The sequence below is a fragment of the Falco cherrug genome, chromosome 6 (assembly GCF_023634085.1).
Source record: "Falco cherrug isolate bFalChe1 chromosome 6, bFalChe1.pri, whole genome shotgun sequence".
Taxonomy (NCBI): domain Eukaryota; kingdom Metazoa; phylum Chordata; class Aves; order Falconiformes; family Falconidae; genus Falco; species Falco cherrug.
This window is the reverse complement of record NC_073702.1, coordinates 61,923,491-62,067,669: the sequence shown is the minus strand read 5'-3', so window position 1 is coordinate 62,067,669 and position 144,179 is coordinate 61,923,491. Positions and strand designations below refer to the sequence as shown.

Below are 144,179 nucleotides of genomic sequence, written 5' to 3'. Positions count from 1 at the left end.
CTAAGGAGGAAATTACAGAGGAACTTAACATAACCAATTATTTAAGTTAAAATATTTGAATGCAAAAACATTTACAGAATAAAGTTTGCACATGTTTATCCTGATGGACCAAGGTGCTAGAGTCTACTTTGTGACTGCTAGGGAAGTCAGAATAGTGCTAAAAGAGATCTTGAAAGGTGATGTAGCCCCAGGGTAGAGAACAAAACCAATGACATTCACTTTCATACAAGCAAGGGAATTGACATCTTTTGTGTAGAACACACACTTAGCTTTTCCCACATGCAAATATATAAATTGCCAGACTACCTCTACAGACAGTTTCAGTCTATTCCCTCACTTTTTCCTATACAGACATTCCCACTTTTCCCACAGAAAAATACATCTGTACAGAAACAGGTGCTCTGTCCCTGTCCTCTGTCCCCCGCCCTGCCCCAGGAGCCAGGAGAAGATGTTGGGCCGCTGGGTGCCTCTCAGACCTCTGAACGCCCCCTCCCCAGCCACAGCCACCCTGGTTGGGGGCCAGGAGCTGCTGTCACCACCAGACCCAGGGGAGAGGAGGCACGTTCCCTGCTCAGCATGCCACCCAGTGCTGCGCTATGTGGGACAGGTAGGAGGACAATGCTGCAGAGTCAGGAGCTTGCCCCTGCTCTGCTGGTGGTGGAGCAGCCTTCCTTCCCTAGAGATGCTCCTCCTGTTTCACTTCTATTCTCAATCCCTTTGCTGACACGGATCACTTCAAGGACCCTGACCCATAACAGCTTCCCTTTTTTCTTTGTTTTACTGCAAATAATAGCAATGGCAAATTTTTCTTTTCTTTAAAGACATAGCTGAACATGGGCTTTTGCATCACTGAAGGTTAGATAAGATAAATGGCCTAAAGTTCAACATAAAACACCAAGACCCGGCCTTTCAAATCTGTATACAGCAACCTGTGTGCATGTATAGTCCCTTAATTGTCATACCCTACTAGGGATCTCCTCCCCTGCCATCCCTACAGTTACTTCACGGAAGTCCCTCACATCCAAGGAAAACTCAGACCAGAGAAGTGACAAACTCTACCTATCCTTTCCCTGAAACAGTAAGAAAGAGGTATTAGGAGGAGAGAGCTGGAACTGGACAGAACAAACTAGACATTCAGCCTTTAGGGTGAGCTTCAACTTCTCATACTTTTTATTTTTCCCCTGCTAAAACAGGAGTGTGCATCCTTTGTCATCATCAGATTCAAATTTCAAATCCTAATTCCAGGAACAAATTCATTTTTCCCTGTTATGAGCAGGAAATCACTTGGATGTATTTTCTTCCAGATTTAGGAAAAAATCTCCCTGTACCTGTTGATAATACCACCTAAAGAAAACTTTTTCAGGGTTTGCATGTGTATGTGTTTATGTCCTGTATCATGGAAATTGATCATAATGAAACTACGGTTTTATCTGCATTGTTCCATCTACTTATAAGATGTCACCAGATGCAAGGATGGGGTAACATGTTTTTAAGGCAGACCTCAAACCATGTATGCCCATACTCTCATCACTGTTGTTGCTGCTTCCAGCTGGAAAAAGGGACTTTGAGTCCTCAGTGCTGGCAGTTGCTATTGGGACTGGGAGAGGAAGAGGAAAAGAACTGAAGAATAACTGAAAGGAGCTCAAAGATCATACATACCAACAGAGACTTGCCACAGTACACAGTGCAGCACTACCAGCAGCACTCCAATAGATGCTTATGCATTTATTTTGAGATACAGTACGGGAAGTACTGAATAGGACTTAACACTAAAGTGTTCAGTCTGTATTGCAGAAACACTGGGTTATGACTGCTCCAAGCACTACCTCTTGTCATTCTGATTAATAGTTCCTTCACGATGGCATGGTTTTACACTGAGATGCTTTTTCATTACTGTGGTGACAGTGTGCCTGGGAACTGCAAAAAGCAAAATCAGATTGGGAAATCCCTACTAAGTTTACCCTGAGTTGGCTGGAGGTCACAGATATTTTTTTTTTTCTGAGAAGATACCACCCTCTAGAAGGAAAAATATCATTCGTGCCAGATCCAGGGTGAAAACCCCATACAATATCTTCTTTGATAAATCACATGCAGGAACTGGAGTAACCAGCGTTAGAAAACTTAGAGCAGATTATCTTTGGAGTCTCACTCATCCACCTCCTGATTGGCCAGTTTGAGAGCTAATCTGTGTCTGCCCTTCCCCCCCCCCCAAAAAAAAAAAAAAAAAAAAAAGAGATGTAACCTCGTTATTTCACAGCACAAATAAATTTGTTTTGCAGCCTATTCATCAGTCCCAACTAATTGTTTTCCTTGGAAATCAATATTCATAATATTCAGAAGCACACCTGTCAGGAAGTACAATTTATTTTCACATGGATCTAAAATCAAATAAAGGCAAGGTGGTGCATGCTTACAGGCAGCTCAGACCAGCATGCCTCTGCAGGCTTCTCTTACTGGTGAATGGGCAAGAGCATCAACCATACATCCTACCCAGTCATCAAAAGGAACATAAAAGATGCCCACTAGCTAGAAGAAAGAGAAAAAGCAGTCTCTGTTAAAATACACCTCATGGATCATTTAAAATAATTCAGGGTTCCACTTTGCTGCAGTTTAGTCATCCAGCTAAGGATCCTGTGCCAACAGGGTAACATGTTTTGCTTGTATCTTTATAGGCAGCATACAGGTGGGTTGAAAAGGACGCCTGACCAGCCTCTGTTGCATTCAGTGCTTGCATTGCTTTTTCATAGTGGGAGATCATGTGCCGGAAGCTCACAGCGTACCAGTCCATCAAGGATCACATTAGCAATTGCGTCCAGCATCTGCAGTTATGGAGCTGAGAGGACCATGGCACTCTGGTACAGCAGGTGCTGCTCCCCAGACCTGGGGCACTACTGGGCATGGATCCTGGGAAAGAGGGGGACAGCACGCATCTGGGGAAGGAGCAGACAGATTAGGGCAGTGGGGTGTTGCAGCTTGTCTGACTGGTTTAACAGTTTCCCTGTGGGTGGAAGTAACCTGCACGGTGCGGGTGGTGAGAGCAGGGTAGACTGAGCAGCTGGGTCTGGGGAGAAGAGGAGCGCCGAAGCCTTTGGCTGAATTCAAGCTTTAGGGCTGTGTCAGGCTCTGGAGCATGTGTATGCTGGCTGAGTGTCTGCGGCACACACTGGAAGGAGGAAAACAAATCACTGAATTAGTGCTGTGGTCAACTGTATGCCAGAGCTGGGAGGTGGAAAAGGATAGTGACAACTGTGCACAGGATTGCCCATTCAGTGCCGAGAGCCCTGCTGCCCGTCCCTGCCACTCCAGTTTGTCCTGGGCACGTGAGGGCAGAGGTGCTGCACAAAACCCACAGCACCCCCTTGCTAGCCACTCGCTTTCTCCACCCTTCCCTGTCGAAAGTGGGAAGACCCCTACTTGGGGGCCAGCCCTGGCTCTCACCAGGCACAGCCACATGCCCGCTGGCACCGACGCGTGGTTTCCACCGCGCCAGCCTGGGTGCTGCCCGGGGTCTGCAGCGCAGCCGGCCCCCCGCTGCTGTGGCTCGCTGCCTGCTGCTCAGCTGTCCCATGCAGCAGCTCTGGGGCTTGGGTTACAGGACGGTTTCTAACTTTGTGCCTGTCCCAAGGCATCAGGGCAGAGGCACATGATTTTTAATTTATGAGGACACCCATAGAGCTGTCACTTTCAAGGCAGGTGTTGAGAAACTGGCAAGCGGCCCGAGCAAAGAAAAAGACTGACCTCACCCCGAAATAATGGTGGCCAACATGGTCACAGGACAGAGAGCATTGACATAAGCGGGCTTTAAAAATAACTAGGTCATCCTGCTAGACTAGCTCACTGTCTTATACAAAGAAGCCATGAGGTACCAATTTATAGTAAAAGTAGGAGCGTAAACAGCTATTCAAGGGGTTGATGAATGCGCAGCTTTTTGAGTCATCATTTTATATAGCGTTTTTAATTCTCCTACTCAAATCAAACTTGAAGTCACACCACTAGGCATAGAATCAGAATAAGAGGCACGCTTTCAGCGTCCGTGTATGGTGGTGGCAGCAGACACCGGGCGGTTGTGATTGTGGAGTGGTCATTACTCTGCCTTGCAGCTGCAGCCACCTCATTTCAAATCCAAGTCACGGTAAAAACCTAAAATGGCTGTTGGACTAGATGATCATTGCGGATCTCTTTCAGTTGAACTATTCCAGTCTGAAAATGAAGCAAAGGCCACAAACATATAAACATTTTGCGGCAGAGGAAAGTTGCTGAATATGTGTTAATAGAACCTGGCCTGAGGAAGAAAGGAGAGGAAATCCAGAGAGGAAATTACTATTTCTCTACCTAATCCAAACTTTGGAAAAAAATCTTAAAGCAGGCTGTTCTCCATTCGGATCTGAGACAGGGCTGAGTGCATTCAAACACATGTTGTTTTGCAAAACACGCTTCACACCTCCTAAGATTAGGACATTTTAGAATCATAGAATCATTTATGTTGGAAAAGACCTTTAACATCATCAAGTCCAACCGTTAACCCAGGACTGCCAAGCATTTTGCTGCAATTCATAAGAGGAGAGAAACAGGATTTGGCTTAGCCAGAAACCTCGAGAAGTTCAGATGATTATGAGAGTTACTAGATGCCAACAGTGATACAGGTTGTGGTGTCCACATCCATAACACACTTGTTCCTGGGTTTATGGCATCCATTTAATTCCACACAAAGTTGAAAAGCACTTACTGCTGCTCCTATTCTCTCCAGCTCAGCCTGCCAATGGAGACAGAAAAAGGGTGATTTCCCTATAGAAATTTCTTTTTAAATAACTCTTTCATATCACCTGAATGGTGCAAAGGGAAAGGGCAAGAACAGGGACTAGATACTGGCTACTGCAGTTCTGTGAGAATACAGACACCATGTGCCCAGGAACCTGAGAATTAAGTTAATGTACTGGTTAGTACTGTTGGCTTTGTCAGCAGTGTAAGTTCACAGCAAATTCTTCTTGGTTTTTGCTTCCTAAAGGAAAACTGCCCCTCAGCAAGAGCATATAGCACCCTTGCATTTAGCCAAACCATTTTTCTCAGCCAGGAAAGCAGAAAAAATAATACCAACATGGGAAACACTTGCTTTTGCTTTGATCAAGTGTGCCTTTGAGTCAGCTGTTAATGTTTTATCACATGGTGACCGTCCCTCATGTGAGTAACAAGCAAACTACCATAAAAAGTCCAGTATTGCTGGCATTAAGTTGTTTGTCAGGCTTCTAAAGCAGTTACCTAAATCAAGACATCAAGTTACCACAGGTCAATAGATTGCTATTTCACGCTTGAATATTTCCATGCTCCCTCTAAAAAGTACTTGCTAATTTTCAGTTTCTCAGCTAACCCTTAATGATCTCAAATATGTCTTGTTCCAGTAAGGCATCTATTCTGCTGCTTCTCTCATTCAGTTTTAGCATTCTCAGTGCCCTAGGAAAGAGAAACACTGTGTTCCATGCACCGTGTTCAATTTACACCTAATTTTTCCACCGCAGTTTACATCATGAGCATAACTCCTACCTTTGCAGTCATGGAAGACTTCAGTAGCTCAGTCCTGAAGGCACCAAAGTGAACAGCAAAAACAGTCAAAAAGCAGGAGAAAAACAACTAGTTTGCATTTTTATGTGCTTTTTTTGGTCCAAAAGAGGAAAAGAAAACCATGTTTCTTGGACCCATTTTGTAAGACAGACTGAAAACAGGCTGTAAGCAGTTTGCAGCATTTCATGGCAAATTGTAATTGACAGGCCAATTAAAGAAGAAATACCCTCAACAAAGCAGATTCTGTGAGCCCAAACATCTTATCAAAGTGACAGGCCACCTAATTAGCTTCAAATGGAATTAGGAGCTTGTTCCCTGTTTCTTTTCCAGTAATATGGTCACTCTAATTATCCATAACCTATTTCATTCATTTTGACCGTAAACACCTTTCCAATACAATAGATCCCTTCTTAACCAGTGTGCTGCAGACTAGGTTTGAGAAAGCCACAGTGCCCGTGCAGTTGTTCTAAGTGGGTGCAACCCTCTTTGGTGTTTTCTCTGCTACAATATAAGTGAGAATTATATTGAGCAACCAAATGGCTGTAATTTCTGGACAGGTAAATGAGAAAAAATTGACCCTGGAAAAATGGCATCCCCAGGCATGTCAAAGAGCTTTTATAGGCTGCCACAGAGCAACAGTAGAGTCTACAAAGTGGTGACCATGTAAACTCTGTAATTTGCCAGTTTAGTCCTATCAGCAGATACTTTTCATAGTAACTGTCCCAGAAGAACTTTTTTTTTTTTTAATGGCCTTTGCCAATTGCTTTAGTCACTTGCTCTGTGCGTGTTACATTCAGAAGAAGGAAACTAAGTTGGCATTTGGTAGCTCAGCTGAAACAATTCCTGGCAAGTGTTTTTGACCCTACAGCAACAAATAGAATTAAACAAGACATACAGAGACTATTGAAGTCTCAGCTCCCTCTCTGTTTGGTGGTAGTGACAGTCTAGACACAGGAAGATCAAATGTTGTACCTAATACCTACCAGTCCAAGGCTACGTGATGATATTTTACCAAGCATAAATGACTTCCCCAGATAATATCCATCTGCCCATTAATAATGTCACCTGGTCTGGTATTACCCATGTCCAAATATTGAATAAAAGCAATATGAATGGTTATTAAGTTGTAATATTTGACTTACAGATAGATGTGTAGTTTTCCCCTGTATGTGCACTGAATAGACCCTATATCCTTAAGTAAAGTGGAAGGACAAGTGTCCTTGACTTTCTCTAGACTTGTGCTGCTAAATTACTTAGCAAGAGGTGAATCTAACCATTAAGAATTTTGTAAATGGGGAAAATTTGGTAAGTTCATGTCAATGAAAATATACAAAGGAGGAGTCAGTTAACTAGTTCTCACAATACTGATTAATAGCCAAGAAAACCACCCACAAATACCTCTTGGGGCAGTTGGCACACAGAGTCTCTCCAGGCACAGCTCTGGAATTTACCTGTTGAGTCATTAAGTAAGTAGAGCAGGACTGAACTCAGCACTTCCAGTACTCAGTGAGACCTTCTTTATCTCATGTCCAGGAAGAGAGGTGGCAGGGATGTGAAATTTGGTTTGGACTCCTTTCTTAAGCAGCCAAAAATAAGTTTTGGGCAAATTAACTAATAGTGCATACACATAGTAACTCATTTTTGCTACAGCTAATCACATTTATGAGTCAACAGTAAACCATCCAGGCAGGTGAGAGCATTGCATGTTGGAGTTTTGTACCAGACTAGTCAAACACAAATAATCTCCAAACAATAGCCAGAGTTGCTGGGAAGCTACTTGAAGCTTTACAGTTATCCTCATTATGTTATAGGTTAAGTAGGTTACATGTCTGAAGGTAACCTACCAGCAGACATTGTGATTAGATATTTCCAGGCTGACATCACCCACACATTTCACTTCTCAATAATTAATTATATGCAGGACATTATTGTTGCAGTGGCATAAAAGCTTTCATTATGATCCTGACACCCTCGTTAGGATGGCACTAAATTTTGCGTGAAAGAAGGGATTCCTCTTTGTAGGGGGAAGTATGTGTTTTAGCAATTTTATACATTCACTACACAAAGAACAGGAGCTTTCATTTTGAAAGGGCACAATATTTTCAAGCAAAGATGCTCACAGAAGTACAATCTTTTTTAGTGGAAACACTACTGTAATTTAAAGATTATGCCAGGCAGAGGAGTATCTAAATTATTGTACAGCTGTATGGCATTTTCTAACTATATGCTGATATAATGTGCATAACCTGTGGGCGTATTGATTAAAGCTTGTTGTATAAACATGAAAACGTACAGGAGTCCATGCTTATCCTTCTCTTCCATTGGCTGAGCACATTAGTGGAGAGTCAAGGACAGTACTACCTCTGATTTGGAGGAAATTTCCCATCTTGTTCTTAAACATCTTACCTAGCTATAAATGCATTCAATGAAACAGTAACACTGTTTTTGACCCTAGTGCAGATTGTGAGTGTTCTCCTTGGCACCACAGCTATAAATGCTTCCAGTTTCCCCAGCACAGCCTGCAGTGCCCTCAGACTTAAGACTTCCCAGTATACCCAGTTCCCTGCTTGCTTTCACAGTCACTGAAGCATCTTAGCCACGGAAGAACAAACTTATGGAAGTGTTTTTCATCATGAAAATTCCTTTGCTGGCCTACTACGTTTTTTCCCTTTTTTTTCTTTTTTTTCCCTAATCCTTGCAATCAGGGATATTTCCAGCTCAGGCATAATTAGGAGAAGAGTACAACATAAACATCAAAGGTGCTGTACACCCAACTAGGTCCAGAAGACTTTCTCACTACTATGCCAGCCGTTTTCCAGCCAGCTGGATGGCCAAGAAAATAATAAACCTGATCCATGCAAAGCAGTTGGCCTGGAATGCCTCATTACCCAGAGGCAAGCATGGGATCCAATTGACTAAATCCTCATGGCATCCCAGAAGCCTGCACGTCTCCTTAGTCTTCACTCATCATCTGCAGTTCTTCATGGGTGCATCAATGGACTGTCCTTTTCCCGCCAGCCCATCTCCTTTCCCTTCACCGCTCTGAAGTCAAAAGATATTCTTTTTGCCAGCCAGAGGAATTCCTTTGTCCTGTCTCCTTTCTGAGGCTACTTTGTGCCTTTTCAGCCCATTCAGGATCCTTTATGTCCAAATCCACAGGATACTCAGTAACCTGAATGAGGCTGGCACTATTGCAGTGGGTGTTCACACTGAGCTTCACCCAAAGTTACTCTGGTGCTAGAAAAGTAATGAAGCATATTTCTAATTATTAAAGATTATGGATTACATTGGACTCAAAATTTGACTTCTGACCAGGAAGAACATACAGAAGCATCTCTGCTTAGTTTCCCCCGTATATAAAGTGTTCAGACGTTCATAGTTCAGATGTTCATAGGTGTTTGAAGAGTTCAGATGATGTACTGTTCAGTATCCAATACACAAAAGTTCAAAATTAGACTCAGAAACCTGCAGTATATGCTCATTTTCAGATAGTTTCCTTCATTAAAATATCCTCTTTCATCCACTATGATAATCTGTGCTGTCCTTCAGCAGAAAGCTCTGGCCAAGATGCTGTTACTACATTAACACCTGCTATATCCCTAAGGATTGTGTAAAGGTAAACTGATACCAATTCTAATGCAACACACTTCTCTTACTAAAATTCATTTCATTAAGGAATCATAAATAAAAAGTTCTTTTTTTTTTCTGTGGGAATCAAATCACAGTCAGCGACCCATTCACTGCATTGGGTAGAAAAAGAAGTAACAGAGAATCATAGAACAGTTTGAATGGAAGGGACCTTAAAGATCATCCAGTTCCAACACTCCTGCCATGGGCAGGGACACCTTCCACTAGACCAGGTTGCTCACAGCCCCATCCAGCCTGGCCTGGAACACTTCCAGGGATGGGGCATCCACAGATGCTCTGGGCAACCTGTTCCAGTGTCTTGCCACCCTCACAGTAAAGAATTTCTTCCTAATATCTAATCTAAATCTATCGAAACTACTTCAGAAAGCCAAGAGCCTAATATGCTGCTATAAACTCTTTCTCTATCTGGAAAAAAGATTTCTTGGTTTTCAAGAAATAACTTTAAAGAGAAATCACTGCAGTACTGCTTGTATTCATAAAAGTCTGAACTGATTTAAAGAAAAGAACTCAGCACCTCTGGGAAGTAAGGCCTGGGAGGACCAAGTGGAATGGATATCTCTCAGTGGAGATTTTACAGGCTTATATTTCACAACCCTGTCTGTTCCCATTAGTTCCAGTTGCTAGAGGGTCTGAATGGACTTACCATTAAATGTTACATTTTGCTCCCTCCCCCACACCTTTTACGCAACCTTGCTCCTCAGAGGACAACTTGCTCCGAAGCAAATATGACTTGCATACAAGACTGTGTTTTGATATAGTGACAACAATTTTTCACATGCTAACATGAGAAGAAAAGTAGCAAAGATCTCACAAAGACCATCCATAAGTTAAACACACAAAGCTGTCAACAGAACTTCATTTGGGGAATTAGTATGAGAGCTTTTTGGAAATGGGAACGTGCTATAGATGTGAGGTAGAGATAACACACACTGGAATTACTTATTATTTCTTTCAATTAAAGTGGCCTTTTTTTTCTGAAATACATTTTAAACATTCAGGGCACAAAGCTGCAAGTTCCCTGGCTCTGTCTACTAAGATCTTCATTGTTAGAAGAACTTAACTAAATGTTTAGGTCTTTACTTATTCAAGAAAGCCGTTCTTTAAGTGCAGATGAATACAGGGATACTTAGGCATGTGGTTAGGTCCTTTTCTCAATCGCATTCAGCTTTTAAAATCTAAGAAAGCTGTTCTTTAAAGTTCATTTTGTGCAGAAGCAATTAGCTGTCATCACTTCTTGTGATCTAATGAGTAGAAAAGGTAGGGTTTAATTTGGTTACAGAAGAGAGCAGGTCAAAGCTGTTGACAACAGCCAGGTTTGCAAGGTCTGGCAGGGAATGAACTGTTCTGGTCTCAGCATTTCATGGCAAGCCTTTCACCTGTAAATCCTGGGGTGAGCAAGGCCAGCCTCCGCGGCAGCACTCAGCAGTTGCTGCCTCTCGTGGCTGCAGCCTAGCAGGGAAAACTAGTTGGTGGTCTCAAACCAGGTGGCTGTGCATGGCAGAAATCCCCAGCACTAAATGATACTCTTGATGGCAGAAAGAATCAGGACCAAAGTAAGCAGGGAAATACATCATCCAGCACAGGACCCTACTTTCCTCCAAAGAGGAAGGGAAGACGTGAAGGGAAAAGTTTCTGGAGCAAGTCATACAAACGAGTAGAGTGGTAGGAATCAGTGACAGTGTCCAGGCTGTATCTTTTAAACATACAGTGCCCAAAGAAAACCTGAGACACTTTTCTAGACAAAGTAAGATTTTGCACAAAGAAAGAAACAGAACACAGCACACCATACAGGCAGTCTGGAGATATCAAACAATCCCTAACTAATTCTGAGATGCAGCTGCAAAAAAAACCAGTCTTGTATTCCTGTGGGACAAACAAGGAGCTAGCAACCTGCTAACTTGCCCTGACATCACCTAGGAAACCAAATTAAAGCAAAAATTCAGGACTACCAACTCTCACCCCCACCAAAGTCTTGTCACTGAAACCACAAGTACAGCCAAAGTTTAATTCACAACCAATTTCTCTTTAATTCACCAGATGGTGAAGATATTGAAGGAGAAAGCAGCAGCAAACTTCCCTTCCCCACCATTAGGACAAACTGGTCAAAGGAGCAAAAATATTTATGGCTGATTGTGCAGGGACAGTCAAAAGGTGGAGAACATTAGCTATTAGATAACCCTCCTGCTCCTCTCATCTAGGTGAAGCACGTGCTACTACATCGTCTCATGCACATTCCCAGCCACCGCTAATTCATTACTTGCAGACCTGCCCCTTTCCCTAAAAATGACAGATGCCGGTGCTTTAACATGGGTCTGCCCAGATGCATCCCACCGCCGTCCCAGCCTCCGCCTGGCCAGCCCTGTGGGAGGCTGGCCGGCATGGTGAGTTAAGCCTAAGATTCTCAGGATTCCCCACAACATAACAGCAATGCTTTGGAGAGTTTCTGCAGCTTGTTATGGGGGATGCCATGCATGGTTACTAGAGGGTATATTTTCATTTAGTCTGAATGCTTGGCACCCTCGGACCGTAAACAGAAGCCTAGGTAGAAATAGATGGAATTATTTACTTCCATTCCCAGTGATGAAAATGATTAGTCAATTAACTTTACTAATATACAGTATCTTGTGAGAAGACAAGATGTCAACAAGTGAAGCTAGCCTCAAGATCATGTCAAAAAGAACAAGCCCGATGGCATTTAGGCTGATTTATGGTGAACTATGACAAGTATGCAAATTATGAGAGTTCCTTTTATGTTTACATTTGTGCATTTTTCTTTGGCTATTTCTGATGATAGGCAGATTAGTGCAGCTACTTATAGTTTGATCTCACTGACAGGATAACATTCAGCCTGGAGAAACATCCTGCAGCCCCAGTTTCCTGTACTATAACAGGCTGAGGGCACCATATTGGTAAATACCTGCAAGGGGAAAACGGGAGCTAAAATTAGCCACGATGACATTGCAGGGATCACTGAAAAAAAGCCCAGATGAAAAAAGTTTATAACACGAGACAGGTTCAATTAGTTATTCAGTTCATTTAAGTAGTTCGGCTGGACAATTATAGACAGCTACCGATTCCATTACATAACCATAAAGCAATGTCCTTATGAACTTCTATTTGTGCATCACTGTATCCATCCAGGATCTCTAAATCTCTTTTCAGTTCACTTGTCAAATCCACCCCGCCCCTTGTAGAGGATAGCTCCTGCGCTATAAGCCTGCATGCATTATCCACACATGTAATATAATTTCTTGGTGTCTCAAGCCATAAAGGTTCTTCGAGCTTTCTCCTTCTAACGGCCAGCTCAGGCACTAAGCAGGGTATGATCATGGATGTTCTGGACCACAGGTTTCCATTCTTTTTATGAAAATGTAACTTCATCCTCTAACTGTGCACTTTCACCCTCCTGGGTGCTTTCACTCTCTCTCTGCTACTCTGCTGCTCTCATTCTACTGAAATGGACTCCTACAGATTACTGTCAAGCAACAGGGTTCCGTCAAACGTATCTAGTTCAGTGAAACTGGTTAACGAATGAATTTTACAAACACTCTTTGGGTCAAAACTACCCCAGACTCTTAGTCTGACAAAAGTCATGTGAGAAGTCCTGCCACAGGAACTCTCTGAACTCTCCATGTCTTTGATTTTAGTGGGCAGTTTTGGTGAAGAGTAAATGCAAGTATTATGCTCTCCAGAGAGCACACTTTAGAGGTTTCCTGTAAACATTCATTTTCCATCTTTGACAAGAGTCACTCAAAACAATTTAGACTCTTTAGGATGTTAAGAATCCATTCAGATAATCAAGATGGCTCACTCCATGTCATGGTTGAACATAGTCTAGAATAGGAGGAGCAACATGCCTATGCTTGTCCATATAACCGTATAAACCCCAAACTGCCTTAGTCTCCCTGGCCATTTCTGTGCCTCTGGACATCTCACTTGCACACTGGCAGATGTGGTCTAGCACCAGCACCAAGCAGAAATTTCTGACAACGAGTAGCCCTGATTTTGGTGTATTTGTTTGTAAGTACCTTTCATTGCACATGTGACAGCACAGTTTGAGGCAACATACAGGCCATTAAAAATACAGAATATTAAAGAGCATCTAATATTGAAATAAAGTTTAGTATCTGTGTAATCAGTTGCTCTGTGTGGGCCCATTTCACAGTGGATAGAAATATGTCAAAGCAGCTCTTCAGCTTCAGCTGTAGGGACTCATATTTTAAATTCATCATATCCCCCAGTTCAAGACCAAGCTGTAGATCAACATGGCCCTGACACAGCAAGGTAAATGGTGGTAACAAAGCAGACCCACTTTTAGTTCTTGTCAGATTGTACTTAACTAAATGTTTCATGTAAACTACCAGTTTTCTCATTTCTGGCATTTGTCTCCAATGTGCTGTGCTGTAAGATATTCCAGAGCTTTCAATACTCTCAGGTAGTAATTCCTATTTTTTCATGTATGTTGGTTATCCTCTCCCCATCCTGAAAATATTAATAATAAAAAATTACAGTTTGCATGTATATTACTTTGATGTAGGTATGTGCGGAATAGTCATTGATTTGAAAAGTTATTGCATCAGCAGGAAAAATGAAATTTTCCATTGCAAAGCTGTGTGAATTGTCTGGAAGACCCTCTCACTCCTGAAATCAAATAATGCTGAGTCGCATAGCACTAGCCACTGCTGCCCCATTTCCAAAAAGCTGAAAGGTGGTTCAAAGGGCAGCCCACCGTAGCACAGGCAAAAAAGTAAATTCCAGTTTAATTTTTTCCAGCAAACAATTTTCCAAGGTGACCTACAAAGCTGTGTGGCCACCAGAGTTCCTAGCCACCAGTGAGAGCTCACGGGACAAGCAGAACCCACTCAGTCACAAGTGGCCTCTCTGGCGGTTACTCCATTCCCAGCCCATCCCCGTTCCTGGCGAGATGACACAGGATTCTCCTTTGGCCCTGGCCGACAGTTGGACATGAAACCCACCAGCAGCCCCAGGGTGTCCTACACTGTGACACAATTTCCACCCACGAGGAGTTTCCAACCCCTGCAGCCCCACACCTCTGAGAGGGTGCTGGGCTCTGGGATTTTTCCAGACAGTAGGCTGGAGAAAAGAAGGATGAGATATCCCCATCCAGATTTGACTTACTGAAGGTAGATTTCAATCCAAGGAGAAGGCTAGGAGTCCCCAAAGACACAGGTGGATGTCACATGTTCTCTTCTCTGTTGGACAAACTGCCCCAAAACACAAGACACAGCCCAAGCCTTTATGGCCATACATGGTCAGTGGTTGCAGGTCACCCCATGACAGCAAAGCCCTTGATGGTGGCCCCAGACCCTTCATCATAGTCACTCATTCTAGGGCAGGGTGTTTGTATATGTTCTAACTGGCCATGGGTTCTTCCCCTTCAACAGAAAGATAATACTAATACTGACATTAACACTAACACTAATACTAATACTAACACTAACACTAACACTAATGAGGTAAGTGGAGGAAGATAAAAACATCTCACATGTTAGTAGCCAAGCAATGATTATAATGTCATATTCAACAGCTCTTGGCCAGAGTATGTCCTGAGTAACCTAGATTACCTGGATCTTATTCCAGTCTGAACCTCTCTCACATAATCTGTAAAAAAGTTTGAAGGGGGTTCAAAGTACAGCCTATCTTATCATAAGCAGAACAGTCACCTGCAGTTTAATTCTCCTCATTGGACACTGGCTGCCTAGTCAGTGGCATCCCCAGATGTCATCTGTGAAGAAAACTGCACATGTCAACACTCCCAAGGCTTGAATTCAGATCTAAACTTTGAGCAGGTCCAGAAGTATAAGGATGATGCAAAACAAGCTCTCATCTGAGTGAAACCTGAGCGTTAGCCAAGCGCGGTCACCGTTTCTTCAGAGTACAGGAGTACTTCCACAGCAGCTTCCAGATGAGTGAAGGGGAAGAGGCAAGGTAACACCATTTGTCTTTGCCTTCTTGTACAGTGTCACACACTCCAACCAGCAACATACTCTCTGCCGATAACCATACAGGAGGAACAGCACTCCTGCTGGGACCCTGCAGACTGCTTGAAGGTCTGAAGATCTGGGAGAAAACCCAGAAACTTCAGAATATGAAGCTGTTTTCTTGATATTTTTTTTTTTCTGTGGATGGCTGTGCAAAAATTTGGAAAGCTTTGGAGAAATTAAAAGGAAGTATTTTCCATGCAGAGGTGATACTTTCTCTTAGAAGGAACAGTAAGTGAACCTCTAGAGTATTTTCTCAAAGAATGTAGCTGCTGAACATTAAGCAATCAATGTTCCCTCTATAAAAATTAAACCTTTCACATGTTACTTCACTGGAAAACTTGCAGCTTTGCATTATTAAAATTCCTGTTTTCCTTAGGTCAAATGACTTAATATTGGACAGCGTTAGCAATACAGAAATTTCTCCGCATATATGTTCATGGGGTAAAGCTGAGTATTAGCTCTATTTTTGTTATTCAAACCCAAAGAACACATACATAAGCACAGAGTTTTTAGGAAGAGGTGATGTAGCTAGGCAAGCAGCTAATAGACATTACTTTTCTTGTGAAGTTTGCATTCCTTGTATACTTAAACCATCCAGGATTGAACACCAAGATTTCCACTATTTCCACTAGAGACATACACCTGTTTTTCTACCCAAACAGTGTAATTAACTTTCTTAAAGTTAAGAAAATTTCATTTTGGACACAAGTGAGTAGCCCACACTGACTTCTCAAACTTCAGTTACTAGAAAATAAACAACTACAAGAAAACCTGAAAAGCCTTGGGGAGGAATGTTGCTTCCCTGGGCGTCAACACTTCCAGAAACTTTGTAGCTCTAGCTCAAACCAGAAGCCAGAAGAAAGTACCTAGGGCCTAAAAAATATATGAAATAAACTGTAGAGCAAATAAGTTATTTTGAGCATTTGTTATAATTATATCATGGTTCAGTTGCTCACATAACATTGGAACATACTTGATATGAGAGAGAGATGTGCCCAACTTCATAAAGCAGAGGCTATCTCAGAGATGAAATGAAAGAGAAATCAAAGAATCAAAGAAATCAAACCAGGCATTTTCAGGATAATATAATTTACATATCTTCCTCCTTTTCTTGATAGAAAGGAAGAAAACAAGAGTAAAGTCACCAATTCTGAGAAGTATTAGGCCTCATCGGCTGTCATGAATATCTCCACAAGTCACTCGGAGACATGTCTCTGCAGGTCCCTTTGCTCCTGCCAAATCACTAGTACATCTCCAGTATAACAGAAATAACATGAAATAAAAATGTGAGCTCATCATATGAGCTAATTTATCATACTGTGTCCTAAGAACAGTAGTGTGAAATGTGAGAAAAGGCTGGGGAAGTTTCCGTTAACGGGTACAGTCACAGTCTTCTACTAAACATCCAGTCCTCACCCTCTCCATGGATGTCACCTGCAGTGAGGTGTGCAGTCAAAATCTTCAAGAGGCAGTAAGGCATTTCTGTCTCAAAATCAGTTTGGAGGAAGCCTATTGGCAGAGGCTGCAGGGTTCAGTCTTTGGATACAGTAAGTGTTTCAGCAATAACAGGAGTGAGATCTTCCACAGGAGTCAGCCCGTGCAGCCTCCCTCAGTAACCACCAACCAGCACTACATGAGGTAGTCTCCGCTCCAAGTACACCGCTCACTTCGTGCAGGCTGGGCCATGCAGCAGTGCGTGCACGTGGGTGTGTGCGCACATATTACTTTCAAGATATGAAAGCAAAACCGCTCCACTGCACATATCTTTGTGGAGGAAAAGATGAGAGAATAAAAGTGGGATAAGTGTTAATTGCATTGAATGAAGCAATACTGTGAGACACTTGGACAGTCCGATGAGAAACATGGTAACTGAATATACGGGGTGTAGAACTGAATTTTAGCATAGTATCTCTGAACTGGAATTTGTGTAATCAAACTCTGCAAAACATGTCTAGACTTGCCAGCTGCTAAGAATAGCACCAATCTGAACATAAAGCAAACTATATTAATTTCTGTGTATACTGTGGTTGAGGTCATGCTGATGGTTGTTCATTTTAAAAGGCGAAGTATGGCATGTGATCTTACTTGTTAAAGATCCAGCTCAGCAAGATATCTTAACCTTCAACATGGGCTTCGGCCCCGAGGAATGATTTGCTGAATGAAGGTCTGGCATGATTAGTGCAATAAATGAGAGTTTCACAAGCATAAGACACACGCTTCTATAAAACTGTAACTTTGCAGGACAGCAACAGGCACCTCTCTTCTTACACAGGCAGCTGCTCCAGAAATACTCACTTGTTTACTGTCGGCAGCGCGTGCACAAGGAGAGCACGCCTCCGCTCCTGCGCCACAATTCAAAGGCGCGCGTAACGAGGGGGTGCGTGCCTGCTGAATCCTCCTGTCAGCAGATCTTCTCGGTTTTCACTTCTTCTTCGCTACTTTGCAAACTCTCAGCTATTTTTTCCCAAGCCGTAACACGGGGGCTCTTAGAGATTATTGCCATTCTCCCCCTGCCTGTCATACACCTTGTTTCCAAGTATGGTCACTATGAGGGGACTGTCGCTCGGAGCCTTTGTGGAAAATTAATGGCAGACAGGAAAGGGCAAAAAAGACAGGACAGATGGCTCTGTCACCACCACCAGCCTGATGCCATGGGAGAGCTTCAGTGCCTTTGCAAATGCCACTCTGTTCCACACACTTACTCTGAAGTTGATCTGATCGCACCCTTGGCAGCTGTCTTTCTTCTTTTTTATAAGATTTTTCCTCGTCCTTTGACTTACCGGGCTCATCCCTGTGGCAAATGCAAAAGGTCAGTTTTAAAATTAATGACTGGGTGCTGATGGTCTAAAACACTGTTTAACTATAAACATATTGGCATCTTTCTAGAAGTGGTGTTGAATAGTGTTGTTAATAGGGCTTGTTTACTCGCTGGTTAAAATCCAAATCAGGTCAGCTGAGACATGAAGGGGCAATGAGTAAACTTCTAATTTAGTAGGCAAATGGAGTGATGTCACCTCACTTTATTCTTTAAATGACATTCTGTCTAGTTTCACTTTCACAGTGAAACACATACCCGTAGTATATTGGGTGCACATTGGAAGCACAAAAAGATGTGTCGCCTTATGTTAGCAATGCCAGACAAACTGTGGTTCGGTTTATGTGCATACTTGTGTAAAGATATGATTAGGATTTTATGCATTTAAAACACAGTGAACTTCAATAGGGTGAATAAATTGTGGTGTGGCACCAGGCCATGCAGTCAGAGTCTGCAGAGAGAAAGTTAATACCCTGTCCTCTGGAGAAGCAGGAGATTGTAATTATAGGAAAAGTTCTACATTGCACACATCACAAGACAGTTTGCTGTTAAGAGAGAAAAATTCATGTCAAACGTTTACTTCCAAGGACTGATATGTTTGTTATATTATGTTAATTAGATGCAAGATTAAATGTTTTTCATTTCCACCACTTTTGATATTGTAGGAGAACATTTCCAGGACTGGGCAAAACTAAAAAACTGTAGAATTAGACTGACGACCAGGAGAGCTAGTGCTCCAGTATGATTTGGAGTGGGACCTTTTGTCTACATGTGAAAATGTATCACTGTCCCAAATCTACTAACAGTATTCAACTGTGGCCACTTGACGTGAAGAACTATCTAAGATCTTGCGCATCCCTGGGGACATTATTGGGAATTCTGGGACAGAAGTAAACAGACCACCAGTCTCAGGGGATGTTTGCTATTCCTGTATCTCACTCTGAAAGAGAGATAAAGGCTGTTTCCCCACTACCAGGTCTAGTCCCTGCTTGATGTCAGCTTTTCCCGTGATGGTTTTGCATTGCACACCAACACTACTGAGTACTGGAAAATACTCTGCTGGAAATGTAGCTACAGACTGCTTGCAGGAAAACAGCTGACACCCAACCTTCTGAAGGGGAAAGAACTTTTTCTATTGCTGTGAAGCAGGGGGTTTTTTTCCATCATAGCACTGTATCACCAGGTCAGTGCTGTCATTCCACGTGGAGAAGCCAGTTATTCCACATGCTCAAACAGATTAGTTTTGTTTTCCTAATCAAACTAATTTTCAAGTCTAATTAAATGAAAATTTACAATGTTGAAGTTTTAAGATAAAATGAAGCTCTCGTCTGGGAAAAAAATACTCATTTTGTATTAATGGGTGACAACTATGCCTGAATATAAAGTATTAAAAGAATGTACATGATCCGCCTGGAAAACGGACCTGAAATAACTGAGCTTGCTATTTTGTAGTATCGAGGTTGTCAGCACCCAGCTTCATGACATGAATCCATAGATCAGAGAAGACCACTTTGTGATAATATGCAACAGAGGTATACTCTGGATTTATGAAAACAAAGCAACATATGTAGCAGCAGGATTTCAGGAACATCCAGGATGAGGTACTCTTCCTATCATAAAGCAGTCACACAGAATGGTTGGGGTTTGGAAGGGACCTCTGAAGATCATCCCGTCCAACCTCCTGCTAAAGCAGGTTCTCCCAGAGCAGGTTGCACAGGATCATGTCCAGGCCGGTTTTGAATGTCTCCAGAGAAGGAGACCCCACAGCCTCTCCAGGCAGCCTGTCCCAGGGCTCTGTCACCCTCAGGGTAAAGAAGTTTTTCCTCATATTCAGATGGAACTTTCTGTGTTTCCGTTTGTGCCCGTTGCCCCTTGCCCTGTCACTGGGCACCACTGAAAAGAGCCTGGAACTTTTGTGTGTCCTCTTGACACTCGCCCTGTAGATATTTGTCAACATTGATAAGATCCCTTCCCAGTCTTCTCTTCTCCAGGCTAAACAGCCCCAGCTCTCTCAGCCTTTCCCCATAAGGAAGATGCTCCAGTCCCCTCACCATCTTTGTAGCCCTTTGCTGGACCCTCTCCAGCAGTTCCCTGCCTCTCTTGAACTGGGCAGCCCAGCACTGGACACAGCACTCTGTATGCAGCCTCGGCCTCAGCAGGGCAGAGGAAAGGGGGTGGATGACCTCCCTCAACCTGTTGGCCATGCTTCTCTTAATGCACCCCAGGAGCCCACTGGCCTTCTTGGCCACCAGGGCACACTGCTGGCTCATGGTCAGCTTGCTGTCCAGTCATTGATAAGTTTTCTAGATTTACCTGAATCATTTTGTATTCCTCGTGTTTCTTTGAGCAAGAAGGAGAAGTTGTAGCTCAATTACACTGTTTCCAGCAGTCCTCATTTCTGCTTTATGTTCAAACAGATTAGAATGGGAGCGAATTTTTCTTGGGATTTACAAAGCAAGATGGTATATTTGCTTTGCAGTGACAATGTCACTTACAAGGTTAAACAGGGAAAGGTGTAAGTCACTTTATGCCAGCATATTTGCTGAACAAAATGGTGGCCTTGTCTTGTTTGGGCTTCACTGATAGGTTGGATGTGGCTTTGAGAAACCTGGTCTAGTGGTAGGTGACCCTGCCTATGGTAGGGGGTTGGAACTAGATGATCTTTAAGGTCCCTTCCAACCCAAACCATTCCATGATTCTATGATATATCAGCACTCAATGACATGAACAGTAAACATACTGCTCAGTTGCAAAGCCTACTGTAGACACCACTATTGAAACTGTTGCAACCAAAACAAGTTCCCAGAACCATTCCCTTCCAGGCCTGGGAATGTCTGTTTGTGTATTCTGTACCCTGTCCTAACTTCAATCAGAGGCTGAAACCAAAAAGATTGCTGAGGAGGATGTAAAAACATAACTGCAGTCTCATATTCACTCTTGGTAGTGGACATGCTGAGTATGGGAGGTGCCATGCTGCATTCGCTCATGTAGGAGCTGTGAATTAACCCATAGGTTCAATTTCATGTCTTATATTAATTACACTGGCAGCTTCCACGCTCCCTAAATTCGCTGAGGGTCATTATCTTTGCCTTTTCCAGGGTAAACCAGAAACACCTACCATTCTTTCCTCATATATTTGCCTCATGATCTCCACTCCTGTACCTTCTTGTTTGTCTTGAAACTTTCCCTAACACATTACCCCTACTCCTCCTCTTTAACTGGTCGAGTATCCTGTCCTTTGCCCAGCTGGTTGGCTCGACTTTCTCAGCACTGGCCTAGATGTGACATTTCTACTCAATGTCCTTGCAGAATATAAATAATAAAGTCAATAGAAGACAAGCATGGGACTGCTGTTTTTGCAGATGGAAGCTTTTGTTCATGTTTCCACCTGCTCAATATCACTTAGACATATCAAAATGTATCAGATAATTTCCTACTATTACCTTTCCTTATCAACAAATGCTATAATCCCCACAGGAAAGTTATGTCATGATAAATGGCAGGGAGGAGTCCCCTCTAATGTCTATAGGAGGACTGTGCCATTCCTTAGCTTCTCTTTCACATCGCAGAAGCACGGCCACCTTGGCCATGTTCAATTCTTGTTCTGTGTTCCCTCTTTATATGGCAATAAGTATATGTCACCACCATGAGATCTCACTGGGACGGTTGCAGTGGGAGTTTAGGAATATCAGGTTCTTAGGCAATCCACAAAGCCTAACATGAGGTTACTTTTTCCAGGCTGCAAGCCTGAGTCAGGTGCTTGAATGAGGGTAACTAAATAACATCTGCCAGCTTAGAGCATATGTTTGAAAAACAAAGATGTTGTTAGAGTAAGCCCAGAGTTACATGTGCAAACTTGGACTGCAGTTCCCCTCCTTGGCAGTAAGCCTTGGTGCTGTGAAGAGCCTACATGAGGCCCAATGGAAGAACAGGGTGAATAATAAAAAAGCCCCAAACTTGTGATTTTAATTGCTTCATTTACTAGATAGATGAGGAAAGAACGTTTTTCCAGAAAAAGCCTCAAATTTGAAGATGAGGCTATATCCCAGGATTAAATGGTGGTCGTAACTTCTCAGTGGCAATGTGTAGAAGATAAGGACAGGATCAAGACTGCCTATTTTAGGAACAGACAAACCCATTGCAAATGGGGAGGTGGAGCTCCCTTACTCCACCGGTTCAGGTGGGAAGGAAAGGATGTGCTCCCTGGACTGCAGGCTAGAAAGGAATGTCACCTGGAGGTATAGCCACAGGACCAAGAAGAGCCCCTGAAACAGCTGAGGGAAGACACATTGGCTCTCTCCATCAGCCATGTCTCCTTTTTTCTCCTGTTTCATGCCACACCTAACCTTCTGGAAGAGCAACCCAAGTGCTGTCAGTCTCACGGCAAGAGAAAAGGAGGCAGAAATTAACAAATGGATAAAGTCTCTCCATCTGTACTACTCAAAAATTCACAAGCAATACTGATGCACTACTGCTAGCTGCAGCATGTTATGAGAAAGAGATCATACCGTCCCTTTTTTCAGCTAACAAAAGGTCTGGTCTGTATTAATAAGCAGACACCAAGCCTCTGCCTTTCACTGAATGCAGTCCTGTGGATCAGAAGTGATGTGGACAGTCATGTCACGGTGACAGTGGACTCATTTCGGTGTCTACCTGACACACAACTGCCTCATACTCATTGTAGTCTGGAGAATGCAAGACAAGTGCTATTGAAAATACTGCCTGCCAAATATCTCATCAGATACACTGTGTTGCAGCAAAGAGCTGGAAAAAAGAAGGTCATGTGCAGGGACTCAGAAGTCATGTTCAGGGTAAGCAAGTAGTACAGAGGAGGGGGTTAAGAATGGGGATGCTGCATGGGGCTGGCAGAGAAAATGTTAGAAGTCAGGACTATATGAACATGACATGCACATGGTCTTAGTAACGCAGGATGCTTAGAATAGACAGGATGCCTAGGAGGACACAAGCAAGGTGTTGGATAACAAGTTATTAAATGTCAAGTGAATGAACATGTGTTCTACTCTGGGTCAGGTGAGTGCTAATTGATTATACCTCTGTCAGCAAAATGGGTTAGCACTTACAGTTGCTCTTGAAGAGCAGTTACATGAGGCTGAACAAGATGCCTGTATCGCCTGGACGCTTAGAGCAAGAGACATGGTTTGCATGATGTGGTGGTTACAATGCCTTTGTGAGACACATTTAGTCCTTATGAGCAACAAACAAGGAAAACCGTGGAGACTATTATTGAAATAGGAAATGAATGTGGTCAAGATACTGACTTGATGGCTTCTGTAACAGAAGAAAATGAATCAAAAAGCAAAGCTTACGTAAAACATAGCATATGTAGTGTATATGCATGTGTGTAGCCTAAGGGAAAAGGAGTGAAGAAACAAAGTCTCCCCTAAGATAAAACACAGCCAAGGACCTGATTACCTCCAGACTAACCTCCCTGCTCACCAGAATTTGGAATGTTTCAGTTCTTCATTCATCTAAACCTGCTCTCTAGTATCAAAGATGCATTGCTCTAGTATTCCTTCAAAAAGCCTGCATTGCCCTGCTAAGCTCATGGATAGCCCACACCTTTCACCCCACAGGCTGGTACTTGTTTTCCAAAAGAAATGTTTTGTTCATCAGTTTGGAAATACTTTTTAGCTATCTATCTATTAAGTTGATTTTGGAAGAACCAAAAAAGTGACATTAAAATTTCAGGGTGGCAGTGTGGGAAAAGAACCAGAAAAGTTCACCAACAGTTCTGACCGTGGAGAGGAAGCTCCTTTGGTCAACCTGAACTGGACGCCTCTTGGGAACAGTTCCTCGCCAAGTGGGCAAGGTCAAGGATGGATTAAGGAGCTCCCACTTGCACAAGATTTAGGCAGGAATTGAACTATGATAATATTTCACAGCAGTCTGCAAGGTGCCATATTAAACTTCTTGCTTTTCTTTTCTTTCCTCCATTCCACCAGCTCTTTTTCTTAAGAAGGATACAGTGAAGGGTTGTTTTAAGGGAAGGGTGCTGTTAATGGCATGTTTACAGGTACAAATATAGAGAGCAAGCACATTTTTGGAATATTGTCTCCATGATAAATCCAATAGTGTTCTACCAAACCAATGGAAATAATTCTTCTATATTTCCCAGGCCTTGGGAGTTCAGAGTGTCACTTAGTCACTACCAGCTTTTATTATTTGATCTGACTCTTAAAACACTGGCAGTTGCAATTAGTCAATACATGTATCCAAAAAAACAAGCATCAATAATGTCAGCCAAAAGAGATATGTGAGTAGCTTCTGTATATAGATGACATTTATTACTACTGTGGAGACTGAGACGAATAGCTCTGTGTGACCAGGCTCAGACCACAGGCTCTTCATATCTGCATAACAGCTTCTTAATGACAATTTTGCCATCTACACTGACACACTTTTTCAGAAAGCCACAATCAGCATGCTGCTTGATTCACTGACAGCAACATCACTCTCCATTAAACTCTTGCTATAGGAAGTGCACTGTCAAAAGGAAGCAATAAGCAACTTGGAGGTGGCAGGAACTAGCAGCTGGGCCAAGACTGCTCAGGTCAACTGGCAATAGCAAGCAAGGAAGGTGAGAACCAAAAGCAACAAGAATGGATATTAAAAGAAACTTGAACAGAAAGCACTCCTATGCAATTAAACCTTATGTATTTGAAATTATTTAGCAGCTCAACTTAAATAGGTAATGCAGGGGCTTGAGTATTTAAGGAGGAATCAATCTTCTGGCCTCCCCCAGATGTTGATGATCTCTCTGCATCCTTGCTTTTCCATGGTCTTAAGCCAAATGAACATTAGCTCTCCTTCATCAAGTTCACAGAAGAGCACATACAAACCAGTTCTCGAATACTACCTTTTCTCTTTGATTGAGCAGAATAACAGCAGTGACAAAATTAAGTAGAAAGTTTGCTTTCATATAAAAGCCAGAACTAGGGGGTTCTATTTTGAGAAAGCTGTTGAAGCGATAGTTTAATGAACAATTAAATATCCTAAGCTACTTTTCCAGGAGAGAGGAATCTGTAGCACCTCTTGTAATAGCTTATCATTCCAAACAAGCAGAAGCCATTGGAGTGGCACCTGGAAGGTCAGTCTTTAAATTTATGTTAAAGTGCAAACACATTACTTTTCTTGAAGAGAGAGTCAAATGTTCAAAGCTGAGAGAAGTAATATGCATTTTAATTGATTCAAAGAAGAGTACATTAAGAGATGCAGACCTTGCATCTTTTAACTAAAGGGGTTAGTGTTAAAGCCGGATTTTTACACACTTTTTGAAACTAGATTCTGCTATTAAAACATTTTATATAACTTAACTGAAAGATAACAAGCAAAAAATTTAAATCTTAAGAGTTAACATCTCATTAATGAGGATGTATGTATAATCATGAGCCAGGTCTAACTCCAGCATCTCCTCTAACCCTGTTCCTTTTGGTGACAGCCACCTTGCCAGCTGGACAGGTCGGCTCTGACTTGCCTGGAATGTTCTTGATCTTCTCTCTTGACTGGCAGCTGCTGGCACCCTGCAAGGGCAGGGGATTTGCTGGCATATTGTGGGTCAGGCACAGCAGACACCAAAGCACAGCAGAAAAGCCAGCTGAGACTCTGCTAACTGAGGACGAAAAGCACTGAAAAGACAAAGAAGAGAGGAGGTTGTTACACCAGATCTGAAGGTCCAGTGGGTTTTTAATTAGTTTCAGTAACCAACCCCATGTGCCATTTTCTCTGCCTGGACCACATTGATCAACCTGACTGCAGTGGTAGTGTATTAAAACACCCACATGCACACACATGCCCAGTGATGGCTAAATTCAGGTGCCAACAGGCACAGACAGCTCTCCATGGTGCCAGGTAACAGAAGGCAGAAATACTCCAGATGATCAAAAAGATTAATTACTACCTTGGAGTTGAGGCTAGTGCTTCAGTCCCCAGGTCCCCCCCTCTGGCTCTGCCCAGGCTTAGTTAGCATGGGCACCACGTTGTGTGGAGACCCGGAGCCGGCTGCTCCTCAGTGTGCCCTGAGCCCAGGGCAGGTCTGGGAATGCTGTGCTGAGGCATCTGATGTGGATCTGCCTCAGCATCCTCCCCTCCAAAGGACAGCACACGCTGTTGCACCTGAGTTGGCACCTGGAGTTTCTCTGCCTCTGCAGCCCAGCTTATACCCACAAAGTCATCAGCCCACACGTATCAGATGCACTTCCTTTGGCTTCAAAAGCTTTCATTAGACTGGAAGCATTTAAAATACCAGACTGTTAATAGCGACAGACATGCAAAAGCACAGCAGGCACATTTCTTACTGCTCTGTTGTTTAGTAAGTGTATTTCTTACTAACTTCAAGTATCTTGCTTTGTGCTATATCTGAAGACCTCTTGGAAATTTCTGGTAGAGCTACATACCTCGGGCTGTGTCCTTAGGAGAATTTTCTACAATGAATACGTTACTCTAGCCTGCATTATCTACCGTGTTTTTCTCAGGGTAAAACTTCAGTCTTGTTTTTAATGTAAAATAGACATCTTTAAGCAGCTTGGGGATTAGTTCCCTTAGAAGTCAGTTATTTCTGTATGCAGACAGCAGAGATCTGATGGGGCATTGCCTGTGCCCAGTATCGCAGAGAGCTCTCTGAGTCTCTTTGCTGTGTGAAGGGGTACCATTTCCTGTAGAGGGGTATTTCGTATCCCATATCCAGGAAGGCAGTTGCAGCCGGGTGTGCTTCTGCTCACTGACACAACTAGCAGATACCGCTATGCAGCTCTCAGGTCATCGAGAGGGCGATAAGACTTAAAATTTTACACAGGCTTGTAGGTTTTTTCCTTAGGGAGAATGTTTCAGCAGAGAAACAGAGATGATCCTGTAAATACTGGGATTTTGTTTGCAGAGAATCTCATTCTACTTCCCATTGACTCTTTCTGGTGTTGTAGAGAAAGTCAGGGCTTTTCAGGAGCCTGGAAGAAGGCAGCAGTAAGGATTGCCTTGGGAAGTATAGGGCATGTAATTTCATACATCCCCTTCACAGTTAATACTGTGCAAATATTCATTAGGGAAAAGGAAATTAAAAGAAAGTAAAAGGAGAAAGGAGAAGAGGGAGGGAGGGGAGGGGAGAGGAGGTTGTACTAAATTCACCTGTTAAAAGGTTTAAAAGGCTGACTTGGGTGGATAGTTGTGCAATGCGAGGACTCATTACACAACAGAAAGGATTGGTTTGCAAGGCATCACCGTCAAACTCCTCGGTTCAGAGTCGTTAGCGAGCAACACAGATGCCAGGGGTGATGAGGAAGGGTATATAGTGCCTATGTGGAAATGCATGTTCACTTCCTAAACTCTCTATAATGTATTAAAACATTAACCACTACAATAGCCTGCTGACCCAGCTTGACATTCCCTAGCTGAATTCTTGGGTATATCTCAACATGTAGAAAATGCTTAGGAAGGGATTTCAAGGACAGATAACGGTCTTTCATGAATGGATTCAAGGAGGGCAAGTACGGTAATGCCCACAGAGCTGTGTGGGACCTTGCCAGGCAGGCTGCCATGGGTGGTGTCAGTGGCCAAGCATGCGGAGGCAGTCCGGATAGGAGCAGAAACAAGAGTAATGGCTATTGGAGTGCTGCACCCAAGAAAGTCATCCATACATGCACAAGCATTTTGACTGACTTGGCAGTTTTGGCAAATGGAAACTTCTGATTACTGAGCAATCCAAAATGTATATTTATTAACCAGCTAGTCTGCTGCTGTTTCAGTTGGAAATAAACTTAATCAAGTAGAGCCCTGTGGAAACCAGATGCCCTGGTCTGTCATTCTCAGGTCAGGAGAAGTCATCCATCATGCAACTACATCATGACAGAGTGAGAAGCCAGGGCTATGGATTTCTGTCATGAAAAAACTAATAACATAATCTTATCTGCAGCAATCATTATAGGAAGTCTTTGGTCAGAAGGAAGCCAGAAAATCCTGCTAAGTCCTCTCCATGAAGTAGATCAGCTGCTATCCAAATTAGATGAACCCAAACTGATGAATTACATGGCGCTGACGTTAAATCTTGGTGCTTCTAGCTCTTTTTTGGTTTTTAAATATGTCTACCCTCTGTTGGAGAGTCAGTATGTGTTGTCACAGCTCAGCTGCCTGATTTTAACCACTAATGGGGCTCACTTATCCCCAGGATCCAGATTCGGGCCAGAAATAGGAAGCCAAGTGATGGTCATGTGTTTGACAAGGAGCTGGGCAGAAGGCCAAAACACATTTGAGCTGGATGGAATTTCTTGCCCCTGTGAAAATGCAGCGCTAAATCTTCCTCCCCCACTCGCCTCTTTACACACAAGTGGATCCCTCTAGTACAGTGAACTGTCACCCGAAACTAACAAGGAGGATGTGTCTCCCGGCAATCCGAGCTTCGGTCAAAAGTTCACCACTTGCCAGCCCCCCTATGCCAACTTGGACCAAGATTTCTGGAATGGTTAGAAAAATATTTTAATGTAATTCACCTTGCTATGCTATTTCATTAATAACCTCTAAAAATGCAAAGAGTGCGGCTTTAAAATTCCTTGACATCCTCAGCATATGACTAATAATAATGAAACTTTCTCGCTGTTGGCGGAGCCACTCTGTGAACGCCCTGTTTTCCCTGGAGTTTCATGGAGCCTTTAGCAAATGCAGTACATTTGCCATGTCCATTTTTTATAGCCTGGTAACCGGTGTTCAGCCAGGCTCGCCTGAGCTAGCTCTTTGTCCACCCCACCAAACTGCACTTTCCTTCCTCCCGGCGCTCTGCTGTTTTTCTCACAAGAATATTTTGTCTGTCTATAATGTGGACGTGCGTGAAATAGTCTTTTACACATTATGGCTTCCTTATTTTCTCTATATTTGTTTTGAATCCAGTCTCTCAATGTCTTCCAAAATATGCCGTCCATGCGAAGCATGGAGTTGTTACCAGCCCAGGACTGTGTGTGCTCCATACCGCGCTGAGCGAAAAGGGCTCAGCCCTCGGATGGGGGCAGAGCATGTCTGACATGCCATTATATAACATGAAACCAATGTATACAAGACCGTCTTTAAAAGTACATTTTACAGAGATCCCTATTTCTACATCTTGTTTCAAGCATTTCTTTCTAAAATAGCCTTTTGGGAGTCGGTGGACAAGACTGCTCACTGAGGGTAAGGCCAGGGCTACAGGATTGCTTTCTGCTCTGTGTCTGCATTCAGGCTGCTAGGACCAGGAGTTTATAAACCACTGGATGGTATCTAGAATTTAATTAATTCTAGATATTTTTTTTTTGCTTTTTGCTCTAGATATTGTCCCAATGGCAAAAGTGAAGAGTCAAAAGTGTTTCACTCCCAACATCTCCCAAACTAGTAATGAAACAGAAATCCTCTTGTCCTTGGGTTTTTTTAAAGTATGTAACAAGGCCTGATTACAGCCCAGACAGTGTACTCCCTACCCATCCTCGGTAGGTCTGTCTCCACTGCACACCCAAATCTGATGGGATTATGTTCCACAGCTCCCAGCTGACGCAGGAGTATTTGGAGATGCTGTACTACATGATTGGAACAGATCCTTTACCCAACCAAAGCCTGTTTTGGACCAGGGAGTTTTGCAAAAATGTAGTTATTCTTTGGAGCTGGTGATTTTCCCACCATGAGAACCACTTGAGATCAAATCAAGATCGCTACCAAAACCCATGAGAGGCTGTAAACCAAAGATATTCTCTCCAGCAAGCTCAGCCAGAGGAACAGTTCCCTGAGGGCAGCCCCACATCATGCCCTATTTGTGTCAGGGGGGTCTGTTCATGCCGCACTCCACCAGAGGCAAAGAGGCAGATCCAGAAAAGTGTAGAAAGGGGAACTGGCTAAAAACTATTTTTATAGCTGTATGACCTTCCACTGCATTAATTCTAAGTTATCCCCTTCCTAATGAATCCCATTTTTTTCCTAATGCTGCTCTGTGCCTGCCTCAATCAACAGTTCATTTTTAGATTAAGGTTGTACCATATGCACTAAGAATTTATTTCCAAGAACTTCACTCACTAACAGATGTAACCTTCTAGCACAGGTGAGGTTGACCAGTGGAAGAGTTTTCCAGAAGTGAAATGGAGATAGAATATTTTTTCCAAAATATTTCTGTATTTGCTAAGTATTTTCCTATTTGCTCAAAATATTGCCAGCCCCATTTGCTTTGGATATTGAAATAACATAGACAACTGACAGTGGATTTGGGAGTGTACTTTTTGTGACATGGACGTTTGAATTAATTTGTAGAAAACAGAGACTAGCTTTCCTCCGAAGTGTGGGCAGTTGTTGCACTTTCACCAAACACCGCTAACAGTGCTTTGGGGTTTTTTTCCCATTGGTTTCACCAACGTCTCCAATCCCTGTTTATAACCCAGTGGTACCTGATGCAGGAGCAGCTGCAGTCTGAGGCTGGGGAAGTGTTCCGTTGCAGGGGCTCTCTGGGGAAAGCCACTTTCCATGACACCCAGGAGAGGAAGAAGGACCTGCTTCTGGCATCTTCTGGTTTCAGAGAAGCATCATCTCCCAGTCAGCTATATGCTTTATGTTGAGGCAGTTCTTCAACTGAATACTAGGTTTTACCATTCTCTAAAAAAAGCAACCTTTTCCCAGTTTTTAGTGAACACTTTGTTGGTTGCTGACAATGTTCATCTCCAGACTTCCATTACATTTGCCAGAGAATGAAAAAGAATATGTGTGCGCATATCTACCTGTAGATGATATATGTATACATGTTTGTGCATGTATATTTGTATATACATACAGGCATACACTTTTTAATTATTTTTACTGTCTTACTCACAACAAACTGTCCATTTGTGACAGTGTGTCAGAATATGTTTATCTGGTATTACATCCCAACTGGCTGGTATAGCAGTGGTGTAACGTTTTGAGCAGTCACAAACCCCATTTATGCAGAAAAGCCAAATGTGCGTATATTGTAAGTCGATTGGTGAAAAGCAGTCAATACATATAAATCAATCTATAAAACAGTTTTTTGGAAGAGCTGTGTATATAACAAGTGCTCCTGCAGGCTCATTCTTACTGCACGTGCTGTTGGCCCATAGCACCCATCCTCATTCACCGTGCTTCTGAAAACTTCTGTTCTGAAAATCATATCTATTCCTCCATTCTTTTCCTTCTCCCTTCCCTGCCTATAGCAAACCATTTTCTTGTTTTCCCAACTGTTGCTCACTGTGGGTCAATGAGTCTGTGAAGCTGGAAACCTCAGTGCAGGTGGGAGCAGGCTGTTAGAAGCATTTTTCCCACAACAACAAGACATGCCCTGAGTAGGTTTACATAGCATGGTGTCAAAGCAGGCGGTAACAGGCAGCTGGCCATCCACGCCAGGAATGCTGCTTACACTGGCAGGGCTGAGAGGAGGGTGCAAGTTCAGGAAAACGTCCCAATCCAACCCAGGCCCACCTGCTGAAGGAACACGCAGTGAGATCTCAGCATGAAAACTGAAGGAACCATACTGGGGTCTCCAGGGGCTGAGACTTCAGCTGACTCCGGAAAAAAGGGTGGAAAGGATGACTCTGGTAGAGGAGGGTGGCATAAGATGAAAGCTCCCCTCCCCATGACAGAGGGATCAGCACTAGAAAGCAACAGTATTAGGGAAAGCCCTGTCAAAACTACCAACTACAACAGAACTACATCATGATCAGCTATAGTGTTTATTGTATAGCTGAACACCAATTAACCTGTGCTAGGGTTTTTAAAGATGTTAATGTTTACAATATAGATATCCAGTCCTTCTTGAAAATAAATTCAAAAAAATAGGGGAGAAATATATTAACTCAGTAGAGCTGTGCAAAATTAATGATTTAGGTTTGAGCCAAATGTTTCCACAGAAGATGGAAATATTATGGGTCTCTAAAAGAGACTGGAGATGAATTTTGTCCATGAATCTGCTGCATATTAGCCTTCAAGCTGCCCAACGCTGGTAAGACAGAATGCTCTTTCCACTTCTTGGTTTAGATGTTCCCCAGTCATACCTTCTAGATATGAAGGCTTGGCTTCTAGATATTGGCTATTCAGCCTTCCTTTTCCATGAAATCCCTTTGAAATTGTCTCTGCTTAGGTGTCTGATAATTGTGAGAAATTTGTATAATAAGCTAGCAGGTAGGTAGATAGACAATAGAAATATATAAAAATAAATAGATATTAAATGGATAAATAATCTTGGCAGGAACAACCTAGCAGACAGATAAACTACAACTTCCAAAGCATTTGGGGATTTTCAGTGTGAAAGACATGTATCTGTTTTGTGCATGCTTTTATACATATTTTAAATACTTATTATTTCTGAAAACCAAAAGGAATGATACTGTGTTGATAAAGAAACTTGTAACTGACATAATTTAGGAAAAATGGTGAGTACAGAGAATCAGAGTTGAAAAAAAAAGTGTTGACTTATAGACAGTTGCCTTTTTACAAAGTCAATGAGGATGGTGGAGTATTTTTTTCTGCTTAGTGTTTCTTGTATGTGCAGAATCACTCCTTTAGTATGTCCTCTCCCAGATGCGGAAGAAAGCACGGTTCTCACTAAAGCATGTACAACTACTTGGATTAAAACATGCAGTCTCAGGATGCCCTGAATACCCTTCCGAAAGTTCATTTTACCCTTGTGCCAGCTTTCTCTCATCTACGTAAAAGCTGTGAGGCAGCATCACTGATTTAGGAGATTAACACTGATACAATTCATGGAGCGGGAGTCATCTTGCTTTTCTCAAATAACAGTAGTGTACAGAAGAGTGCCACGGGGCAGTTGCTTTTAGGATGTTGCTGGGACTGAAGGACGGATGTGCATTTTCCGGTGAGCTGCAGGAAGGATCCCTGGGCTGGGCAAACTGGAGAACACTGAACTGATGAACACTACCCCATTTCTATGGGGCGACTGATTTTTGACACTATGCCAGTGCAATGCACAAAAGTAACATGAAAAAGAACTGGTGGCCAACCTTTGAAGCTCCAGTGAAGAGCAGGACACACTCCCCAAACTGTCTGCAAGCAGAAAAAAAGCATTGCACCCATAATTTTGCGTATGCAGACTACAAGGCAAGAGAAAGCACAGGGGCAAAGAGGTTATGGCATCTTCTCCAACACTGGCTTTAAACAGCGTAACAGCACTTGCAGGTCAGTGGAGCATGGCACCTGGACGTGTTTTGCTGAATAATTAAAGTTCTGCTCCCCCAGGAGAGATGCTCATCTGAAAGAGAGCACAACACCCATTAATCTGCATGTGGTTTCCCCTGGAGCATGACCGCAAGCTGTGCTCCGTACGGGAAAGGGCAGGAGCAGGGTGTCCTGTGCTGCGGGAATGCGAGGACTGTGGAGTTTGCTTGGTGTTGGAAGGCGAGAGTCTGAAATACGGCTTGGCACGTGCCGGCTGGAAAGACACGGCATACTGAAAGACATGCTGCTGTCCTTGGGTGTGCAGGAGGCTGGGACACAGCACAGGGTGTGTGGGAGAGGAAGGAGCCATAAAGGATTCCCAAGGCTCCCCCTCATCCTCTGGAGTGTGGAGTTGGTGGCATGCTTTTCCCAACAGCTTTTTCTTGCCTGCTTCTGATTATCCTGGAAATCGCCCTCAGCCCCTGCTTCAGCTGCCTCGCGAACAGCTACCAGCCTGCCTCAGGAAGGTGCACCAGGGCTCCCGGAGGCAGCAGCATCCCTGCACAGCAAAACCAGTAAAGCCAAGTCCCAGACTACTCACAGGTCAGGAGTAGAGGAGCAGATCAGGAGAAGAGTCACGCAGACTGGTAAAATTGTCCCTGTGACCAGTGATAGGCAGTATAACAAAAATTAAGCCCTTAATGGTGGACAAGCCAGTTTGTTTAATGCAGCAGTTTTATTATTTCAACAGCCAGGGACACAGAAATAGCTTTGATCTCCCTTCCCATTCCACTGGGCATTTGGCTAGCTCTTCAGCTTTCATACTCTCCTCTACAATAAACCATCCTCCCATCTGGTCAGTGAACTGTTGGTGAGTTAAAAATCAATTTCTGAAAACTTTTATTCAAAAAGTTATGCCAGATTTTGAGCCTAAATGAAGTCCTGCCTATTCATTTCTTGTGAAGCAACGCCACCAATTATTTATCACCCTGTGGTCTTTGCTCTTACCAGCTAATACAGAACCTCAACAGAAACTTAAAAGTAATTTTTAAGGTTTTCCTCAACAGGTTATTTTTCTGAATTGAAAATTTTATTTTCCTACCTTGAGATATAGAAACAAATCTGCATTTCAAAAACTTGATTTGTGAGGATGGTATCTCCATCAGTTTAACTCAGTAGACCAGAAGTCCTTTAATGCATGCCAACCTTCTTTAAGGAAGAAAATATAATCATGGAAGAAGTATGAAATGGCTTATGTTCTTTAAGTTGATGGCTCTTACCTCCTCTGCCAGCCCACTGACTGATTTATATGTACAAGTAAAACTCTTTGCAATTCAGAACAGTGCCTACCTCAGCATGAGAAAAGCTCCTTCTTTAAAATGTACAGCCATCTTGTGTGAAGACCCACACATGATCCCTGATAGGCACTTTGTGATTTCCCTTTGAAGGTGTGTATATTGTATGGGATTTCATAATTTCATCTCTATTCTAGCTTCTTTGTGTTCAAGCAGGGGCATGGGGCATAGGTTACATATGTCCTCAATAGAGTCTGGAGCATTTTTATTACAAATAATTCATCTGTGTGCTGTTCTGTTATCCTTCCATATTGAATGAGATGAATCTACATAGATACTAATATGAAATTAAGGCAGTTTCCAGCTGGGCTACGATATGGCTATGTATACACTGGTTTGCAGTGGAGTGGGCTACATTAAATATGTATTATTATGAAAAACAAATGACATTTTCTTTTGTCTCCTTCTCTCTCACACAGTGTATATCTGCGGTGGCAGCATCTTCCTTTATTCCTTTCTTGCTCTTTTCCTCTTTCGTTCTTGTTCAGTTTTCCAACTTGATTTCTAAAGATGGGGTTGGCTTTTAAACCATCAGGACTAATCTGTCTGTTAAGTATGGCCATAAAATAGTTTAAATTTGGGCTTTGTTCAGTTTCAGAAAGTCAGGATATTTTCCAGCCCCTGCCATCACATCTATTTACACTCAACAAAGGAGCTCCGCTATTTGGGGCAATTCCAGGCAACAAGAACACAATTCCCTGTACCATGGCTCCACCTCCAGTATTTTGCTATGAATTTTGTTTTTACTTTATTTTGCACTTACCTCGCTTAAAATATACTCTGTTAACTTTTTCTAGTGACATTTTCTCAAGGCTTAGCCAAATGCACATTGAATAAACCAGAAGCGAACCAGTGAGCCCCCCAGTATTACATAACATTGCCCACTCTGAGCAATACATGCTTCCACTTGAGTAAGACTTAATCATGGAAAAAAAATAGTCTTTTTTTTCCTCATCCCAGCCTCATATTGTCAGTTTTATATGAAAGTCTGTACAGATAAAAAAGCATACACCTTACCCATTTGTGCTCTGTTGAGAACCTGATCGTCTTGTTTCCTTGCATTGAGCCACTTACTCTCTCAAGCTGCAGTCTTTCTCTGCCACCTACCTCCCTCTGCTTGAAATATTATCTACAAAAGTGCAAAGACACATCTAAAATTAAAACATATACAGGAATTAAGGCCTTCACATAAAAACACTTTCATTTTCAAAACAAAACATGCAAATGTATGACTGTGCCGTCAGAATCACTGAGACTGGATATTGCAGAGGATCTACATATCACAATTGCAACAAGAGTTTAGTGCCTGTATTAATTGGGCTGGTGCTTAAGAAAGTTCAACAGAGCTCAAATACAGCCTGTTTCTACTTTTACCTCACAGCAATAAAAAAAAGTGCAATAAAAGAGAAAAAATATGGTTTGTGCTTGGGGGGAACCGTTAGGGAACATTTTGGCTGAAATTGCCTCTCTGTCCCGAGCACAGATATATGTATTATATATCTTACATACAAATGCAAAAATATCTGCAGAGTGTCTTGGTGAATGAATCTCAGATCAAACCAGATTCACCTTCTGGTGGTTCAGTGCCAAGCGGGGGAAAGAGGTGCCCAGCGATTCAGCTCAGATCTGAATGTGCCACAATACACGCGTCAGAAAAGCTGCTAGGTCTACCTCTGAGGGCAAAACTGAGCTTATTCCTGTGCTGATCCGTGAAAAAACTTCCATGACCTTTCATTTTACAAAATCAAGCCCTAAATTCAATGTGTTCAGTGTGTTCTCACACATGTTAATATATTCCCTCATGACAGCTCTAGATTTCCCTTCCAGCCCTGCATAATGATCTCTTCATCTGCCGCGATCAGTAGAGGAGAGACAGGTGATGCCCTCGGCCCGTAAGGGTTGGGTAGGACGGGTGAGTGACACACACCAGATGCTGCACCCTGAGCAGAGCTGCAGCTCCCCTGTAAATACATCATGGAGTAAAAATCACCGTGTACATTCCAGCTGCTGCCGAGCGTGTCACTAGAGCAGACGTCTTGTCACATACACAAGCGCACACCAAATAGTATTTGTACATGTGGTTAATTAGCAGCTAACAGTTAATTCTTTGAGCCACGGGGAAAGGAAAAAAAAAAAAGGAAAAAAAATTAGCACATCCTCAAAGGAAGATTAAAATTAACTATTCAAAGTCTCTGAGTTTGAAAATGAAAACCAAGCAAAAACAAAAATTAAAAACAAAAAACTGGGTTCCTCAGGACAGTGGAGACAAAGAAGTCAGTGATATGTGTCCTGCTATTTTACCATACTGATTTTTATCTTTAATTTCAGTTAATTCAGTGCCCATGAAAACCAAGCCAGCAGCTCTTGAGCCTAAAGTCTTCTGCATCAATACAGACCCAGAGGCTGCACCTCAAAAACATCCTTGGGAACACCATGGTAACAGTTGCCAAGCCCTAAAAAAACTGGAAATGTTTTAGGGAGATGGAGCACAAAGACTGAAAGATAAGAAGAACGGCAATTTGTTTCAGTCAAATTTGACCCATGTAAGCCCACAAGTAGTGCATTCAACTGGAAGCTAAGTATGTGCTGAATTCTACAGACTGAGGCATTACAGAATAAAATAGAAAGCAGAAATAGGAAGTGTAGTGAAATCAAAGTTATCATCTCATAGAGGAGGCACTGCACAATATAAATGATGCACGCAGCAAATGGACAAAAATTGCAAGCAACTGGAGTCAACAGAACATCTTTAGTATGAATACTGCTATATAGGAGCGTAGTATATGAACACTATATAGGAATATTCATATTAGCTACTTCATGAAATGTGCAAGATGTGCATTGGTGACTTGAAAGTTGATATAAAATCACACCAATAAATTTTGCAGGCAACATAGTGACAAGAAGACTGATGATTAAGGTGGTAAGTGGGACATTTGGAAAGACCTATGTCTGTTGCTAAGTCTCTTGGCACTCTCAAGAACAAACAGCACACGAATGGAGCTGTTTGCAACATTGCACATCTAGGACCAAGGAAGGCAGGTGATGGAAAGTGTCCTGGAAAGGATGACTCTAAGAGGGGTTGTCAGCAGGTGTCATAGGCTTGTGTGGGATCACCAAAGCTTTCAGCCTGGTTACTTGTAATCTCAGTCAGCTATGTAAGAGCTCAGGAGAAATGCCAGAAACATCCCTGTACCATCAGCTCCGCATCACCAAACAGTCCAAGGTTTTTTTCAGACTTGTAGTAGTGCTACTGAAACTACTGAGATGATCACAGTGGAAAAGCACGTCAGCATGATGTGTCTTTAAAATTGTGTTGTGGCAAAAAAGAAAAACAACAGCAGTAAGCATCGGTTGCTAAGAAGTTACATCACTTTGTGTATACCTTCAGCAAGAGAGATGTTAGAATAACATTAAGTTCTTGTGTCAGTATTTTTAAAACAATGTTGAAAAATTGCACAAGGTGCAAAGAAAAAAGGTACAAATGTTACCTGAGGGCTGGAGAAATTGCTGTAGAAAATTAAGGAGTTCCATCTATTTTGGCAGAGGTCAAAAATATTATGTGGAATAAAGTAAGTTTCATAAGAGAAAATACTGCCATACAAAAGGACTGTTTAGCTAAGTGAAGTAAGGCATTACATGAACCAACAGCTGGAAGGAAGCTGACGCCAGCCCAACTCAAGCTGGAAGGCAGCTAAGCACAGCAGCAAACGGCTGCAGCAAGGGGCTGGACTCTTCATCCACCTCATGATATCTTCCAGTTGGAAGAGCATGCCTTTCTGGAACCAGCAAAAGTCTCCCTGAGCTTCTGAAAAAATATGTTATTAACAGCATGAAGGATATATGTGGTCAGATTGAAAAAACAGAAATCTCCCTTCTAGCTAATAAATGCTTTATCCTTTTATTGAACATGGTGTTCACTGCTCAAACTTTTGCACAGCGGCTGCTGGCAGGCTGGCACTGGATGTAGGCTTTCCAGGGAAGGTGAGCAACAAATGTGGTCAATGCTCTCATGTTTCTGTGACTTTTTGTCCCAATCTCTGAATGTTGATGTTTTGTTTGATGAGCTGTTTGCTTGTCCAGTGAGCCATTCACAGCAATACCCAATTCTTTTGTGAAAGGTTCCAGCTTGGCTAGAAGATTGATTTCTTTTATAGGAATGTTTTCCAAGGTAAACATTGCAAGGTTCTGCATCTTGCTGTTTATCAGAACCCTTCATTCTTTACTCCTAACAGCAAGATTTTCTTTTTGCATTCCTGCTGTGAAACATTACAAGTGTACGACCATAGGAGTAAGTCCATGCCAGTGTTTTAATGGTACACACCCAATTCTTAATCCATGTCCTTCCCAAAGGTGTGTTTTCCTTCATTCCTGTCATAATTTTCTCTCTGAGATACCTCAGCTGCTTTTTCCAAGCCTTTGCAGTTCCTTGTGCGATTCAACCACCTAAAATCCTTTAGTTAGCACCAAGAAAAAAATATTTATATAGAATTGTAAAGACACAGTGAGATCATTAGTGAATATAATTTCTGACCATCGGTTTTCAGTATAATTTCCTATACCAGGACTGATTTCACAGAGTGCACCAAGAAGGCAATACCAGCCCTTTTGCATGAATGTTTGTATTGCTCTGCATTAAGGCACTAAAGTTTGCTTGTGTCTTACACTGGACAGTTTTACAGTCAAATAGCTATTTATAAAAGCAACTGAATTCTTACCAAGCTGCTTCAGACCCGATTCCCCTAACATACGCTTGAGTATGGAGTAAAGCCCCTAAATTCAGCCCTCAAGGAGAGATTCTCCAGGGGACACAAGCTGGACCATCTGCCGCATCACAGCACCCAGTGGCACACATTTCTTTGGGTTTTTCTTCATAAGAAGCAAATGCTCAGCCTTGACCAGTGTCAGGTCCTACCTTCACTATTGCGCAAAGCTGTTGGCCAAGAGCTAGTAGGAACAGCAGGAAAGCATGCTGGGTCTTTGGAGCACGTGTTCAGACAGACTCACCTTCTGAGAAATGGGCTTTTTTTTGTATGTCACCCAGCATACTGTTACCTTTGAAATAGGCATGGACCTCTGTGTGGTGGGAAAGCTCCCCATCTCTCGGGAGTGGGGACACACAGAAGCGAGATCCCATCGTCCCAAGTGAGGTCCCTCAGTCTCCCACTCCAAGGAGCGGAGGGGCATTCCTTAGCTGGCTGCCTGATTTTGGATGCCAGCCACAGGGTGGGTCCTTCCCTGTACCGCAGCTATTTGCTTGCTGATCAGGAGAAATAAAATGATAGAGTATGAGATACATTTCTTTTTTTAAGGCCTGATACTAATGGCTCTTCCCCTTATTTTCTTCTTGACCACCAACATAAAATTTGTTCTGATGGGGGAAGAAGCAGTGCTGTGGCTGAACCCTGCAGCCACAGTGTTCCAGGCTGCATTGCAGTATGAAAAACAAATTTACCAAACTAGAAGAGGGAGAAAAAAATAATTGTTTAAATATGAAGTTGAAACCTTGCACCTGGTGCAGAAAAAATTGAAACTTATGCTCATTAGGCACTGAAATATGATTTTGGTGAAAGACAGGCATTCAGAACAGTTCCTAGCACTTGGAATATGAAAATTACATTTTGGAGGAAACAAAGTAGAGTTAAATACTGATCTTTGATTATGAATATTTTCTGCTGAAATGAATTTAAAGATTTCCAGGTCTTTAAAATTCAAAATGTCAGTTCTTTTCAGATTTTTTCCCCATAGTTTTGTAAAAAATCAGCATTTGAAAACCAAGTAATATTCTTTCCATCATATTTTCTGTAAAAAAAAAAAAATTTCCTTTACTACAAATGCTTAAAACATAACTTAAACCCAGTCTCTTTTCAGAGAAGTTGTGACCCATACCATGAAGCTGAACGTTTCAAAGAGTCGATACTGAAATGAGAACTTTCATCTCTGTTAGAAACTAATCTACCTCCTATGCGTGTCCGTCAAAATCAGCAGTTAAGATACATCCACCTAATTACGCCTCTGTGTGTGGTACTCAGCAGAAACCTAGGGAGCAAACCCAGTTTACCTGCACGATAATTTGATCTTTTCACGTGCCTTTGCCGTCGGCGTTGTTTTAGTTTCTATTAAATGCAAAAGCATTTCCATTCCCGGGAATTGTAACGATTCGAAAATTCTGGGGAGATCCCTCCTCGGGAGCAACTGATTTTTCCTCCTTCGTTTCACCAGACCTTTCAGTTCCCGTAACTTCGGAGGCGGCATTTCCCGGCGGAGGCCGGACTCGGTGGGATTTGCGGGGGTCTGACCCAGACCCCCGCCTTTCCCGGAGCTCCGCTTCGCCTCGGTCGGTGGCGGGGCTCGACGAGGCGGGGGGCGGCGGGGTGCCCCTCACCGGAGGCCGCGGGGGGACCCGTCCTCAGGGCGGCCCGGCGCCGGCGGCGGGGCAGCGCCCGGCACGGTCAGCGCAAGAAATGCAACAAATGCGATGAAATGAAAAGCAGCGGAGAGGGGCTGCCCCGCTGGGCGAGACCCCCCGCCGCCGCCCGGCTGCCCCTCACCCGCGGGCGCCGGCGGGTCCTCCCGCGCCCCCGCCCCGCTCCCAGGCGGCACCGGCTGCAGAAGGGGCTCTCCCCGGCTCCCCCTACCCCCGCCGCCCGCCGGGCCCCGGGGACGAAACTCCCCTGGCGGCCGCAGAGCCCCTCCGGCCCCGGCGCCTCCTCAGGAGGGAGCCGCGCTATAGGGAGGGAGGGAGGGAGGGAGGGAGCACGGAAAGAGGGCAGGGAGGGGGGTGTCATCCCAGCCCAGCGCGGTCTCATCCCCCCTCACTCCTCCCACCAATGAGTGGTGGCTCTTAACCCCCGGGAACCTCCCTCCCGCGAAGCACTGCTCCACTTTGCAGAACACGAGTTGATGAGAAAAAAAATAATTCTCGGCCGCGGCCAGCCATGAGCTGTTTGGATGTTATGTACCAAGTCTACGGTCCTCCGCAGCCCTACTTCGCAGCAGCCTACAGCCGCTATCACCAGGTACGCGCGGGGGGCAGCGGTGAAGAGGCAGAGGGTGGGAGGGGTGTCGTCTGGAGGACGGCCGTCTGGGGCCTTACCAAAAGGAAAAGGGAAAAGGAGAAGGGGAGGGGAAAGGGGGGGTGGGGGGGAGGGGGGGGAGATCTCGGAGCCTGCGATGGTGAGCGGAGCAGAACCGCATCCCACCTTGGCGCGGGGCTCGGCAGGGTACGTACCCCGGCGGCGACCGACGGGCTGCGGGATGCCTCGGGAGCGAAAGGGCGGGCTTAACCTTGCGATGGCTTTTTAGGGACTTTTTTCCTTTTTTTTTTTTTTTTTTTTCTTTTTTTAATTTCTTGTCCCCGTCCTTCCCTCTTTGCCGGGACGGGCTCCCTCCGGGCGCGGCGGCCCGGGGCAGCGATGCCGGCCGGGAGTGGCGGGGCACGGCTTGCCCGGGGCATCGCTCAGCCCCAGCGCACCGGCATCCCGGGCGCCGCCGGAGCCGCTTCGGGCAGGTACTTGACCAGCCGCCTCGGAGGGGTGCTGGGGGTTACCCCCGGGACCTGCGGGAGGCGACAGTGCCGGGAGGCTGCGGGCTTTCCCCGGTGTGGCGGTGGGGGAGGAAGCCCCGGCCCCAAAGCGGGGCAAGGCTGCGGTGCGGCAGGGCTGCGGGGATGCTCCCCGCTCCCTGGGCGCTCTCGGCGGCGGGACACCCGCCAGTCCCCCGCGATCCCGGCGGCGACGGTCGCCTGCGAGATCCGCGGACACTTGGCGGTCGGGAGCCGCGTTCCGCCGCTGCGCTGCGTGCAGCTGCGACCGGGCTACCGCCGGTATCCATTAACCCCCGAATTTCGATAAAACGGTCCCGCCGGCCGCGGGGACCTCTCGCGGCACGCGGGCAACCCCCCACCCCCACCCCCGGCCGCACTGTCCCGCGTGGGTCAGGGCTCCTTTCCCCGTGGCTGCACCTGCCGCACACCGCTTTCTCTTTCGCCCTCTGGGCTTCTCTCTCTTTTCTCCCTCCCCCTTACTCCTTCCAGAGATTACTTCTTTCCTCCCCAGCAGAACGGGAGGATATCCCAGAGAAAGGGATGGATAGAGCCAGGCGCGGCCCCGGCCCGGGGGCAGCCCCCGCCCTGCAAGGCCGGTGCCGGGGCAAGCGGCCCCGCTCGGCGCAGCCCGCGGCGTGGTGGCTCGTGGGCCACCTCCAGCGCCTGGCAGCGGGGCCGGCATACCTGTTACAAATAGCGGATGATGTCTTCCCCCACCTTGCCGCTCCCCTCATCAGCCCCCCCGCCTCCCGCACGCGGCTGCGTGACATTATTTGGGGGGATGACCATTACCTCAATGGCCGAGCCGGGAGCCAAGTGGAAAGGCGGTCGTCACGAAGGAGTGACATTATTAAATGTCTCGTGTGCCTTGGCCCCAGGCTCGGACCTGTCGCCTGGGTGCTTCCCCGCCGCCCGTCCCACGGCGCTGCCCGCGGCCGAGCCCGGGCTCCGCGTCCCATCGCTTATTTCTAAGACACTCCCAGCAGCTTGCGGACACGCTAATGCGGATAAAGATGGGAAACATCCCGCGAACTTCTCGGTGCCCGTTGTTTTCCCACCCAGAGGAATCCAGTAAAAACAGAATAATCTTGTAGGAAATACCTGGAGCTTCTTGCTGGCCGGGGAAATGCTTTTTTTTTTTTTCCCTGAAATGTGTTGGGGGCTGCCAGCCCTCCCACCCACGCCGCTGTGGGTTGCAGGACGCTCTTTGGGGCAGATCTTGGCGAGCGGCTCCTCCGGCACCCCGCTGCCTACGCCCCCTGCCTCGTCCCCCGCGATGCAGCGCCTCGGCGACCGCCACCCCCCCGTCGTCCCGTCCCGTCCCCCCCCGCAAAGTCCCTTCTTGTGCGGGACCTCGTGCTGGGGAGCCGCGCCTGTAACCGCCCGCCCGGCAGCGCCTGCCCCGCACTGACGCTCCATCCCTGTCGGCATCTCTGGGCTTTGGGCCCCCAGCCCTATTTGCAGCCCCTTCGCTGCCTCCCCCAGGTGGGGCAGAAATGCAGCTGCGGGGTGGGGGGTGCTGCTGGGGGGGCGGCGGGCGGCCGAGGACCAGGCTTTTGCATCCTCTCGGAAAGATCGCGGGAGCGGGCTCGGTGCTGCATCCCGGCTGCCACCGGGAGGGCCAGCGCACCTTGCTGCGCTGCATGACCGGCTCTATTTTCTTTCTTTCTTTCCTTCCTTCCCCCCACCTTCCCTCCAGAAACTCTCCTTTTTCTCCAAAATGCAAGAAGCCCCGGAGAGCGGCAGCAGCGCCAGCGCCAGCAGCTCCTTCTCCAGCCACCCCGCGGCCAGCATCAAGGAGGAGGACTGCAGCCCCGAGAAGGAGCGACCCCCCGAGGCCGAGTACATCAACTCCCGCTGCGTCCTCTTCACCTACTTCCAGGGGGACATCAGCGCCGTAGTGGACGAGCACTTCAGCCGGGCGCTCAGCCAGCCCAGCAGCTTCTCGCTCGGCAGCGCGAAGGCGGCGCGGAACGCCGGCTCCTGGCGGGGTGAGCGCGCAGGGGGCGCGGGGGGCGCGGGGTCCCCCCCGGGCAGGCACCTCGCCCTCGACCCGGCCGCACATCCCCTCTCCCTCCTCCCCTCTGCCGGCCGCGGGTGCCCGGCTGCCCCGGGCCGGGAGCCCCGAGCGGGTTGGCGCTTTTAGGGGAAAAAAGAAAAGGAAAAAGCCCTTCAGCTCACGCCGGGCTGCGGTGGCCCGGGGGAGCGTCCCGGCAGGCGGCTGGGGGACAGGGATCGCCTTTACACCGCCCCAGATCTGCCTGGCGGGGGCTGCAAGCAAAGCGGCCGCCGAGGGACCCCCAGCGCCTCCCGGGCTGACCCTGTCGGGGCAGCTTTCAGTTTAGCGCGGTCGTAATCCATGATGGGAACGAAGCAAAAGGCAGGTGTGGGAGCTGTCTCGCCAGCTTCCCAACGCTAAAAACTAGATTGTGTGTGTCGCTGTGTCTCGCCCTACATGTACCACCAGCCTGCTTGCTGCTGGAGCACAGACAGGGAGCCTAAATTTCTGAAAATGAGGGCTTTCAGACCTGCCCAGAGCAGTGGCCCTGTGCCAGCAAGGCCACGGCCACGGCTGATGCGTAGGTCTCCATAGCTGTGCCCAGTTCACCCTGGATGGGCTCGTGGGGGCACCCAGGGCAGAGGGGAATAACCTTCCCCACCCTCTGCCCGCTGGAGAGTTAGGGCAGGCACTCCTCTTGGGGCAGTTTTGGGGACTCTCCCTCATGGGGCCACCCCATCAGCCAAGGCTGGTTTCTCAGCCCCTCCATGAATTTCTGTCAGTAGTTTCTGAGAATGAAATAGTAGCTTAAATATTTCACAGGTGAAAGATATTCAGCATTAGAACTGATGGCAGGAGAGGAGAGTTCTTTGCTTTTTATGAACAACTTCCTCTTCTCCCGAGTAATGCCAGGGTGTGGAGCTGATGTACCTCCCTGGCAAACATATCAGGAGCATGTTCTTATTTGCCTTGGGAACAGTGTGCATTCCCAATTAATAATGCATAGCATGTATCTGTGCTATTAATAATCACTAACCCCTCTCACACATTGCTTACTGGTCAAAGAAGATGTAGGGTCCTTGTCCTTTGCCCTGCCAGCCTCCGAAGATCTGCAGAGTGCTTCCCAAATACGTTAACAATATACCCAAGGAACTGGCTTAAGTCCAGTGTAATAGATGGGGAATTTCCCCCAGATATTTAGAAAATTCAAGCTGTTCCTTAGTTGCATCTCGCACTGTTCCTGCCCACTTTGAAACTGCACTGAGGCAGCAGCTGCTCTCCTGGTAGGGTCGGGCATCCTCTGAGGTGTTGGGCATAAATGCTTAGAGGGGGAGATTACTACTAAAACAAACAAGAAAAATCCAACCCCGGAAATCACTGCAGTGTGTCGTAGCTCTCACTCAGTTTCCACTACAGAGGAAAAGATGTTTCCCTCACCTTAGGTAATAGCCTCTCCCCCGCATACATACTACGAGAAACCTGGAGCAAATAGTTCCAGTTTCATGGATAAGCCCTGGGCTAGGTGTTTTGGATGTTTAGCTGTAGAGGAATCTGTACTTGTTGGGAGCAAGTTCTTGTGTTTTGCAGTTTGGGGGGGATAAAGGGAATTCAAGGGCTGGTTTGGGGGAATTGGGGAGGGGCAGAGCCCTAGGGAAAGGAGATCAGGGCTCTCTGGGTTTGCTCATTGTTGCCTTTCTCTCCCACTCCCTTCACCCAGATGGCTCCTTTCCGATGAGCCAGCGTATCTTTCCACCGTCCTTCTGGAACAGCACGTACCAGCCCTCCTCCGTCCCAGCCACCCTCAGCAGCCCCCTGGCAGCTGCCACCCACAGCGATCTGCCGTTTGCTGCCACCGCCGACCCCTACACACCTGCCTCTCTGCACGGCCACCTGCACCAGGGTGGCCCCGAGCCCTGGCACCATGCCCACCACCACCACCACCACCACCCCTACATCGGGACACAGAGCACTGCTTACCCCCGCCCCGCCACCATGCACGAGGTCTACGGGCCCCACTTCGACCCCCGCTATGGCTCACTCCTGGTGCCCACTGCCTCCGTCCGCCCCCACCGCCTCACCCCTGCCTCCGTACCCACGCCAGTCAGCCCCCCCTGTGAACTGGGCAAGAGTGAGGCAGGTGCAGCCGCGGCCTGGACAACGCCGGGATCCTTCCCCAGTGCAGCCGGGGACATGGCACAGAGCCTCAGCCTCAACGTGGACACAGGTAAAGAGCTGCCCTTCATCCCTCCCTCAGCCTCACCTCTGCCTCCACACCATCCATAGTATTAGGGAAGGACCCCCCCATGGCCGGGCAGCTGGTTGCTGCTGTGAGGGAGTAAATTGGGGGTGGAAGCCCCATGGGAGACCCTTGAGCTTTGCCCTGGGTGCCCTTTTTGGAGAGGGCACCTTCTAAGGAAGGGGAGAGGGAGGATGGGACAGGGCGACACATCAGCACCCACATCATCCTTTGCATTTCTGGCACCTGCAGAAATGCCAGGGTACAGATTGCTTTGAGGTACTTCTGTCCTGACCCTGGCCCTGCTCTTGCCTTGAGCAGCGAGAGCCGGGAGCAGGACGGGGCCGCCCCAAAGGTCACTGCTTGGCTCCCTCCACCGGCTGCCCTGAGGGCAGGAGTGTGGGCTGCCACAGCAGAGCAGGTCATTTCTAGACCCCACACGGGTTCATGAACTACCTCCTCTCCTTCTTTATTTTGTCTTCCCAGTTTTTGAGAGGAAAGCACAATTGCATTTTTGCTGAGCAAAAAGGGCAACGTTTTACCCTGGTAGTGGTAACCTGTGCGTGGTGGGGTGCCTGAAAGTAAGGCTGTGTGGCCATAGCAGTGACAAAAAGGTGACACAGGCATAGCCAGCAGTGTCAGTTCCTGAGTCAGTAGCTGTGGGGGCAAGGAAAGCCTGCTCTGGTGACAGTTCTCCATGCTGAAGTCATCACAGCCACAAATGGCTCCTTACGGTGGCCTCACTTTAGGCAGGAAAGACATCTCCAGTCTAGCTCAGGCTCTTCTTCGTGCTTCATGGCCTCTGGGGAGCCCGTGCTTTAGACGGATTCTCTGATCTCAGCTGGCAGAAATGCAGTTTGTCTTTCTCTATCCTTAAATGCCTGTACCTATTTTTCTTCTTCCTTTTTTTCTTCTCTCCGTTCTCAGGTTTGCAGCCTCAGGATAAAAGCAAGGATCTATACTGGTTTTAGAGCTGTCCTTCACTCTTCTTCCCCTGGCTCTCCCCTGTAGATCTCTGCCTGTTAGGCATGGTGGCATTCGGAGCTGAACTCGGGTCAGTTTGTAACAGCTTCTGATCTTGGTTTGCAGCTCGCCGTTACTCCTTCTGTGGTGGATCCCTTCTGAGCTGATGTGCTGACTCAAAGACTCTCAGATCCCCCTTGCCCTTTTCCAAGCCCACCGTGGCCCTGCAGCTCGGAACAGGACTTAAAAGCACCTGGCATTGCAAAGACGGTACTCTAAACTTATTTTGGAGAGAAAAATCCTTCTGTGGCAAGAGGAGAGCCAAAGACATTGAACTTCTATTTAAGCAGACCCCACACCCAGAACTGCAGTCAGACTACTCTAAAAGAGTCAAATAGCGTCATGGATGGTGGTGTAAAACCACTGGCCTTCGTACAGGGGGCAAAGGAGATCACGGGGGTTTTTTTTTAGTGGTGTGAATATTTTTTTTATGGCAGCAAAAATTATTTCTTGAATGCAAACATGGGAAAGCTCCTTAGAAGTTTTGAACTGGATTTTTACTTTACATTACAGAAAAGTAAAGGAGAAGAAACTGGAACCCACAAACATTTCGGACCATCAAGGAACTGGTCAGAATTTTCAGCTTTGCGGTTGTGAGTGGCAAGTGTCTGGCCGGGGCCACCTGCCCTGGGCTTACAGAGGTGCAGCTGTTCCACGCACAACTGCTCCAACCCCGGAAAGGCAAAACCAAGGTGGCACTTCTCAGAGTTTGGCACCACTTTTGCATTGGATATATAACAGTTGTTTGGTTGTGGTTTTTTGTTTTTGTTTTTGTTGGGTTTTTTTGTTTGTTTTTTTTTACAAGAGAATTTCTGGTGAAAGTAAAACCCTCTTAAAGCAGGGGGAGGAAGGAAACCCATGAAGAGTGGCTCGTCCTCAGTCCGACAGCCTTTAGGGGGAACACCAGAAGCAAAGGCACGTGATGGACAATAGGTCTGAGTTGCCTCTAACATTTCTCTTTGTCTACTTGTTGCTGTCGTTTTGTCACTTTAATAGTTGTTTTGTTTTTTTGAAAGGGGGAATATCTATTTTACAGTAGGAAAGCTGCATTAAAGATATTTCCTTCTTTCACCCTGTGTGCTTTTATGAAGAATTAAAGCTAAATAAGAGAAATGAGGCAAACTGGAAACTTCAGGAGGAAATAGGAAAAATACCTGTCGTGTGGATGAAGTGAGTTATTTTATTACTTTGCATTAAAGATAAATAGAAACCCTAGCAGTTGAAAATACTTTCTTAGTGAGTAAAAAATAGAGCAATGAATACAGAAGATAAGAAAATGCAAGACTGTTGCAGTGCTACATTTTCATGTATGGTGTATCTGTAAAATGGGTTAAAGTAAGGGGGCTGCTCCATAATAACGGATGTTTCTTCATGAAACTGATAGAAGAGGGGACAGTAGCATTTAGCATCGCTATTGCACTGGTAAATTAAAATGCTATTACAGGGTGGTGAATAATTAATGAAACAGTGCAGAAATGGCAATTTCCCCCTATATCTAAAAGCTGACTTTTTTACAGATAAAACATCTGATCCAAACACTACTGTGTTCTGGGTTTTTTCTGTTTTTTCTTAATGTAACATCTTTGAAGGCTGACAAAGTTCAATGCGTGTAAAAGGAAAGTCCTAACATTACCCCCTTGACGTTAGGAGAAGCAGTAGAAAATGGACTTTTGTGCTGTGATGAGAGTTTTTACCTTCCAACACTCTCACATAATCTGGCATAATGTTCACCATGTATCAGAAATGGAGTTATGAATAACCCAAACTTACTTGTCCAAGGTTTCAGCTTGGCAATAACACAATTTCTGGGAAAGAATAGGAAACCTAATAGTAAGAGTATAATAAAGCAGTGTGAGTAAATACTGTGAGAAGCTGGCAAGGAGCAATGTGTGCAGAGCATCCCCGGCCAGAGCTCGGCAAATGGCAGGAGGTGACTTGCCGTGATTCCTTTGGCTAGACGTAGCCCTGAGCATTTTGCCCTCAGTTTCCAATTAGCCAGAGCCCAGGAAAGCTGTAAAGGGCAAGGGAAGGACTCCAGAATTTATGGTTAAACCAAAAATGTCCTGAGGCATCAAGAACGAAGGCAGCAGCACTTTGCAGGAGAAAAGTAACTAAAAACGGCCTTTAACTTTACTGCTGCAGAGGCTTGGAGATAGCAGGATTGTTTTGTGAGCATTTGCCTGTGGGGGTTTTTTAGGCTGTTTGTAAAGGTTTTTTTAAAAAATTATTAATCTGGCTTTATCATTGGTTCTGCTTCACCACAATTGTTTCTTTTTTCTTTCTTTTTTCCCCCTCCTCTGCAATTCATAATAAGGAGGGCTGGGCAATACAGCCCAAATACGTTTGGAAATACTCATGTAAGCATAAACCAGTCATTTACCTCATTGGCATTTGCAATTAATTTTGACTGTGAACATTTTCAAGCATGAGAATTTATGCTATGAATACATGAATACTGGTTTCAACATTTGTTCTTCAGGTACTCTTTTTTTATTGTTCTATTATGAAAACATCCAAACACAAAAGTCAGGATTGTGGCTCAAGGTGTTAGATGTGCAAACAACTTTTAAAATGCTCCTACTCCAGATGGACTGCAGTCAGAAAGTGTACATGCTCTATTTTGGCAAATCCTTGCAGAGTTTTGCTCACTTTGTGTTATTCTGACTCCAGGGAGACTGTTCACAGCACCTACCTTTAAGACTCATGCCAAGGGTCTTTGCAGAGCTGGAGCCACAGCTTCCAATGCAGTAACAGTACAAATAACTGCGGTGTCATTTCACAAGTCTGCTTTATTCCTCTTTGCATCATAGTTTATTAGTTGCTTAATCATGAACGCTTGCAGGAAACCTGAAAATATAATAGAAACCCTTCTTAGATGTTATGTATGTCCTATCTGTCACATGCTTGTCACACGTGGAAGAGCAGGGCTGTAAGCCCTGCAGCCTGAAGAGCAGATCCTCCTGCTGCCCCTTTCCAAGTGGCGTGCAGAGGTCAGCACCAGCTTGTGCTCTTTCGCTACACACCCAAGGAACAGACTAGCCTGGCTGGGACAGATGAACCAGCAAGAGCTCCCTACCCGTTCATGCAGAATCCAGGGAAGGAGGCAGAGGGACAGGATCTGCTGCAGAGCGTGGCGGTGCTGGGCATAGCCAAAGTATCCACTGCTGCCAAGTGAGAACAGTTTGCAGGAGTTTGCAAAGTGAGCTCTGGGCATATTCACTGCAGACATTCATTTCCCATTCTGAAAATAACTGAAAATTAGCAAAGCATGAAGTAATATCATTTTTATGAACTCTGAAGTTAACAATGATCTGTCAAGGGAAGGATGGAAGTGGGGATGGGATATAGTATTTGTGTTCGTAGTCTCCACTTTATTTTCATGAGGGTTTTGCTTCAGTGTATCTGCATTTGCAAGAATACAGCGCAGAACTGTTGAACACATATATACATGCCCTTGAACTTGCAGTCTAATGTTGGAGAGCTTTAGGCCAGCGTTGCTTACTTCCCACCTTCTTTTCCAGCGGGTTTTCCATAGGAGCCCCCAGCAAAGGAGAAGGCGGGGAGGAGAGAGAGCAGGTGAAAGAGAGTCTGAGTAATCCCCTGCGCCTCCCCTGGACTGTGTGCTGCCCGTGTCTGGGGAAATGTATCTGCCCTGTCCCCTCCTTGGGTCAGGAGGGACTGCAGTCCCTTCTCACCTTCCCTTTGAAGTCTTATTTAGGTTCATGACAAGCTCTAGCAGGGGCTTAAAGGTTGGTCCCTTCCTGGAAGGGAGGAAAATGCTGCTGGTGGCTTTGGATGCACCAGGGTTCTCTGACTGGCAGTTCTCGTGCATCTTTTTCTGGGCAAGGGTTGTAATTAATGTGCCCTTTTGATTACAGAAGGGCAAACCAGCTCCTCTGGGGGATTGTGGTGTCCTGGCTGGCTTCCCTGGCCTGCCACCCAGAGGAGCAGTTGCAGCAGGGGAAGGAGAGAGATGTGATTATTTGGAGGAGTGAGGTACTGATTTTGCAAACTAGGCAATTTTGCACAAGGAAATACAAACAAGGGATTATTAAAAATAAAAAAGGGGGGAAAAGGAAAAATAAAAAGAAGAAGGAAAAGGAAAATGAAAAGGAAAAAAAAGGAAAAGAAAGAAAAGAAAGAAAAGAAGGAAGAGAAAAAGCTTTACTTCTGTCAGCCTCCAGGCTTTGGGGCTACAGCCTTGGGAACTATGTTGTTGATTTAGTTCCCTGCAGGGTAATGCTGTTCTCTAAACTGACTGTACTGACAAGTAGCTCAGGCTAGCAGAGTCCCCCTTTGCATGTCCATCTCTAATAACACAGAAGGAGTTACCTTTGCAGTGCACCTTCTACTGCCTCCTTAGCCAGGCATAATCTGTGAATAACATGCATCAAACCTGTGAGTGCAAATTATAACACAGAGGCACCAGGGTGACATGTCCCTGTCCTCCTGTCCCTGCCCTCTCTCCATCAGGTCCTGCAGGAGAAGGGGAAGGTGCTGGAGGAGCCCGTGAAGGGTGCAGCTTGCAGGGGTGTGCACCCCTGGGCCCTACTTTCATGCACAGGCACCTTCCTTTGCCATGCTCAGCTGCAGCCCGCAGAAACACAAGCTGACTGAGGACTGGAGCGTTTCTTTAGGCACATATCAGTTGCTTATTTACATGTTACATTCATGATAAAGGCAGGATAAATACAAAACAGAAGACCTGTCCCTTTAGGTGATGCAATACTGGACATTAATGAGGGTGCCCCATCTCCCCACTGCATGGCACATTTTCTCCTGCCCCACCTGGCCTGGGTATGGCTGTGTGATGCCCCCCTCATTCACCACACGTCACTGACTTCTCTCCTCAACTTCTGGCCCCAGCTCTGACTGCATCTCACCCCCAATCTGTTCTCCTGCCTCAACCAGTCTCTTTCCTCCTGCACTTGCTACTCTGGCTCCATGCCGCAGCAATGAGGAACAGAGGAACAGCATCGGGAGGGACACACGCTTTCCTATCAGTGCTGTTTGTATGCAGTTGAAGCATCAGCATTTCTATGATAAAAAGTATAGGACAAACATAGACCCTCCCCAGAAGACAAAGCCCATTGGCCTTAATCCTGCACCATACCCCTGTGGTAGGAACCAAGTCCTAATCCCCGATCCAGTGGAACAACCCCTTTTTTCCACAAGCTGAGTCCTAAAGAGCTGCAACAGCCCCTGTTGCACACAGACACAAATGATTATTCTGTCTTGACAGACCTGCACAGCTCCCTCCTTGTATTTAACTGCAGTCCCAGTGAGCTGGAACAGGGAAGAGACACTTGATAGCTGCTGTTTCCGTGGTTGAAATATTTGTGAAGTTAGCGCATAATCTGAAAGCAGAAGCTAATAAATTATAGGGTGCTAATTGGGGCCGGAGTGGAGCCGTCAATCATATTATCCTAAACACACAGAGACCCTCATAACCTAAAAAGGCAAGAGAGCCTCCAGAAACAGCTCCCAGTTGTCACTAGCCATGACCTCCACTTCAGTGAGAGCACAGAGAGACAAGGCAGAGAGTTTATTCTGCTAAGAAAATGTAAATCCTGTGTTTAAGAGGGTGCTTATATTTGGTTTTATTTACCCTCTTTGGGAGTGTATTTCCCAGGGTGCTTCATGATTTTGCTTTGCCACTTAACTTGCCACTCTTGCAATGCTAAAAAAAATATATAAATCAGATAAGAATTTGCCATATTTGTATTTGCATAGTCCTTAGAGTAGCAGTCCTAAGCTTTTAATCACAGTCCAACCTCTTTGCATATAGACCTGTTTTCTAAAAGCCATTGTATTGCTCACATTTCCTTTCTTTGCTTCTTATGCCCCAGAAACGTATACTTTGAAGTTGCAGGAGTCTATGATCTGAGTCAAAACACAACTGTGCAGACACAGTAGCAATAGGGCACTTGCAGCTCTGCTCAATTTGTCACCACCTTTTCTGATATCAAGATCAAGTATTTCACTCATCATATAATATGAAATTGAATCAAAGAATGCTGAAGAAATTTTTAGTAATGCTTATCCCCAGAAATTCATTTCTATATGGAGACAGGTCGGCTTTTTAGAAAGCATTCCCTGGAGAAAGATCTTAAAAAAAATGAGGAGCAACCCAAAAGTGAGGAGTGGAAAAGCTTGATTTTGGTGGAAGTATGACTACTGCAGGCAGGCAAGACACCTGAGCTACAGTAACGTCAAACCCTTTTGCTGGTGACACCTCACCTAACCCTTAGTGACCATCTAAACTTTCTGCTGCAAGACCAGATGATTAAGTGTACAAAGACTTCTAAAGATCTTTCTAAACATGTCATTTCCCCCTCATTTTTGATGCCTGTATTAATTATTTAATGCCAACCTTGAATGCTGGCAAGGTGTAGGAGAAACAGTCCCTTCTCAGATTGCTTCTGTGAAAAGAAATGACAGCATCTAACCTGGTGATGCCACCACTAAAGCCACGTGCCATCTCTGAGTGCAGTAGGCAAGAGGATGTGTTTGCCAGCTGACTGTGGTTTACCATGGCCACCAATTTTGTTTTAGTAGATTCAAGCAGAGGATAATTCTTCGTGCCTTAAGCAGCAGACTCAAAAATTGTGGAGTTATACCTGTTAAGGTAACAAAGGCTATGTCAGCAGACAAACTGAGGAAAGCACAAAGCTGGAAGGTTCTACTTGAACCTTCTGCTGCACTGTGTGAGTAGGTTTCTATCCTTGGAGATGTGGTGATGTCAGACTGAAAAAATACAAAGATGTGAGAGAAGATACTCTCATAAAAGGTTAATTCTGTGACTCCCAGAGTTTTGCCTCTCCTGTTTCTCTGTAAGAGAAAGCTAAATACATTTGTGACTGGAAATTACCAAGAATATACACATGGTCAGCCCTCTTGGAAAGCTGTGAAAATTGGATATCTGAGCAGAAATACACCAGGGATTGATCAGAGTCATAAGGTTTTGGTGCTACAAAATGATATTGAAACTCCACTGATTTTCCTACAAGGTGGATGAAAAGGCAGCTGTAGTTGCTTACTGTACTGCACAGGACAACAGAGGCATTTCAGTGGCCTCATCTCTAATGAACACTGGGTGACTTGTACTGTCAGGAAAGATAGGAGAGGAAAAAAACAGGAAAAAGAAGATCCAGCTATGTCAACAGCGTTACAAAAGGGATTGGTATCCGAACAGAGAGTGTCTATTTTACAGCTCCATTTTTACTGCAAAAGATAGAAAGCACTGATGAACATCCTCCAAAGGGAAGACATCATCTGAACAAGAAGTTAACACGTTATAAAAAAGGTTATCTTACACGGCAGTATCAGTAATGTCACTGGCAATTATGATAATATTTTGGCATCGTCAGTTGGCTTTGGTGCACTGGGTTTCTGGCTATTTATTAGAGTTAAAACATAATGTCAGTTAGAGGTGCCAAGTGTCATTATAAATAGAGCCATGATCGTTTAAAAAATCCACCTGGTATGCAAGCTCCTGCAACTCACTCCAGTGTGTTTGTGTAAGAAAAACTTTGAAGAATCAGTTAAAAGAAACGAAAGATAATTAGAACTTTTTAATCATTAACAGACATGTCAGGGCTATTTTACAGACATTCTTTTCTGTAATGACAATTTTCAGGTCTGTTACAGCTGAATTAAGATCAGCTTTGTGCAGAAAGAGGTAAATTTGAATCTAGAGGAAAGCTGCCTTCACAGTTATTAAAATGCATAGTCCTAAACCTGAATCACAGAGGATCAGTTTCACCTGGTTGTGCTCAGTAAAACCACACTTGAGGACTCAAACCATCATAGACAGCATGCTGCAGATGTCAAAGAAAAAGAAGAAAAAAAAAGAAAAAAAACCCTGGAGACATTAGTAAATTCAAATAGATAGTAAAACTTTCTCTGCTGATAACAGCTGTGGCAAGAAAAGGTGCAGTGGCCCTGCTGTAAGGATATTTGTGCCCTTCCATGCAAGTGGTGAGGGAAGGAAATTCTGAGGGACCTTGTGATCTGGAGGATGTTACTAGTCTGTATTATCTAGGGTACCAGGAAAGGTGAGGAACAGCAACTTCACTTTCAGCCCTGGGCCCTGGCTTGAGCTTCTAAGATAAGTCAGGTTGTGGTAAACTCAGATCTTGCCTTTCTTGACCCCACCACTTACTAGTTTTTTCAGGTGACAAAGACTAATAGAAAACACTTGCATCAGCCTTGTAGCTGCATAAACCTTTTGCCTTTCTGGTGGTCATTTTTAAGTTCTCTGAATCTTGGGCTGATGCCACTGAATGACTGACAACAAAATCTCCCAGAGAAGACGAGACATGAACGTTAAGTATAAAAAAGGCAAAGGAATCATCTTGACACCCCATATTTTTCAGTCCTACGTGATAAAAGGAAATGTGTCTTTTGCCTTTCATATCTCAAAAAAATGCTCTTTTCAAGCTGTGTAAGTTTTCCCTTCAGAGCTCTTGACAGCCACATTCCCATAGTTCATGGCAAACTGCTGAGCACTCCTGTGGCACATGGGGATAAGCAAGTGATCCTACTGAAGCCTGGCATATCTCTCAGCAGCAGAAACATGCAAACTTTCCATAACTTTATCTTTGACCCAGTCAAGACTCAATATTTTTGTCATAAAGCATTTTTTTTTCTTGTAGGATCTTGATCGTGGTCCCGAATGGAAGCATGAGGTACACAGCTTTTAGATAGATCTGGTCATCAGTATGTACTGGCTCAAAAGCCCTTGCAAGCAACCCTGAAAAATGGGAATGCGCTGATGGTCAGGTGTTACCACCTACTGTAGACCAAGGAAACTGAGACAGCAGACCTAGAATTGATGCAGTTGAAAATGCTGCCTTAGTACATAAGTAACATCTGCCCTGGCCCTTCACATTTACAAAATAATTTACAAACTTTAATTAATCACCACAGCATTTGTGTTATGTTGTAGTAAATACTATTCATAGGTAGCAGTAAATATTTTTCATCCATTCATATGGATGTCAAGTCTGCAGCTGAGAGATTAAATAAGCCAACTAAAGCCACACAGTATGTCCATGTCTGTCCAAGCACAGCTCAAAGTTCAGTCATTGCCATTTGAGAGCCCAGCACTAGCGGGCTGTGTATGGTATCACATCCTGAAGCATGCTCACTATCGTAGCTCAGTGATCTCGCCAAGTGTCTGTGCTGGCATCAAGGAAGAAGGAAGAGCCTGAGACAGTAACCGGCTGCAACCCAGAGACTCACCTAGGGCATCCCCTGATCAGTGCCCGGGGGCACGTCTACTCTTCCCAGCGCAGGTTACAGGCTGTACTGAGTTGGAGTTTATTTTCTTCATAGCAGCTCGTCTTGTGCTATGTTTTGGGTTTGTAACCAAAACAATATTGCTGAAAAGTGCTTGCACAGCATCAAAGCCTTCTCTGCTTCTCACTCTGCCCGCCCCAGTGAATAGACTTGGGGTGCATCAGGGGTTGGGTAGAGGACACAACCAGGCAGATCACTCAAACTAACCAAAGAGATACTCCATGCCATGTAATGTCATGCTCAGCAATAAAATGGAAAGGAGGAGGCTTAGGGAGGTTAGCCATCTGTTGTTCGGGAACTGACTGGGCATAGGTCTACCTGTCTCAGGCCAAATCTTGAGAAGCTGAAGACTTGGAAGCAGTTTCTCCACTGCTGTACATCAGCATAGCTTAACATATTTAATCTGATTTACAGCAGGTGAAAAGTGGGTCTGTAGAGGAATGAAGCTGGGTTAATTATCATTGATAATATACAGCTGTGGGCTGGCTTCAGGGGCAGCGGGCTGGCCGATGTAAATGAGGTGCAGCTGCGGCTGGTTAAGTTAAGTGGTTGGGCAGCCAATGAAGAGAGCAGCTGAGGAAGAAGGAGGGAGAGCAAGAGCAGAGAGAACACACGTCTTGGATGAGGTGAGACAAGGAGAAGGCAGTAGAGGGACTGTATGAAGTGTATGCTGATATGAGATGGTAAAAGACCTTGTTGTAGCTTGGGTCTATCTGTTTTATACTAGCTGGAGAATGAGGGTTTTGTTAAGCAGCTTTTGGAATTGCTGACAGGAACCCCTATGCATTTATGACTGGGACTTCAGACTTCACTTTCTAGTTCCTCCAGCTCTTGCAGAGGGGAATTTTCCCAGGACAGGTTTCTCATCTTATTTAGGTGGCTTCCTCTGGTTTACAAGGGAATCTAGAAAGAATTCATCTTACTACATGGTTATCACACCCTAGACTCATCTCCCTGTACACTTTAAATGAAGAAGGTAAAAGTGTATGTTATTGCCTCTGCACTTGAGGATGAGTCTCTCAGCAGTTTGTTACACAAGTGTGATCATGATGACTGCTTCACTAGTACCCTTATCTCAACCTTCCTGATATGTCAAGAGTCTTTCCCCCCCCCAAAGTAATATTTCCTTGAAATGACATTATCACCCTGGAACCCATTTACACTTATTTAAAAACATATAGCCTTGAAAGTCAAGACACTTGAACTTAAAGCTTTCTTGACTCTTTCCCTTGATTTGCCACGGGAGGAGGTACCAACTATCCCAGACAAATACAGGCCGGGTAGCACCCATTTTCCTGCCCAAGAATGTGCCAAAAAGGTCTTTCATTCTTGTCACTCTTATGTATCTTCCCTGCTGTCTTTAAAAGTAGCTATGAAAACTGTTATTAGGGGCTGGCTGCTTCAAGGTGAGCGGTGTCCTCCTGATAGCAAGTACGAGTTTATGACTAAAATTTGAATCATGAAGAGTTTGAATGAAAAGAGGAAGCATCGCTTCAACAAGATAGGGAAGGTGAAAAGATGAACATGTGTAAGGAAGTGTGATACAGAAACACGAGGGATTAAGAAACTCTTTGCAAGTAGCATTATGAGTGGATACAAGTGAGGCAAGTTTGCACACATTAAATTCAGCTTTACCACAACTCAGTGGAACAGTTGCGTTTGCGTACTTATTCCTCTAAGGCAGGGAAATGAGGGAGGGAGAACGGAGTGATGGGGAGGGCCATGCTCAGAGCTGACATTGTATCACTGAGCCGTGCCTCAGATCACTGCACTTACGGGGAAGGTTTGGTACTGTGTCTTCCACTGAATTCAGCAACTTACAGATCAGGACCCTTAGATTTGGACTGAGAGATTTGTGGTTTACCCAGTCCAATACATTTTTCATACTATTAAGTGCAAAAGACATAGACCGCTGGTCAATATCTTGAGAGTTCATTTATTGACAATGCATGAAAATTGACGTTTTCTTCGTCATCATGCTGTGATAAATCCTCCATTAAAACTAGTCTTGTCTTGCAACACTTAGGAAATGTGGACAAAACAAAACTTACCTTCCCCTCTGTCCTTTCTCTGCTGCTTTGGGTATTTGTGGCTACTTCAAGATCTCAGGGGTGTTACTTCTGATTGCTGTCTGTGGCTGATGCTCACCTGGCCCTCTAACCCAGTTTACCCATGTTGGATAGGCTCTTGCATGATTCTTTCCAACTTGGACCCACACAAATCTGAATCAACTTGGGTTATCACATCACAGATGCAATCATGAGGCCTGTGAAACGTTTTGCCTAGACAAAATCGTGGCAGTATCGAAGGCTTTTCCTGCTAAAGAAAAAGATATCATATGAAATGCTGCTGGTTTTCAAAACCTTTGTGGCTGGCTGACTGAGCAGTCTTCTTGATGTATGAAGTCATCCAGGTGTGGTGACCATAGAACTGGGATCCTCCTGGTTTCTGGCTAGCACATGCTACTGGTTAGTAAACACTGCTCATGTTTATGTTATTGAAATGGAAGGAGTGGCTGTACAATCAATCGAGCAGCACTTGAAGAGGAAGGAAACTATTTATTTATTTGTCTGACATTCATGGTCTAGTGAGCATAGCGAAGTGCTGCAATTGTTGTTATTAGCAAATCTGGCTTTTACACTGATTTGCAGATGAAGAAAAAATATTCATGTAATTGTAAACTATGTGAATAAGCTTTGTCAGAAACTTTGAAGAATCCTAAATCAAAAGCTCTTGATTTCTATTTTGCTTGAGTAAAAGTTAAAAGCCAAATTTCTTGTTTGTCTGTGTTGGATCTCCATTTAAGGAACTTTTGAAGCTTGATTTCAGTGGAGTTGCATCTTAAAAATTTATACATTCTGACATCAGATAGTGCTTTTACTACTCTTCAGTGTCCCCTATTATCAAATATTTGCATTAAACCAGAGCATGTTTCTAGCTTCCTGACAGATGTCAGTGAATAGCTCTGCATAATTTGCAGACTATTGTTTTTGATTAAATGTTCCAAAAAGCTTATTGGTGTCTTTTATTCAGTAATGATTTATATATAATTTTATTATATACTTTGACTTGATCTCCAAACACATAGAGGAAAAGCTTCTGCCTTCATACAGTCTAATAAAAAATAAGCAAGGATGATGAAAGGGAAAGGAAAAGAAATGTAAGAAAACAGGACTGTCCAGATTCACAGATCAATCGCTGTGCAACTTAACATTAAAGATGATTGCAAGTACTTGTTTAAATTAAATAGTGAAATAGACTATCCCCAGCAGTGGACAACCCAGTCACCCTTCTTTCTGACTTGGAGTTCATAAAAATACAACAAGAACTTATGTTAGTTTTTTGATTAGAAAAATCTTGTTTGTGCACCATGAAGCTAGATTTCAACTGGTTTTTCCTTTCATGAATGAGTTGGTCCCTTCTTTGAAGCAGTATATTAGTTCTTCCCTTTTGGAAAGACTGCCTGTGTCTGGGGCATATAAGATTGTATAAATTTAACAAACACCACAGTAAAATCACTTGCTGTCTAATTACATGTTTTATTTCCTTAAACTATCTCCTGTAAAACACCCAAACCATAACATGTAGAAAATCAAAAGAAACGTAATTGTTGTCTTATTCTGCTACACATCATTCAGTACCTTATGATATTATCTGGTAGTTTTAGTATTTTAGGGAGTTGCTGTTTTTTTAAAGGCATCTCTGTAAGTATGATGATATCCAGAATATTTTCCTTGGCTTGTCTTCTTTGGTAGTTTTTTCTCTTCTCTCCCTCTTTCTTTCAAAGAGAGGGAACGAGACTTAACTAAGTTCAGCAGAGTTGATACTTCCTTGATCTTGGTTGCCTTCTTTGACTAATACCAAATAATTTAAGCCCTCTTGATTCCTTGTTTCCATTAGCATGGCTGAAAGAATACTATCCGAATCTGCACAAGGAACATCACTATCTGCATTTAAAAACAAAAAAACAACAGACCAGTGATACACATATAATGTTAGATAGCAAACAAAATCAGACAGCTGTTGGAGAAAGTTGGTCTATTGACCGCACAAAGAGTGACTGATGAATCAGATTTATTTTCTGCTATTGCCTGTGTGGATTGTAGCTTTAAGCAAATCACTTAGGGAAGGTTGGTCGTCACCGTTCATACCAACAGGCAGCAATACAGTTATGAATACATGACTTGCTTCTTTTGGTAGTACAGATAGCTTGCATAAACCCAAAGTGATTTTAATCTCTACCTTTGTGTAACCCTGTAATAATACTGCTAAAGACTCCTGTAACACAGGCAGTTTTCTATGTACTAAATCATTATATACTGTCTCTCTAAAGAACTTGTAATATTCTGTTTTTCTAGAAGCTTGAACTTGGTCATCCAGAGTGGTTTTCCCAGTTTGAAAAACTTTATATGTTTTCCCTAATTTGATTCTGTTCATATATACAGATTTGCCTGAAATCTAATGCAGGGGATATGTCTTTTAAAAAAATGTAAAAATTATTAACTGAAGGCTCAGGTCATAACTGTTGATATTTTCTGCATTTATTTTTGTACCATGTACCCTCTTTTATTACTGTCCCTCCTTATTTTACTTCACAACTGGAAAATTAAGCATGTGAAATTCAGGGTTATTTGTCCAAAAGAATCACAAGCTTTGTCCTGTTGCACCAGGCAACATACAACTTGTTATGTCACTACAATCACACACTCCCCTGAGCTATGAAGTCAGAAGTCTGTTCCACATGCTAGAGTCCATTAAGAAAGATTATCAGGAAAAGTCTGAAGGAGAATTTTGATTTTTAGAAACCTATCAGCAAGATGGGGATTGAGGCATGGAGCAAACTGTGGTCACATACCACAGTGACTGACAGCTACGAAAAATCATTTGATACTCACTTTGTCCGTTCAGGACTATTATGGCAATATTTAGTAATTCAATCCCGACTAAGCCTTTACCAACCAGTACAGCTGCTCTTTGTATTTGTTTTTTTGTTTAATAAAGCTTTTAATGGGAACCCTCAGGGGCAAGTTGCTTTGGGAAAGGCGCACTGGCAAATGCTGAGGGCATGTTTGCAGCAAACTCTTAAGAGAGAAACCTTAAAATAAGGACCCAAGTAAAACTGGGTATTTACAGACCAGACATACGCCGGCTGACCTGCCTAAGTATAGAACGCTAGAGGAGCATTCAGATTTGTTTCCTGTATAAGTATCTGGAACTGATGAGGTGATGTTTACACAAATGTGAGTATGAGGTCACTGAGATATTTTTACCAGATATATAGATACATTACTAATTCTTTCCCCAATAGGTCTGAAGAACTACTGAATATATAAAATATTATAATCCTTTCTCAGCCTATGTGTCTCTGCGTTTCTCATTATAGAGAAAAAGAGATAAAAAAATCAAACAACTTGCCTTGGTTTGACTTTTTGAGCTTTGAGAACAAAATAAGCAAGAAAGGCTATTTTTGCAGAATATTCTTATCTTATCCAAAGATGAAGAACATAATGCTGATGACCTTTCTCCTATGACATGACACATATAAGCTACATTGCCATTTTCACAATGAGACTTTTGACTACAAGTGCCCTTTCACTGTTGTGCCATCTCTTGGCGCAGTGTTCGGCACCTATGAAAGCTTAGCACCATTCTGCTGTACAAACCAAAAAATCCATGCCAAGATGTCAAGCTATGTAGTACAATGCTTGCTTCTCATGGAAGTCAGCAAAGCAAGCAAATATTTTTTTCTCACTTAGTTAAACAATGGAGACAGAAGATACTGAAAATGAGGTACTAAGGGAAAAAGTCACTATATGTTGTGAAATTACTCCAGAAATCTGAGAGCTAGAAGCATCACGAACACCCTGGGAAGCCATAAGCCAATGCAGAGAATTCTGAATAATCTTTGGAAGTCCTTTCCAAAAAAATGTTACAAATTAGAGGGAAGATAGAGAGAAGCTGGAGTGGGGAGGCAGGTCAGTATATTAATGAGATATCATTCTTTTCTCTTCAATTTTAACATTGCTAAAATTAGTTGATTGATGTATAGTCATGCTGGGTTATACGTGAGTAAATGCAGGATAAACCATGTGATGTGATCCCCTCAGATTTCACAAGCAAAGCCTGGCTGAGCCAACAAAACACCCTGAGAGGAGGCGTCTAAGGAACACCTTCATGGAATCTGAAGTCGTGCTGGGGAGTCAACTCCAAACACTTAAATTCTGAGGAGTTCTCTACACTGCGAACTGCTGCATAGTGTAGTTACCAACATTTACTTTAAAGAACCTACCTCAGGGCATGAGGCGAGCTAATTCTGGCAGTCCAGAGCTTTGTATGGGCTGAAGCGGTACTTTGCTGAGAAGCAGGTTCCCACTGAACTCTGTGCTGACTCAGGTAGACTGCTTCCAATAACTAAAATGGCATGTTCAGAGCTCAGCACTGTACTTGCATAGATACCTGTCTCTCAGGTCCTAAACGCATGTAGCTTTGACCTTGCTGGACGCATTTCCTAGCAGTGGTGCGCTTAAAGCACAATAACTGGGCCAAACTGCAGGTAAATGAATTACAATGCATCTCTCCAGGGGTAGGCAGAAGCTTACTTTAGAGAGCCCAGCATTAATTCACATAAGAAACTATGATCGCCTGACTCATACTAATGAGGGATGGAGTTTGTTTGCTTAGCCTCCTCTGAGGAGACGGATCCTAACCTGATAAAATCTGTGCTTCCCCCTTCCCAATCTCAGCATCTCAGTCTGCTGCTTCCTGCCACGGTGCCGAGCTGGCCCACGGATCCTGCAGTGTCTTTCCTTGCCTGCTCAGTAGGCTGTGTAGGCTCACAACATGTTTTGAAGTCCTGCCTGGAAGGGTGCAAATTTTTGTGATGTCCTGATAAGCAGACGGGGTTTTTTTGGTGTTTAAGTTCAGAAGGTGACAACATATAAGAAAAAAAAAGTGTCAGTAGAAAAGCTGATTGGTAGAGACTGAACAAACTGATCTAGAGATGTGGATCTTCTATCACATATATTTCAGGGCCAGATCCTCAGCTAGTGCAAATTAACAAAGCTCCATAGAAACCAGTGGGATGCCGCTGATTTACACCAGCTAAGTAGCCAGCCTGAGATGTTACTAAGTCTAGGTAACATAATCCCATACGATGCTTAGCACCTTCAATATGGTAAGGTATTTCGAAGTGCAGCCACGTTTGCTTTTTTCCTTTAATATTCTCTTGTCTTTCTCATACATACTCTGCCCTTTGTCCCTGCCACACAACATATGTTGTAGTAAACAAGAGACTGGCTGACTTACATGGCTGAAAGATGTACCCCACAGTGAATGTTCAAAAGAAGCACTTGGTGACCTGTCTTTGTTAGGAGTGAAAAAAGTGGCTATTGAACCCTGACTTCCACACCTCAGCTATGCTGGCTAGCTCCAGGAGGTAGTTCCTGTGCAGGGAGTACTTTCCTGATACCTGCTGGCCACCTGGAGCTGGAGCTGCTGTTTCAGTTTCTGCACATTGCCAGTAAGGATATAAATAGAACAAATATATATCCGTTTTAATACTCCACTCTGGATTATATATCAGTGGAGATATATCTGTATTTCCTGTCTAATGAAGCATATGATCTTGCATGGTTTGACAGTGACTCACTGAGCTTTGCTATGCTCTCAGATGCTAAAGGTGCTAAAAGCAAGAATTTTGTTCATCCTGCATTTCTAATGCACTAAACTACTTGAAGCATTGACTGCTTGTCTTTGTTTTTATTTTTTACTAGATTTTTCAGAGATCTGTGAATTGAAACCTCTGTATGCAAGAAGCTGTCTTGGGAAATACAGATATAAACCTGTTTATTATCTTGTTTGTTATCACTTATAAGAGCACCAAAAAGGCCACTTCCACATTTGCTGCAATACATTAAGGATATATAAACAAGAAAGCATCCCCCTTCTCCAGGTCACAAAGCAGGATTCATTTTACTAAGTTTTAATTACCCAGATCTTACATGTCCAATGCAAGTTCCTTCCCTAGGCAGCCTTTACAGTCAATGCAGAGAGAACAGGAATGAGTTGCATTGTGGACAGGTTTATTGCACATCCCTACCTTTATACAATAACATCCCCTGAACGTGTCTACAACTCTGGTGACTGCCAAACAGCCTGGACAGCCAGTGTAAACACAGTGCCTAAGTCTTAGTTGCTTATATCTATACACCCATACTACACAAATGTCAGCTCTTATGACATCATATCATCTGATTTTTATACCTCAGTCCAAGGCAGAGTATTAGCATGACTTTCCTTGCAGTATCATGTGGCTCATGCTCACTCTCTGGAATTGAACAGCATTTTGTCTAGGGGACAAATAAGAAATGATCACACCATCAAGTCCACCTTTTCCCGCAGTGTTGTAACCACTCACTGTTTCGGAAGAAGCCTTTTTTCTGACCTCTGCTGGCTTTGGGTCAGCCACTCACTAAGCTAAGTGGGGAAGAGGATTACTGAATTTCAGAAAAATACAAAGGAGCCTAGATACAAGGTTTTAAAAATGTCTCTTATCAACACATCTGCTTTAGAGAAGCTTCCGTTTGTCCAAGTGATTAAGTTCAGAAAGGTGCGCAGAACAGTTTTTAAAAGGCAGCTGGATTTAGGAAAATAAACTGATGATTTTTACACAGGGAACAGCAAACCAGTACTACTCAGCTAAAGACAGCACAAACATATAATTCATGGTGAAATCATGGATTCCACATCTTAAAATCAAATCCCCTCAGTGCGAAGTTTTTCAGAAAGATTTAAAAAAACCTATGTGGTATTTTTAGCAAGTGCCTTAATTACTGAAAAAAGTAAATAACTGAGAGGCTGGCTTTGTAAGAAAAGTGAGAGAAGGAAATATTGCAAAATTTTGTTTTTTCTTCCCACATTTTTCAAGCTTATGGATTTAAAAATGATGGTTTTGAGGCCAAATATGTTTCCCTTTGGTCTTTAGTCTTTTACCCTGGATTTCCTCAGGCTCCCTCCAACTGCCCTGCATCTCCTCTCACCAAAGGAGCCACTTCTAGCAGTAAGAGCATGGTGCTCCGACACAGCTTCTGAGCAATTAATTTTTTCCTTATAGGTCTATAAGCATTTGTGGGGAGCAGCCCTGATAAGAATAGTCCTCCTGGGTCATAAAAGCAAGGAGCTGCTCCAGCTGCTTAATGCCCAGCTGTCTGATGTCGGCAAAGATGTTTGCCAAAACAAACAGGTGTTTCCATCTGTAAAGGGGCACACTTGGGACCTGAAAAAATATAGTGCTGTCTTGTACGTGCAAATGTAAAAAGTTACATCTGAAAATAGATGGACATTATTTTTACAGCAATGGAGGGCTGTCCTGTTAGCACGGTGATTCATGACATTTCATTTGTGCTTCTTGAAACTTCTTGAAAGGGGAAAGGACAGCTTATCTTTCAACAATGAATGGGAACTCTGGTGGTGGGGCCTCTGCTCAATCAGTTCCCATCGGAAATAAAACTCCCACTGATGCCTCAGTCCTCCAGCTGGATAGTGCTTCCTTCACTCAAAAAAATGTTGTTAATGCTGCTTATTGCCCACGATCAATGTCCTGGGAAAGCCTGTAAGAGCAAGAAGGAAAAACTCTAAACTGGTAGACCGATGCCTGGTCCTGAGTTTGCTTCCCTCCCTTCTGAAGCGGCAGTGCCAGGAGCTGCTGGTATTGCTGAAGCATGTTTATTGCCACTTGATGCCTCCTTTAGAAGGGTAACTCTTGCAATAACAAAGCTCATGTCCCTTTTGCATCCCCACACTACCCTGTTAACATGCTGTCCAGACCACCAACATACTGTCTGTATTAGTTCACCCCCACTTGCAATCTGTGTGTCATACTGCACCAACATTCATTTTGTTGAGAAAATCTAACACTTTCCAGCTCTCCCACCTATGAAACAGCACCGACAGCATGTATAGACCTGCTAAAGGTGTGGCTACCTACAAGTAGGTAAGGCTCAAAAGGTTTGGAAGATGTATGATTCCATGTAGGGCTAAGTATAACAGTTATTTTGAGGCCTGTCATTTCACTTTGCTTGACATTTGGCTCTCTCTTTTGGAACCAAGTCTCCTGGTCAGAGCAAGCATTTCTTGGCAGGAGGCTTATGACAGGAGTTTCATTACACACAAAGGCCAATGACAGCGTAACGTTTTTGGAAAATGTTGTCCAGGACAATCCATTATGGAACAGTCTTTTGGGTTATTTGCTTCAGCTGTCATCTTTGTACTACTACTACAAACACAAGAAGTACTTAACTTAGTCCCAGCTAAAAATAAATGCAAATTAAAAGAATTACTCATTATACAGTGTTTTATAAATCACAGGCTAAGGCATATTCCATGCCCTGAGCGTGCATTTTAGTCTGGAAGCTTGACTAGAACCCAAATGGTTGGCTCTTGCTTAAATCAATTGCATTTCTGGAGCCTGTGTTTCACTGAACTCCACTGCATGAGATTTACATTGCAGGCAGAAAAACTGTTGAATTAATTTAAGGCTGGAGAGCTACAGAAAACTGACATGCACATGTCCCTGATCAGATAATCCAGCAACATTAAGCCATCACCAGGACTCTAGGCCTTCAGTCAAGTACGCAGCATAACATTTTAACAACAGGCTTATAAAGGCTGTAACTGGGGAAAGAGGGAGATAACCTACAGGCAAACTATGAATATACAGGGAAATGAATATGTGCATTGTAGAGACCTGTAAAGAGGTTATCAAGTGTTTAGTCTTTTAAAACACATTTAAATGAAAGGATGACATGTAGATGAATAAAATTCAAGCTATACTGTTTCCTGATGGGCATTTCCTCTATGAAAATCACCAAATGAGCCTGAGAAGTTAAGGAGGAGTTTTGAGAACTGAAGGATGGAAACTGGAAGCATGGAAACAGTTGCTTTGCCTTCCCAACCCAATGCAGATTCAGCAGTGGGTCTGTGGCAACAACAGCTGGGCAGAGCCTGTGGAAAGGGAAGCATGGGGGAAGCCACAAGAGGGAACAGGGCAGCTGGTGGAGAAAAGGGTAAGTAAAGCTCAGGGAGACTGTGCTGAGCAAAATAGGCTGGCTCTGAGAGCTATTGCCAAAGCCCTGTCTGCAATAAATTGTCCTGCTTAACACAGAGGGCCAGATTTTACCAACTAGGTTATAAACAGGCTTAACGGAGTCTGCTTTAAAAAGTGATTGTCACCAACATATTCCCTGAATGTAACGTACATTACAGAGTAATTATTTTGACAGGAAATATTTTTCATTAGAAAACCATAGAATGCAAACAGGTTAAATTAAAAAATCAAAATATTTTGTGAAATCAAAGTAAAATATTTCAACTGATAAAAACTTTACTTTTGCAGATTTTCAGATGACATTGTTTACTAAGACTGCAATTTTTCTCAAGGTTTAGCCAGTCAGGAATTACTGCCGGATGTGAAAAGCTTTTTGTTCTGGCCCAGTCAGGATGCTCAATTCCACATTTAGATTATTTGAATCACAGTTGCACAGACAACTTCAAATTTAGCATCACCTTTTTTTTTTTTTAATTCCTGTCTTCACAACCTTAATAATGTTTTTATGTAATTGGGTTCTGTTACGTCCCATGTCTTAAGTATATCCTCCTTAATATCACCTAGTTTTCTTCGTTCACAGTGTGCAGAGCACAGGCACGATGCAACTCCTGGCTGGAGCTGTCACAGTTTGGACTGGGGTACAGGCTGCCTTACTTAGGGACCTAATTTATACCTTACTTTCAGACAACTACCGAATCAGGACTCCTAAAGTAATTGCCTAACTGCCATGTTTGCTTAATGGAGAGGGAGTAGATGCCTTTGACATTGGAACACATTTCCATTCAGAAGCCTTCCAAAGCTCTCCTGGCTGCACATAGAACTTAAGCATTTACTTTAGTGGAACAGGGTCAAGAAGTATCAAAAATCTAGATGCATGCTGGATGTCTTTGTGAGGCAGGCTCAGTTGCAATCTCATAGGGGTCCTTTTGCTTGGCTATCTTGTATGTGCTTTACCTAACACATTGTACCTAATGGCACCTAATTAATCTTTACAAGTTCATTATGAGAGGTAAATCTTTGCTGTTCCCATTTTATAGGCAGAGAATTTGAGGTGGTGATAAATGCAATGAAAAAACCTGCTGAATCCCACTTTGTTCTTGGGTAAGAGGTCATTGGGACAGCAGGTGCTGGCCCAGACTCACCTTCAAAAGCTTGGTTGATAACTCCAGTTGCTGCCTCTTTGTCTTCAAGGTAGTGGATGAAGGGCAGTGGAGATTGTCTTATCTCTTGCAGTTTGTCCTGAATATTAGAGAAAGTAGGTCTCTGGTGAGGTTCTTGGGCCCAGCAACTTGTCATCAAATCACATCTGGAAAAAAAATTGTTACAATGCAAACATTAAAGATAATAGAATCATCCATCTCAACACTTATCATTAAATCATCTCACAAGCAATTTTGGCCTAGATTTTCAACTTCTGAAAACTTTATATGCGGTACAAATATTATCTATCATCAGCTGCTGAGGGAAGGAAAAGCAGATTAAAGATCAGTTGTCAGGAATACTCACTACAAATGCTTTTAATTTTTCAAAAATGAATATTTTTGAGATTGGGGAGCAGCTATTAAAAAAAAAAAAAGAAGAAGAAGCAAAGAAGACACGTTAATAAGTGCTTTCGCAGAAGAAGTCACCAGTATTTTCTGAGAGAGCAGAATTCTCTTACAGGAGGTAATTCTCTTACAGAATTAAGAAAAAAAAAAAGGGGGGGGGGGGGGGGCGGGATATCTAAACCCGGAAATGAATGTGATGCTATCAGTTTATTTAATCCTCCTTCAACTCATGCTACCTCAAATTTAGGGGAAGTTCAAGGCAAACCCTCCAGAACAGAGAGGGCTAATTTAGACTTCTGCCTCCAGACCAAAATAAATAGGAGTAAGTTTTCCCATCAAAGGCAAAAACGGTCTGAGTTTCCTCTGGGTGCAGGGATCCTAGCCCACCTTGTACAACACTATCTGTGGCATTCAGCGGAAAGCTGCCCCTCCTGTTTGTCTAAAGGATAGGGCTGATTTATATTGCTTACTCAACAGGAGTCTAGGCTACACAAACCCAAATCCTACAAAAGCCAGGGGGAGCCAGGCTAAAAACCAAAACACATCCAGCACCTGGACATGTTAAGTGTTGGGAGCGGAGAAAGGTCTTAGTCTCAAAACCAGAGAGCAGCGTTTGAGCAGCCAGTGAAAGGCTGGTTCAGGAAGCTGCTACTGGAATGTGGAGTATTCACCTCTAAGCCCTAAGTTCAAATCCTCCCCTGACAAACAACCTCCCAGACCTGCTGCTATGTGATACCAGGCGTTACTGAGTTATGTGAAATGAATTGGCTTGCTCAGATCCTTGCTTATCCATCTTAAAAAAGAGACTGCTGTCCTTCACCACAATTGGGTATTTTATAAAGCCCTTGATGACAGGCCGGAGAAATTTCTTGACTTCTGATTTTTCAATGACATTTTTCATTAAAGTATTGGTGTTGGGTAAGAAATGTGAGTAGAGAAATTGTTTCAGATCCACTTTTCATTAACCTGTATCATGTGGTTGTGGAGCTTGACACAGTGATTTTGTTTTTTCAAAAGGATCCAATGAAGTCTTGAAAATCTGTTTTAAAAAGTGGTAGTGACTTCCTAATGCTCTGAAACACTTCATCTTACCTTCAGGTAGGTGTACTGGTTATTGATGACACTGGAAATACAGATGGAAAAGTACTGAATAGTACCTAAACTGAGGTGAAATAACTATGGTTTTCCTTCTGCTGCCAGCAAAGTGTCTATCACATTGACTTCAAAAGCCAGCCTTGGATGCTGGCAGCTAAACAATCTGCTTTCTAGTCATGCTGGTTGGTAGGATATTCAAGAAAAAACATGAGTTCAGGTGCCATTCTCCACTAGGTTAGCACCTGGGTTTTCATAAGCCGAGCCTTGTGCAATGAGGAGTGGACTAAGTACGCTGCTCTTCTAATGGAAAGGAAGAAACAGACAGCCATAGGCAAGCAGAGGGAGAAAGAAACAGGAAATGATATGTCATAGACTCATAAAACAGTTCAGGTTGGAAGGGACCTTTAAAGATCATCTATTCCAACCCCCCTGTCATGGGCAGGGACATCTTTCACTAGATCAGGTGGCTCACAGCCCCATCCAGTCTGACTTTGAACACTTCCAGGGATGGGGCATCCACAGCTTCTCTGGGCAACCTGTTGAGTGTCTCACCACCCCCACTGTAAAAATGTCTTTCTTATATATGACCTAAACCTAATGTCTTTTCATTTATGAAGCAAGAACATGACAAATGTGGATTCTGAATATTTTTGTATTCCTGAGACCAATCTCTACCTTTCTAAATAATTAATTTCTTATTGGACAATCTGCTTTATAAAGTCATTCAGTTTTGTTATTAAGTGGGGATATTCGTTGCTGCCAAAACATTCAGAACTGGAGTTTTCTCATTTTGATTATATTCCATATTCATATTTCCTAAATCAGATTACTTGCTGGTTGGCTTAAAATATTAATACCAGATAGAACTGATATTGTTCACAAAGTATTTAATTCAGATAGGCTTTAGGTTTCTAATTACAAAAACTTTAACGGTCTTTCAGAATATATCTGCAAATTTTGCATGGACAGCTATTTGTGGCATAATATTTAGCTCTCAAGGCATATTGTGACATACAAAGTTTGAAGTCAAATGGCATAAACTTTCAGTAGCACAGAAATGCATCAGCACGAGACCAGTCAAGATGGTGAAAGCCAGGTTAATATGGCAAGATGAATGACAGCTTGAGCACATTCCCATATTTTGGGGGTGCCAAACATGGCGTAGCAAGTGCATTGCTTCAGCATGAGGAAGAGACTCAGAGGATTCCTGTACTTCATGGGGAAAGCCATTCAGGAAGAGATAAAAAATAACAGATCCAAACACAACATCAACTAAAGGCTTATGTTAGGTTTAAGAACTAGCCTGTACACCTTCATGTACACACCTGGACTTCGCAACTGTGTTTTACCTGGGTGGGACAACTGGTAACCATATGTCCAATAGGGCTGCATATGTGGGGCAAATAAGAATGTGAGAGCCTGGAAAACCAAAGAGCTAATATTCAGTACTTAATATTGGAGGCTGTGCTTTAATGCACAGGAGCTACAGGACATTACCAGTTTTCTCTCACATGACATGGAAAATACAATTGATGTGGGGATTTTCTTAGAAAAGGAGAAAATGTGTTGGGGTGTAGAAGAGCCCCTGCTTTCATCTGATGCATTCTGAGTGATCTCTTCTCTCCTACCCTCCAAATCCCTCCAGGGGGGCATTCCCAGAACCAAACAGCCAAAGTTCTTAGTTACCAAACTAGTTTCTTCATCAAACTCAGTTGTGTAACTTTGCATGGGAATGAGCATTTGGTGAAACTGTAGCTTCAAGTCAGCAAGTGGCACCATGTTTGTACAAATTCTCCTGGCTGTAATCTGCAACCTTTGAGGATCTATGTTAAATTAGCTCAGTTCAGTCCAAACCTTGGCATGCTCTTCCATACAAGCCTCACACCCAGATAGCTGTGCCAGATATGGATCTCTGACTGCAAAAGTAGTGCCATCTGTACATCTAATTCATATTTCAATGAATGTGGCTCATTTATAGATCCCCAAGCCGCTTTACCAATTCATTATCAAGCTTTACATATCCACACTTCTTTGGGGGAAAGTAGATGATTACTCCCTGGAGTAACATCTTCTAGAGGTGAAGGGGAGAAATTCTCCCTGCTGCCAGAAAAAAAAAACCTCCAATCCCACTTCCTTAGGGCTTTTACACCCCAAGGTTTCTGTGTCAGTCCTGCTTGCCCTTGCAGTGTAAGCCTACCACAGACTCCTAAACACTTCTCAGCTGAAGTAGTTTGGCCTTTGAACTCTCTTCCTATCAGTGATGGTTTGTTTTGTCAAATGACAATGAGCAAGTCAAAGTGCAGAGGAGACAATTACTGACTGCTGATGTCCTGATGCAGGTTCAAAACTACAAGGAGGGAAGCAGGAATGTCAAGAATCCCAGCATGCCATTAATGACCTAGCAAAGTAGCAAAAAGCTATTTATGTTACTGACAGAAGCTGCATGCAGGTGCTGAGTGTTCACCAAATGAGATAAAAGATGGTACAAGAGTCCACGAGCTCATTCAGCCCCTTGGCTTTCAAAAACTATGTTACTGCTATTAGGCCCTGATCCTACAAGTTACAACAGGCAGACTAGCATTTAAGCCCTACCTGCTATGCTAAATTTAATATTGGGGACCCTAGAAATTATTTCAAGCAAAGTTTTCTTGATTCTTCTGAAGATCTGGTCACTTGTTTTGAAGGCTAATTATGAGCCTTTGTGTGTGAGCTTGAATATCAAACTAGTACATGGATAAGCATTAGCTCCTCTGCTTTTCTACCCATAGGATAGCTGCCAGGAATTTTTTGAGAAAAATTTACAGCAGAAAATGTTGAAACTGAAATTGCTTTGGGATCTCATTTGCCTGTGACTTCCAGTTTTCACTCTGTTCTCAAAATCCTAATCTCTTCAGTTCTTCCAAGTGCTAAACTTTAGGTTTTTTTGTTGCTAATATGGTGTTTCAGCTATACCTACATAATGATAAATAATCACCCTCTCTGGAACTCAGAGCATGGTTATTGATATGAGACCTATCACAAAGATCTGGGCTTGCCAATCACAGTATTATTCTCAAGCCATTTCCTCAGCCCCATGAGTAAGAACTGTGCATTTTAAGTAGCCTCTTCTTCCATTTGCAGGACCAGCTGTCAAGTGCATTGCTGTGGCTGCTTATGCAGAGTGGGTGATACAGGACATGAAATTAGACAATATTGAGTGATTGTTTGGCTCAGGTTCAACTTCCTCCTTTATACACCTCTGGCCAGTATGGGTTTGACACACTATATGTATTTATTTTATTATTTTAATTGAAGAATTTTACAATTAAACATGAATTTTGTGGTCAAGACAAATGGGAATTGTGAAAGCTTTGTTCATCCAGCTCAGCTAAAGACTAACCAGAAGTGTAGACTTCCCTTTTGCTGTACTGTTTCAGCTTTTCTTATTGGCTTTTGTAAGACTTTTATTTGCCAAGAGAGCACAGCTTATTTTCCACATATGTTCTGACATTAGCCTAATTCCTGCAGATACATCGAAAGAGCCAGTTGTATCTGCTGTTGCAGGCACATGGTGTTCAGGGAACAGTAAATTCTTTCTTAAAGCCATCTTAACTTTTAAGCCACACCATCAGCCACTCGCAGCCTGTTACTACATTACTACCAGATTTATGCCCAATACTGACTTTATATTGTCTCTGAAATCCTGCTTAAAAGACCACTATACATGTATCAACTTCAACACAAGTTATTACTCACAGGCTGCATTCCCTGGATTAATTAGTAGCGGGTTGGCAGCTACAAGTGCTAGATGTTTTATTGGGAAAAAAATGGAGGATGTTGAACTCTGCTTGGGTATAAGTAGCATTCAAAATTATGTCCACCTGGCAATAAGTCTCTTCCTTCTTATATATTTAAACAAAAATAACTTACAGGTCATCAGGACAATTGTTTGGAGATTCTAGCCTTCCTCCTGATCGTACATGGTGTAAAACTTCTGTATTGGAGAAACCTGGATATGGTTGTTGACCCAAAGTTAATGTTTCCCACACTAAGACTCCGAAAGCCCTAAGAAACACAGACAAAACCACAGTTATCATGAATAATCTGCCTATCAACATTTAAAATGTCTCTAGCCTAAGAGCAAGACTCGGTTAGAAAAATTAGGAGTAAGAAGCTTTTATTTGTTGTAAAACAATCCATATGTCCTTAAGCCAGCCTCTGGAATAGCTAAAATAAATGTGTAGAACTGACACACTTTCCCAGACTCACTGACATGCAGCTTAGAAGACCAAATATAGCCACAGCTTCCCTGGGCAACACTCTGCTTGAGCATGTCCTCACTTAAACAAGTGCTTAGAAATCTCTAGAGGTGCTGGAAATGGAGAAAGACAAGTTTTCCTAAGCACCACTCACAAAGCAATCAGCACCTCAATTGGTTTGGCACAGAGCACTGAAGACCTTGCTTAGATAGATTTAAGAGTTGTGGTGAAATGGATGGGCTGCTGTGGGTAAGGACTTGGGGTGGGCTATAACCCACCATGAGTACCTATGGCTACTGAAATCTAAACTTGGGTGGATCCCAGGTTTAATGGATCTGGTTTGGTTTGTTTTTGCATCCTGACAGTGAGTCTCTGCTTCTTCACCATAAACTCAAACCCGCCCAAATACAGACTCTAAGTAAACCTCCATGGCAAAGTACTATGACCTTCTGCAACGATGCTGAGAAAATAGGGCTTCAAAATAAAGAAGACACCAGAAGAGGGTGAAATGGTAAGGGGAAAGTATTTGGCTGTAGGAAGGAAATGGCAATTAACCTAACGGAAAACAAAATGGAAAAGCATGCAGGCAGTCAATTCACTGCCCAATCAAGCAAGAACCACATTGTGGTCCTAACACAAAATTGTTTGATTGAGCGACACTAGCTCTTTCCAGCCAGAATCCAAAGCTAGAGCTCAAGGCATTAAGAAATATATCCATAGCAGGTACTGTCGTGGTGCCAAACTTCATTAGCTCATTAAAATATCACTTAGGAGGAAATCTGCTTTAGCTTTAAAATTATTAGAGATGGCAATATGCAACTTCATCATTCCTCCTGTAAACCAATATTTTCTTGCTGTGAGGTTCAGCATGATTATTCCCACAGCTGTGTGGCTGCTATAACTCACCAGACATCAGAGCGATTTGTAAAGACACCATCAATGAGGCTTTCAGGAGCCATCCATCTGATAGGGAGTAGACCTTCTCCTCTTTTCCTGTAATAATCATTTTTATAGATATCCCTGGCAAGTCCAAAATCTCCAATCTTTACTATCCGGGAGGAGCTCTCATATTCCTTCTCAGACACAAGACAGTTGCGAGCAGCCAGGTCCCTGATTTGTGAGACAGAAACAGGAGGATGGAGTCAGCATTGCAGAATAATTCAGGTCAGAAGGGATCTCTGCAGGTCATCTGGTTCAGCCCTCTCTTCAGAGCAGTGCCAACCCTGAGGTCCAATCCAGTAGCTTAGGGCCTCATCCAGCTAAGTTTTGTGTATCTTCAAGACTGGGGACGACACAGCCCCTCTGGACGACCTATTCCAGTGATTGATCCTGCACGTTGTGAACAATATTACCTAACTTCCATTCCTGTAACTTGTGCCTATTGTTTCTCATCTCTTCCCTGTGTACCTCTGAGGAAAGTCTGGCTCTGTGTCCTCGCTATCTACCTATTAGCAGTATATGTATATATATATATATCTACCTATAAGACAGTAAATGAATCTCTCCACTTGCCCTTCTTTTTGTTGCATGGGATAATTCTTGCCTAGGGTGCACTGAGTCCTGGCTTCAGACTGTAGAGTAGCCCACCATTTTGTGAGAGAACTGTAGGTGATTTTTAGCAGAAAAGCATAAAACTAAATTTTACCACAGTTCTCTCACCTTCCCTATTACACTGTGACATCTTTCTAGGCATTTTTTCCCAGGCAAGATAATTAGTCCTGATACTGTGGGTAAACCTTGGAAGACTAAGGAAATAAGTTCTGTACCTGTGTATAAAATGCATTTTCTCTAAATAGACACAGCCTTTGCAAATATCCAAACACATATCCAAGAGGTCAGTCACTGTCAGTAAGGGACCCTGGAGCTACAGGAAACAAAGACAGAAGGTTAGGCATGTCTTTCAGCTCTACAAACTCAGAATGACAACCTCCCTATGCAAATATGGTATTGTTTCCTCATTTGAAATGAGTAAGATATTTCCAAAACATGTGAAGCACAGGTGCAAAGTCTCTGTATGTCAACAGGGCAAATGCAGGGTAAACTGCCAAATCACTGCGCTGCAAGGCAGGTGAACACTGTTCTTTGACTGGGGACTAAGGCTATCCCGAGACTTTCAGAATTGTTTCTTCATCACAGTGGAAGGAATGGGACCTGAAAATTTCCTCCTACTGTCAGATCAGGTTAGCTTGCTGCTGTATTAATCAGTATCATATATTATCCTAGTACAATACATGTATATACATTTCAGTAGAGTTCAATACTGACTGTAGATTTGATCTGATCACATAAATGAACTAGACAATTGCTATAATGCTATAAAATTTCAGTGTTGGGTCCTTTTGACCTACAGTCCTACCATCTATACTCTTAATCTGCATGCTAACTACAGAAAAAATTTACTTAGTTAAAGACATGTACTCTTTATTCTTTTCTCCTCTTTCCTTCTAATGAATTTGAGGATACAGGCAAGGAACAGCATCTTCTTACATGCCTGGACTGTGCCTAGCACATTAAGGATATTGCTGCTATTCAAAGACCAAAAAAAAATCCTGTGAGGCCCAATAGGCCAGGTACATGACCATCATTATTTATGATCACTTTTCAAAGGACTGATCATGGTATCCATAGTGAGAAACTCAGAAGACATCTCACAACTGAAAACACAGTTTTGGTCAGTGGTCTAATGACATTCACAGCAACTCTGAATGCAAGGTCAGCACTCAACATTGAGGTCTGAGGGTGTTAGGGCAAAGCCAGGTCAGACCTTGCAGGTACAGAAACAGCTGAACATCACCATGGCCTTTGAGAAAAGGAAAAACTGAGAAACTGTGGGCAGTTACATGTTAAAAATACAAGTCTCATGGTCTTTACCATACCTTTTGCTTTCTGGCTCCTCGTAAATAGCTAAGTAGATCCCCTCCTTCCATCAGCTCCAGTATAAGGTACTGAGGTTCATTTAACAGGCACACACCAAGTAACTTCAGAATGTGGGGGTGATCAAATTTACTAAACAGAAGCAAACAACTGTAAGATTACATATGGAGCATCCAGTTGGTTGATAGCTAATAAAGCGCACATAGCTGCAAGCAATGAATGAGTAGTCTGGTCTTTACAATCCTGCCTCTACCAACAACATGATTTAGTAACTCACAGTGCCTGGATTTGCTCAGTCACGGGGAGAGTTCAGGGCCATCCTTTCAAAACACAGGCTTACACTGCATTTTGATGGGCACTCTAATGCACACATGCGTATTAAAAGCACACTTCATCATATTTCCAGGAAGCAAAGAAACGTGGCAAACTCATCCAGGAATACATGAATTGCCACCTGTACATTAAAGCTGTGTACATTATTTTAATAGTGTACTTTTACTACTATATTCACAGTAGAACTGATGATTCAGAGAAATGCACAGAGAAAGGTAAAAGCACAAGGTGCGACATATTCTCACAATTCAGAGAACTGTTTCTCACAGTACATTTTTAAAAGAAAAAAAATATACATCAGGAATACTTGCAGATATGCTAGTAATTGCGTGTGTCCAAAAAGATGGGGATTACCACAGAGCAATTAGCACTCTCAGATCTAGTGCTTTTCATAGAATGAAGAATATTTATTGCCTGTGTGAGTGCCTGTGTTTCTACAATCACATTTCTTGTGTTAGAAAATGGTTTTCCCTTCACACTGCTGTGTGAAAGGACTTGCACCAGCACTCAGAGAAACTTGACTCTACTGTGGGAACTGGTGCTGTCCAAAATGCTGTTAAATGCACCAGTGTAAACAAACAAATAAAAGAGGGACATTTTCCTTCTAAAGTCTTTCAGTTCACATAATCTTAGGCGTGGGCAAAGACTCTAGCAAAGTGTGATTTTGAATTCGACGTTTCCACTTAGCCCCTAGCACATACCTCTCAATCAGACAAACTTTGGCACTCTCAAGAACAAAAGAGGGGAAGGAGCACCTGGCACTTTCCTTATAGTTCAGCAATCCTTTCTCCACTGAGCTGTCATTCCTGACTTCCCAAGTGATGGGATCCACCCAAGAATTTGCTACATATATTTGTACACAAATGTCTCATCAATAACCTATATCAAATTACTTTTTGAAATACAGGCCATTCAATTTCCCCATTGCTGCATAGCAATACTAAAAGAAACAAATAGTCCTTGCTTAACTGGGACAGTATGCATAACAGTACAATTCAAATTTTAATGAACATCCAAAAAGGCAAGCAAAATAAAAGTTGCATTTAAATATCTAATAACAGGGTTTGTAAACAATCAGGAACACTTATTTTTCATTTCTGCCCTTGGTTTCATTTGTTAGACCTTACAGATGAACATCAAGAAAAATCACTAAGGTCACCATGAGGGCACTAAATAATTCTTTCTTCACATTTAAAAAATGCAAGATTTAAAGAATAGAAAACATATAATTTTTTATTATTGTTTAATGACTACTGGGATTATATAATGTTTAAACTTTTCTATTCTCTTTATTTCTATGTCTCATTGTATTAGTGGATATATATGGACCCACATCATTGTTTACATTTAAACATAAGAATTTCCAATTATATATTTTTCCAGTAATTCTGGTTTTGGATTATTAGCTACAACAAGAAAGCAGAACTGGGAAAGCTTCAGAGACTAACCATGGTTACATATAATTTCCATACTTCACAGAAAAGAGACCTTAACTGGGTTTATGACTGCTAGGTAGACTGAAGAGAGATTGTAGGAAGTTTATGCACAACACTTACTCTTTTTCATCAATTTACACTTTAATTACATGGTTCCATTTTGGTTTTCACAAGCTTCTTACCTCGTTCAATGTATAAAGTGTAGAAAAAGTTAGGTAAAAAATGCAAGATATTTTAAAAAAAATATGTAAACACAAAAAAAGAATGCTGTGAAAATCAATTTCAAATTTAATAACACTATGTTTTCTGTACAGGATATAAAATCCTTCATTTTTCAAAAGATGATTCTAATCCTGCACTCGTGAAATAAAAGTCGGAGAAGTGCAGAAGTGCATCTGAAACCAAAAGCACACTCTCAGTCTCATGTTACCAGCTGAACTTCTACTTGTTTCTGTGGAGACTCTGGAAAACCAGATTTCTAGCTGACACACAGACCTTTCTGTGAAATCCTCACACCGGTACCGGTGAGAGATGCATTGTTAAAGTCTACCTCGATAGAAGAGGTATGTGGCAGCCTCTAGTGGTAAGTATGCACATTTTTTAAAAACAGTTTCTACAGTAAATTGAAACTTCAAGGTATCAGCTTGTTTTGATATATCTGGGAAAATGAGATTAGCCAAGTGATGCCCAATTGTCTTTTACAGGTAACTTATTTTTAGGGGAGCAAAGATACTGAAATACATCAGTCCAAACACAAATAAATCCATGATGTGAGCATACTGAACCGGCGCTCTGTATCTTAAATTTTGTTAACCAGATGTATAGCTTTATTTTCATAAGATTCATAGGGATTAATTTATTTTTTTAGCAGAAACAGGAGAACACCTCAAAAATACCACAGTAATTTGCTTAGAGGGAAGTGTTGCTTTCATTCCTCTTGAAGGCCATCACCCTCACATGCTAGTGGCTTCAAACAGTGCCCAGTGGCAGAGCTGTCCCTACCTCATTAAGTGTGCCTCCTTCAAGAATTCACTCTTCTCGTGGTCTGTCGCACCCTTCTTCAAAGTCTATTCAACAGAAAGGAAAAGTGTAAAACACTTAGGTCACCATCACCATGATCACATAGCTTAACTAAAGCGATCAGACATAGACATGACCTTAAATACACATTATTTTCCAGCAATCATTACAAGGAGATAGGCTCAGCTTTAACTGACTTGCAAGAAATACTGCAAGGAAATACCCAACTCTGTCAGCACCTGTTTCTGTGGTATAACTTCTGAGCCAAATCTCTCTGCCCATCCCATTCTGTTGCCAGAGAAATAGCTGTAATTACCTTGACTGCTACTTTGGATTCTCCACTTCCATCTGCCACGATATCTACTACAGTCCCTTCATACACCTCTCCAAATGCTCCACTTCCTAACAATTTTTGCAAGTTCAGTTTGTGCCGAGGGAAGGCTGGCAATGATTCAATCTCTGCTTGAGACGGAAGAGTGCTAGAAAACAGCAACGCTGGTCACTTGTTCATACTAAGAATGGTTGAAATGTTATTAAAATTCTTCCTTAAAAGAATCTGTTACTATTTGTCTTATCAGGTACATTTAAGGAGAGCTTGGGTGAAGCCTGGATGTTTTGGAAGCTATTGGAAAACACCAGGTCCTCTTCCTTCCCTGCGCACTTGTGTTTCTTGCCAGCGTTAGCATGCAGGGTGAGCTGGGGCAATGCAAGCCAGGGCGCAGAGAGCCAGCATGGCAGGGTGGACTTCAGAGCAGACCTGCCCTGCAGCGCAGATGCAGCCCTTAAGTCCACCTTGAGGTGTCAGGGATGAGTGCATTGATGAAAACCAGTCCAGGGAAGCCTTCTAAGATGCTTTTGTCCTGAAAATGCATTTGCCCCAAGGACATACCTTACAGCATAACAGGCATTGGCTAGTCCCACTGTCTCAGCTGTCCCTCTGAGTTGAGCTAATTCTTTATCTTCCTTGATAAATACCGTCTGTCTAGGCAAGGCTTGTTTTCTGGATTTCCCTCTTTGGTGCCATACTGGAACAGAAAAGCAGACCGTCAGATACTTCACTCTGAGACCATCGCAAGCAGGCTGAAAGGCTACAGGTTCCTTGTTATTCTGTTAAACTGATGCCTCCCCCCCACACCCAGCAGCTTGTGTAAGCAAGAGATTTCCATCTGGCCACCATGTTTTTCCCACAAAACACAGAGAACTGCTTCTACAACTGACAAATCAGTCAAGCATTCACTTCTGTATGTGGCAAGACCCAAGTTCGAAGGGCTGCTGACGTATCCCAGGGAGAAGATAAGGAGTGAGAGGGCAGGACCATCACATAGACAGCTACATCTCAGGGTAATCTCTACATCCTTTCTTTAGGGACAAAGTTTAAGAGGGGGGGAAAAAGGAACCCTTTGGTGAATAAGCAAAGTACGTAACTTGAGAATTACAAGGTACAAGTTCTTATAAGGATACACAGGAATGTCAGTTTCTTCAGCATTCCTGTGCTCTCCCTGCACAGGGAGAAATGCCTGAGGATGGAGTGAATATCCTGTCCTTGACACTGAAAACATAACCAGCCATCTCTAGAGCCTCAAAGGATGAAAATATGCAAAGTCCTGCCAGCTCCCACCCTGGGGACTCTTCAGCATTTCCTTAAACCCAGAGGCCTATCATCTCCTGCCATCTGAACTGTGATTACTGAGACTTGGCAAACCAAGGATATGCAAAAAACTCAGCCAGTTACCAAAACCAAATAGCATCACCACAGTCAAGCCCAGCACAACTCCGATCATAGCAGCAATGGCAATGATGGTGTTTGGGGAGATCATAGTATCTGTTAAATAGAAGAGGAGAATTGATCAATGACAGTATACAAATTATATCAATCCTACGGAGCTGAGCAAACTAGAACCCTCGAGCTGCCTGATGTGTAAATGTCTTCCTCTGCCCAAAGCTCTCTTGTAGGCTGTATGTAGATGTCTGCATTTCGTCCGAGTAATCCTCCTCCCCCAGCTCTTGGCCATTCCTGTGGTGATGACCTACTGTGTACACGGACAGAGAAAATGCTGAATTGTTTGATCCACTCAAGGTGGGATTTTCAAAAACACCCATAGAGTGTAGGTCTAATGTTCTGGCTGAAGGCAAAAAGTAAACCTCACATCCTTACCCAGTGTGGGAGCTTGCCTTTATTTCAAGATTCATACCATAATGCACAGTGCAGGGCCACAGAGACAAACCGGTATGAATGCACAGAAGCAAATTTCGGGTCTACTGTTCCATACAAAAGAGTCTGGATAAGCACCTGCAGCTGGGGTCACCATATAAATGTCACTGTTTATTACCTCTTAGACACATTACTTTACTTGTGTGCAGCAACATCATTATTAAAACAGCAGGTCTTTTCATAAATTGCTATAATTATTCTGAATAAAAAGCTTGATTAACATAGTAAGAAAGTACAAGATATACCTTCACCCAAAATTATATCCTTGCTTGTGTCACTGTATTCACCAAGTCCCAGCACATTTGCAGCTGCTGCTCTGAACTGGAAAGTTCCTTCTAAGTTCTCAGCCTTCCATGTGCAAACACTGGCACAGGAGCCATTGTAAACCACCTCCCATGAGGACTTGACTTTGCTGGTGTTGTCAGACTGCTTCCTGCAACAGGCACAGCAAAATAACACCGCTATGTCACTAACACAGGGTGGGCAGTTGACTGCTTCCCCCCGCTTTCTTCACTTCAGTTCCACAGCCTTCACAACACCTCTCTGCCTGCATGAAAGCTCAATCTGGTTGTGGGATTTTGGATAGGGAGCAGAAAATTGTACCATGCCACTTCAGCAATGTTAGGAATCACACAGCTTTAGCTTGGCATTGGACATTGAATGCTAGAACCTTTTAGACACAAAAAGCTCCAGCACTCCTTCACCCGTTTCAACATACACCTCACAGCCAAGATTTCAAAACTTTCTTATTTAGCTTTCAGAAGAAAAAAAAAAACATTTATTTTTGTGTCCTGTCAGAGGTTTTCGCTTTCCTGGGCCCAGAGTAATTCAGTGGCTCTTGTGCATCAGATTTCACAAGCTAAACAGGAAGCAGGTCATTGGCAGTGAAGACCCAATTCTTTAGCTAGCCAGTTTCCCGTAGCATCTGCTGACTGCTGGGTATATTTCTTCCTTTCCCCATTGGACTGAGATTGATGGCTCACAATAAATTCAGAGCTGATTATTCACCAACCAAAAGAGGACCATGTATTTAAACTTGAAAGGCCATATCTGAAATATCATTTCATGTCACACAAGACACTAATATTTCACGTGAAATGACCTTCATAAGCACGTCGATCATTCTCCCAACATTCTTTAACGCAGAAAAAAGGTCAAACTCTTCTAAACCAGAAAGACATGGAAAAACTGTGTTCATGTCCTTGGTGTGTACATGTCCCTACCAGAGCTGTATGAAAAACAGGGGTTGTTTCAAAGGGCTATGTAAATATTTTTTAGAACGCTATGCAACTGACCTAACATTTTTCTATCTGGTATAAAAGGACCATGAGGCTCAAAGTGAAATTCAGTCAAAAACATCAGCATATGCAGAGTCAGACTGCAGTAGAAAAGCTTATTTTATTTTAAAAACCTCACCTCACTAATGCATTGTGATTCTGGAGATGAATAAGAAGCTGGACCCTGGAGAACACAGTGGCTAATGCACAACCCTGGCACAGGCCAAGGGACTGTCCTTTCTTTAGTCATCCAGAGCAACCCAGGTACAAACTGGCTGTCGGCATATCAAAATTATTGTGGTCTCATAGCATACAGGTCAGTGCTGCTGTACGCTCACAGGACTGTATGGAGGAAGCTTACAGCACCAGGAAAATATGTCTGGGTGAAAACTTATACAGGTAAAGTATGCCCAGCTCCACAGTGCTGTCAGCCTTTAGCTTTCATAAAGACAGACTTAACTGAGGAAAAAGGAGTAATAGCTGAGTTTAAAAAATTGCTTCCCTCCACCAATCCTGATTTCAAACAATGTCATAGGAATATCTCAGAAGATGGACTCTCCTCATTTTTAGATAATGCATTAATCAAGCCATGCACTAACTGCCTGAAACAGACCCCTCCAGAGTCATGGTCACAAAATGAGAAATTTCAAAGTCACTGCACACAGCAATGTACTCTGACCTGTCCATTCAGGCCTTCCAATGCCAGTGCAGGGGTAAGGGTGAATTGGCACTGTACAGATGCTTAGTGAGTGTGACATGTATAGTCTAGGCAATCTGTATGTGATGACAGAGCACTTTAAAAATTATGTAGTCATCCCATGTCGGTGGGAGTACCTTACGATTTTTTTCTGGCAACTTTATAATGATTTTTCAAAAGTCCTCCGAACACTAGGATATTTCTACATATATTTTAGCCAGAAATACATACTGCATGCTTGAAATCTGTGATTTGAAAATATCTCCAGATCTTCTTCTAATTCACTAACATACATCCAAATAAATGGTCTGGAATACTCATTAATGTGTATTTTCTTCTAAGTTTTACAGGAATTTCTGGAAATGATAGCTACTTAGTTTACCCAAGAAAGACATCCCATGAGAAGGGCCATTTGCATCATAGATATTTCACTGTTCCCATCAGAGCCCAATGGAAAGTCCCTGCAGACAGGGATTTGTTCTGGGCTGCTCCCTGTGAGAAGCGTCTGCATGCATAGCTTACCTGCTTTCTAAGATGTAGTAGGTCAGGTTGCTTCCATTGTCATCAGCCTTTTCCCACTGTACAGAGTTTTTAGCATCTTCTGCTCTTATTGGAACTCCTGGCTTACCAGGAACACCAGCTTAGGACAAATGAGGGAAGAAACAGAACCCATAGAATGTGTTTAAAGCAAGACAAAGGTCTAACAGGCACAGAGAAAAACTTAGATGTGCACCATGGGTGTTTAGACATACAGAAAGGTGGAAGACCTACATCAGAAATTCCCACGAAGAATGAATCTTTGGCCTTCTCTTTGCAATGAACAAATTTCAAAATTTTCATTCACATATACCCTTTCACTAGTAGTTATGAGTACACATGCATATAGGCATTTCGTTTCAGTTTCCCTCACTCTTTCTTCTGCTCCACTTGGAAGTGAATCTCATTTCTTTCTCCCTATTACTTTTGCAAATATGGTATTGTGCTATTTATTTTTCAAACACACACAACTACTGGCTCTTAGTATAAGAAAATTGCCTGCTAAATTTTACAAAATATTGTATTTGAATATTCACATCCTGAAAATAGTCTTAAAATCTTGTTACCCTACATTAAGTGCTTACCTGTGGTTTTAAAGCTTGTTGAAGAGGAAGTGCTTTTCACTCCTGTAACATAAACTACTGTTACTCTTACAAAGTAGTTGGTTGCAGGAAGAGTTCCTGTGAGATTGCACGTGTAAACAAGATCTGCTGTACATGTAGTGCTTGCAGGAGAAAACCAGTCACTTGTTGTTTGCCACTAGAAAAATAAAATATTATCATGGTCAGCTTTCTTGCTCTGCTTAAAGTGTCTCACCATTCTGTTCCTGGGTAGATTAACTACTTTGCCACTTTTTAATATCATCAGGGACAGATTATGCACATGCTGGTTCAATCACAGCATTTTGTCCTCTTGGAGACCAAGGACACAAAACCTACGTTTTTAATTTGTTTTCAGAAGACTTATAAGTCTTGGCAGCCACAAAGGACAACAGATTAAGTGACCCCTTTACACAGCCAAAAGGAGCCTTCCTGTTGCTTATCTCTGTACAGCTTGTATTTCTGGATTACTGTGATGTTCCCATGCATTCAGCTTGCCATGATGCGATTGAAAGGAGGTGGTTTGGTAGAATTGTGCTATGACATTTGTTTCAGGGCAGGGAAATGTTTGGTGTAGGCCTAATGAATCCAATTATCTATATTAAGGAATCTATGTGATCCAGTTTAGCACATGACATTTTCTGTGTCCAGTGGTCCAGGCATTACAATCCGAAGCTTCCATCCATGCTGCTGTCACTGCAGCACTTACACAGTCTGCACTACTGGGCATTTTTTTGGCTCCAGCATTTACTCCTGTCTTCTATCACAGGAAAATAAAATTCAGATACTAGGTTGTAGCTAGTATTTAATGCTGAAAACTCTTTTCTTCTCTTTCTTGGGCAGGGCAGACACAGAATTTGTAGCTACAAGCCAGACTGGAGGAGGGCAGTGAGAAAAGACTCCACTGAAACAGGAGACCCGGGAGGAATTCTGGTGGGGTCATCCAGGATGTCCTTTGGCACTACAGAGTATTAAATGCTACAGCTGTACTCCCCCTTGTTCCTGGCAAACACTGCCTCCATCCTGCCCCTTTTGAGCCACTAAGACTGATGTCACCATGCCTAAATTTTCCACTGAGACTCTTCATATACACCCTGCCACCCTGTCTCTGCACACCAGGACAGAGTGGGTTAAATTTGCTTTGATGTGGAAAAAAAGTAAGGGGTATTTTTACCTTACACAGCTCAAACCAGAAGCTGGTTTCATTGACGTGCAGAGGAGGTTTCCATTCTAGCTGGAAACTGGTATTTCTGGGGACTATGTTGACAGGTGCAGGTGGAGTCTCAAAAGTTTTTGCAGTAACAGAGACACTTTCAGAAAACCAGTTCTCGTCAGGATGAAAAGCAAGAACCTAGTAAGGAAATGGATGAACAATACAGTACCATATCAGTTGGAAAGTTGGCTTTAATAACTCAAAGTGTTTGGAAAACCAGCTGTTTTTGAACAAGACAATATTCAGGCAATATAGATATAGGTGTAGAAAGATTACATCTTCAGCATTACACATCTGCAGGCTGGAACTTCATGGCTTAGAGTCCCGCTCCTCAGTGACTTTCCTTAGTTTGTTGTTTCATCACTCTACTAAAACTCTTCTCTTTCTAGACCTTTCTTAATGCCGCACACTCTTACACAGACATGCAGATGTCACACCACATGCTAGGCAGTGTTTTAGAATCACAAAAACACAAGACAAAGAGGTGCCTTACTACACTGCCTTCCACTATACCACAATCAAATATGACCAATACATACTTACATACTTATAGGTAGGTGTGTATGTAGAGGAATGAAGCTGGGTTAATTATCATTGATAATATACAGCTGTGGGCTGGCTTCAGGGGCGGTGGGTTGGCCGATGTAGATAAGGTGCAGCTGTGGCTGGTTTTGTTAAGTGGTTGAGAGCCAATGAAGAGAGCAGCCGAGGAAGAAGCAGAGAGAATGTGTGCTCTGGGTGAGGAGAGATGAGGAGACGGCAGCAGAGGGACTGGCATGAAGAGTATGTTGGTATGTGATGGTAAAAGACCTTGCTGCAGCTGGCTTGTTTGGAGAGCGTTGTGACATGTGTATATAGGTATTCCCCACTATACCATCCAAATCATTAACGTAGGTACAAAACCAAATTAAGACCAGAATAGATCCCCTCTAGCCATCAGCCAAATGTTCTCCCAGCCCATGCACGAACTTCAAAAAACACCCTTTGACTGTATTTATGATGTACCCAGTGTGCGTTCTGCAGACATGTTTACTTGGTTGCTTTTGAAAATCAATCTGGTGATAGCCCTGATGTCCAGATACATCATTTACTGTTTTCCTTTTAACCTTTCATCTGTAAAGGGAGAAACAGTATGTTTTATTCTTACAAATCCATCCTGGACGTTTTTATTCCTCTGTTATCCTCTACATGCTTGTATACCAACTGTTTACCATTTGTCATAATATAATCTGAATAATATCTAGATATGTCCTAATATAGTCCTGGTAAAACTGTATATGCCCTTAAAATAAGTTTGGGTACTGAACTTACAGAGTGGTCTATTCTTTCCTTTTTGAAGTTGTGTGACTTTTTTTTGCTAGTTTTATGGGACTTACTCTCTTCCAAAAGTTACAGAAGCTAATTGTGAACATTCACAGACTTTTTAACCATCTCCTTATGTAGTTTAAGGCCATCAGATGCTGCTGACAAATATACATAACCTGATCTTTCCTTCTCCTGATCTGTTGTGCTACCTTTGGTTTCATGCAGTTGCATTAAATATCTAGTCACAGATCCTCTGTTCCTAAAAACTAAAGAAAAAGAAAAGCACTAGATACTGCAACCTGTTCTTCCTTTTGTCTCCTTCTTCAGCATACTGACAGAGCCTTCCCAAACACATTTTTAGTCCTTAGTACTTTCAACTCCTTTGGTTCCCCCACCTTCTTGATTTTGTCTCCATGTTAAGTTACTCTTTTCTGCTCATTCTTACAGCAATGACATGTGTGCAGGCAGATAATACAGACTCTGCTTCAGGATGGTCCTCCCCCTATTGCCTTGGCTTTCCAAAAGGCCTTGCTGCCTGAGTCTGTGACAGCTGGGGGGGGCAGCAGGGCTGATGTGTCTGCCTCTCTATTCTGACCGTTCATAGCCCAGCAGAACTATACAAGCCACCAAATTACTTGTGCAGTGCCAATGTGGGAGTCCAGATGAATTGCAGCAGCTGATGGATGGATATCCCATTCTGCTGTTTCTGCAATCTGTCCTGGGGCTGACCTATGATTAAACTTCCTATTTCTATAAATTTCCTGTTTCAATAAGGTAGTTGAGAATCTAGATCTTCCTCTGTCTACGACTTGCCTGGACAGTGGAAGAAACTACTACTCTATAGCACTGACAGCATCATATTTCAATGAAATCCAAAATCAGGGGTTTTGTAACCACCTTCAATATTCTTGCCCACAGAAATTTTCCTCAAAGACCACCAAATAGCCAGGCTCCTACTTGCATTGTTAGTCCTCTGCATTTGTTAAATGGTCAGTTCTTGTTGTAAACCTTGCGTATATAATTTATAATATACTTTTATTTAAAATGTGACTGATGCAAGACAGAATCGGTCAACTATTAATTCCATTCTGGTTTATTGGACTAAGAATATTTTTTTTCCTAAATGAAAAATTATTTATTAAAAGAAAAGCAACAACTGGCAAAATGGCTGAGTCTGACTTTGATATAATATACAGAGGTTTCCCTTTTACGGAAGTTTCAGATACATTGCTTTCCTGAGAAAAGCCTTTATCTTTTGGCCATGACCAATTTGCACTCACATAGCCCTATTTATTGCACTTCACCTAGTCCTTCATGAGTAAGTCACAGTTCCAGGCACCTTCCTTTGAGAATAGAGAGTACCCATCAGTTGACCCTCTCTTAGCACATTGCATCAAGTATCAGGGTAGTAACAGCTGGATTGCAGCAGAAACTCCTATTTACTCTTGAGATCTGTGATGTGTTTCCCAAATAGAAAAGATCTCAGTTCTAAGGTTTTAATCTGAGCAACTCTTGTAGGAATAAACTGTGATGTTTAATTTTCCTTAAGACTAAAGGACTGAAAGAAGTCTGTCAAGATCTGAACTTGTATTTTCAAACCACACATGTAGCTTTACAGAAGAGCAACTTAAAGATTTGCAGGTTAGTGAAAAAACAGGTAAAACGGCTTGTTACTATACCTTGAACAAATTGTTTGTTCCAGGTTGGAGCCCACTGACAGACCAGGAAAGAATCCCATTTGGAAATTCACTTTTTCTCAAGGGAGTTGCTGGGACAGGAGGCAATAAATAGACAGAGATTTGATAGCGGATGGACTCTAGAGGTCCATTTGGCTTCAGAGGTTCACTCCAAGATATACTGATGGTGGTGTCAGACAAAACCACTGTCTTAATGGAATCAACTGCTTCTGGTACTGAAACAGAAAGAAAAACCAATCCACTTTTAAGTACAAATCTTACTAAAGGTTTTCCTGTTTGTTTGCTTTCTTTTTAGAGAAGTCAAGAAATATCACTGAAGAAGGAAAAAAAGGTTATAAGTGTATGAATATGATCTATTTATAGGACTGACACTCTACACATGTAAAACTCATATTCCTGTACAGTCAGTCAGCTGCAGACAGGTTCAAAATATTTTGAGGACTTTTTTAGTATCTCCTTGGCTATTCTACCATGCAAGCAGACAAAAAATCTCCAACGGCTGTCCTATACCTCTACATTTATAGCCATATCACTGAATTTCTGTTCTCTCTTAGTTTACTAATAAGGGTCTCAGATGATGTGAGTTTAATATGATACTTACTTGGATATACACTAGAACCAGTGCCCATGCACTATTCCAATTGGAAAGTCTTTATTGAACAGAAAAGTCGGAAGGAAGAAAAGACAAAACTAAGCATTGTTTTCCATCATTTACAATTTTGCTCAAAAATACATGGCCTGAGCTGTATAAGCAAGAAACTGGGGTGCTGGTTTGATGTTCATGCCAGCTGGTTATTCACTAATTGTGCTGGAAAAATCAACCCTTCCTTTGAAGCTTTGAGATCACAGACTTTGAAATAGTATATAACATGTCCCAACTCTATATTATTTTTTTTCCTATTGAACTGCCCGGATAGTAAAAAGTTAACAAGTCATTACACTATCTGTGTTCCAAACATATCAGAATGATGGGTATATATGATATAATTTATGCCCTAGTAACAACACTGCAGATTATTTAAATGAAATGTGCAGAAGCTAGACTAGTGAAGACAAATTTCTCATTTCACTAGCTAAGACATGTGGAGTAAGAGTGACACTCTGTGGCAAGAGCAATGCATTAATTTTTCCAAGCTGTCTTCCTGTTTTTTTCCTTGCCTTTATCTTAGTATTTGTTGGAAAGTACAGATTAATCCAAACTTCTTCAATTTCATTACAAAATTGAGGGAAAGACAAAAGGAATTCACACAGCTTGAGAGGTGTGAAATAGTTCAAGAAGCTCTAGCAGCATCTGATTACAATCTAAACTAGCAGTTACATTCATGAAATTGAGAACATAAGTGCCAGGACACATATACTGTTTAGAGGTGGTTGGAAATTTGGTAACAATTTGTGAAAAGCTCTCAGTGTTGATGCAAGTAAATATTAAAAATGTTTGGGGGCTGGTGTGATTTTTAGGTTGACTTTTTCTTTCTTGTCTAGGACTCTATTTTGATCCTGATGTTTTGGTTTGCCCCAACTCGAAAGCCCGTTCTGAGTTTCATGTTTCATTTTAACTTGAGACTGAAAAATTCCATTTCAGTGGAGCAACCCAGTCTCCGATTTCATATGCTGCCTTTACATTTCATCACTGAAAGGTTGTACGTTGCTGCAGGATGGTTCCATTCACCACACAAAGAAGCAACAGTATGAATACTTGCCACATCCCAATAGTAGTCAATCTTATTCAATCAGTGTGTCATACAAATTTTACAATACAGATGTGGATTCCCATGCAAAGAGTTGAAATCTACTGATCATAGGCTAGCTTTTCTTATTCTTTGCCATAGAGTCCTTAGGAATATGTTCATAATATTCAGAGATCCACACAGGATGAGAGCTTATTTCCTTGATGCTGCAGATGCCAAGAGATCTGACTGTTAAGAGAAAAAAATAAAATAGCATGGTTGGAAGAGAACTTCCAAAGTATAGTATGTCTGGATCCCAAAAGAAGAGTGACAGTGTGCCTGTACCTCTTGCTCCACTTTCATTTGAAAGAAGAAAAGAGGTCCATCTTAAAGAGAGGTTATATGTTCGACGGATGAGCCTTTTACAGAAACCACAGGCTGCATCCCCAAGAGAAGAACAAAAGGGTTCAGGACCCCTTGGCATATATTTGTTGCCAGCTATTCTGAATAAAATGTTTCCTTGGGCACGGTTGATAAGTAAGGGAAAGAAACATTGAGACACGTAAGAAAAAACCACAGTGGTGGCTGTGCTTATTTCAATTCCAGTTGCTTCAGCATCTTCTGAAGCAGCCAAAAGCCCAGCAGAGGTAAAGGGAAAGAAGGGGAAACCTTAGGACTCCTGCTGTGGCACCTCAACTGCATGTCACAGTAATACCTACATAGTTGTGCAATCTGCACAGCTATATGTCAGCTATAGCTAGCCGTGCTGTAGCTGGGTTAAGTGAGAAAATACCCAAGGACCAAGTGCTTCTGCACCTCTCAATTTCAGTCCTTCATCCTCTCTTGAAGGAGGACCACTTCCATTCTGCAGGACAAGATCCAGGCAGGAAAACTAGTGAGAGTGGGGACTATAGCACTCCCACATCACTATGAGTTCACCAGCAAGCATCTCTAGGTACCATTTTCCCAGTCTTTCCTGCAAAACACAAACAGGCTGCCATGTTGGCTTGGCTGCAGTTCTGCCTTGCTGACTTGGGTGTTATCAGAGATGCCTGATGGCTCTGCAAGTGGTGAATTTATGTGGACCAAGCTGACCCTCGTTGGTGACACCAGGTGCAATAAATAGAGCACAGTTGCAAAGCAAATCTGACACAACAGAAGAGCAAGCAGGTACTATGTGTACTACAGGGAATAGCTAGCTCATTATAGTTTTCCATGTTTCCATCAAGTGAGTCCAGCGGCATTACTCCAATGATGAGGAAATTATCTGAGGAGCAGTACAAAGGCAGCTCCTCATGAAGACAGCTACAAGTGTGCATGTGCACACATACACATAGAAAAGAAGAAAAAGTGCTGAGCAAGATGCTTCTGTTGGGTTGGGCTGCAAGGCAGACACCACATGCAAATGCATAGCATGTGTCGTCGGATGATGCTTTTCTTTCTGGGAAATGACAAGAGCTTCAGGGAGACTGGGACGGCAGCTGCCAACAGGCAGAGTGAAGCAGGGACTGAGCAGAAACACCTTCCTGCCCTAATCAAAGTATTTCCAACCACAGGAGGCATCTAGCTCAGACTAGTAGTACTCTCAAAGAATAAGGAGGTCTTGAACTTGGGCTGCCTACAAATCTCATTTGCCCTTGTAGCATTTGAGGAAAGCTTCTGGGCCATGTGGGCTTCAAGGATAGATGGGAGACATGCTGGCACTCACAGTGGAGCACTCACAGACCCAGCACCTGGGTCTGCATTAAAGTGCAGCCTAGACACATTTCTTGAGCTACATCACCAGGTAATATAGCACATGTGTATCATGTGAGGTGAAAACTGTTTTATAAACTAGACATGCTACAGTACAGGCCCAACTCTCAAATAATAAAGAACCAGGCTGAATCACAAACTATATAGAATGCTCCTGATCATGTTTTCTTTTCTCTTTCTTTCTATTTTTTTTCCAAAAGCAACTTGTACACAAGAGAAAACCTTTAAAATAAAAAACACCTTTCACTTACACTGCATCTTGTCTCTGAAGGACAACACTGTATGCAGGTTTTCCCCAAATATAGCCTTGGTGTGTCACTTCGTGAATGCCTCCTGCTTTCCCAAAAAGTGAGCTGTGATCCTGTTATCCATTTCTAGGCTGCAGCTACCTGCTCCCTCAGACCCTGCTTACAAGTTCTTGTCTTGTCCTCCCCCATTGCATCAGTGGGTCACACCTCATTACAGAGTACAGGGGTAGCTCTGCTTAAACACAATTACATTTGGCTGCCTTGCTGTATTGGGTTTGTGTGGCAAGGTTTTGTTGGAGGGGGGCTACAGGGGTGGCTTCTGATAGAAGCTTCCCTTATGTCTGATGAGCCAACGCCAGCCGGCTCCAGGACGGACCCACTGCTGGCCAAGGCCAAGCCTATCAGCAATGGTGGTAGCACCTATGGGATAGAGTATTTTAAAAGGGAAAAAACAAAAACACCTGCGCAACAAATTGTGGCAGAAGAGAGGAGTGAGAACATGTGAAAGCAACCACTCTGCAGACACGCAGGTCAGTGCAGAAGGAGGCAGGAGGTGCCCCAGGCACTGCAGCAGAGATTCCCCTGCAGCCCCTGGTGAAGCCCATGGTGAGGCAGGCTGTGCCCCTCAGCCCATGGAGGGTAACGCTGGAGCAGGTACCCACCTGCAGCCTGTGGAGGACCCCACGCCAGAGCAGGTGGATGCCCCAAGAAGAGACCCAGGAGCCTTTTGTTATATTTTCTCTCCCCTGTGCAGCTGAGGAGGGGAGTGATAGAGCAGCTTTGGTGGGCACCTGGTGTCCAGCCAGGGTCAACCCACCACACTTGCCATCATATCCTGACCTCTTGCCTTCAGTCATACCTCTCACCCATTCACTCCCACCAAAGTTTCTTACTTTCCTTCTGCCATAGTTAGATAAGTTTACCAATGTATTTATTTACTTTCAGGTAATCCCTAACCAGACCACACTCTGCCCTAAATGACACAGTGAATGTTCAAGTTCAGAGCACTACTCCCAGCTTTCTTCTTCTAGTGTGACAGGGACTGAGAAGGGCACACAAAAATTCTTGAAACCAACTGAAAATGTGCTATTGACATATTGACATAGGCCAACAGAAGTAAAAATGAAGTGCTGTCTTTTCAGCCTGGTTCACAATAAATCATACCTGCATTACCCTAAGAAACAGTAATTATGAGAATAATGTCAAGACAAGGGGGAAAATCTTAATGCTGAATGTATATGAATGATTATGTATATGAATGAATAACACACATATTTAAACATATGTAACCACATACACATTCAAATACAACTTCCTAAAAATGTGGTCCAAGGCAGAAACTGCAACTGTTTAGCCACTTTTAACCATAGTTTATCTTTCCTTACAAAGTCAGTGAACAAAAGCATTAAAGAATACATAAATATTTTATGAATTCTACAGATCCATTGTCTGGTTGCCAAAACCTTTTAAAGTTCTACACAGGTTACATTTTAAGCAGAAAATTTCTCTGCTTTCTGATTTGCAACCCGAACTTACACGCATCTTCTTAAAACTGACATGAGGATTCTGTTCAAAATCAGAACAAAATGTGAAACAAACCTCCATATAGAGTTCTGCCAATCATCTCATTTCCCATAGGCACTTCTTCATATGAAAAGTAGTTTTTCACTGCAACTTGTATGGCATAACTTGAAAATGGCTGTAGATTGTCTATGACAGCTATAGGACCCTGAAATTCCTGTTATTCAAAATCAAATAATAAACATGTATTCTTAGAAAAGAGATTCATATAGCACATCAATCATGTCAATGAAATGAGTGTTAAAAATAATATAGTAGTGCTTTTGTATTCTAATATATTTTAGTGCTTAAAAAAGAACGTTAAAATGATAATTTGCATAATAGCTCACTACAGAAAACACATACCAAAAAATAAGCTGAGATGCAATTAGCATGGCTACAATACTACACTGTTCAGTGGCTGGTACTTAAAATAGGAAATGGAAGAGTAAAGTAAAATGTAACAGAAAAAAATTATGAAGGAAAGTACAATTATCACAAAACACATAAAGGCAAGCCATATGGTTGCTGGACAGTCTCAAGAGTTATTTAAACAGATTAATATCCACCACAACTGCTCTTTTTACAAGTAGAAACTGAAGACTCATTTCAACAGGATTTTAGCAGAGGCATGTTAAAAAATAGAGTTGTACTTGCACAAAGGAAAGCTAAGGGATCTACCACTCAACAAATACCAGACAGAAAGGGGAATTACTGTTGGGAATGCAGAAGTGGAAAAACTCCAGTAGAAAGTTACAGAATGGTTTATAAAATGACTAGAAATGATAACGCATTCCCTATTTATATATGGTATCATGTGCATTTTTCTTCCAAAAGAGCCATACCAATGTTTTTTGCTGTCGAGCAGACAAACAGTAGCTTGAGTTCCTGCAGTTGTTAGTCATTTGTCGGAGAAATACCAGGTATGTTGGTGTAGGTTGTGATATGTCGGGGCATAGATGCTGTGGTGTGACAGATGGCAAGCTTAACATAAAACTGGTGTTAGTCTTATCAAGGATAGTAGGTTTCTCAGTGTCTGGCAATAGAGTCAAGCATCTTTTATCTAGGAAAGACATAAAAAAAATAATTTAAAAAAATCAATTACTGCTATACCAATCCAAACTTGCATGGGATTCTACCACTGTTCCTATGAGAAAACATAACCACAAAGTATTCTTCCTGCTTTCACAAACTGAAACAAAAAAAATCCCACCTGAATGTACTATATTTGATTACTTTCATGGACAGAAAAACAGTGGTCATCAAAGTAAAGTCTCGTTTATCTTTGATAAGACAGAGATGTACTAAAAGTAGATTTCCTAAAGAATGTAGGTTCTTCTTTAAGTACCTGAAAACCTTGAAAATCCAGATTGTAGTTGCTGTGTTATCAAGGGCAGTATACACTGATGAGTCCAAACTTGCTTGTCACAGGAAAGACAGATATGCAAAATAGAGAGTACCTTTCTCTAGCAATTAAATGTTATCTCTTTTCTTCCAACCAGCTTCCTATGTGTAAAGGTCATAGTAACAACAGGGAAATGGGAGACCAATTTTGGAAAGAAAAAACTGCTCTCTGACAGTAAGCAAAAAGCAACAAAAGAAAACACCTCATCACTTGATGTACTTTTAAAAACAAATTAAAAATATATTGAATGGACATGCTGCCAAGAAATAAAAGATTAAGGTACATGCATGGGGAAGATGGTACAAGAACAAATGTTTGCCCTTAGGCCACAACAACTAACCTCATTGTCGAGATCTTTCTCCCTAAATGAGCAATCCTGCCATTCCTGCCAAAGTCAGGTTTATGCATATAAGGGAAGGAGAATAAAGATGTCTGTTCAACAGAAATAAATGTAAGATTGAATCTTGGTCAATTTTACAGTTACCTAGAGGAGTAAAACTCCCATGGGAAAAGTCCCAGATGGAATAAAGAATTGAGTCATTTTCAGAGTTAAAGTTTCTGTCAGGCAGTTCCATAGAAATGTGTTTACCCTGACAAGAAAATCCTTCACTACATATTCAGTCCCCTTCTTCCTAACCCTGAAGAGAAATCATTCTCTCACAGAATCTGTGACAGGACAATAATTTTCACTGAGTACTTCTGATGTGTTAAATGATCAACTGACATCACAACTCTGGATGGCAATTAAATAGGTTAAAATGAAAGGAAACTTCAGCAGTACTCCTTGATCACATCACGAAAGCAATAAAAAGCATGTCAGTCAACCCAGCTAGTCTTTGCAAACATCACTTTTTCACATATATACCATTTGCTTTCAATATTTCTTCAGGAGAAGAATATTTTTTTTTCTTATTTTAGTATGTTCATTTACTTTTATCTGAAACTTGTGTGAATAATTCTGTGCATTGCCCTCCCCCTCCAAATGCCAAGGCTGTATGTTCCTCCAAATATTTTCAGCACTCGATGAAAATAAGAATTCCTCTGTGGGAATCTCTGGGTAGAAATAATCCCTTTGGACTGAAATTCAGTTCGTCCTTTGCTGCACCAGCTTGCAGGAAACCCTATACCTGGGGACAGGGATTGGCACATTCTGTACCAAAGCCAAACCAGGTTCCTGCACCAGTGCCAAGCCCACACAGACCTCATGGGAACAAACTTGCCCAAAGTACTGGTAAGAATAGCCTGGGCACTGGCCAGAGCAGCTGCAGGCAGGGGTAACTCTACTGGCTGTCCAGAACAATTCAAAATTCCTATGTTCCAAGTAAATCCATCCTGTTAAAATATTACCTTGTATATTTGTCAGATTTTTATGCAATACTGAAGTTAAAGAATTATTTTGAATATATTCATCATGCAAGTAGGTCTCCTAAACACCTGCATTTACAAAGATGATCCCTATAGGTACCATGAATCCTACCTCTCTATTAAAATTAATTTTTATTTCTTTCATTACCATTCTACTATGGTTTGTTTAAAATATTAGGAGTTCTAAGTAAAGCCTGTGTCTACTATAACGTAAGCTGTAATTGCTTCTCAGGTACTTTTTTTTATAAATCGTTTGCATAAGCAGAGTTCTTATCTCTGTCTTTGGAAAGGCAGACATTCTTTTTCAGCTTTGCAAACTTGTGAACAAAACCAGAAATCTGTATCATACTAGGGATCATTATCAAACTCTTGCTACAATCCTTTGTGGACATTTGCTCTTTTTCTGTGCTTTATGTGCATAACCTTTTCTAAATCTCCAGGTTTGATGCAAGTTTAAAAATAGGCGTGGTTTGGTGTTAACAACCTGAGCCTTTGAAACACAGGCAATATTCATCATCACAACCTTCCATGGGATTCAACACAAGGCCAGTCCTTACATTCATCCTTTTAAAAATGTGCATAGTGAATTGTTTCTCTCTAGAAGGTACCTGAATCCATAAAGCACATTTTACATAAATACACATAGCATGATCTGCAACTCAAATACATGCTCTGAAATAAACTTGCTACATTTACAAAACAATGCAAATCCCCTCTACCTGGATACAATTGGGCTGCTGAGCTGTAGGCTAAGATCTTCAGTTTGTTATTTGCTCTCTTCTGAAGGAAGTGTCTTGTACTTTCTTTATTTGCTAGCCAAATTTCAGTGTATTCCTTTGCTTCAGTGCTCCAGTATATAAATTTCTTATCTACAGTCAAGCTCCCAATTTTCCTACCTGTAGGAAAACATTGTATAGTTAAGCTTCAGGATACACCCTGAGCACACAATTTTATAAGAGCAGATGGGTGCTTGTATTCACTGTGAGTCAATATAGGTGAGTATCTTAGTCATACCATGTCTTCAAAGGCCGCCCTGGAAAAGACATTACTGATATTTTCCAATAGGTCTCATGACATTGAAACACTATGTTATTTCAGTTTAGAAGTGTTGATTTGAAGGCTTTTTATTATCCATAATTATGAGAACTGCAATTCAATTAAGAAACATCAGAAATAAAACACCTTTGTCTATAGAAACTTCCATAATTTTTCCAAGATGAAAACCACACAGGCAGGGCTCTGCCATCTCCCAGGAACAATTAAGACAGCTCCTCTGGTAACAGAACAGCTTTACCAGCGCTCCTCCAGAACCCAGCTGAAAACTGAGCAACCAAGATTAAGTGTTATCATTACAAGAAGTGCAACATAGGTAAGTTGTCATATAAGACTCTACCTGCATGAAGTACCCTCCCCACGTGTTGAAGTCTGCAATGCCACTTTCAGGCATAGTGTAAGATGTTATTGTACCTTTTCATTGGGGTAAACTGTAATAGGTGTATCTGATACGAAACCCTAGTAAAATGATGTGTTAATACTATAAGTGAAATACGTTGGCAAGTAGCATTTAAGGCTGTAGCATCTCCATTTGATTTACATTTTACTAGAATATATATTTGCATCAGTAAATATCCTCACACTGCTCTTTCTCCTACTTTGTATCAACAGGGTACACAACTAGAAACACAGAACACATTTTGACCATCTTGCCTGTAGATAAATCAATTTTGTAACAGAAGTGTTTCTTTAAAACTATTTTGTGGAAATGAACATTGTTTTGTGCAAGAGAAAGAATCACAAACTACCTAGAAACATAACAGAGTACTCAGACCTTGAAAACTTTGTATTTTGGTAATTTCCCAGCAGTGGCAAGCATCCATATCTGAGGCCCATATTTCACCTCTTCCTCTGATAAAGAGCAGCTGGGGATTCTTGGAGTCAGACACATCTATACTCATAGGTCTTCCTAGCTCTGCTTCTGCCACGTTACAGCTGCAGTAGTTCCTCATCTGTTCTTCTGCTGACACGTATCCCAAAATGTGGTGCACGGTGTCGTTCAGAATATCATAATAAAACATACGGCAGCCATAATCAAGCTCCTCCATCCAGTACAAGCGGCTATCAAACAAAATGCATTACTTACAGTAGAAAAACTTCCATCTGAGCAATCTGCCCTAAATGCAGTCCTGTAGTGACTACAGTCACAAACATCCCAAACATTTAGAACACAGTAACTACAGCAGCATACTTGCATAGTGATTCCAGGTGTTTAAAGGGCATTTTTTAATGGAAGGTCACAATAACTGATTATTTATTTTGGATAAAACAGTTACTGTAAAAAGTTGTGGTCTGGTGCTGACTTTCATTTGCATCACTTAAACAGAAGAACCCATTAGTATTTCAGTATCATTTGAAATCTTCACTCAGACACGGACATCTTGAAATTAGATATGTCCAAGCTCAGCTTGCAGTATAAAAGTAGAACTATGTCCAGATAGTTTCTCCATTTACACAATGCAAAACACTTGTGTACTATAAAAAGTCCTTTTTGGTCCTTAACAGTGATGATTTGATGAAAATCACACTAAAAATATGCTTTTAAAAAGTAATATATGCCTTACCTTGACAAAGGATATGAAAACAGAGATGATACAGTTGAATTACTTTTACCCAACTGTATGTTCAAGGGTTTTAAAGATTTTATCTTGACCTCAAGATCAATAACAAACATTTGAATTTCATTCCATGGTGTTTTCAGGGCAACAAAGAGGTGTCTTGCAATCCAGTCAACTGTGATGGCTGTGGCATTGTGAAGATATGCATCTCTGAAAAACTTAAGAAAAAATTTAGAAAATTATTAAAACTGCTTGAGAGCAGAATTTTCCCACCTGACATTATGAAATTATATTTGTTTCCAAAATAATTTCTACTTGGCATGCAGAAGACAATATATAAAGATTCTATGCCATAGAATGAAGAGTCCAATATTTTTATACAAATGAAAACTATTGTTTCACAAATATCAATTGTTGCTTCCATGTTGCTTCCATATTCTTGAAATTAGAATGAAATAAAATTAAATTACATTTGATACATGAAATAAATTAATTGTATTTAATAGTGTGAATTTAAAATTAAATATCTGTTGAAATATCAACAAAGCAAATGTCACTAAAATCATACATGATTTAATAGGATACCAATGGCATACTCCGGCTTATTCTAATAGCTATTGCTGACATAAAAATTGAAGTCCAAATTTTATTATATTATACATATTTTTATTGCACTGCTAGAAAGGAAAATTATCCAGCTAATCTCTTTTATATTACATATCATACGAACTGGCAGTCATTAAGAAAATTGTGTCCTTCCAGTTCTGTATTTTGCCATTAAATGTGCTTTGATCACCATGTGACTTTTTTCTGTTTCAAAAATGTAGTTTTGATGTCTTCAAAAACATAATTAGCCCCAAAATAATGACAATAATGGCCACATATTCTCCTAGATTCTCTCAAGCAAGGGAATGAACAAAGGAATACCTGAAACTTTGAAGCAGTCTGTATATTCAAAAGAAACAGAGAATCTTCTACGATATAGTATATTTTGTCATCATTAGCAGTATAACAGATGTCCTTTACATTTGCCTTTGCTGAAAGTTCCCATGTGGTATGATTATTGTCAATGTCAGTAAGAAACAACTTATTGGCAGAAACAGTTATAAGAGTTGGGACAGGGAAAAGATCTGGAAGGAAAAGGGCATAGCAGAATTTACAAAAAGCATTCTAGACAATAGCAGTCATTCATAAGGAAAGCAAGTACAAGATAAAAATAAATGATGGCCCTGCACAAATCGTATTTGGTCACATGTCACAACAAATAAATAAAATAATGAGATACTTTGTTGTCATCACACACAAAGTCCTAAGATTTTTTTAAATGGCATTGTGGATGCTTATCTAACAAATTTAAACCTAATAAAAACATATTTGTTCACTTAATTACCTTTAACAATCCAACTAGAAATAGCCTATGATCCCTAGTAGATGTCTAACTCTCTTGGTTACCTTTCACAGTCCAAGTAGAAATATTCTATCATCTCTAGAGTATGCAGATTACAGATCAAAACCTGTTGTTTCATACAACCCTGGGGTTCCCTAGAAAAGTTAATTTAGCATAGTTTTGAGAAAAGGCTTGAGATTCCTGATATTTAGTGTAATGATAAGAAATGCATTAGTCATTTCACGTCAGAAGCTGTAATTATTTCCTCTGTGGTGTCTACTGTAGGGTGGAACAAAGGTCACACAAAGTGTCAGAGGCTATTTATCAGATTACCAAATTCCTGTACTGTCAACTTTAGCAGCTACTACACACAAACCATGAGATGGCATCTCAATCATCCATACCTGATGAATTCCTCTCTGCTATATCAGACAAAGGTCCTGGACCCACAGAGGTGAAGGCTTGCACCTGTGGGACAGGAGTTTGTTAAATATGTCAAGTAGCAGCATAAATGATTGTGTTTGTAAGCCTGTAGAGTCATATAGTTAAAGACAAAACCAGAACCAGATCTCCTGGCTGCACAGCTAGGAACATATGCATGTGCTCTGATTGACCTAAGGCTGTGCTGGTCAGTTCAAAGGCTACATTCAGGCTTGGACCATGGCAATGAAGAGAATTTTAAGCAGTGGACAGAGTGACAATTCATGCTACATCTATCAATTAGAGCTCAAAGAACACCAGACAGTCTTGTCTCCTTCCCCAAGCTGAAGCAATTCCTACTGTTTGTTGATGCTGCAACCAACATGGTATTCTCCTCCATCAGTACCTGGTCTGTTACATGCTCTCATACTTTTAACTTTCTTTCAAGCACACATTCCAAAACTTTTATTACAATGAAAACATGACCTCTTGACAAGTTTTAATATGGAAGTCTCTCTTTATAGAAGCCATGTGAGTCCTTGCATTTCTCCAGCAGGGGAATTTCTCTTGATCTGTGGCTTTTTAATCGCCTGTCATCCACCAGCTCAGCCCAATCTATATTTAACTTGCAGTTTCTAGCAGTGGCTTTGGGAGACTTCTGGAACAGTTTCTTTTGGGCTTTAACAAATCTGTACAATATTGCAGCATTGTTTTCCACCTTATTCAGTGAACAACACTACATAGAAAGGTTAAGCCAAGTATACAAGGGTGAGTCAGTCAATCAGCAGTTCCACAAGCAGAAACCACAAGTTCTTGCCCCAAGCCCAATACTGTATCCTAGGCAAACACATCAGGCTGCACTGATAATATCTACCATCTGGCATGGGATAAGCTCAGTAATTTTTCATACCTGAAACCTTACTGTGAGGCTGGGAAGCACGTCCCCGAGAGAAAAGAGCATCAGGGTGGGTTTAACATTGCTCACGTTCCACTCCATGAAAGCATCAGCAGTGCCACTCTGACTCAATAGTTGATAGTAAACCCTGAACTGTGTTAATACTCCATTGTCCCTTTCAGGTCTGTCCCACCTGAACTCCACAAGGACTTTCTCATCACTTTCATGTAGGTTATTTTGTAACACATATATTCTAGGCTTTGTAGGTGCTGAAGGAACTGTATAAGAAAAATGATAAAAAACACAAAGCAAAGTACTCCTGTTAAAACACAAACTCTACCTCATAATCAACTCTTTCAGTTTTGAGCCTGAACTTCATAACCCTGATGCTGAAAGAGCCACTTAGCAATTGGTGAAGTGTAAATTACAGAAGAATATCTAAAACTTCATGGTAATTCCTTTCTGTTTTCCATTGGTGTGTGGTTATCTGATTTTAACTTAGCAAAAAAACCCCTGTATAAACAGAGACAAATGCACTCTTGCACTCAGACTGGGACGTATCTATTTAGCCTAGTCCTGTAGGTAGCAATGGAGCTACAAGAATTTTCACAACATAGAGCGTGCTCTTACCTCCTCTCCTATCCACTTCAAAATCTACGGTAGCTTATAAACTCTCTCTCAGCACTGCAGTCACTTAACGTTTTATTTTAGCTGACTTACCTTTGACCTGCATGAGAGCAAAAATAAACACTGAAGTAAAAAGTGTATAACATTTACTAAAAATTTAAGGAGTGGTTATTACACTTTATTACAAAGGTTATGCAGCCTTTGATGGTCATTGTAACGGATCTCAATTTCTTTTTCTTGCTCATAGTCATAGGCACATGGTAGATATAGTCATACACTTTCTGTTCCAAATTCTATTGATGCAAGTATGTGCATTTATGTGTGCAATAGATAATTGCAAAGATACTCAGGAACTTGTCCTTGCAACTCTGCCTGCAGCTGACTAGCCCTGAAAGCTGCTCATTCCTCTCCAGGGTTTCACTTGCTGACATAGACCCGGTCCCAGTACCCATTACAGGTGAGGAATGGGATTTAAAATTCTAGTACCTCCTTCAGGGGCTCGAAGGGATGCAGATGTTGTTCGTGCCTTGCCCCAGTATGTGTATGGAGTGACAGTAAAATCAAAGAGTGCAAATGGTTCCAGCCAATCAACTCTGTAGTATGGCACTGTCAGGTTATGGGGATAGAGACACCGTTCACTCTCCAAAGACTGTGAATGAAACAAACCAGAATAAAATAAAACATTTTTTTCCCTCTCAGAAAGGCCCTCAGTTTTCCAAAACTCCCCTCAGCAAGCTGGTCAACTAAATCAAGGCAGAGCTTCTCTTCCTGTGAATGATCATTATTTCATCAACTCCTGTGGCACTGTAGCAACGCATAGCAATCTGCCCTTTGAATTTGAAGTAAAGCTCACCAAAGGTGCTAAAATAAAGTCTGGATGAAGGCTAGATTTCACATTCAGGCAAAGGCTGTCCCACTGGCAGTTCAGAGGGCAATTCTGTCTCTGAGTTATTGTGAAAAGCTTTCTCACACATCTTTGAGCACTGGAAACTCCTTGCCTGGCACTTCACACCCCAGCAGCTAGCCCAGAGCTACTGCCAAGACTGTATGCTGTATTCCTCCTGTGCTGGCCTCAGTGATGAATAAACAGGACAACTTGCTTTATATTTACAGTTTAGTCTGGTTGCTTGACCAATTTGTAAATGCTAAAGCAGAAACAAACTGTATTTCTGTTTAAAGACAGATTCATCAGCAAGTAGATGCAGTAATACGTGGAGGTAATAGAGAGGGATTGCATGAATATCCTCACTTGCAGAGCTTTTGATCCTACGCAGTAAAAGACAGATCCCCATTCCACGTTTGTGGAGGGACTCCAAGTGATGTGAAAACTTGAAGAATTTCCTTTAATCCTGAAGGAAGACTCTGGCACTGAATCTGGAATCACTTTTGGTGTAAAAGAAAGATTTCCTGTCCATGAAAAGAGGAAGAAATAATAATAATGTAAAGAATATGAGCATTAGGTAGACTTTTCAAACCTGACTTGAAACGTTAAAGAACTATCTGGTAAGTTGTCATTAGGTAGAAACAATGAATAATAACACCATTTATTCTTTTTTGCCATACCCATCAGCTTTTATAATTGCACATTATCCAGCTATAGCCTGATATATTTATTAATAAGTTGCTGTTGTTCTTATCTTTTGTCAAATGACTGAAGGATTCTAAGAACAAAGAATTACAAGCTGACAGTGAATACCTTTCTTGAGGGGTTTAGCTCAAGAAAATAACGTACCTGGCAAAGGTTTAAGTGATGTATGAACAAGGGTAAAGGCTGCAAACTCTGCTGGTTGTGAGAAGGGAATGCTAAGGCTCTGGTTGACTTCCTGAGTTGTAATGAACTGAAGACTATTAATCCAGAACAGACGACCACTGTAGTATTGCAGTGTACTCTGAGATATTTCTGAAGTACTCCATGCTGCAAATTCTGTGATGATGGCATTACCACAACTGTGAAAACACATATGAAATCAGAAAACTGAAACCACACATGTAGAGAGAACAAGATTTATGCAATGTTTGACACACTGATAAGTTTTGCATCATTTAGATTCTTAATACTGATGCAGGAGGTAGGGAAACAATTCAAAAAGTTTTCTTTAAGTTCTCCAAAGCAGAATGCTTTTCAGAATGGCACATTGCAGAAAGACCTGTCAAAATTTTACCAAAAAAAAAAAAAAAGCAAAGCCTTAATTCCCTTGATTTCATTAGAAAACGTAAAATGGCTTCATATTCGGATGTACGGATGTAGAAAATTGAATATTTTGAAAAACCAGCCCACCTTCTCTCAGCAATTGCATTGAAACAGTAGAGTCTACTTCATAACATGAGATTCATTCTACTTTGTTACAGCAGGTCCTCAGATGAATTTGAGCCTGCTAGTTTCCTTGATAACCTTCTGTTATTTACTAAGCTCTCTTAACATTTTCCTCCACTGGGATCACTGGTGATTTAATCTGTCATGTTACTTCTAGTCAAAACGTACAGGCCTTTTTTGGAACAAATTTATCTTCTGGGTGAGAGATTAAATGTGTTGTAAAAGGCATCATTTTGCCATCTCAGAAATGTCTATCAGCTTAGACACATGCTATCCAAAACAAATTTGGAAAAGCTTTGACATGCCATCAGGTCCATTAGGGTGGATTATTTCTAATCTCTCTGTTCTGGCATGCCAGGAACAATGATGTATGGCTGTCAATTGGTTCACACTGGAGCTGCATGTTCTAGCTAAAACTAATCAACATATTTTGATTCCTTAAATGTTTACCATTAAACATAACAAGTCTAGTATCAGTCAGAAAACTCAGCTGATTCCACACAAAGCCAGCCTGCAACATTATGAGCACATGCAAATACTGTTCAATTAAGTTTAAGAAGTTTATTATGATACTTGAAAAAAAAGATTAATCGCACTCTCCATATGAAAAGGAGCAAAAATGAAAAAAGTTTCATGAGCTATCACTCATCATGTACTTGGTACTTACAGAACAAAATACCATTTTTCTCAAGGTCTTAGTATATATAAAAGCTGACCCATAAACACGGTTTTGTTTTGTTTTATTTTTTAAAAAAATTGCCCTTCAGGAATAATGGTGCCATTGCATTCTTAGGATGATTGAGAGGAATGTCTGCTGAGTACTGACTGCTCAGGTAAGAAAGCAGTGTCAGTTCAAGTCCTAAGCTCCATGCAAGATGAACAAGTTACAGCTCCAGGCACTTGAAAACTGTCAGGTATTGCAAATGCCAAAACATAAAATAGACAATAAATGGCGATTATTTCCTAAAGCTAAGTCTAAAAATTGATGAGTATGACCTCAGTTTGGTTAAGCTTCCATATTGTGTTTCTCTCACTGTAAAACATGTTAACAACCATCCCAACAGGTAGTATGCCATCAGCTAGCTATGATCATTAGCTCTTCTTTTTGTTTAATGTTAAATCAATAACTAGTGTGCCCAGCATTGGACAAAATTTGTTTTTAAAGAATATCACAAAAACTAGGAAACATAGACTGTCTTACCTCTGCTACACGTTTACTTACCCTTCTTTGCAAAGAGCAACTCTGTACAGGTTCAGGCATAGACTATCTCGCACAAGCCAGTAAAGAAAACCATAGGTGAAATCCAAAGTTAAACCAAACACCTAAGAAAAAAAAAAGTCAAAAGTCCAAATAGCAATTTGAACACACCTTCACTTCTGAGGTAAAAGCTCTTAGGCATAACTGTTGTCTAGATAGCAACATGAGTAGCTCTTTCTTGGCAAAAATAACACTACTATCATGAATATTTATTTTAACACAAAAAGAGATAGCACTAGAAAATCATCAAGTCCTTGGTGGACACCTATTTATAGCAGCTGATGATTTTCTAGATAGCACTTTATGAGCACCTGTCACAGTGTTTATCCCTGGAGTATCTGCGCACTTCAGATATGATGGCAACAGTGTATCAAGTGATTAGTGGAACTACCTATCAAAATTCCCAAAACACCTCCGGTATTTTAACATTCTTAGTCTAAAACAGGTGGTGGATACCCAGTCTGAAAGTCAGAAACACCTTCTGAAAGAAGTACTTCAGACCTTTCATCTTTGTTTTCTAGCTTTGATTTTATGAATGCAATATTTAATGAGTTGCGTTACTTATGGAAAATACATGTAAAAATTTTATTGATGTATCTGGTTAAACAGGAAATTCAAGCATTTATATTTTGGTAAATTATTTATTTTTCAATAAAGAGTCGGGGGGTGGGAGGAATGAAACAATCTTGCTGTTCATTACTTCAATATTTCATCCTCATTTAAGCTAGGTGCAAGATTTTTTGTTTGTTTTTTTTAATAGGACCTAATATTCGAAACAGAGCTTTCTTGCTTTTGCAGTAAACAACAGATTCAATACCATATGCAACAATAATAGAATTCAGACTTCTAATAATCTGTTCTGTGAATAACAAAGAATTTGCTTCTACGAATTAGTCTGCTAAATGTTATCAAGTTCAACCTATGTCATGTCATTAGCACAGCTTGCAAGTTGTTAGGGGCCTCTCTGAACGTTTTCCAGCAGCTCTCAAACTTCTTGTCCAAACACTAGTTGTAGCTATTCTTTTGTAAGCTTAATTTTCCATTATGGATGTAAGTGGAGCAGTCCTTTTTTTTTTTTTTTTTCCCCAACTCTTCATTAATAAACCGCAGAAGATGATGACAGGAAAGCAAATGCCATATCACTTAAGTTGTCTGTTGGTCCTTATGTAATCACATTCTTGACATATTTCTGTTGACATTGTATGTCAGAAAATCAAGGTTTGAGTGATTGCTCCTGTAGGTTTTCCTGTTAAAAATATCACACAGTATGTATGTGCCTGAGTGCACATTTAGTCAACCATGTTATATTTTATCCCATTTACCTATTCTCCCTCCCTTGCATAACACCAAACTACACCTTCCTGAATCTACATTGCTTTTTTAAATGTTTGGATTTTCTTTTCTTGCCCTGCTTTTTTTTCTGGCACTATTATATTTTCCCCATAGGTGTACCCATTTTCTTTCTCCTGATCCCTCTATCCCCATTAATAAAAGGCAAAGAAATAGTTTTACTGTTCATCTTCACGAGTTAAACAGCAATTTAACACCTTCCTTCTGTTATGCTTCAAAAATAGACAAACTTTACATTTCATGGGAGGTATTAGTCTCTGGACGTGATATGTAGTTGTGATCGTGCAATGTAACTCAGCATCATAAGATGCAACATAAATTTAGCTACTTGAGATACCCCTTGACTAGAAATAATAAGAGACCACACCTAGAGGGTCCTAGCCCCTCCTGAATGTAACACACTTTGCTGCTCCCCTACAAATTACATTTGTCCCAGGTATATTGAAGAAGTGTACTTACTAAGTGCATTGGAAATTCTATGCCATATCCTAAACTAGAATAAACCAGAGTAGCTGTGGCAAAATCAATCAAGCTATGCCAATATACACCAGCTAAGCTAAACAGCTGATTGGAAAATAAAATAACTGTCATAAAAGGGTTTAGCTCCTGCCAAAGAAATTAGACTATCAAAGCTCTCCCTTCAGATTTGTTTCATATTTGAAAACTGACGTCTCCATAGTAGTCTCTTCCTATCACTCAGGTTTCAAGCTAAAAGGAGATACAGCCATATACTGCTGAAGATACTGTACTGACCAGCTGAACAGCAATTCTTTGTTAGAAAACCAACTAGTAAATACCAGTAAGAACAGTCATGTAGAGAACATGCTCTGACTGTTGGATAACAGCAATTAACTATTACATCTGTGTTTTAATATTGAAGTAAGAGGTATTCAGGATTGTGCAAGGAAGATACATATTAGTACTTGTGCAAACATGTATTTTCATGTTTATATGTGACAATAATGACCAGTTTGATAACTCCACCATTAAAAAATGTCGTACTGCTCTTTTTTTTCTGATGGGTTTATTTTGGTTTTTATATTAATAAACAAACACCTATCAGCTATAACTGGTCACTTCTCAATCTAGACATTTTTACTTGGCTTTTTTCCTGTATGCATCATGGCAGAAGGCTGAGTTCAGGAAGTCAGCACATAGTTTAGGGGCTGCAGAGAAGCAGGAGAGGAGATGATTGTTTGTAGGAGGTGTGAATAAGTGGATGGCTGAAGGCTGGTATCACTGACATAAAGAAAGGTGCAGAAAAAAAATGACAGGAGCAGACAGGCAGTCTTATTGCTGCCAAGGTTCCTGAAAACAAGAACAAGAAGTTTGAGGTTAGCATGAGGTCATTGAGAGAAACAGGTAGTGAATAAAAAGAGAAGGGCAAGGAAGGTGACACTTGCTGCTTAGAGTAAACTGCAAATTGTCAGTCCTTTGCAACTGGTCACTCAGAAGATATGTGGCAAGTTAAGTGTGCTGTTGAGCTTGGACAGCATAGATCTTCCCTTGAAGACAGTCCACACTCGCCAGCTTCCACAGAGAGGTGTGAGGCTAGTACTGGAAGATACAATGACCCTTTCCAGGACAGACATTTCTCCCTACAAGTGACAAAAATTTTTCAGTACTTCTGTACTTAGCTTTAGAGTTTCCCTCTCCTTCCCAAACCCTCATGAACACCCTAATACATCCACCCTAATACAGCTAAAACAACAACCTCCCATCTCTTTCCCCCCTCCCCATACTGTCCACTAGCTTTACTCACTCTTGCAAGAAGTCCCCTTTCTTTCTCCCCTGAGGAGCTGCTCTGCTCTGCAGCAGCCTCTTCACAGCCCTATGGAGCTCCCCAGCAGTACAGAGCAAAGAAAGAGGGGCCAAGCTGAGGCCAGGCCTGCATCTGACTCAGACAAGGGAGAAAGAGAAGACGGGGAAGGGAAGGGGCAAACTGGCAATGGAAAGCCTCGAAGATCCCCAAAGCACAGGACTTGCTATTCCTGCCACCACACAAGGGACAGGATCAGGCAGGATGGGGATTGTCAGTGGCAGATCTGGTACCCTCACCTGTACTGCAGCAGCCACAGCAGCAAGCTGTGGCGGGCAGTGGCAGGGGCCAGCTGTGCTGAGCACAAATATCGCACCAGCTGCTGCCCCCCCCCTCTCAGCAGCATAGGCAAAGCCTGTCTCTGTAGCAGCAATCTTTGCAGCCTGAAGTGCAGCTCCGGTCTCCCTGGCAAATATCTAGTCCCAAAACTGGCCCTCTGAGGACCCACAAGCTGGGGAACATCACAAAGGAGGCAGGATGCTATAAAGCTCTGGCTCCATGTTGTGATGGGAAAGCCAAAACTGACCATTAGATTTAAGTCATTTGGGAAAAGCAAGTGCCTTTCACATATGGAAAGGAGCAGCATTGCAACCATAAGGACATCTTTAATATCATATTTTGTTGCAAGGGTCTGACTTTAGAAATGACAAGCCAAAGTTTTGGTACAGCTATTACATGGTTTAATTCTTACCCTGTTCTCAAAATGATTTAACAATATTGCAAGAAAGGCATGTTATTCTTCTGGTCACAACATGTTGATTTTGACAGCCATGAACACTGACTATTAAAAGACTGAACTTCCAGAACACTCTCCTCCCCAAAAAAAAAATTAAAAAAATAAAAATAAAAAAAATAAAAATAAAAAAAATCAGTCACCTGTTTACCAGAAAACTGTAGCTGCTCTTGTAACATAAGATACTCCTCTCCATTCAGTCTTGTGCTCTCCACTGAATACACTGTGGCCCAGTACAAATAGCCATTTATGGAATCCACTACTAGATCCTTCACTAGGAACACAACATGAGCCACAACATCCATATGGCCTCCCAGCAGTGATTTTCTGTAGATCTAGGGACAAAAGAATTGCTTTTAGCATTACACCTAAATCATCAGCCATGATCAATTAAGTACATGTAAGTGACATTTCCACAGCCATTTATCAGAAGCTTATGCAAGTCTCAGGCTTTGAAACCTTTTGTGTTCGAAGTATAAGGATGAATAACGAGGCAAAATTATTAGTTAATATTTGCCAGAAAGTAACAAAAGAAAAAGCTGAAATATCTCTTCCCCTTGGCTTTCCCAGCTTTGGCAGCCTTCTGTCTGACAGAGTTTCTCACCCACTTCATATTCACTATTCACAAGTGTAAATGAGGGTGCAAGGCAGTGTGAAATCTGGCCTCCTAGCTCCAGTTTTTAAAACAGCTTCTGATTTTGCACTTACAAGAAATGGAAGGCATAATTTGACAGCACTGCATAAATTAGCACTGCAGTTTTGAAGTCAGATACCTTTTAAATAATTCACATGTCAGTGTTCCTGATATGAGAGTGTGCAAAGTGCAACTGTAATTATTTTTTTACCTGCAGTGATCTGCAAAATATAACAATACAGAGGCCAATCTTGAAAATCTCTGTGTAAACAAATCATGTCAAATTTGATTAAAATAAATTCCATCTACTTCTTAGTTGAGATCAGCTTGGCAGCCTCCATTTTCACTATCTTCACTTATTTTTACAGTGTTGAATCCAACAAAACTGTTGATAGCATGTTTGATTTGTCTGTTTTGCACCTGGAGTTCAGTATCCTGCATTAGTGAGTATTAGTGAACATCTTACCCCAAACCTTTGTATAACTCTGAAAATCACTCCAGGGAAGAAAGGCCTCATTGTTCTACACTACAATAGCAAAGGTCCAAATTCATCTCAAGTTGGAAGTAGTAAGGATTATCTTCCCAAATACTGTTTTACAGTCTTTCTTTTTTACTTTAGGAACTTTTTTTTCCTTTTAAGAAGTGCAACTATACCTACCGTATTTGCTTTGCCAGCCCAGTACAAGCATTGACCCAACCAATCAAAGGCCAACATCCTTGCATTTCTGACATCAGATATGTAAGTATTCTCAGTGGTACCCTCTTGTTTGTTCAATGACCAGGTCTGAACTTCCCCCATGGAATTAATCCAATAAAGTGTGTCATTATACCAGTCGAGGTCTTGATGAAAAAAGGGAAGATATTAAGCATTTCAAAAATGTGTAAATAAAAACCCATTTTTTTAAAGAATAAAAAGTAGCCAGACATTTCAGTTATTTAAAAATCAATACAAATGAAGTTAGGCTCAGTTAACATGAAAATAGGGATTTCCTTATAGGAATACAATGTACATACGTAGTACGTTTATAGCCCTGATAATTGCAAATGTATGACATATATGGGGATGCTGAAGGCAGAACTATTTTAGAGAGTTGATTTTAGCTCTCCTGTAACTGTAGTGATGTCAGTAAGGTTTCACTAAGGATTAGTTTGGTCCATACAGTAGAAGAAAGGATGGACACAAAGGCTAGGCTCAGTGAAGCTGCTTCACTGTACTGCACCGCATTCAAGTCTAGACTGCTGCAATGAAAGCTCTTGTCTTTCAGTACTGTTGAAATTTATGGAGAGCTAATCAATGCCGACAAGTCTGTAGCAGTAACATGCAACTTGTTTAGTATTTACCTGAAATATTTCTTATATGGGGATAAAGGAGTTCTCCTGGCCCGTAGCTATCCAACCGCTGCTTCCAGAGCCCTTCAGCCCCCACCGCCAACATATACGGTTCTTCTTCAGCTGATAAAGAAAACTGCAGTTGTGCACACCAACAAGAAACTAATGTATAATATTTGTATTTCAATAGCAGGGGTTCCCATTTCTCTAAAGTTACAAAAGTTCAGTTAAAGCTGACCCTGCCCTAAGGAATTATGGGCAAAGAAAAGCATGAGATTATCATAATCTGAGAAACTCAGAGATTCAGGTCATGTTTAAATCCAGAACAGTAAGGCGGTTTGGAACCCTATTAGATGCTTTAAAACCACTACAGGTTTGGACCTGGCCCTACTAAAGTCAGGCAAAAGTCACCCCTAATCTCAAGTTCCAGTCCAGTGCCCTAAACTGAAAGCTGTTTTCCCCTCAAACATAGGTTATTATGGGTGAACTAGGTTTCAGAAAACATTCCAAAGATCTACAGATCTCAGACATCATGCACACATCCATTTCCCCTGTTACCTATGCTCAAACCTAGCCTTCTCAGCTTTTAGTGAGCCTGCACTTTCTCATAAATCATCATTAACCCTCAAGGCACTCCCCAAACCACTTCATCATAGAAAGTGCTTTACAGAGCACAGGAGAGGAATAACACCTCTCACACCTGTTCATTTGATAGTGTATCAAATAGTGTGGTTAATAGTGTATTTGCATTAGAAAAATGTATATAAGTAGTATTAATACAGAATATACAGTACGATTATTGTAGTTGGAGAATCCTACTATAACTAAAAGCAAATTTACTTATCCTGTATTCTTTAATGTTTCTAAGACTATCCTTTTTGTGCTCCTCATTTTTCAGTCTTTGCCCAAAGCCTGGGTCTCACCAGATTGAAAGCTGGATGCATAACTCATTCTTCATTTCTCCTGGGTGACAATGCAACTCTCACCTTCTTCTAAAGTTTTGCCTCTAAATGACTCTGACCATGGCCCTTCACCACCAGGAGACACAGCTCTGACTGACACTTCATATTTTGTGAAGCTGGCTAGCTCCTTCACAGTAAGCCTAGTGTCACTAATGTTTGAAACAATCCATTCCTCCTCAGACGGATGCTGAGATGACACTTTCACATCATAGGTCCAGCTGTGCCAAGCAGATAGACCTGTGAGATGCAAACAATCATGTTATTACAGAGTAGGTGGCTCTAACAGATGATACACATTCTTTGAGAAAACTGTATGTTGGAGACTCATTTCAAAAATGCCAGTATCAGGGGAATTGGGAAAGGGATAAATTGAAAATTTACACTCGCCAGCTCTGTGACCAACCAAGAGCAGTGGTTCAATCCCCCATAAAGAATGAAGTTGGAAGAACCAAAATTTTCCCCAGCTACGTAATTTTCTTATGTTCAAAGACACATGCACAGAGGATGAAGACCATAGCACAGCCACTGATCAAAAGTCATTACATCTCTGGCATGCATTTTCTGTGTGCTATCAGCAACCAACATTACTGTTACTTCAGACCATACTTAAGATGGATCCTTGCTTAAAGCCCCTTGCAAATGACAAATGAGTTACCAACATAAATTTGTATAAATGTAATCAGACAAGCTATTTTACTGGCAAATCTTGAGTTAAATTTTTCAGACTGAGGTAATTCCACATCTTCCAACAGGATCTGCTACTGAAATCACCAAAGCCCAACATCAGGAAAGGGGAAACCAGGAAGTTATTTCTCTAGAAAGAAAAACAGTGGACTTTCAGGAAGAAACAGCTGAACTTACTGGTTCCAATAGTGTGTTCAGGTGGTCTCCAGCTGATCACAGCTTGGTCCAATCCAAATAGCACCATGACAAGCCGAGGAGGAGTTGGTATAGGAAAAGGCTGAGTTGATGTCCCATAGAAAAGCAAGTTGCCAAAGCCAAAGTACTCTGGATATTTCAAATTGCAATCCACAACATACTCATTGAAGCTAGACATCCCCATTGTAGAGACCTCCTCATGGAAAACTGCGCAGCCATCTGTGACAGTAAATGTGTTATCCTCATAAACAAAGCTCTCCATGTTGTTAAGTGGTATATGTGATCGCAGCGTGTGAAATTCTGAACCATCAAGAAAACCTGACACAAAGGCCTGTTCTGTTTTGTTGAAGAAAATAAGTCTCTTAGATTGGAAGTTGATCATGAAGTCTTTCAGACCACTTGATGTCACTACTGGTGAAGCTGTGGAGGCAGTGCCAGGAAAGAGTGGAAGGTTTGCTCTGTATATGCCATCTTCCAGGAGACAGAAAATATAGCTGGCCATGGAGCAAAATAGACCCAAATAACTACAGTGCAAGAACTCTGTAGATGAGTCACACATATTTTAACAGCTCAGAGATGTTCCTGCCTTTATGCAGACAATAGGAAAATGCTTTTGGCACTATTAATATACATCCTGGGAGAATTAAGCACATCACTTTTTACCTTCTGGGGATTTGGCTGGCAGACTATTGGAGAATATTCTTCTGTAATACCTCAAGTGCTAAGCATGGACATTTAAAATGCATAGAGCTTCATATTCATAAAAGCACTGAATGTCTGAATACCAAATTTCTGCATTGGAAATACTTTATCTCCTCTGCTAACACCCTAGGGAAGAAAATGCTAAAAACAACACTACATGGCATCACTCCTGTTCCAATTGTTTTGTAGTTTATTATTTGTTGCCAATTGCACTTTTGTTTTGGTAAGGCAAGTTTGAAACAGGAGCCTACAGATGACCAATGAAGTAAAGAAAATTAGAGAGGCACTTTATAGCACCTTTGACACCAAGTGCTTAAAGGAGGACACTTACCCATTATAGGGATCAGCTATAACCTTCCTAGGGGATGCCACATAAAGAGGAGTGACATCTTCAGCTGCAGTGCAGTTCTCTAAATGGCAGACATATATCTAGGTAATGAGAAGAAAAACTGGTGATGCATTTATAGGGTGTTTGCTAATGAGAAAACAATCTGACCTGAGATTCCTTCAACCAGACAATGAAATACCTCTCTCACAATCCTAGGTCCTTCTGGGCTCCTGAGTTGTCAGTCACCCAAGTATAACACTTGTGCACAAGTATGAATGCAACAAATGCATCCATGACAGCATGAAAGATCTGTCTGTCAGACATCCTCCTCTTAACTTACTAACTCTAAGCTAGAGAGAAAAGCCCAATTTGGGAAATATAGGCAAGCTGTACTTCAAAACAATCTGGCAAGGAAGGGGAAAGAGGGAAAAGGATGTGCTTTTCTGATCCTGTGAGCAATACCTTGGGACTTCTCTAATCTGCAATGGATTCAGAAATCCATGCCATCAGTCTGTTCACCTACAGCTCATTTGTATCTTTTTATAACTACTCCTTTTCCTGCTCCCTGTTCCCTGAGCAGTAACCGAAAAATCAGACATGGCAAGAAGATTGCAGGGAAAAAAATATTAAATCTCCCACTAACCATTCAAGGCAACTTTCTAGTCCTTTGTGCACCGGAGGACTACAAAGGTACATGCAAAGTCTGATCATTAGTGTAACTGATGTTTTACAAGTAGAGAATCAAGTGCAGAGTTGCCATCTCCATTTTTACTTCAAGTTGAAACAGTTGTAATCTGAGCTGTTATCACTGGTATGAAACACTTTCCCTCTTGAACATCTTTTGTCAATTAAGAAAAGCATTATAATGTCAGATAATAAAGTTATCTGACCACCTTCCTGAGGGAGAATAGGAACTGAACAGGCTAGATGGAGAATCAAGTAACAGAAAGTTGCTTATATCGGGTATGAGGTGAGTATGAAGTCATTCTTAAAAACAAAGCAGTTAAAACCAAAGGTTTTTATGTCCTAAGGAGAAAAATAAGACAAGAAGCCGCAGTTCCATATAGCCTGTTTGCTTTAAATATGTTCTCATATTCAAGCCTTTCTTCTTTTTTAAAGCTCTGAAATATGTGAATATTATTAAAGTTAAAAATTTTTTTTCTATAATTATATTTTGTGTATACATATCTATATATAAAACAGATTTTCTCATGTAAAATAAATCACAGTAATAGTTCAAATGAAATAAGAGATTAATTGAGCTCTGGAGCACTACCTTTTCTTTCATGACAAAGTATATCCTCTGGTAAAGCCAGTCTACTGAGATGGACGTAATATTCCCCCAGCCAGAGTAAAAGAGCATTAGGTCAGATACATCAGACATATTTGCAGCTCCTTTCACCCAGATGGAATTCCCCTCAGAAAAATAGATAACTTGCTGATAAACATTCACAGAAATTCCTACAAAGATAGGTACACAGATAATACAAGAAAAGTGTCAATTTTTCAGTTGTTTTTTCTATTTGCCTTAAAAGTAAGTATTTTTCAGTCTGCAACCCAACATCACTGGAGAAAAGTTAACTGGTTTCTCGCCTCTGCTTCTAGTCTTCTTTCACATAATAAGGAAACTTTCCCATTTGCTATGTAAGTGGCATTATTATAGACAACTGCCCTTCAGAAAGGTGATCAGACAGAATGAGAATATGCAACATGTGAACCAACTGACACTGATTGCCCCTCTCTGCGGCAAAGAGATGCAGCTGGCATCTCCTCACAAAGCAGCATTCACTCTAGAATTCAAGCTAGACATTATCTGTGCCACCCCTATATTATCAAAGGGTATTTAGTTAGGGGCAACATTTGTTCTCTGGCATCTTTGTGGCTCTGTGAACTTCTGTAGAGAAACTCAGATTTCCACACTGTCTTGAAGGACCAAACACAGCACCAATGTAGGTAAGAAACATTAGAGTGGCAAGTAATTTCAGATAACATCATTGTCTAGGGACTTGGGCTACTAAATGGCTTGTTGTAGAGCTCTGTGCCCCAGAGTAGCTAACACACTAGCATACTCTTCAGCCAGTAACTTTCGACACTTGGTATTATTCAATTCTCCAGTTTGAACCTCTTCCCCATATTCATGTTGAGAAAATACGGTCATTAATTATAGGGAAACATCTGCTTTGGCTTCATCTTACCTCAGTTTAGATACCTACTATGTAAAACTCCAGCTCTGAAGTAGCTGCCTAGATTCAGTGAAGAAAATGTTGCACTGGGGAGTGCAACATCTCTTCTCAGTGCCTGTCGTTTCACATAGGTCATATCATGTCCTGAAAGTTCCTATTTCTCTGCATTGATGATAAAGGGAGGCTAGATACTGACTCAAGCTAGGTGAGGTGCATTCTGTCCTTGGTGAACACAGAGGTCTAAGCCATACTTGAGAGAATGAGAGCCCAATCTGATTTTACCTGTAATGTTGTGTTGTATAATACCATTTTGCAGGCACTGGGCAGCTTCAAGGAAATATTCTGTGTATCTCTTCCTTAAAGACTGGTTTCTGGACAGAAGAAGCCATGTTGCTTTTTCCTTAACTAACAAACAGAGAAATTCAGAATTAACATAGATGACTGCAGCACAGAGAACATTACTAACTCAGATACATCATTAATAGACATGCATATACACATGCACACACATGTACATGTATGAATGTATTTTTACACTATCAATGACAGACTAAAAAGTAAATTCTTTGATTGTTGAGAGTGGACGGAGTTATTTGCCATTACAATGCCTTCTGACTCCTCAGCCAGGGTGAGAATGCACCACATGAATTCCACAGCATTTCCTGTAACAGCAGTGAGTCCCTGCTGAGGGGGTAAGCTGGAGTAAATGAGGCCCTAGGGATTCCTAAGGAAATGAAGGCACTAAGGCATCCATGTGACTCCCAGATCCAGCAGAAGCGGTATATTTAACCCCTCTGGGCCTCTTTGAAAAGCCCAGTCAAAGTAGAATATTGTCCCACAGAGCTGGGGAAGAGCAAGGCAAGTAAGTTTATTTCATTTATTTCATCATGCTGATCGATGACTTTTTCAAGGAACAAGTAGTTTTCACAGATAAAGATGACAATGGGATAATATGATCTGCTTCAAAGTTGATAAATTTAATTCTTTTTTCTAATAAAGTCACAGATTTTGAAGTCAAGAAGGAGCGCTTTGATCACATAAATGATTGTGTGATTCCGTGATTCTATAAGTTCACTTTGTGCTTATACAGGCCTGAGTAACTTACATTGAAGCCTCTGCAGTAAATCCATACCTTCTGTCTGGGCTATGCATAGATCTGGGAAAGACAGCTAGTCTTGCTTTCAAAAATCTAGCACATCTCCTGCTAAACTGATTCACATGTAGTTACTGTCATTTTAAAAAGTGTTGCATTATTTCAAGCCTGAATTTGGCTAATTTCAGTTTCCAAGCAATCCTCTCCTTCCCCCCTGCCCCCCCCCCCCCCCCCCCCCCCAAGTTTAAACAGCTGTCTGCTGTCAGATGTCATTTCCTCATATGGGTATCACAAGACTGATCAAATGCTGTCTTCAATAACTCCTGGATAATCTGCATAGATTGAGCTGCATGTATTTCTCACATGATGCACACACCACAAGTCATTTCGGTGATGATGTCTCCAGGGCACAGTACAAGTACAATACATTTTCTTGCAACCCAGCCCAGAGACCAGATTCTTCTCCTGACTCTTCCGGGGGCTCAGATCTACACAGCTCAGTACCTGGTGCAGTAACACCATTTCTGAATGTGATACATGAGGAAGGTTTGCTCCTGTTCATGTTAGCACAGACAGAAAGCATATACCACTGCAATTTAAGGGGAATAAACTGAGGTTTTACATGGTGACTAATAAGGGGAGATGGGATCATTCCCCACCCCAGAAAGGTTTTTTTTGTGGGGGTTAAAGTTGTTTGTTTGTTTTCTGCCTTAAATTGATTGGTTGATAATTGCCTTGACTTAATGAACACAGTCAGATGTACCAGTCTGGACATTTCACAAATGGTTCAAATGTTCACGGCTCAGGAACAGCCAACCCTAGAGCAAAACCTCTGTGGAGCCTCCAGACAAGAACGTATCAGTGTGTCTGAGCTATTAGAGAAAAAAGGAAGTCATAAAAAGAACCAAAGCAGTTTTAAGTTCAATTTCTCTAATAAATAGCAGAAGACTGGCAATTCAGAGACAGACTTAAAGTGTTTGCTAGAGTTGGAGAGTTTCCAGGTGTTGACAACTGATTTCTTCAGGAGGAGGACAGCATCTTTTGTTTTCCTTTCTGAAGATACATTTTGATAACATTGGTTTCATTCTCACTTGTGCTCTATTTCAACATGTACATTTCTCTGGCAATTAATTACTATTTCTGCAATTCTTTGAGTGATACCTATAATGGATCATTGCTTTAATTATTAATTAATTAATACAGTAAAATAAATACAGCCATGAAAGAGCAACAAAAATTGATATGATTTCACATATTTGACATGAGATAACTGAGGATGTTTTAAGAAGTATTTCACATTAAGTATTTAATATTATTAGAATAAATAGATTTGTTTGTCAGCTGTTAAAGTCTCATTTAGAAAATGGAAGCATCTCCTCCCAGTCACTGCCTCGGACCACTGAGGAGTTTTTCATCTATAACACAACTCAGACCAAATTTGTTTGGGTCTACCAGCATCTCAGGTTATTACCATGTGGTGTAGCTTGATAATGTCCACAACTAAAAAACAGGACTCTCTCTGATATGCTATTGACTCCTCAGTGAACAACTCCTTGTCATGCGGTGTTTATAGTCTAAATATTATTCTCTTCTGCCAGGTACATGGCAGCCCAGCAAATGTGACTTTGTCCCCAGGAACAGACAGTGATAAGGACACTGCTACTCTTGTACCTTTGGATTCTGAGGTTGTGATGTTGGCTTCGGCAGGGGGTCCAGCACCAACCTCATTTACCGCCACAATCCTGAACCTACAGTAAACCAAAGAAACAGGTTTTGGTTTGCAGGTTTCCTTTGAAAGATTGCCTGAGTAACATTTTATCAAGTAGGGCAGCTGCCAAAAAAGTGACTTTCAGAAAATGGCTATTTAAATATAATGCTCTGGGAAATTTATGAACCAACCCGAACCCAAATTCCCCAAAGGTGGGACAACAACAGAATCTTCTAAATTAAAATGCAGAATGGGGTTTCAGATTCAGAAGAGCAACTCAATTTAATTTCAAAGGAAGATCAGTATTTACCAGTGCAAGCAGAATGCAGGCCTTTGTGTTTAATAAAAATGAAGGAATTTTTACAGATGCTTAAAGGACTAGGGAGGACTGCTCTATCATTCCCTGAATGTACTGAAAACATGCCACACAAGCTTAAAAAATGAAAAATGGCAGCTAAGAAAATGCAGCCTACGGGCCCTGTATCAAATTGCTTTTCCTTCCTCCCCATTTGACTTCCACATAAGCAGCCAACTCATCTGGAATAACTCCATTATTTCAAGGAAGGTACTCTTGCTTTTGGCAAAAACATAAACAAACTGTGTAATTGTGCAGAAGTGGTGTTTAGGCATACCCGGTACCATCTGGGAAAGAAGCACTAAAGCACATTTCACCATGTTAATTATCTCTTCCTTTCATACCTGTAAGTGTTGTTTGGGAAAGTGGAGTAGAACTGAAAGCTATGCCCTCTTGATGCTCTCAACAGTTCATGATTCTCACTGGTCAGGAGCAAGTTATATCCAATAATCAATCCATTTGGAAAAAGTGGTGGAGACCAACTAACTTCAACAGTGTTTGGACTTGAACTCTGAATATCTTTAATGACAGGAGCTGTTGCAGGAGCTGCAAGAGACAGAAATAACTGACTATATATAACATCAATACTGTAAAACAAAAACATCTGACTCTGTATATAACATCAATAGTTTTTCTTTTTTTTAGGTTTCATACCTGTAATTCATTTATACTAATAAATACGATTAAGGACAGCATAAAATTTCAGCAATGTTCAACTTTTTTTAGTGTCCTGAAAAATGTATTTCAGTCGAAAAATTAATGTGCATAATTATGCATAAAAATATCCAGTGTGCCCTCACAATTTTGACCATGTACTTTTCTGTGCACGTTTTTAAAACTAAAAGCAGGAAGCAGCCCTAAATCTTCTAGTTCATACAAAAAAAGCCTGTAGTATTTCAGTTTGGTCTCCTGCAGCTACCTAACAGATAATGTAAACATCATTCTGGAGATTAAGCATCAGTGTTTTCTGTGAAAAGAACAAGGAAACCTACATGTTTCTAATACAGTCCTGAAAGATGCAATTAATAGTGCAGTTCATTACCTCCAAAAGCATGTGTCCGGTAACTGGAACTAGATGGAGAATGGAGCTGCAGTTGAGATGTAATGATCCAAACTACTCGAAACACATATTCTGTGAAGGCTTGAAGGTCTTTGACAGTATATGAAGTTTCAGATACTACCTAGATTAATGCACAGGCACAATAATTTTTTTTTCCTCCATCTGCAGCTACTGTTTAGGATGTTATCAGGGAAAAAGAGGTCTCATACAACAACAAATCTATTTCAGGATACAAAAATGCAGCATCCTAAGTTTAAATAAAAGGAAATTCTGGGTGCTGTTTTCAGCATAGACTTTTATTTGCCAACCTTTTAGAACTTTTTCTCTTCCGTTTTCTTCAGAATACACTACCAAATCTAAACAACGAGCAGATTAATAGAAGGATGGATGCAATATAAAAGTAAATTTGAAGAATAAGGTAAAAAGCCTAAAATAATAGCATATTATGGGCAACGTATTTTAAACTGTTGATACATATAATACAGGTTTAATATCCAAAGGCTCCTAGTTACCCTTAATATTTACTGTCTGAAGCCATTGTTCCCCATTATTTCACAAGAACTTCCTGCCTAGCAAATTATCTTTACCTTTGTGACATCAACTTGCCAAGCTCTGTAATTTGATCTAATAGAAATGATGGCAAGATAACAAGTGTATAGTTGACACAAAAGAACGTAATATAAGAATAACCATACTGAGTCAGAACAAAGGTCCATCTAGCCAAGTATTGCATCTTTGACCAGAAGTAAAAAAATTTCTCTAGGAAAGGTATAAAAAAAAGCTGACAGTGATATTGCTCCCAAATACTGTCTTGGCATTTTATAAGCATGGCTCAACAAGAAACAATGGCAATATTTATATTTAGTAGAACTCAATTTTTCTTCCATTAATTTGTCCAGTCACTTTTCAAATGCCATTTAGTAAATTTAGCAATTTTAGCAATTTTAATATTTAGGAGTTTAAATTTAGTAATTTAACATCCACACGTGCCAGGAAGCAGCTAAACATAACTACACATTCTGTGATGAAATGCTTTCATTTGCTAGTTTTGAACCTGCTACCTGATAGTTTCCATCAAGGTCCCTAGCTCCTGTGTTGGAGGCACTAGGGAAGAATTGTCCACTTCTCAGCTTCTCCATGCTACTTATGATTTTGCAAACCTCTTTCATGGGCTTAACATATTATCCAATGTTTTTTCTAAAATAAAATCAAAAGCAGAGAAAACCCTATTTCCTTTCAAAGTATAAGGAAGTGTCCTTCTTTACCTCTGTGTACCTCCAGTCTCCAGGGAGATGATTGAACTTCCACTGGATAATATAGTTCACCCCAGAGATGTTAGCTGGCTTCCACCCTAATGTGACACTGTGGCTTCCAATGGTAGAGGCAAATGGCGCGCTAGGTTTGTTCAAGAAGTCTGAGGGGAAAGACAATACACCAGTAAGAAAACCTTTTCATGGCAATCTCTGGGCCTTGAGGGTAAAAGCCTATTACCCCCACACAACTGAAAGCTGTGAAGCCAATAAAACCATAGAAAAGAATGTATTGAAAACATTGCTGAATAAATCACATGACATTTTAAAGACAGTTTGATAAGTAAGCCTGAACTGGGCCAAGTTCAATGCAAGCAAATGTGACTACAACATTGCACTTGTATAAATGCACTTTTAATTACATTACATACAAAAAAGGTACTTAGTAAAATTTTGATTAAATTAATTAGAAACCTAAAGAAGGTTATGGGAGACTTCTGAAGAGATTTTCAAGGGGCCTATTTCAATAGCACTGTATTGGCCCAATTGTTCCCACATAAGTTGCGAGAGCTTTTGGCAATGATTTCAAGATAGCAGACAGGTCAAGGATGAGTGCTTGACAAAGTATCATCTTAAACAGTTGAGACTGGATTCAAAAAGTCTCATGTCCATGAAAGGGAGGGGAAAAAATGTTTTACTATAAGATAGAGTTAACTTCATTGTACTTGTTAAAAGAAAAAAGCAAAATGGTAATTTTCTGACCAGACATTTTTAGTTTTTGAAAGAAATCCAGATAATAGAACTAGACCATAATCTTAAAACTCAATTTATCAGTTTTTGAATTGGACAAGACTCTATTCAGACTTACTCTGTGCTTCAACTCCATATGCATCCTCTGCACGGCTACAACCAAACTTACAGGAAACTGTCTGTGTAGGGTACAGAACTCACTGGTTAGTTTTGTGTAAAGGCAAACTTCCTCCTAGAATTATGCAGACACATTTTAAATACGTACAAATGCTGTGGACATTTTGAATAAAACAAACTCTGTGGAAATCATTACATTCATTCCAAAAAACAGTAGTACCAAAACCTCACACCAAAGAGCTTCCTGAGAGCCCTTCCATCAATTCACTGGGCACTGAATAAGGTTTTCCTCCTTACACACTGTCCCTTTGTGGAAAGCACAAATATGGGGCTACATTGAAGCTAGAAATAGACTTCAGTGACAACCATGGAGTTAGGAAGTAATGGTTTTTAACTCGTTAATGATATGCTCCATATGTTGGATTTCACCCTTTCCTGCTTCATGTATTCATTCATGTATCCTATGAATGAGGCACATTCTTACAAAGGTACTTCCAGTGAATTTTCAAAATAGTTGAAATTAGTAATTTATAAAAGCAGCAATGCCTAATCAACAGTTCCTTGTCAGTAGTTACTTCTAGTACAGTCGTGTCTACAAGGTGTAAATATAACAAATACCCCAGAGCAGTGGGTACCTCACAGTCACATCCTGAGAATAGAAAATCCAGTTTAGATAGGGAACATAGATAAAGTGTTACCCTGCTTTATAGGTAGATAACTTAAGAAGAGGTAGTAACATTTTCCAGGTGGATTTCAGTAGCATAAAAATTACATGCAAGACTGAGTCTCCTGGAAAGCCATAACTTTTGAGAAGTGATGGTTTGAGCTTTTCTAGACAGGCATTTTATTTGGGCTCGTTGTATTTTGCCAGTTCACTCAGCCTATAAAAACTTGAAGTTTGCTTCATACAGCAGCCACCTTTCAAATGAGTAACCTTTAGATCATTCAGAAGCAATTCATTATGTTAAGTGAGCAAATGTTTTTAATTGCTCTTCCTGTGATTCTAGGATATATACTTCTGGCACCCTATGGAAACTAATAAGGCATGTTATTGCAGACAACACAGTTGCAGCTGAGACGGATTTAAAAACTTGCTTAGCAGTGTATTTCTATATACATTATCTCACATCTAGGCATTCAGTGCCAAGTGCAAGTACTTGAAAAGTTTTCCCAATGTTTTCTTATTCAGAGAAATAAAATACTCCCAAGTGAATTACCATGACTGTTAGCAGGCAAAGATCCAGATATTAGCAGATGACAGTTATCAACTGTACACTGGAGCTTTCATTTACAACCAAGATTTGTTTAGTTTGTAGGGGATAGTGTCCCCTGATTACGTGCTGATTCATAGTGCCTTCTGCTTCATTTAACACAGACATTTCTGACCATTTGTTTTTTCTCATGTTATTCTTCTTCTGATCTTTGTCTGAACCATAAATCCAATTTTTGCTTGAGGTAAGAGGATTACTAAAGCTCCTAGCCTTAGAAATTTTGAGGGAAATTTGCCATCTGCTGTGCCTGAAAACAAGAAATCCTCACATATTCTCCACTGATCAGAACTGCCCTTGTATGAGCCAGATTCTGCTGCCCTTTCTTGTGAATATTCCCACTGAATTTAGTGGCACTCCCCTGTTCCTAGGTGAGAGGTAGAATCTAACAGGAGCAATACTGCTAGATTTTGGTCCCAAGGTGTAGCCACATGACACAGCTGAGCCAATGCCAAAGGAAATGACACACTCATACTCCGCTCCTTTCCCCTGCAGACTGCAATGACCTGATCCTCTGCATGCAGTGACCTGGTGCTCGCCTGACCATGTGGGGAATCAAGTCAGCCGGCTGATCCAGTAGAAAGATAATCCTGCAAAAGCCCTTGCAGAGTTAGTGAATTTAACTGGCATATTGTGTGGCCAGACAAGCAAAAAAAAAAAAACCACCAAAAAACCCAAAACACTACAATAACAAAAAAAAAACCCCAAAACCTACACTAATTCTGTGTTTCTACAAAAATAAGTTGGTTATTTCTTGGACTGTTCCTACACTCCAAAACCTACTTACCATATTTGTATGCCTTTTACATGGTCACAATTTTGCAGATTTAAAAGCATTAAAAAAATCAGTCTATTCAGTTGAATTTCCAGTTCACCAATGAATTTGCATTCTACTCAGGATTCCCTCCAACTCCTCTATCACCTGCTTGAAGTGTGTTGCTGCCATCTGGGTATAACTTCCATACTGAGGTCTCAGCAGTCCCAAACACAATCCCGCAATTGTCTTATCCCCATCCCATCCTACACTCTATGTTCATGCTAAAAGAGCCCCAGAAAGACACAGTCTTTTTAGCTGCACTCTGTTGCCTCTGTCACTGTAAATACCAGTCCACCTGCAGCACAGACCAGGCACTCCCCATTTGAGATCTTTTTCTAAAGGGCAACACATTGCCCCTTACTGAATTGCATTTTACCTCATTCAGTCTCTACCCAGCCAAGAGTGTGTTTTGCCTTCTAGCTCCCACTCCTTTTTTCCACTTCTCACCGAACTGATGTCATACCAGCTTTAATAAGCATTCTCTCTGGATCATCTTTGATGGCATTAATGAAAAACTGGATAGAACAAGACTCCTGTAGGAGCCTAGAACATAGTTTAAATAGGTCTGTTCTGTGTTCCATACTGGTGTGATTAGTCTGCTTTCTTTAAAGCAATATTCTTTGTTACACAGCAGGTTTAAATCCAAACACATCTTTAGCCACCATGCCAGAAAGAAAGGATTCAGGTACTTAACTCATTCTTTAGCTTTAGGAAGCACAAAACAATTATACCTGTATTGATAAGTTTGTGTATCTACATTGTATTTCTTAGCACTATGTGGACATAATAACCGCTGAAATCACATTTTTTTTTATTGCTCTGATAGCACTTAACTTACCTCACATGCTCTAGTGTATGTCTTGTTCTGCCAAGAAGAAAATTAATAAAATATGGGATTAGCATAACTAGAGTCACAGAGTGTTTCAAACAGATAATATCAAGTAATTAGAAGTTTCTTACAGTGAAAGTACACTACAAAACCTTATCACCGGCAAATAATGAAAAAAGGCAAACCCACACTTGATAAACCAGAAAGTCAACATTAAAAATGATGCCAAGGTTAAATGAGCTTCAGGTGTTCAAGAGGTCCAGAAAAAAGAGCAGTTTAAAACTGTAATGGCAGTTGTCCCAGACCAGTGCCAATACTCATCCATCTGGTTTAGTAAAAGCAAGAAATCTACCTAGTAAAGACCATGTGCTTCATTTACATCTGCATACAGCTCTGAGACAGACTCCAGTAAATTCCTGAAAAGCTCTAGTTCTTTCTCACATTTTGAAAAAATGAGTGAATGGTTGAGCTTAATGAACTGTAAAATGTCCTCACATTTTGACAAACATAATGAAAGCTTTTGATGTTACAGATAACTCCCATAGCAAGAACTAATATCTTCCCAAAAGAGAATTTATAAATGCAATGAAAGAAAATAAGGATATTACATCTTTTCATAGAAACACTGCTTTGGTTAGGTTTCCCACATCTGCCATTGGATAAGGTACTTGGTGGACTGGAGACAAGTGCAGCAGAGCCAAGGCTAAGGCAATACTCACACATTTCAGTGGGCAACTGATTTGCACTGTGGCATTCCAGAACTGACATCCGTTCATGCACTGCAAAGACAGATGGTAGCTTTAAAAAGGACTTTGAAAGCACTTTTTTAAAGAGAAGGGATACTCCAATTCTGAGGGTGAAGAAAACAGTTCAATTTCCAGCTACACTAAAACATTCTGCATGACCAAGTCACTTAGCTCCTTCTCACCCTGGTTCCTTAGCAATAAAATAGGCATTTGCAGCACTCAAACTCTGTAACAAAAATATTAAACATACCAAAGATCATAGGTACCCATATACTACAGTAAGTTATGTTATGTAATGCCCTCCTTAATGTAAAATCAAATACAAAGCAAAAGAAAAATAATTCTTTGAGATTGGTTTGTACAAAACAGTAGATGTTCAACTACCTTTTCAGCTCTAGTAAAGACATTGACACCCCTGCATGTACTGAGAGCACCAAAAGGACTGCAGGACACCTAAGCAGATTGTGACTATCAATCACCTGGGGAGAGTGCTCAGCTTTACATAGGCCTTGGGAAAGGGCTGATGCATAGCTTCAGGGGCAGAAGGAGACCTGGTTAAGACAGTTCTTGTTCAGTCTTCCTCTGGGAACAAGTCACCCAGCCAGCCATGATGTGCGTGGCCAGTGCTCCCGCTCTCTGAACTTTATTTTACCACTTGCTCTCTGTGGAATAGTAACAGAATGCAGTATACAGCTCAGCCAAGCACCGTGGAAAGCCATTCAACACAAGGCCCCTGCCCTCCAACAGTGGCTTTAAAACCATGAGTTTTCAAAGATGTAGTAAATATTATGTGGGTTGGATTTGATGTTCAACCTTTCTTGCTTATTCGGTCCCATCCACTTTTTAGTGGTCATGTACAGTTTTCTTTTTAAAAGGAAACTGGAAGGAAACAACTCTGGAAGAAGGAGACTCTGATATCAAATATTGCAAAGCCTCATAAAAAAAAACAATAAGACTTGATAACACTGAACAAAGATACACAGTAACCTAATAGCTGAGTCAACCTTGCTATGTATTTTCATGACACACAGCCATTTATGGTCCCAGCCTCATAAATGACCCAGCCTTGTTAAACACCAGGTGCTGAGAGGCTGCTTCCCACTAGCCTCTGTGAAAAATATTAATGACTGAATTCTCCACTACTCTTCAAAGAATATGTATAACCACCAGCTTGAATTGTATTCGAAACCTGCACTACAAGAACATCAGCTAAAGTTCTCACAAGAATGCTCCTATGGAAAGCTCATGTTGAGCTAAAGACACCACCCACCCCCATAATAGACACAATCATTTGAAGTCCTACAGAACTCTAAATTTTCAACAATTGTCATGTTGTTTTCTCCCATCAAATCACTGAGAAAACAAAATAAACTACTTAACTGTACAAAGGTAGCTGAATAAAACAATCTTAATGATTTGTATTTTGGAGGGAACACTAGTTTTGAATCATTTTCTCGAAAACTTATGATTTGTAGATCACAAATGTGAACATGACTGAAAGCAGAGATCCAAAGCCTTTACACATTTTCTTTAAACAAAAAAGATAGTTCTGTCTTCAATAATTCAAGCCAAGTCTAAGCACACAACCTACTGACTTATACCAGACAGGCAACTGTGCATATTTACATGGAGTCTTTGATAATATGATCATTGTACCCATTTTATTCAAATAGCAGTAACATAAAATGTCAGTAATCAATAAAGTAAACCATTACTTACTGCTCCAGTGATGTCACTAACATTACAAAGGCTAGTAATTCCAACTTCTCCTTCCTATAAGAGAAATACATACAATTTTACAAAAAGTCAATTAATTGATTAAAATATATTAAAACATTTGTTTCTTGCAAAACAAATTTTCTTCAACTAATGATTCCTTATTTGAAGAAATTTATTGTTGACACACCAGTAGCTCCTCACTTGAGACTAATTTCAGAGTACTGTCAAACAAAAACATTGACAGAATCAGTTGGCATTAATTAAATTATCTCAGGTAGGAATTTGGCTCTCATCTCCTGATTCTGGTTCACTGAGACAATAACAAATACTTCACAATACGTTGGGTGTTAATTGCAAAGCCAGGTGGCTTTGACCTCTTGGGAGCAGAAAGACCTTCCTTCAAGCTAAATGCCTTTTGTCTGGTCTCCTTTTGAAGGGGTTTTATGCAGCCATATGGTGACTGCTCTTCCTCTCCTGCTTTAAAGTACTCTTGAGCTAAGGTGCCTGTTTTTTCACATCATTCAAAGTGTGCAAAACCAGTCACCACCTGTGAAGTGCAAATGATTTGAGGATGTATCTAACAGCCTTGGAGAAGCTGAATGTTAGGTCCTAAGTTTTGTCCAGCAAACAGGTAAGAGCACCCTTAATAAAACAACTCTCAGGAAGAAATTTTCAGCACGCCGGGCACACCACGACAATAGTGAGAATCAAAGGTGTCACAAAACAAATGTGAACACAATAAGTAGACCGGAGGCAAAAAATAAGATTTACAGCTCTCAGGCTCCAAGATTATGTTTTTCTCATCTGAATTCCTTACATAATATGTTCACTGAACATGAATGCGATTTACCTGTCTTTCAAAGCTGAAAGGAAGAGCAACTTATTTCTTATTCTGAAATAATTTAGGCTTAAATTAAAGGATCCCCATTAAACTTATAATTGCATAATAGGCTTCCATCAGAGAAGGCAATTAACTCTTTCACTGGTGCAAGAGTTAAGAGTTAGTTTTAAAGGAACTGACAGACAAATGTATGAAATAAAATGGAGCTGGTGACAGTCCTCTGCAGTAGGTTTCCATAGTTGGTTAGCCCCAAGGTACAAAATGTCCTTTTTACAGAGCAAAGGTACATGGTCTTCTAAACAACATCAACATTTCAGGCAAATAGAAACAAGGATGTAACTCCTTAAAGTCTCATGAAGAATTACTGTTTGGATTTGAGAGGTTCTGCTTATCTTTGTTGTGCATCAGTAGAAGGAAAAATAATAACCATAAAAAAACCCCCATAAGATTAAGGATCCAACCACCATCTTTAATACTTAAATAAATATCCACAATTTAAAGCATAAGCGACTTCAAAAAGAAGCTGAAACTAGTTCAGGATAATTGGGCAAGCCACACATTCCCAGCCAATTTCTTGTGAATTTACAGTTTTCCTAGATCTATATAAGAAAAGTCATAGACTAGACAGAAACTGATAAGTAAAGTGAATAAACTGAAAGAAGAAGGGTTTCTCTCCTCCACCCTTCAGGGTCTTCAGTGTTTATAGTAATTTCAGGAGGTGTTGGAACATAAGTATATAAAGAAAGTATGAAACGAACACCCATGCAATCTGGTTAATGGGATTTCTTCCTTACCAGTATATTTATACCTTACCAGCACTATTAAACACCAGTCAGGCAGGCTGGCAGCAGTCTTGTGGCTTTTTTTTTTTTAAAAAAAAATTGGTTGGAAACCAAAGTCCTAAGGTACTAACAGACTGACTCCTGTTCTTACCTCTGCTGTAAAGAGTGGTTCCAAAGAATGTTTATCAATATGGTGATAGGTGCTTTATATATATAAATATAGGTTATTTTTATAAATAAAATATATATATATTTATTTATATATATAAATTGGTTTCACCAATTCAAATGTTAAACATTAGTTCTCAAACTCTGCTTTTACTCAGATACATTTTTAAAAATAATTTTGAAAAAGCTGATTCGTAATAGAAAATTCTTACAGTGCTAACAACCATCTATGTTTCAAAATATTAAGTACAGTTTTTCAAAACTTACCAGGTTACTTGTACATAAGTTTTGACAATCTTTTGAGAAAGTACAGTACACTGCAGAAATCCATACACAGCAAAAAGCAGCAAGTATGTTCAGCAGGGGATCCCACAGGCAAGTGTTCCTCATAACTTAAGCAATTTCATCTGTCAGACTGATTCTTTCCTTGACTTGGCCATACAAACTCCTTTTAGTCTAGATGACGGAGACACAACTGAAATGTGTGCATTTCAGCTTGTTAAATATTTTTAAAATCCTTGCTTACTCTCCATTCCTTCAACAACTTTTCAGCTTCCTGGAGCATTTGTCTCGAAATTGCACAACATCCATTTCATAGTTTCTTATTAAACCACTGAAACAAAAGAGTTGACCAATGAAAGTCAGCGTATCTCCTTACATAAATATCATTAACGTAAAATGGAAACTAAGTGCAATGCTTTTAATCAGGTGCTCCAAGCAACGCGGAAACAGGGAAAGAGTGAGAGAAAACTGTTCTAATCCTCATTTCTACTATGATAAAGTATTTCTAAATATTTTCAAGTGGATACCACTAAGAAAATTTGTTTGTGATGATGAATAAGCTTGTTAGAACACTACAGTTCATATCAGTCAATAAAAAAATGTTAATTAATTCTCTACTTTAATGACTGTTTCGAAATGTTCCATTTCAACATCAAAATACTACTCACAACAGACCCGTCTGGCTTCTGGTGCAACATAGACACAAACTACCCAGAGCCATGCCAGGGGCTCTCTGCATGACTGGTCACAATTGTATTAGTAAGTTTGCACCCATATCGTGGAAAAAAATTGAAGCTGATGCATAAATCATGTACCTGATTTAGAAAGAGATGAAGAGTCCTACATAAGGAGACTCACATTGAAGAGGTCAGTGGGAATTCAAGTTTAAGTAACATCCAGCTCCCCATCTGTGGCACATCTCTGTTGTACTGGCAGAGCTATTCACAGCATCATTCTGTGAACCGCAGTAGGAAATCGATCCAGCTTACCCATATATATGTAGATATAAACAAATGCTATGTCATTTTTGTGCATGTGTATTATGCATTATAAATAAAATGTGTTATTTTATAAATAACATAGCATTTTGATGATCAGCTTAAGCTGACACATCCTGTCATTGCTGCTTAAAGAGGGGACCTGCTTTTCTACCACACCTTCCCAAGCCCTACTCACTCGCCAAGCAAACATTCCTGCAGTCGTGCAGTAAACCAGGCTGAGAATCTGGTTAACACTAACCCAGCAACAACAGAAGTGAACTGGTTAGCATTAACCTGATGCTGTTTTCTCTGTTTCAGGCTGCAGCACAGCCCCCTGTGCTGCTGTTCCCATGCATGGCAGGTAAAAGGAGCTAAAAGCACCATTGCAGGAGGAAAGGATAAGTTAAGCTGGCGAGAGACATGGATATTGCCAAGCATGTGGCTCGAAGGTGGTCAGAGAAAGGAAAGGCTTCCTTTTCTTCCACTTGTCCTGGGAAGCATTTGGGGGGTTCTTTGTGCATTATCTCACCCTCCTCATCACTACTCAAAGGAACTCCTAGATGAGAGTAAGACTCATCTAAGGTAAGCTTAGCTTTCAGCTACACAGGTGAGAGGGAGTTACTGCCCCATTTGCTTGACACTTCTTCACTCCAGAAGTCCCTACTCCAGCCTACCAGCAAAGCTGCTCAAGAGGGAACTCCTTAGCTCCAGCCAAAATACGCCAGTTTATTCTGACTACTTAAATAGTAGCTCTTTGCTAATCCAGCTCACCCCAGCTGAAGAAGCTTTGTCAGAGTTCACATGAGCAGCAAAACTGAAGAGGAAGCTGGTGACAGGCAGATGTAGGCTGCAAGTTCTTCCTGAGGCAGAGCACTTTGTGCTTTGGATAGATATTTAGGAGATTTAGGACCCTCAGGATGTGGTCTCTAGGGCTAGTAGGTCTATACTAGTAAATTAAATGTACCCACACCCATACCCTAGCAGATGGCATGCAATAACCCACAGCCACACTTCAAAAATCACTCATACTCCAAGAGATGATAGCCACAACTGAAATACCTATGGGGAATGGTTCCTAGCTTTCAATATATTCCAAATTGTTTCTGGAAATGATTTGCACTAGTGCTGATGTGGATCAAAACCAGCCAGGGACAACTCTAACAGTTTAACAGTTGATCTATGTGGTCACTTAGGATTAAGGGCATGGATTTGAATTACTAGCTTATAAATAGCCCAGGTAAACAAACACGTCTAAGTTCAATGTTTTAAAAAAAAAAAATCTTTTAATTGCATTGAATTATTCAACACTTTTTGGGGGTTGATTGGGTATTTTTAGTAACTCATTGATCATTACAATGTTTTGGGTCTTGTTTGGGGATGTATAGAGAAGAGCTGGGGCGGGGCGGGAGAAGGAGGGATCAAGTTAAGATCCTGGTGAGAAATGTAATCAAGATGCATCTGAAAATGTTGGCATTTGGCTCTTAGGGCAAGGAAATTTGGTTACTATCAAATATGTGTAACTCACCCTTTATAACTGGAACATTTTGCTATTACTGATGCTGACAATTCACAAGAATTCACAAGTGAGCATTTGCACACTGATATATGTGTAGTACAGCATACATTGTACAAATGAGCTCTAACCATTACTGCAATATAGACAGTTAAAATAATAATATTAAAGACATTATTCAAATGAACAACTGCTTTTATAATGCAGATTTTTTTCTTAGCCTTCCAACAATGTTTTCCACCAGGTGTCACTGTAACATCCCATAAACCAGCACCTTCAAAGGGGAAAAAAGCACCGAACTGTATATCCTTTCTCGTTTATGTTCCTTATAACACACTGTCTGAACAAATACTAGCAGGCACCTGAGTCTTTGGATTTTTCACCTGAATTTCAGGAATTCTTAAGAAAGAGAGTATTTATGGGCTTTAGAAACTGGACTTTAAAAGGAGGGTTTGTAAAATCTGTGAATGAGGGAGCATTAAGTATTACTTTTAGTAAGTTCATCTCTTCCATAAAACTGCATCCTGGCAGAGAACTAGGGATCCAAATTCTGTGAGATATCATTAATAAACCTTGTCCTTTATACCATAGATCTACTTACAGAACACAATTTCCTTCATCCCGAAGACTAGCACAAGGAGAGGATCTGCAAGGGAGAAGACTATGAATGAGGAGAAAAATAGCAGTGTAGTGAGTAACAGAGAAAAGCAAACTCTTATTACAATTCCCTACATGAACAGCAGTATTTATCAGAGCACCTCACAAACTACGGATTTATCTTTCAAACTCCTTTGAGAACAATAGAAATATATACAGACAGATGATCAGCCCTAATAGTAATGAATATGGGCTATCATGTCTTGGGGAGAAACATGCACTTTATTACTGCCAGTAAAGCAAGTAATTAACATCTCTATACCTGAAATCATCATGATTCATAAAGGCAAATCTTTCCTGTATGTGGACACACACATGATTGTGCATATGTATATATGAATGATAAAATGTAAGCAGACTAATGAACTAAGACACAAAGTTTTAGGTCTCCGCTGCACTTACAGCAGAAGACTGAAAATGTTGCCTCGAGGTGCGTTGGCAGCCTCCTCTATTATACAGCCCAATGCACAGAGACAAGGTGTTACCTCTGCAGCCAAAGAGTTCAGTTGGGAAGCATCTTCTGGGCTGCCAGAGGTTACAGCCCAACGCATAAACTCATGCCAGCTTCAGATTATTTTAATACTCCAGAGCAAAAGCTCTCAAATTTCAGGGCAGCTCCAGCAACCTTGCCATGCCATCATCCCCGCCCCAAAGGCAGCAACCTCCATCAAAAAGGTAGGCCAAGAAGCTCAGGGTGATACCCACTCCAGCAATTTAATTTTAATCTGTTCCCATGTGCAAGTCAGGCACCTAAAATCTCATTAAATGAAAGACTTGACCATGCACCACCATTTAAATACACTGTATGTAGCTTCAAAAAAACACATCACACAGCAGCAATTGGAACAACCTCAAAAACAGAAAAGGGGGTGGCTGAGGAGGCAAGGAAGGGAACATCCAAACCCCCCAGATGTCTGTGTCTAATCTGGACTGTTTGTGTCCAGTTACATAGGACTAAAAATTCCTTGAAGTTACACCACATTCATGAGTCCTATGTAGATGGAGGGAAAAATTGGGAGAGGTGAGAAAGGAGAGACTTGTCAATCCCACAGCCAGCCTACAGGGCACAGCAATGAAAAGGAAAATCTCCGGTTTTACTTATGAGTTTCTAACCCCTTTGTCTTGGGGGAGGTAGCCTTGAAAAGATAGGCTGATGTGAAGCACTCAGTAGTGGTGATGGATTTTCACTCTTTTCCAAAGATCACAGATTATTCTCATTTTCCCTCCAGCAATGAGCCCTCATTAGCTTTTGACTGTCTCAGTACAAGGACCCTAAGGGCAAAAAGCTTCCCTCCACTGCCCCTGCCTCCCTCCCCTTTTATTTGTTAGTGCAACTGCTAAGGCAGCTGTTTGTCTGGCAATAGCATCCAGTCGGTCAGGGAGCACTTTGCACAAACAGAGGGAAGACGGTACAAGAGAAACCCCCTGGAGTCTGGCTCAAGATTTATATCTATCTCTGCAGATTAGAGAAGTGGGATTGGGGAGGGGGGAGAAGCAGGCTGTTAAACTGGATCAAATTGGAAAGACAGTCATGCATGAGATACTTAGCTAAACCAGTCAGGAGACAGGGATTTGTTTCTATTGATCTGCAGTAATGATGACTGGAGAAATGTCTCATTAAACGATGTACAATGATGGATTTCAGACTAGGCAAATTTGAGCTGTGGAGATTAACAATGGCAAGAGATGTGAAAACTAGACCTGGGCAGAAAACATAAGGAATGCTAAAAGGTAACATGAATCTATAAATATGCTGCTAAAATCTAGAAAGAATTTATCAGGGCGTACTAAACTATGTTTGTGTAATCCTTTATGACATCAGGGCAGAAAGAGGGCTAGCACAAAATGACAATAAAACCCTGGCTGTTAAATAAAGCTTGCATTGCTTTTTGTATTGCTTTAAAGAGGATAGGTTGGCAAGGTATTTGCAAAGCTCTTTAGCGACTTGTTCAACTGTATTATCTATTAGGTATCATCTGCTTGTTACTAATCAAATGTGCAAATTTTTTTTTTAACCTGAAATTTGAAGAAAACTAGATTTCAACATGCACAGGGCAACAGTATAAGTGTAAAATGGTCTGATGCAGCATGTCTGAAGAGGACTGCATGGAAATCATGTGCGAAGGTTTTTAGAGAGGAACAGAAGGAAAGATGATTGCATACTGCAGAGGGACTGACTTATTGCTCTGAGCACGTACATCTGTGTATAAGACCTTATGAAGCTAAGATCAGGAGGAAAAGACAAAAGAATCAGCAGTAATGTAGATTACATGATCTTTGCAGAGATCTTCAGAACAGTCAGATGCCCAGCCTGCATAAACATCTTCCATAAAAGGCTTTACCTCTAACACCTCCTGGTTTCCATGGTATTCCAAAATACCTGAACATTTCATCTCCCAGTAGTTTCATAAAAATAAATTGCTCATCCAGCAATCCAGAAGACAGCCCATCTGCATGGATTTTCTTACAGCCAGAGAAGCAACAGTACCCACCATGGAGACAGGACTTAGCAGAGGCTCGATTTGACCATTTCAACCACCTGCCTGGGAAAGTGTGCTGCTGGAGTGCTGCTTGGATGTACTGCTCACCAACCTTTTGACAAATATCTAGAGTTTCAGTCTTTCTCCCCTAAAAGTTCCTGTCCTCCTCTCCTTGGCTAAGCAGTGTCCCTGGGCACAGGCACTGCTGCTGTACCACAGGAGTAAGTAGCTCCCTTTCTCCACACAAGCAAGAGCAAAGCCACTCATAGGACGAAAAAAAAAATTAAGCAAGTTTTCTAAAATATTTTTGAGCCTCCAACAGACAAAAACAGGCTGGTTGCAAACAGCTGGAGATATGTCTGATCCCTTCTTGTTTGAAGGGCAGGGAAACATCCCCTGGGCAGACCATACTTAGCTGGGACTACTGACATGAGAAATCCTGGGGATGGTAACCCAGCAGGTCACTTCCACCCGCATTAACGGGTAAAAAGGTACATGCTGTGAGAAAGCCAACATTTTGTCTCGACTCACTAATGTGTGCCAACACCACAGGCAGCCCAGCTGAGTCTTCAGGTTTTCTCCTGTAAGAGTTTCAAGCCCTCCTGGAATACCAACAGCTGCTGTGACTTAAGAAGTGGCCTTTCCCCACCCTGCTGGGCAGAGGGGAAGGCCTGACCATGCCTCCACAGCCCCCAGATCTGGATCAACCCTGTTGAGAGGTGGCCAGTGCTGAGCCCCACGACCGTGTGCCTGCTCCTCGGCTCTGGGGAACTTGGGGCTGGGTGCCATTGCCTAAACAAAGGTTGCTGGTGACACCCACACTGTTTTAGGGTATCCCAGAGGTTCACCCCAGGCTAGTGGTGCCTAGGCACCACAGCCGGGGGCCCCCCAGGGCAGGGCCCAGCAGCCAGGGCCTGTCGCACCCCCAGCTAGAAGCAGGGCAGCCAGGGGCACCATCCGGCACTCCTTGGGGACAGAGCTCGATGTGGGCCCGTGGCTCAGCAGGCAGGGCAGGGCTGTGGGAGCTGGAGACCAGCTCTGCTGTGGTGTGGCTGGGGCAGAGGCTGACATGGGCCGTGGGCAGGTCAGGGAGCCCTGGTGGGCCAGGCAGGGACAGCCAGGCCCAGGGTGCCCTCACTGCCTGGGCAGGCAGGTGTCACCCCACAGCAATGAAGACCTCTGCCCTTCTGGACCAGCAGCTGAGAGCCAGAGGGTTTATCCAAGCACCTCAAAAGGCAGGAGGTGCCTTTGTTTAGGCCACCAGACCAAGCTTGACATCTCCATTGACTGCAACAGCAGTCACTTGAATTTAGATGAAATTTGATTTCAAATTAATGCTTTAAAACAGCCTGAGAATTACTTGCCCTGAGATGTGTGTGCTGCCCCTCATGCTGGTGCTGGCATGCTGTCAGACCCATGGCAAAGTGGTCATTTGGGTGTTGAACCAGCTTTTACTTTTCTTTTGCTGAGCAAATTTCCTTCCAGCTGAGGGAAGTTTCCTTCCTGATGAAGTTTTCCTCACCAAGAAGTCAGGTAGATGCTAGAGCGAGCAGGGGGAAGGCACACAGAGCTACACCTGAACACTAATGGTGAGGGTGCACACCAAGGCTGACAGGGTTTATCACTCTGTGAAAGACAGCAGCCCTGACATTCCCCTCCCTCCTTTCCCCTTCCCCCCATGTTTCCAGAATTCAGTTTCCACTGCCCTGTGTAAAAGTATGGTCATTCACCATTGCACCAGCTCTGGTGCTTTTATTATCCTCTACTGAGCTAATTCAGGCCCCCAACACAGCAGAAAGCCATTCACCTTGTTGTCAAGAAAATGTTCTGCTAGCTCAGGAAGTTGCTTTGGCTCAGCACAACATCAAGTGAGCACCAGGAAGAGGGGAAGTAAGGCTGAGAAAGGGACCCTTTGACCCGGTGGGTTTGAACCCTCACTCTAACATGTGTTATTGTTAACTAAATTTAGGTCTAAGGACACATCATTTTCCCTTAATAGAGAGAAGCCTGGGGAGCAGGGTCGGCTGCTCATGTTGTGTTTGAATGTGATCTTGCACAACAGAGCTGTGACCTCTCTCTGCATTACGATAATCCAAATAATAAGAGTTGGCCTTTAATTGTGAGCACATCTGGACTCCCCAAAGATTTGCAAAACAATGACATGCTTAAGCTGTAATGACAAACACTACCTCAAGGTAAAAGCAGGCTGACAGGAGAAGCATTAAACAAGAGATGTCATACTGGTTCATATGTTTACAGTCCCAAGATTAAAGATTTATATTGCCTTATGAAAGTATATTATTTTTCCAGTATTACTTACACGCACAAACACAAGCACACACATGCCTCTTCTAGTGCTGAAAGGACTCAGTGGAACTCACAGAAGAAAGGAATGCACCAGAAAGAGAAAATCTCTAGATCAAAACAGATATGAAAGAATTACTTATTTTAAAACAACTGTAATAACTATTTCTAAGAAGATACTTCTGTAATTTTTTGTTATTTTCCAGCAATGTTTGGGATATGGACTAAATTACAAACCAGAGAAAGCCTATTGTGTGAAAAAGGCTACTGTGCCCTTTGGCAGTAATCCACAGCACAGACTGCGGAAGAGACCATATCCTTCAACCTCCCCGGCATTCGTGTTCACAGTCCAGGTGTACTGGTGGATACCCATCCTAACAGCAATTTAAGAGAAGACTGAACAGCTGAGGTGCAGACATATGCTTTCTTCTGTTGCTTCACAAGCTGCAGAAGTTGAGCAGAGTGGAGAGCTATGGGTACAGCAATATCTTGAAACATGACAGCATCAGAATCCGGAAAGTACAGGCCCAAAGGAGCACTTGGTGCTGCTGTCAACACAGGCTCCCCCAGTAACTTCAAGGTGCTTTAGATTAGGCCCAAGAACTGAGCTGAAGGCAGAGACTCTGCCCAAGCAGGACTACTAAGTAGTAATGCTTCCTTTGGTAGAGTTTCCAGGCCCAGAAAGTGCACATGCACTTCAATGTCTGTATGCCAATCAAAACAGCTTTTTTGTAGATGTTTTTCAAATAAAGATAATACATATGAGAAATTGCCTATATGTGTATTTCTATAAGACCAGTAAAACCAAATAGCTATAAATATTTCTTCTGTGTAGCAACAAACTAGCCTTCACTTGGTAGAACAGCTATCTGCAAATGTTATTACTGTTTCATGACTGTGATATCTGTCACACTGGTTTTGTTTCTTTTACCTGTGTTTGCTATTTTATTGCATTAATAAAATTCCACAGATTAAAACAACAACAACAAAAAATCCTCAGGACACTAACACAGAACACGGAACATAAAGAAAAATTACCAGGTTTAAGATGTCAGGAAGTAAGTGAAGGCTCATGGTCCACCAAAGCCAGCCTCTGCAACCAGCGGAAAACAATGTGGGATGACCTACATGTGCTTCAACAGTGGTTTGTAACTGAGAGGAGGCTGAAGAGCAGCCAGGCTTCCTGCTCCTGCTCGATTAGAGGATAGGTTTTGCTTCTATAGATCCCTAGTAATGAGGGCATATTGGCGGGAGTGTGGGAAAAGGATCAGATAGTGCCATGATAATGAATCAAAATCCATTTGATCTCTCTCTTTTCCAAGTAAAAGTTACAAAGTCAGTCAGAAAACACTTCAATAGTGCTAACATGAATCCTGATGATTGATTAATATATCATGCATTTTTTGAAACAGTAGGTCAAATACATGGGTGGAAGTGACGTGCTGGGTTACCATATTAAAATGCATAAATGGTACAGACTTCAAACGTAGACAGAAGAAGTCTGAGCCTAAAAGACTATGGTAACCCCTGAAAAGGCACTGAGTCCTCATAATTCCCAGATGAGCAGGGTGCTGTGTGCGAAAGTCAGAGGCTGCAAAGACTCAGGTCCTCTGTAGAGACAAGAGGTATGTTTCCACAGCAGGACTATACCAGGTAATTATTACCAGGGTTATTTTTGCCCTGATTTGAGCAGCCACCAGCACAGCCTTAGCTGTGGCTGCCTGAACCAGCACTGTGCTCATCATTTGAGTTTCTGGGTGTGCATCCTGCATCCTCCTGTGTGGCACTAAGCCGAGCTGCCCCACAGCATCTGCTTTGTAAAGCTGCCTGTTTCCCTGGACACCTGAGGAACCCAGACTAGGTAGCAGGGATTGTTGCAGGGACTTTGGCCACACACAGGTATTCTCTGCCAGGGTTGGTCATGCCAGCTGAAGGTTTTCTTGTTCCTAGATGCTCAGCGCTGTTCATCCACTGGAGGAATGTCTTAAGATGAAGCCACGAAGGGTTCACTCAAACCTTTTAAGCTGCGGTGAACAAATGTGTAAGAAATAGGTAAGAAAACACATCTACTGCAGAGCCTTTAGAGGGGGAACTCAACACACCCAGGCAGCAAGAGCTAGAAATTAAGATTAAGCAGCAGAGCTGCTCACCTGCTGAGAGCCTGGCCCTAGCTCTAATGTCTGCCACTGGTGTAGGTGAGCAGCCCACAGATGAACTCCTGGGCTGAATCTACATAGGCAGTCAGCCCAGGCCTGCCAACCTGCACCAAAAACACCATCATACTCAAGGGAAGGAGAGCAAATCACATCAGATTTTGGTGGACAACTGCCATATTGGATATAAAGCAAACGATCAAAATACAAACTGAATTTAAGTCTAAGAGGCAGAGCTAACTAGGTCTCAACGACATATATCAAATTTCAAAAAAGGCCTTTAGGACCATTTGTGAACCCTGGGGCCAAGAACAACCACCAGTGTGCATGTCTAGCAAAACTAAGAATATAGTATCTTTAATGAAAAGAAGTAGACAGAAGGATGCCAAAAGTTCTTACTTTGGGAAGGAATATTTGAGAAACGACACTGTCCACATAAATCTAACTTTAAGTGATAAGAAATCCCAATCACTGATCATTGTTATGAGGAATGAATGTTTAAAACTGATGTGATTTCATTTGCTTTCTGTTATCCAGTTGTCTTTGACAAGGAACCTAAGGTAGGCTCTAATTTTTTTTATTTCATAAACAAGCACAATAATACACTGAATACTGTAATTAAAATATGAGAAAATATTCAAACTTAAGCCCACAGTGTTTTGAAATTATTTTTAAAAAGTCACAACAGTCTTTACAACGACTTTGTAAAGACAGATTATATTTGATCAGTTTTTTACATTTAATAAACAGCCTGCCCTTAAAAGCAATTGACAGTGAACCCTTAAACTATATATACAGTTGTAATCCTCAGCTGTGACAGTTATGAACTACAAGAATTTGACCTTGTAATTCATTGGTGCAATGCCCCGATGTTATGTGGAAAAGTTGCATAAGAAGCTTTTTCTCTGTACATAATGATTATTGCAGATTTATGAGCCATGCTTCCAGTATGCATAACTGGCTTACTTCTGTAAAGCTCCCAAGGATTGCAGACTTCCGTAGCGCACAAAGTGAGCACAGGGAGGGGGGGAGGAAGCACAGTCCCACACATCGCTAATTGCTAAATTAATAAGCATGATTCCCATCCCTCTCTCTTCAAAGAAATCAACTGAAGGGAAAGAAGGCCATCTCTGGACTGACTTTTCAACTCCTTGGGCTTTCTGCCCAAGTTTGTATCATAGCCTGCAGGAAAACTGCAACATAGCATGAACACTTGAAATTAGGAAAAAGTGATAGATCTGGTGTAAGCTGGATGATCTCTGTTAAATCAGGCAGTGACGCAGCTCATACTTGTATTTGCTTTCAGTTCTCTAAGCTTTTCCTCCTATAGCCAGGGGTATAGTGATGAATAAAACAGCATGTAAACTCTCTAATATACATGAGAATAAGCGCCACACTCACTGTATTAGAAATGATAAACTCTGCTTACTTGCATTCATTCCATTCATTCCATTATTCCACACTTTTTTTGGAAGAAAAACTAGATTGCTGTCTTTATTTAAAAGGCATGTGTTTCAAACGTAATTGTTTTTTCCTGGAAGTGACTACAGGATTGCTTCATATTTTGCACAAGTAATTTCTTAGCTCCTACTTGGATGCAGCCCCATAAACATGAGTAAATGATTAAGATTACTTGTTTCTCATGGAAAGAAATGCAGACTATGCAAATTCAACTGTGAACTCCCCTAACGCAAAATGAAATGAAACAAAACATACTACAGTTAAAAATTACATACTACCTATGTATTAAGGGGGAAAAGTTGTTATTATTTAAATGTATGAGGGCTCATACCTTGCAGGAACAGGGAAACTCTTTAAAACACCTATACAAAACCAGAGCTTTGTTGCTGACAAATTGATCAAGGATGCTGCCAAGTAGTAAGTTATAGAACAGTATGATCTGTTTTGACAAAGGGTGTCATGAATCTCTAGATCATAATATTTTTCAAGGCAACCCTAAAACAATATGTTTAAATGAAAAGGAACATTCTGCCCCATATTTCTTGACAGAATTTAAGACGGCAGCATGTCACATCTGGTTGATTGTCTTCAAAATCCAGATGATTAGCA

General features: G+C 41.7%; 2 protein-coding genes across 3 annotated transcripts; one reads left to right on the top strand and one right to left on the bottom strand.

Annotated features, from left to right (window-relative positions):
* The first annotated feature begins 41,452 nt into the window (after window positions 1–41,452).
* VGLL2 (vestigial like family member 2) lies at window positions 41,453–47,425 on the top strand. Of its 2 annotated transcripts, XM_027814687.2 has the most exons (4): window positions 41,453–41,533; window positions 43,760–44,051; window positions 45,777–46,283; window positions 47,385–47,425. In XM_027814687.2, the coding sequence occupies exons 1-4, from the start codon at window positions 41,453–41,455 to the stop codon at window positions 47,423–47,425; spliced, it is 921 nt and encodes a 306-aa protein (XP_027670488.2). The 2 variants fall into 2 exon arrangements, with proteins under 2 accessions (XP_027670488.2, XP_055570900.1); XM_055714925.1 differs by lacking the exon at window positions 45,777–46,283.
* Window positions 47,426–60,422: 12,997 nt separating this feature from the next.
* On the bottom strand, window positions 60,423–132,130 carry ROS1 (ROS proto-oncogene 1, receptor tyrosine kinase). The gene is made up of 44 exons (XM_055714363.1): window positions 132,008–132,130; window positions 129,950–130,003; window positions 128,204–128,263; window positions 127,494–127,520; window positions 124,572–124,632; window positions 123,719–123,867; window positions 122,436–122,574; window positions 121,738–121,939; window positions 121,002–121,078; window positions 118,520–118,642; window positions 117,331–117,515; window positions 116,058–116,155; window positions 115,007–115,518; window positions 114,170–114,382; window positions 113,196–113,306; window positions 112,513–112,694; window positions 111,364–111,555; window positions 107,283–107,383; window positions 105,479–105,693; window positions 104,989–105,153; window positions 104,233–104,394; window positions 103,135–103,397; window positions 102,209–102,272; window positions 101,345–101,547; window positions 100,424–100,635; window positions 99,634–99,920; window positions 98,525–98,701; window positions 95,881–96,098; window positions 95,075–95,213; window positions 89,788–90,020; window positions 86,765–86,941; window positions 85,576–85,750; window positions 84,977–85,094; window positions 82,726–82,913; window positions 82,001–82,090; window positions 81,158–81,293; window positions 80,585–80,747; window positions 80,251–80,315; window positions 77,482–77,611; window positions 76,372–76,469; window positions 75,512–75,715; window positions 74,277–74,411; window positions 68,868–69,031; window positions 60,423–60,568 (listed from the first exon to the last, which is right to left on the bottom strand). The coding sequence occupies exons 1-44, from the start codon at window positions 132,128–132,130 to the stop codon at window positions 60,423–60,425; spliced, it is 6,936 nt and encodes a 2,311-aa protein (XP_055570338.1).
* Window positions 132,131–144,179: the final 12,049 nt, after the last annotated feature.

Coding starts and splice junctions, on each gene's coding strand:
- VGLL2 (XM_027814687.2), top strand. CDS start 41,453: ATGAGCTGTTTGGATGTTATGTACCAAGTCTACGGTCCTCCGCAGCCC. Junction 41,534..43,759: donor CCTACAGCCGCTATCACCAG/GTACGCGCGGGG, acceptor CCTTCCCTCCAG/AAACTCTCCTTTTTCTCCAA. Junction 46,284..47,384: donor CAGCCTCAACGTGGACACAG/GTAAAGAGCTGC, acceptor CTTGGTTTGCAG/CTCGCCGTTACTCCTTCTGT.
- ROS1 (XM_055714363.1), bottom strand. CDS start 132,130: ATGAGGAACACTTGCCTGTGGGATCCCCTGCTGAACATACTTGCTGCT. Junction 124,633..127,493: donor CATACACTAGAGCATGTGAG/GTAAGTTAAGTG, acceptor TACCCTACACAG/ACAGTTTCCTGTAAGTTTGG. Junction 122,575..123,718: donor GAGACTGGAGGTACACAGAG/GTAAAGAAGGAC, acceptor GCATTAATCTAG/GTAGTATCTGAAACTTCATA.